Here is a 144,179-nt window from a genome sequence, read left to right on the forward strand (position 1 = left end):
CATAAAAGCAAAGCATCTGAACACTAGCTCTAACTGTACTTCAGAATGAAAGGCTGTACTGGCTCCACCAACCCTCAGCCTATTACCTCTCCCCAGAGTATCTTGATAATCCTAAGACTTCAATGTCTTCCCATCCTCAATGTGACTGGAGAATGAATCCCTGGAACTCTACTAAAGACACTGCTCTTATCCTTTATACATGTTGAGTGCTAAGTTTAAAGGCATGTGGTTCCAGGAGCTGAGATCATCTTGTGTCAGCTGTTTCTCTTTAGGACTGGATCAACCTTTTATATATCTGGGTGGCCTTGAACTCACAGATATCTGTCTACCTCTTAATCTTGAGTCCTGTGATGAAAGGTCTATGCCTGACTTCTATGGCTTGTGTCTGACTTTGCTTTCTGAATCGTCAGTCAAGCTTTAATAAATCATAAATAATATATCACCACATCTTTTCTTTATTCTTTTTTGTGTGACAGTTTCAGTAATTATATAATAAATTTATATTTTACTGCCACTGCTCTCTCTCACATTTCTCCCTCTCTTGCTCAAACCACCATCCCTTTCTACTTTCATGTCTTCTGTAATGTATAACTTGCTGAGTCTAGTTAGAGTTTCTTCATAAAGGGTGTGTGGGATGTCATTTACTGGGAAAAGGGCAATTTGTCAAGGGATGCACTACTAAAGAAAATGCCATCCATTTGTGAGCAATCATTAACAGACAATTGTTCCTCAGGTGGCAGTAGGCCTGGGGGATTCATGTCATTCATGATGAATGTTTACAAGCCCAGTCTTGTGCAGGTCTTTTGTGGGTCACATTTGCTCTGTCATTTCCAAAACAGTTTGTTGTTGCTGCTACCCTTCTCCACGGTATCAGCTATTAAACACTTCCTACCCTTCTTCAAAAATGTTTTTGAATCTCAGAGGTTTTAGATAATCATACTATTTAGGATACAATTCTATACCAGCACTGATTTTTGGCATTTTTTTGAATGATTGGCTTCTGCATCAATCAACACTCACTGGTTTCCTTTTTTATTATCTGTATATTGTGATCCAAATGAATCTCTCTTCCCTTTCAGCTGCTTTGGCCATGGGGTTTGTGAAACCTGAGAAAAATAAGAAACACACTTACTGTCCTTTAACCAACCAACTCCCATGTAAAGATGATATCAAAAACAGTCTCAGACACCTTCTACTCTGAAGTAACAAAGTCAAGTTGTCAGACGTGGCCCTGGAAGGAAGAAAGAAATCCTATTTAATCATGAAATACAAGACTAGTGGTTCTTGGCAGCATTTGAGGATACTGCCATTCATGTTTTCTAGTGTTCAGATGAGTTATTTAATTTAAATGGATGTGTTTCTTCTAAAAGCCACTTTAGAACAAACATACAAGGATTGAATTGAATGGGAAACACTATTATTTCAATGCACCTCACTTGATAATTAATGCCTGGTGGTCTGCATCCAGCACACCACCATACCTGTCTTGCCCCTCCACCCTCCAGGAAAGAGGTGCCTGGGGACTCTTCCAGCCCACCTACCAATCTTTGAGTTCCCTGACCTGCACCTGCCAGATGCTTCCTGCCACCAAAATTCCAGAGGGACCTGGAGGCAGAACAAAACATCCAGCATCAGCTGCCATTTCTATCTTGTTCCTGCACCCTATAGAAGACTGGAGAGAGCATGGAACCCATACCCACCCAGAGATGGAGAAACCCCATTTGGACCCACTGGAGAAGAGATAGGAAGATGACAGACAGTATAAGAACATATTCAACAACAGAAAGACTTAAATGTCACCACCAGTGTCTATGGATTCTACACCAGCAAGACCTGAACATCCAAATAAAGATGAAGCAGAAGAGAATGGCCTTAAAACAAATTCATGAAAGTGATAGAGGCCCTCAAAGAGAAAATGAGAAAATCCTTTAAAAAATGGAAGAAAGCCTGATGGTGGTGGCACTCACCATTAATCCCCTCACTCGGAATGCAGAGACAGGCAGATCTCTGTGAGTTTGAGACCAGCCTGGTCTACAAGAGTTAGTTCCAGGACAGTGTCCAAAGCCACAGAGAAACCCTGTCTCAAAAAGCAAAGAAAAAAGAAATCAAGAAAGAACAAACAAAAAAATTGTAATAGAGGAAAAGACTAACAAAAATGAAATAAATCAACAAATCCCTTAAAGAAAGCAAAGAAAGGGAAAATATCTTCACCAGCCCCACATCAGACAGAGGGCTGATTTCCAAAATATACAAAGAACTCAGGAAGCTAGACATCAAAGCACCAAATAATTCAACTAAAAGAGGGGTACAGAACTAAACAGAGAATTCTCAATAGAGGAATCTAAAATGGCTGAAAGACACTAAAGAAAGTGCTCAAATTCCTTACCATTGGGGAAATGCAAATCAAAACAACTCTGAGAAATCATCTTACACCTGTCAGAATGGCTCAAATAAAAAACACCAATGACAGTTTATGTTGGGGAGGATGTGGAGAAAGGGAAACATTTCTTCTGTGCTGGTGAGAGTGCAAATGTACAGCCACTTTGAAAATCAGTATGGTGGTTTCTCTGGAAAATGGGAACCAGTCTACCTTAAGATTCAGCAATTTCACTCTTAAGTATATACCCAAAGGATGCACATTCATACAACAAGGACATCTGTTCAAGTATGTTCATGGCAGCATTATTTGTAATAGCCAAAACTTGGAAGCAAACTACATGGCCCTCAACAGAAGAATGGATAAAGGAAATGTTGTACATTTACACAATGGAGTACTACTCAGAGGGAAGAAACAAAGGAATCTTGAAATTCAGCAAAAGGATGAAATTATAAGAAAGCATCCTAAGTTAGGTAACCCAGTTAAGAATACAAACATGGTATGCACTCACTCTTATATGGATATTAGACATATATCAAAGTGTTACCAGACTACAATTCACACCTTCAGAGATCTAGGAAACACGGAGGATGGTAGGAGACATACATGGTCTCTTGGTGAAGGTGAAAGGGACAAGATCTCCTGAGCAAATTGGGAGCATGGGGGGAGAGGGGAAAGAGGTAAGAGAGATGAGGAAAAATGAAGGGGGAGGAAAACATGTGGGATCAGGAAGATTGAGTTGGGAGATGAATAGAGGACAAGCAAATATACACATCAATGGAGGGAGCAATTATACGGTGAAAGAGAAATCTTACAGAGGGAATTGTACAGTGATCCACAAGGATGACCCCAACTAGGATTCTAACCAATAGTGAAGACGTTACCTTAATAGGCTTTCCTCTATAATGAGAACAATGACTACCTTAAATGCCATCCTAGAGCATTCAACCAGTAGCTGATGGAAGCAGAAGCAGAAGCAGAGATCCACTGAGCAGGGAGGAGTGACTGAACAAAGAGGTCCAGACCATGCTGGGAAACCCCACTAACGAAGCTGACCTGAACATGTGGGAACTCATGAACCTCACTCTGAAAGCTGGGGAACCAACACAGGATCAAACCAGGACCCCTGAACCTGTGAGTCAGCTAGGAGGCCTGGGCAGCCTAAAGGACCTCCTGTAGTGGATCCAGGATGTATCCCTAGTGACGAATGGAATTAGAGAGACCATTTCACATGGAGGGATACTCTCTTAGATACATGGGTGAGGGCATAGGCCCTGCCATAAGTGACTTCACAGATATTGTGATCCCTTATAGAAGGCCTCACGCCCCTGGGGAGTGGATGAGGGATGGGATGGGAGGTTGGTGGGGGCATGGGAAGATGGGAAGGAGAGGGAACTGGCATTGATATGTAAAAAAATTATACAATAAAAAATTTAAAATGGGTAATATTGACTTTGATTCCTCTGATGTATACTACCTAACTAGTACATGGCTCAATAAATTTCATATACCACTTTCTATTTTTAGATTAAATTTATTATCATCATACCTTAGCATTTATCTTTGTCTTTATTTATCTCAATCTTAATATAGTTTGGCCCATGTTGGGTAACAGCTGTTGGGTAAGTCATGTCAAATACACAGCTGAGTTTTCCAAAAACCCATTCTTTAAACACTGTGGTTGGACAAATGGTGATGAGGAAGTTTTACTTATTACTTTTTCACTGCCCCATTATTAAAAATTTAATGTTGATATAGTTGCAGTGGAGGAGCAAACGCTTCAGAACTTTTGGGACATCTAGGTTTCATGATGAGGCCGTTATATCAACAAAAATAAAGAAAAAAATCTTACTATAGACAAGAGAGACACTGGTGATTCAAATAACTTTGGCGGTTTTTTTCTGACTATTTTTCTAGTAAATCTAGAGTCTTATACATACTGGGCAAGTACTCCTCCTACTGAGCCACATACTCCACTATGTCTTTCATTCTACACAATACTAAACTATACAATAGGATAAATGCTGAGAAGACCACAGTGAATGTCCTATTAACATAAAAGGATAGAAATGTGATTCCAAAGAAACATATTATAATCCTACTGACACTTAATTTGGCAAAGCTGAACTATCAGCATGAAAAATACCAACTCATAAAGTATAATGTCGAAAACTCCCAGAAATTATATTCCCAAAAGTAGATCTGCTTTCACAGAGCTATTGTGCATTAGCATATTTCCATTGATATAGAGTTCAGGATGTTTGAATTAACATAGAAATCATTTTTATATTCATATGGAAATACCTAGTAACTTAGATGGCTGTATAAATGTGGGAAAATAAACACAAAGTTGAGATCTCAAGATGTAAGGTAGCTTAATAAACACTTGAGACAAAGAGAAGTGGCCTAAGTAAGAATCCTTCCAGAATGATCTATTTTATGTATACTAATTTGTGTGCCTACGGAGTAGTCTCCTAGAGAAGAAAGTCACTTTTAATGGGAAAACGATTGTACGAATCTTTTTATTTAGGAAAAGAATTAAATAACTAAATATGATTACGGCATATATTTGATCCTGTAATGAGATGAATTAAATGCTTACTACCTTTTAAAATTATTTATTTTTGCTGTTTTGCCTGCATTGGATACCTTGGAACAGGAGTTAAAGGCAGTTGTGATCTGCCATGTGAGTGCTGGGAATTGAACCTGTGTCCTCTTGAAGAGCAGTCACTTCTCTTAACCACTGAGCCAATTCTCCAGCCCCGAAATGCTTATTATCTTAAATGCTTATTTATATAGATGTGAGAATGTGCATTCCTCCATTGGTCAGAAACAGTGTGGGATTTCCTGGAGTTGGAGTCATTGATAGTTTTAAGCTGTCATGTGGGTGCTGAGACCTGAACCCAGGTCCTCTACAAGAGAAATAAGTGATTTAACTGCATAGAGATAACTCCAGCTCAATCCTTAATGACTTTTTCTGCTTTTACCTTTTTAATAGTCTCTGTGTGTGTGTCTCATAAGTGTTAATACTGAACATTTTGGAAGAAAAATTAATGAGTACAAATTACTTCTTAATATAAAACTAAAGTTTGGCTACTTATAAAACAGGAATGCACAAATGGATAATGTTACCTGGCTTTTAGTGCTTAGTCAAGAGCATCAAAGAGATTTTCAGCCTTTCACACCAATGGTTAATGTGATTATTCCTCTGTAAAATAGAACAGCTGCCATTCACATCTCAGTAGAGTAATCAGAGAAATGTATGAGGCCTAAGGTGAAAGCATAGTGCCATTTTCACTGCATAGTTGTTACAATGCCTACAACTTGGGTTAGTACTATTTCTTATGCAGTACAAATTTGGAAAAGTAGATAATCAAAATTTACTTGAAATAATGTAAAGGTGAGAGAGCACCAGGCTGTAGCAAAGAATGATCATGGACAGATCTGATGGAGACACAGCCTGAATTTCTTTATATCTCCAGCATTCATTGCTCAGTACAGAGGATATCGGCTTTCTGTCATAGTCTCCCCCAAGGAACTCTAATGTTGCTTCTCTAATTGAGAACTGTGAAAAATGAGCACAAAAGACAAAAATATATGAGCATATAGGCCTTGGAAATATTTAAAGACTTACTATAGTAAAGCATATGATGTATTATCTATTGTTATAACACCTAATCCCCCAGAAGTTATTCCAAACTTACAGATGAAGACACAGCTGCACAGAGGAAAACTAAACTTGAAGAACTTGTATCATCTAAATACTGATGGTGAGCGTTGTTGTTCAGCAATCATGAAGGTATCTTCTTTCATTTGTACCTATTGATTAATTAGTTATTTAATTTTACCTACTATAGTGTCTAAAAATCTACAAATATGACTTAGAGTTTAAATATTTACAAGCAATGTCAACTGACATTATCAACAACTAATACTTTTTCTTTCTTTATTACCTGGCTTCCTCAGTACTGGATATATGATCAGACTTTCCAACCTACAGATGCATAAAAACTCAAACAAAAAACAGAGTTATAGCTAAAGTATTATATCATAAGTATATTCTCATTGGAAGAAATTATTCATTTATTAAGTACTGTCATTCCCTTAGTAATCTATTTATTTCTTAAAACCAATTGTATGATCTTCAATTATGCAAATTGTTTTAAGAAGAGATACCCATTAAACAGAGTAAGTTATGAATAACTAAATTGTTAGCCTTTCACAATAATAAAACAATTAAAATTTAAATTAAAGCAAAATGAAATGAAAACACAGTTTTAGGTACATAATGCAAAGTAGTCAGATACACCTACTTGTAAAGAATATATATATATATATATACACATATATATATATATAATTTATATATATTACCCAATTACATATATATATATAAACATATATATATATATATATATATATATATATATTTATACCAACTTACATTCACTCACATATACACAAAATACACACACGCGCACACACACACACACACACACACACACACACACATACACACAATCCCATTGACGTGGGTATATGGGGTTTACTCATCGCAAATCTGTGATGGTTACCCGGCTCTTTTGGATGGTAACATGGCTGCAGTCCTGCAATTTGAAAAAAAGGAAACGTGGTTGAAGCATGGAAAACTGTTTGAAACAACTTAAACTGTTTATATTATACCAAAAGAGACCCTTGTGTGACCCAGGCTAGAACACATAGCCAGGAGGATCCCAAAATCATCCTCTGTCTCTAGTTCCCCAGTGCTAATTATAAGCCAACACCAGCATGGCCGGTTTCAGTAGTGCTGGGAAATGAGTCCAGGTCTGGTGCTAGAAATAAGAACACTGTCCCCACTGAGCCACATCCACAGCAGTAAGTCTCTGAATAAAGATGCTCACTGCAGCCAGATAGTTCTCAGCCTAGAGGTGAAATCCTGATGCATTAGAAACACTGTCAAAAGATATATGGCTCCCAACAATCCCTCCTAGTTCTCCTCATGGTCAGAGTCAATGTCTCCCCATGAATCTTTGCCATCAATTTTCCAGAGTCACTTGGGAAATAGTCCTTTGTGAAAAGAGAAGAGTAAGTTTGGTGCAGTATTGGAGTCATGATGTCAATCAGATGGCAAAGGTGACTTCATAGACCTTCAAGGATACTCACAATTGTCATATAATATCATAGGGATTTATCAGTCTGAAAGTCGTTATGTAACCTCAGGTAGCCTGAAACTGGTGTTCTCCTGCTGCAACTGCCCAAGAGCTGGTGCTATGGGTGTGTTTCACCAGGGTCACATTCAGAAAATGTCTTTACAATTGAGAACTTGGGAACTTGTGTCCTAGATAATTTGATTTAAAATTGTGCAATATCTTTCAATATCCCAGTAACCAATCATGAATGTATCCTAAGATAGAGCTACATATTTTTGAACAGATCTGCTATAAAGTTCTTGCCCCCAAACAACTGAAAACCCTGGCTTGACCCATGAACTACACAATGGGGGCTGGAGTATGGTGCTGTGTTTAACAATACCCACTGCTCTTGCAGGGAAGTACGCAGTGCACTATCACTTGACTCCAGATCTAGGGAATCTGAAGAACTCTTCTAACACACAGGCACTAAAGTCACATGTGCAAATCCACAGAGACACTGGGTCTATTTTTAAAAGACTATACAATGAAATTAACAGAATAAATATAACTAAATATATGTGTATATAAATGATTTAAAAATGAAAGATGAAAAGTCATTAGGGCTTGTTTTCCTGTTAGGAACAGCAGCAAATTCTATAGAAAAGCACATAAGCATTTATTATGATACACATAAACACACAGGGATTTCTACCTTTTGAAATTAGTACTCTGATCCCAGGGTCTCAGCCTTCATTGAATTTCTGTGTGTCTAAATCTCTGGTTCTTATGTATTTTATGGGACAGGGTTCTCATCTACTCACAATGTTTTTACATTTCTTCTGAATAAAACTGCATAGAAAAGTCCAGGTTGATGTGCAGTAATGTGCCAGAATGTCATTGGTCTGAGACTGACCTGAAGCAGTGAGGTCCGATCATAATAAATATGATATCAGACACAACCGGGGAGAAGAATCCATCACCCTAGGCAGGTGAGATCCCTACTTTTGAGACAAAACTCCATAACGAATATGCTTAATTGACATATCTAACATGGCCTTTTCTTTGGCATTCAGATCACCCACTGAAACTTAGTAGTTGACATTGATGAAGAACAAATTACCAAGAAATAGGACTTCAATAAGCTAATGGATTCCATACTATCTCAGTTACTTCTTTTCCCCACATTAGTGGCGATGAAATCCAGGGCATCAGGCACACTGAGCACACATTATGCCCCCAAGGCCATCCCAGTCCTTCTTCCCGTCTCCTCTCAACACCCTGGAAAGTCCATAGTATTAGTATCCCACATATCAGGGTAAAGGGGCAGGACTGTCAGCACCCTCAAAGACAGTAAATGACCAGGGTGCAAATATGAGAAACTTATATCACCGGCCCTCTATTTCTAGATACATGATTACTATGGCTTTCTAGGAAGGTGAGTGATGAGGCTGAACATCCATGAGGGTCAAAAAAGGATGACAATACTTATCAGGTCTATGTCCTTGCTAGGAACATGGCCTCAAATTCTTGTACCCAGATACTTACGCAGAAGAGAGCTGAGTCCTGTTTATGGGGATGGAAGCCCCTCTTGGGGCAACATGAAATTTCTTTTAACCCATAGGATGTCAATGTGAAAATTCCAGTTCTGAAAACAGAAAAAGTAGACTCACAGTCAAACAGATATCTCTGCAACTCTCACTCCTCTCTCTCCCTTCCATCACTCTCTCTTCTTCCTCTCTGTCCTCTCCTATCTGTGACTTCTTTGCTTTCACTTTCACTTCTCTATCCCTTCCCCTTCCTCTGCACCTGTCTTTCCTCTGAAGTGCATAATTCTTTCTCTAGCACAGGTGTTGTGGAAGTCTTCCTTCTATTAATAGTGATCACTGTCTTAGGTGTTCTGTTAGGCCTTGTCTTCTTTTTCATAGTCCTAATTGCCCTCCCTCCTGCTCTACTTCTCCTCTTCCTCCTTCTCCTCTTCTTTTCTTTGAGTTCCTCCTCATTCCTCCCCTTCTTTTACCCCTCCCATGGGCTCCTCTCTCTGTGTTTTCTCTCTTCTCTCTCTCTTTATCCCTTCCTTGTAGTTTGACTTAATGAACAAAATGAACTCAACAGTAGACATGAGGAGGAAGATAAATCAAGCAAAAAATTAGATTTGTTCAGGCTAATTATTCTCAGGAACAAATACAGTTTGTGTTAAAACCTGAGACTACTAGTGGCTACCAAAATTATTCCCCAAAAAGCAGAATGGTTTACTGCTTCCTCAACACAAGCTCTGCTGAGGAATTCAGACTAATGTGACATTGGGAATGATACAGGTTGACACTCTTATGCAGTGTCTGTTGTTGAATTTCTTCAACCTCTGGCTCTTGAGGTCACTTCTTGGCAATATGTCTTAGAACACCATCAGTGGTGCCAGCACGTCTTTTAGGTGCAGCTGGTGTTAATTAGGATGTGCACCTTAAAGGAAAGCTTCTCTAGCATTCAGTTGAGACCCTCTGGATATTGCTTAGTTTGTAAAGTGTTTTGAGCCTTAGAAGATTTTGCTCGTATACCTTCCAGGCTTAAATTCTACATACTCACTGTTTATATTTGGGTGAGCACACCACTGCAATTGACTCTGGCAGCATCTTCTGGTAGCAAAAATGTGTGTGTATATCCACACTCGACAAGAAGGCTGTCTGGGTTGGATGGGTCTAAGGAGACAAAAGAATTCAAGAAATGCCCGTGAACCCCATGTCTGATCCAAGGCAGGGGGTCCCAAGGAGTTTCAACAACTGGCTCCCACTATGACTCCCCAAATCATGCCAGGACAAATCTCTGGTCTGCTAGGTTGAGAAGTAAGAGGAAATGATCACTTTGTCCTCTTCATCCAGAAAAGTCTGAAGATGCAGAGCTTCTATCAATTACTTCTTAGGTGGTCCCTCACTGAGGACAAGATACTTTATTCATCCATGCCTAGTTATACCTGATGTCTAAAGAGTAACCATTCCATGTTTTGTCCTTCAGCTTCTACCCTACCTCTGCTTCCCTCCTGCCCACAGCAGACTCTGATTCCATTTTCACCAAGAATTCCCAGGACTACTTCAAACAACAGTTCAATAGTCTCTCTGGGTCTTCAACTCCTTGCCTTCAATCCTGCCACTGAGACCTGTGTGATTTCTCCCTATGTGAAGAGGAGCCCAATCTGGCCTTATTTTGTGGCACTGTACCTACTACTGTTGCATTATCTTATGCCTCTTCCCTCTCCTCCTTTGGTGACTCACCAGATGTAAGCATACCTCAGACAATTGCATGCCACAGTGGGGATGAAACAAGCACATGTTAAGGTAAGGAAGCCAGATGTAAAAGTCAAATATCTAACCATTGCTTTTCAAGGCACAAGAGTACTGAAATAATGATAGCATGGAGGGAGGTACACTTAGGAGATAAACTCTAATGATACTGAGGAAAAGATGCTTAGAACAAGAGGGGAATCAAAAGAAGGAAGTTGAAAAGATGTTTCCATAGATGTTTCCTCAAGGAGTCATTGGACTACACTGTTCATGTATGTATACTTACAAGTAAGATACATTTTAAATTATAAAACATTTGTAAAATTAAAGTTATTAAAATGGTAAAAATCAATAAAACAAAAACCAACTAGACAAAACCTTGATCAAACCACTTCCCAGTGCCTGTATAATTGAGGACTCTCTTGACCTAGTTCTGCAAAGAGTGGTCTCATCACTCTCCTTTTCCTTGAGATCTACAGCCTAGATGAAAGCCACAACATGATAGTCCTGTGAGACTCTGTAATAGCCATAAATTCAGCACATTTTTTTCAAGCTGAATTCTTCTCTTTACTACATGTTGTTGCCCAAGTCATCATCCAGCATTCTTCCTCCTGAATGACCCGATTCCAGTACTGTGCCAGTACAGCCAGTTTTCTGAGGCTTCTTTGAACCTTGCAGCCTCAGGCTACCATGACCTGCCTAATACACATAGGCTGACCTCCTCAATGACCTCCAGCATGAGAACTGAATCTAATTCTTGATGGAGACTGTACCTGGGTTACATCATGAATTCTTTCTTTCACTGTCCCCGCTGTGTGGCTTCTGTGAATCCCATAACCAGTTCTCCTGCAGTCTTTTGTCTCTAACATCCCCACTGTGTTCCTGCTCTCCCCATTAGATCTCCTCCTTAGCTGTGAGGGAAACAATTCTCTTGCTCTCAGAACTCCCCATTTATCAGGTATTCTGAGCACTCTGCAAACAAAAACCTCCCATGTCTATCTCCTGCCTTCACCTGGCTTCCCAGAACCTCCTTCCAACTGCCAGCAATGGTTCCACTTATGGGATAACTAACAAATGTCTTAAATACCACAAGGTATGACTGAACTCCACTTCCAAAGTCATTCTTCCTCTAGATACCCTACTCATGCTAATGAGAGGATCACTGCCATCCCAAAGGACCGAACTACAAGGTTGCCCTTGTTGCAGATTTCTCAACCTCTATTCCTCAGTCCTGAGTCTCTGAAACACCAAATTCCTAACACATGGCCATCACCCTCTAATCATCATTGGAAGTTAGCAGCTCCCAATCATTAAGTGACCTCCCAACTCCAACCAGTCTTGCAACTACCTCATTTTACCTTCTGGAGTATGGCTTTAATCACATCATTGTTCTGCCCAAAATAAACTGGAGAGCTCTCCCTTTACTCAAAAGCACCACTGTTCTTCCTGCCCCTACCCAACAATGAGAGCATGGTTGTAAGGGTCATGTTGAAACAATACTGCCATCCTTTTCTAACACCAACCATAATTCTAAGCCAACAAAACTTCTTACTAACACAGGGTAACACCCCTTGGAATCTCTTTTGTCTCCTCTTTATATGTCATCATAAGACACCTCAAGTGGGACTCCTCTTGAAACACACAGTTCCCTATATCTACCTCCTGCAGTGCACTCTGTCTCATGTGAATTGGTGCTAATTTTCTGTGTTGACTCCCATTTATGTCCATGAACAAAGGGCTAGATTTCCATCATTCATGGTATATTATTGTCTGGCGAATAAGTCTATTTCTTATGGAATTGAAGCATGAAGACCCAGAAGACTGTTCACATATTAGCACTGCCCAAGTTGTGAGTACAAATACATTTGATCTCTCTAAACCTAGAAATAGCCACCTGAGTGTGGCTTTCACCTGTCCCATTCCAAAAATAGCTGCATATTCTGTGATTTTGAGGCCTCGAACAGAAGAGAACTATTCAGAAGGACTCTCTATGGAGGAACTATGTTTCCTTGAAGATCATGACAAGTCTACACAGCATGTCCAAATACTTGAAAACCTTGCATGAAAGAGCTCTTTGGGTGTTCACAAAACAAGTGCTTCTTCATAAATGCAAAATGCAATCATGAGAATGAACACTCAGTTGACTTAGTTGAAATGCTTCCATACAGCTTTTAGGTACGTGCTGTCTACAGCACTTTCTCATACATCTTCGGGAAGCTACTATTCTCTATGCACTCACAAGGAAGGTGATCTTTGAAGAACTACACTGAGTTAAAGGTGAATTATTAAAGATGAAGTGTACCAGGAATGAGACTTTGATGTGTACCAGGAATGAGACTTGACACAACACTGGAACACTAGTGACTGCATGTGCTCAGAGATGGAGGAACTAGAATGGTTTGACTCTGTGCAGACAAAGATCTCAGGAGTGTACATGGAAGAGCAGCTCCCCACCAGTGAAGCCAATATGCTTACATGGATCCAACCTAAGGTGAGAAGGCCTAGTTCTTCTTGCTTAAAAAATAGCTCCTCCTCGTTCTGGGCATAACAGTAATCAGGCCCTCCTTTCTGGACAGGAATGATGACATGGGTAACATGGTATGCTTCCTTTACCTGCCAAAAAATGCCTTGTTAGAATTCCCTGGCACTGTCAATACCGCTCTCTCATAATGTAACTAAGTGAAGTCCTCACGCCATTAAATGTGTCTCATCCTTCTCCCTGACCTCAGTGTTTCCCCACCTTGACTGCTCCAGTGTTTTTCTGGGGTACCATATAAAAGCAAGGATGAACATGGGATGTCATCCCTCTTAGCACACCTTAAGGCCAGGGTCTTCCCTGCAGCAGCCAACAGGTCTGTTCAGAAGTCTTCAGATGTTTAATTTATATTCCAAGCCTTAGCACAGAGTAGGTGCTCAGATCAGACCACATAAGTTATTGAGTGTTCCTCTTTTTAGAATTAGCTAAGGTGTTCTCTGCATGCCCCAATCCAGGGTTTCTGTCTGTCAGCCTTTCTGCTTTTACTTCAGTGTCTCACTCTGTATATGAGCCTGGTTTGAACTTGTAGTAAGCCTCCAGTGTCAGTTTGCCATTGACTTCAACTAGGGCATTAGCCATGACTAGGATGAATATTTCTAACTATACCATTGAAGTAAATTGCTCAATTCAAGAGACTTTGATTAGCAACCTAATTCAAAGTCATCAAATTCAAGGTAACTCAGTTCTTGTCACCCATGGCTCCTTCTGTGGAATGATATGTATGGACACAGCCATTTTATATCTTTAATGGTGAGTCATGGCTAGCCAAAGAGGAAGAAACAGCCTCAGATCAGGAAGGAGTTTTCATATCTTTACCAGGGCACCACATAATACACCACATGTCTCTATGCCTTTCTTGGTGTTCTTCCGTGCAGAACGGAGAAACTGATCGCAGAGGTCCTTTGGAAGGACCACAGGGCGGAGGCCTTCGGAGTTCTGACCTGCAATGGAAAAGAGAGAGAAGTCTGAGGTTACAGGATCTGGTGGCCCTTAGCAGAGCTCAGTCTGTTGGCCTGAAGGAAAATCACAAAGTCTTTGGGAATCTTTCCAGGAGCCTCTTCCCCATAATGGAACCACAAAGCAGGCAGGGAGTTTCTTCTCCAAGTTCTGGACACAGCTGAGTGGTAGCTGTGAGCACGGACTTCACTGTCAGCTTGAATAGATGGAACAACATGTTTCTGGGTGTGACTGTGAATTGACTGTAAAGAAACTTCTAGACAAAGTCCCCTCTCAAATAGGTGGGTAAGATGAAGCCCTTTGGGAGTGCAACAGGACAAACAGACCGAGAAAAGGAAAACTTCTGATGTGTCTCTCCTGGGACAGACATGTCTTTTTTGTCCATGGTTCAGATCTCCAGGTTTGCTGGCCACTGCACTCTCATTTCTGTGGGTTCTCATGGGTCTTGAGACCGAGTCTCTCAACAGTGGCTTTCATGGTCTATGCCTTTATTCCAAACATGAGCCTAACTACTAATTTTCCAAAGCTTCCAACTTGAAGAAAGCTTGTGGAGGGCATGTTCAGCCATGAAGACCATTTTCTCCAAAAGCTCTGAGGCCACAGATCACCATCAAATTTTCAGAGGTTGCAGTTATACGGAAACATACACAGACTTACTCAAGGACACACAACCATAAATAGTCCCCAGTAGGGCATACTGTAGGGATGGCTAAGTCCCTTTAACCCTAGAACTTAACGGACATCCATGTGTACATAGCAACTAAAAATGCTGTGTCACTACACTTCAACTGTGAGTGAAGTTTGTTCACTAAGCTCAGCAAATTCCCAAGGATAGGCTTCTCAACTTAGCTAGGACCACTCACTCCTGATTATTTCTACAGTCTGATAGGTACAGAAGAACTAATTCCTGCTCCTATGTTATGTCATGCAGATGTGTAGACTTCTGAGTGCACCGGCTCTAGGCTGGCTAAGACTGAGTTTCTCAGTGGCATCTGGAAATGTTTGGATTGCTGTAGGCACAGGCCTACAGCTGAGAAAGGCTGACTCTCACCTGTGCCTATTGAGAAGAATATTGCAATTTGCTTGAGGTTCTCATTCAAGAAGAGTTTTTGACTCACGCCAGACAACAGAAGAATCAACCAATACTTTAGAAACTTGTGAAAAGCCAGCCCAGGGGATGCACATTTGGAATGTCAACATTTACTTGGTGAGATGACAGTATATCAAGTCAGGCCTATTCAGGTTGTAAATCTGATCTGCCTTAAACTAAGTTAAAGGCTTTTTTTTTTTTTTACAAGAAATCTGGGTGGCAGGAAGGAAAGAGACAACACTAGTCACAAGAGGTTCTGTTACCACAGCAAAGTGGATCCATGGAAGCCAAAGACTGAGGACATGGAAAAGGGGATGAAGCTTTCTCTGTGCTGCTCAGTGCTCCAGACTTCAGACATTCAACATCACCACCTTAATTTACTGGTGAGCTTCAGTCTCAAATGTGTGTGTCTCACTCAGATGCAACAGGGTCCACTTCCACATAATCTTTCCATGTCATGAACCTGTAGTGACTTACCTGGGCTTTCCACCATCTGAGGCTCCACACCATGTTGGTCTGAAGATGTTTTGGGGGTGATCTCTTCAACGGCTTCCTGTGGAGTGCTTTCTGCTGAAGATTCTTCAGCACTTTTAATTGTTGATGCCAGGCTGGGGCCCGTCTCTCCACTCCTATCTTTACCAATGCCATCCACCAGCCTATCCAGAAGAGCGCTCCATTTGGCAAAATTTGGGGAGTTTTTTATCGTGTTTCTTACATCTTGCCAGAAGACCTTTTTTTCTGCCTCTTCCTCTTCTCTTTTTTTCTATAGAAAGAGAAATAGTACTACTCTAAACTTCAAATCTCAGAAGAAAAAGGCTTGTCAGCAATTAGATGAACAAAGTGCAGGTGTGTTCATGTCTGCCATCTCATCATGGGTATATGCTTGCCTTCATAACCCTGGTACTATTAAAAACAATGATCACCCCCTTAATCAGTTGCTGTATACCTGTCTTAAGGGACAATTCACCCTCAATATTCTGAGTACCCTAATGCACGTGTGTGTGTGTGTGTGTGTGTTGGCTTGTATAGGTACAAGTGCATGTGTTTGTAAGTGAGTGTAGTGCCTATCCATTGGATCACAGACTCCACTGACAGGATACAACAAGGTCCCAGGACACAGGATGACTAGGTGACACACAAACATCCTGTCTTCATGCTCATACACTGACCTTATCTGCAAGGTATTCTGCAAACTCCTTGCTGTACTGCTCCAGGAGTTTGCTCTTCAGGATCTCAGCTTTTTCAAAGACCCTATTTATTGTCTGTAAAAACAAAACCAAAATGGAGACTTAGAATAGCCCTAATGTCAGACTAGAGGGGAAGAAAACAAGTGGGGAGAGGCACCAGTATCTTATGCATGACTTGAACCCCTTCCCTGCCATCCCTTTCCTCTGTACTGTGATGCGGAGGCAGCATCAGGTCCCCTCCCACCGAAGATGAGGATCTGTGATGTTCTCTGAGTAGCTCCCTATTGCTGTAGAGAATTTAGGTCAGCCACATAGACAATGAAGACCCACCTTGTTGATTTTCGATCTTGTTCCCTTGGAAAGGGAGTTTTGATATTCCGGGCCTTTTCTGAGTTTCTCCACAAAGAGTCTAAAGGAATAAAGCAGAGAGACAAAAGTGTGCAGAAAAGTTCCAAATGTCTCAATGAGGCCCTGAAGAAATTTGGTCTCTCTATGCAGAGTTTAAGAAGTTCTAGGAGTGAGAAGAGGCACTTCCGGAAGTCCCTCATCCCTTCCCTTCCCAGTGCCTGGGGAGAGAAAGGAACTCACTATTGTATCAACTGGCACCTTCAGCAAACATCATCTATCAAGAAGTATAGGAAAGCCAACATGGTGGATGCTTGTCATCCCAGCACTCAGGCAAGAGCAGATAGAGTTAATGACCTCACAGAAATGTGGGGAAACAGATCCTCGTCCTGAACTTCAAAATAGGATACATACCGTGGTCTCATTCTTCCACTCATAATAACTGTATGGATGCTTGCTCACACAGCATCTGAGTGAATTGTTTCCCGGCAGGGCACAACCTCAACTCTGAGAACAATAGGCAATGAAAGGAGACACTGGGGACACAGAGCTGTGGAGAGCTGTGCAGTGGAAACTAGAAGGATGCTGCACAAGAAAAGCCTGCTAACCGTCTTCAACACTCCTGTCAGTCCAAGAACCAGGAACGACTCTTTAGTGGAGGGTGGTATTGAAAACTGAGTGTGACAAACTGATGTCTGTGGGCGGGACACATAAATTCTCTAGTAAAAGTTATTTGTCTTTGGAAGGGAGAAGAAGTGAGAGGGATTTTTAATGCAATCTCAAGAGTTTGCCTTCACCTCACAGAATACCAACATGGAAAACTAAAGGAAGCCATGTTCTAGGAGTTGTAAACTGTGGTATCTGAGTTCATGTCTAAATCTGAGCTTTCTCTTCCTCTGTGGAACATGATGCTAATGTGCCTACTCAGCACGCAGTCTACTGAAGATCAATGATGCTATGCCCACAGAGCTCTTCCCAGTGCCTGGACAACTTGCAGTCACTGCACAATTCTTATGTAACAGAGGGTGCTAGCCATGAGCTAGTGGTGACTCAGCTACCTCATCTCCCAAGTGCTCATGGAACACACCTGAACAAACAGTCCTGGAACTGACACTACTTTTACAGAGTTTGCTTGGAGGATCACAGCAGGGAACACAGTTGCTCCTGTGCCCCACCCATGAAAGACAAACCAAGTCTCTCCCTTGAAGATTCAGCCTTAACTGAAATCTCTCAGGTCCAATGGTTACTCATTGATACCTGAGTAGAACTGAGCTGCCTATCCATCCCAGTCAGCCCAGACAAACCAGCTCATGGAGGAGAGGCAGATGTGGCAGGTAGCTCCCCTGACATCCCAACACCACAGGTCTACAGCACTAACACGGAAATGCTAATGGGACAAACTGAGTCAAGGGAAGAATCATGGCCCTTGCTTATCCTCTCTACATACTCATCTCTCTCTCTGCTTCAGATGAAACAGTCCCAGGAACTCTCTGGTTTCCTTCTCTATAATGCTCCTAAATACTCAGTACCTCAAAGAGCCCTGAGTCCCACAAGACTGTTGCTTCCCTAAGGAAAGGAAAGACACATTTAGTGACATGGTGGAGAAATTCTCTATCCAAATTCAAACTCCTGGGAAATATCAAATTCAAGTCCACAGTTAGGCAATCAGCCTGATGTTCAGCACTTCTCCCTTCATCCCAAAGTGTATTGGTGCCTCCCAATTCAGGAAGATGTCCAATTAAACAAACATTAAAGTTTCTCTTCCTACCTGACATCTTCAAGTCAGGAACAATGAACAACATGAGTAGATCTGGATACAGGGAGGGTGTTGGTTTCAAAAAGGAGTAGGATCTGGGTAATGGGATGAGGAAATGGATTGTTGTGTTTCACAGTAAAAGATCCACGTCTGTGCAGAATCAAAGATGCTCAGCACTGAGGAACGTTTTGTCAGTTATTTCCAAGGTAACCTCAAAACTCTATCTGGTGCTGATTGGCTGAGGGAGAATGATGTCATCAAGCAGGTTAAAGCCAATAGGTATCCCAGGAGCCATGTGTTAAAGGGACAGTGGACACCTGCAAGAAGACTAGAGCAGCCCTACATGGCTGCATTCTGAGCAGCTGAAGTGATACAACCCGGACTTGACAGTTTCTGTTTCTAAACCCCTCAGTTTAGGAATGGTGTGGCATGTTTCTTACAAGTAGTCATTAATAAAATAAAATCATTGATCATTGACACATGATTTTCACATTTCAACTGATAACATTAATGTATTACTATGCACAGATGATGTCCTTGGTGTCTTAATGTCTGTTTTACAACTGTGAAAAGCCACCATGAGCAATGCAACTCTTCTGACAGGAAGGATTTAATTGGGGGCCTGCTTATAATTTTAGAGTGAGTCTATGATCACCATGTTAGAAAACAGACATCATGCCATGACTCTACAGTATAACTGATTGCTTTTCATTCTGATCCACAGGAGGCATCTGAGAAAGAGAGAGAGAGAGAGAGAGAGAGAGAGAGAGAGAGAGAGAGAGAGAGAGAGATAAACCTTTGATACACTTCCTCCAATAGACAACATATACTCTAGTGCTTTCTAAACAGTCCATCACTGTGGACTAAGGATTCAAATAAATAATAAACCCTGGGGGTGGAACCATTCTCATCCAAACCATCAGTAAGTGGAAAAGGAAGGCAGGAGACCCAGAAGCTGAATGAAGGCAGTCCTCCTGAAACTGTGTCATTTAATATTTGGCAAAGTGACTGCATCATTCAAGGATCAAAGGACATGATTGAAGGCTCCTTTGGACAAAATGTGGTACATTTATACAATGGAGTATTACTCAGCTATTCAAAAATGACATCATGATACTTGAATGAAAATACATGGAAACATAAAAATCATTCCGTGTGAGGGAATGCACACACAGAAAGATAAATATGGCATGTATTCACTTATATGTGGATATTAACCTTACAAGTTGGAAAAACAACCTATAATCCATATCAAAGGAGAGCTTAGTGATAAAGGAGTGAATTGGGTGTGGGGCTTCCCACATGCATCTCCCCTGGGTGGGGGGGAAATGAAATAGATTTTACAGGTGGACTGGGGCCACTGCAGAAGTGAATAGTTGGATCAGGTAGGGACGTGGAGATAATAGATTTGAGGGAAGGAATTTGAGGAGAGACCGCTGGAATTGAGGTGTATTTGAGGAATGACACAGAAAACTAGTGCAGTTGGAAATTCCTAAGCCATAAAAAAGTGATCCTAATGAGGTCTAATGTTGGAAGATTCAAAGTCCCAATTGGCCACTTCTTGTTACCAAAGGAGGCTTCTGGTACTAGGACTAGGCTGCATTGAGTTCAGTTGTTGGGCAAGTGCATAATAGGAAAATCCACAAAATACCCTGGCTGTAGCTCAAACAATGGCCTGCTCTCTGTTGAATGATAGTGGAGCCCCATTGCTAAGGACAACGCGCATACAACTCAGTAAACATGAAGTCAATCTGATGCCTACGTGGAGCCTTCATCCATGTGTTCTAGTGTCAGTGGTTTGGGAGGGTACTCTCCAGGCTACAAAAGAGAAACATAAACACCAACCCAGCCAGAAAGACTTTGACCTACAGTCTTTCCTGCCTACAAGATATGATAGAGCAACTAAATACTCTAATGAAAAGTATCATGAAATATGCATTCCAAATACATCCTGTATTTGCAGATATTAGAGAAATCATGTGAATATCCAATGCTTAATTGTTCTATTTCCATGAAAGATTAGTGGTTTTAGAATTCAAAATCACATTAATTAAAAGTACATGCTGCATGTATTACCTTGTTGAGAGAGCTTTACTACAAAGATAATTTTACATTAGCAACCTGACTTGAATTGCTGTTGGTGTGTCTTACACACTGTCTTCCTATTCCATAATAAGAAATATAAAGTAAAAACATTTATCTCCTTACTGTTAGAGACTTTTTGGCCACTTTATTGCTTTCAATGCCTTATTCTGTGAGGATTTTTGATTCTGAGTGAAGAAACCCAAGGGTTATTTATTTAATCTTCTCTTTAGTTCCCCTGTTGTAAGAATGTGAAATGACAAAGAAATAGTTTCTAAATCAGGAAAGAAAACACAGTAAAGATATAACTAAGTAAGGAGGATTCAAAGAGTTAGTGGAATTTTGTGGAAGCAACACAGAGGTTCTAAGAGGTTCAGTGTGGCTGGATTTATGTTGATGTCTTAGATCCATTTGAACTTAAGTTTTGTGCATGGTGATAGACATGGATCCATCTGCAGTCTTCTGCATGTCAGCATCTAGTTATGCCAGTGTCATTTGTTGAAGATGTTTTCTTTTTTCCACTGCATAATTGTAGCTTCTTAGTAAAAAATCAGAGTCTTTGATTTGATCCCATTGGTCTAGCTGTCTGTTCTAGTGCCAATACCAAGCTGTTTCCATTATTATGGCTCTATAGTAGAACTTGAAGTCAGGGATGGTGATGCCTGTGGAAGTTCCTTTACTGCACGAGATTGTTTTGGCTATCGTTGTTTTTTTTTGTTGTTGTTGTTGTTTTTTCCTATAAACTTGAGAATTGGACTATCAATTTCTGTGAAGAACTGTGGTGGGATATTGATGGGGATTGCCTTTAATCTGTAGATTGCTTTGGGTAGGATGGCAATTTTTACTATGTTGATCCTACCTATCCAAGAACATGGGAGATCTTTCCATTTTCTGATATCTTCTTTAATTTCTTTTTTAAAAGATCAAAAATACTGATGGACAGCTTACAGTTTATTAAGTAAGAGCAACACTCCTCCCTTAATTGTGGGAATGCAAAAGTGTACAACCACTTTGGAAATCAGTATGGCTGTTTCTCAGGAAAATGGTTACCTATCTACTGCAAGACACAAAAATACCACTTTTGGGTATATACTACAAGGTTGTACGCTCTTACCACAAAGATGTTTACACAACTATGCTCATAGCAACATTATTCCTAAGAACCACAACCTGGAAAAATGAGGTTTAGGTCATTGTGGCCAGATTGCAAGGTTGCAAGAAGCCATAGGTAGATGGGTGTATGGACACAGTCTTAGAATCCTAAAATTCAATACATGAGACTGCCAGATGGTGATTTTGTCACTAATATGTGTGAAGCAGAAAGACCGAGGCTCAAAAAAATATGTTCTGAATTTATGGCTATTGCAGGGTCTCACAGGACTATCATGTTGAAACTTATAGGCTGTAGAGCCCAGGGAAAGGAGAGTGATGAGGCCACTCTGCAGAACTGGGTCAATGGAGTCCTCAAAATGTACAGGAACTGGGAAATGGTTTGATTATGCTCTTGTGTAAATGGCTTTTTTCTTGGTTTCACTTTTTTCTCAACTTCCTTTAGTTTTGCTTATGCTTCATATTTTAAAATATAGCTTACTTGTAAGTGTACACACATGAACAGTAGAATTTAATGGCTCCCTGAGGAAATATATATATGTGCATACATCACTTAGAGCCTGGTTCAACTTTCAAACTTCCTTCCTCTGAGGCTGATCCCCCTCTTGTTCTAAGCATCTCTTCCTCAATTTCTTTAGAGTTCATCACTTAAGTGTGCCTCCCTCTATGCTATCATTACTTCAACTCTGCTAGAGTTTTTAAATGCAATGTTTAGATATGTGACTTTTACATCTGGCTTTCTTGGCTTAATGTCTGCATGGTTCACCCCCCTCTGGCAGGCAGTTGTCTGAAGTATGTTTACACCTGGTGAGCCAGTGAAGGAGGGGAAGGCCGAGAAGGGAAGAGGCATAAGTTAATGCAACAGTAGTATGTACTTTACCATCTCAGAAGAGCATAAGGGGCTCCTCTTCACACAGGGAGAAATCACACAGGTCTCAGTGGCAGGATTGAAGGCAGAGAGCTGCAGATCCAGATGGACTTTAGAACTGATGTTTCAGGTAGTCCTGCGAACTCTTGGTGAAGATGGAATCAGAGTGTTGTTGGCAGAAGGGAAGCAGAGGTAGGTTACAAGCTGAAGGACAAAACTTGGAATGGTTACTCTTTAGACATCAGGAATAACTATGCATGGATGAATAAAGGATTGTGTCCTCAGTGAGGGACAGCTAAGAAGTAATTGATAGAAGCTCAGCTTCTTCAGACCTTTGTGAATGACAAAATACAAGCACAAAATACAAGGGAGTGTAACAGAGTGTTTTCCTTGCATGATTTGAGGAATCATGGTGTCAACCTGTCGTTGAAGCTCTGTAGCAGGCTTTTGTTGACTGCCTGTCCACAAATCATGATATGAAGACTTAGTATTAATTATGAATAATCTGTCTTAGCTTAGGCTTATCTCTCTACTTTTTTATACTTGAATTAACCCATTTCAATTAATCTATGTGCTACCCCAAGGCTCTTTTACCTCATCTATGTACTGTCCATCTTGCTTTTCTGCTTCTTCCATAGCTTGCTGGCTGACCCCTGGCTGGCAGACCCAGGCCTTTTTTCCCCTCTTCTCTCTACCCACCAGCCCTACCTATCCCTACTATATCAAGCTATGACAATTCAGCTTTTTATTAGATCAATCATGTGTCTTAGGCAGGCTAGGTGAAACAGGAACACATCTTTACATAGTGAAACAAGTTTTGTATAATGCAACAAATGTTTACATAGTTAAACATATATTTTATACCACAACTAAACTCCTTCCACCTGCCTTTCTTGGTGGATCAGGCATGGGCTTATCATGAATTCTTGGCTTCTTATTTCTTCTCAGACCCATCCAACCCAGACAGCCTTCATGTTGAGTGCAAATTTATACACACAGTTTTGCTAAAAAAGTTGCTGCCACAATTAGTTGCAGTGGTGTGTTTTCCCAAATATATAAACTGAGTATGTAGGATTCTGTTCTGGAAGGTAAAAGAGAAATGTTCTATGACTCAGAACACTTTAAAAACTGAATAATATAAACAGAGAATCTTTAGTGAATGTAATAAATGGCTCCCTTTTAGATATACATTCCAATTAATACCAGATGCTCTCAAAAAGATATGCTGACACACAGCAATCCCAATGTAATACTTTGGCATTTACTTTTAACTCTCTTTCCTGTGTGTATTTACAGATAAGTATGCTTTTGAAAAATGGGTGTTTTTCTCCATGAATGCAGGTATACATGCAATGTTTTTAGAAAGCCCTTTACACACTATACACTTTCACACTGAAACCAGAATGTCAACATTCTGATGAAGTTGAATAAAATTGTTCATGTTTTTTTTCAAACAGGGTTTCTCTGTGGCTTTGGAGGTTGCCCTGGAACTAGCTCTTGTAGACCAGGGTGGTCTCAAACTCACAGAGATCTGACTACCTCTGCCTCCCAAGTGTTCAAGGTTTTTGTCTGTATTTTAAAAGTTGCCTTTGTCAGGCACCAGCTGCAGGTGTGCACCTAAGCATGGCCTGAAATGATTGGTTTTGCTTGTCAAAGCTATCTTGAGATTTAACGGGAATAATCTTGTGAGGGCAAGAATCTGCCCATTTGTGAGTTGTCAAACCAACACTATTCAATGTTTGTCATTGCCTGACTCTTTTCTCCAAAGGACAGAACTACAGCAAGAGATATAACAGGTTTAGGGAGCTGAGATAGGGTAGATCGTTTGTTTTCTGAGATTTCTGCAACTTTGGATATAGTCAGACTCACTTCTAAAAGATAAATGTTAGAGAATCACTAAGAACCTGATTAAGACATGTAGAATTTATGTTCACACCCACTGTCCCCTTTCCTGGACAGAAAACTTTTAACAAACAGTGTATTAATACACACATCAAAACCACATTCTCTGAAAAAGTACTTTTCTCCAAATAAAACCCTGGTTTCATCTTCTATCTAACAGAACATGCTGTGATGGCACAGTCTGCTGAGGTGGACTCCACCCCCTTTTAGGTACCTGGGGAAGTTCTTTAAGCTTGCTGACTACAGTGTGCATCACTTTGGGACTTTAACTGAATAAGAGGGGTATTTCTATGTCCAACTCCAAGGCCAGCTAGCTCCTCACTCAGGATTCATACAGCTCTATTTAACCTCACCTTGTCCAGTTCTAAGGCATAACTAAAGGACTTGAGGAATTATGGGGACAATGGAAGTTAGAGAAGTGCCTTACAGGAGACTGGACCAAACCACCTGAGTAGCAAGGATTCTAGCACAATTCACATTTGCTGAGAAGGCTACTGACCTGGGACTAGTACTCTTTTGTATATAGATATTGTAACATTTAATTTAATGTTATGAAAGCAGTTTCCCAGACTTATGGCTTGAATGTGTAAGAAACTAAGTAGGGTCTCATTCCTCTGGTACGTTCAAACAGGATTAGTGACCTTTGTTTCTAGTAAAGACATCAAAGTTCCTGCATCCCTGTGAGCTACAACTTTTCCTAGTCCTGTCAATCCCTCTCAACAAACACCTAAAGGATCACTTAGTTTCCTTAGCTATTCCTTGAAGATCACAATCCCAAAACCAAACAAAGTCCTATATATAATAATTGTAATGTCAGGGAAGTCTGACTGTTTTTAAAAGACTCTGGGGTATGCCTTCACTTTCTTTCTATTGCATCTTTCTCTTAAATCTCATGCTTAAATATTATAAACTATCGTTAATAACACCTCCATCCTACTTCTTGGCCAGTCCAAAAATTCTTTCACAAATTCCAGTTTAACCCTAGTCGAATGCACTAAAAGATATGGGGAGCTGCTCAGCCTACCAAGGACAAAAATTGTGCAATGACACTTTCCCTGTCACCCTTCACATATTCTGGGTAGGCTTGGCTCTGGGTTTCTGGATATACAGCTCCTCTTCCTTGAGAAGTTCAAATATCTAGTTATAGCTCTTGGAGCACATTTTGCATTGAACACAAGAAATGCAGATATTGTTGCCATGTTCATGATGGCATGCTCACCAAGCACTTTCAGTTTAATAGGAATTTTGATCCTTATTATCTTTTCTGCCTTACTGGCTTTAAACAAAACTTAACTATTTTACATTGACTTTCTGTTACATAGTAGTTTTAAGCAACAGATTGAAAGAGGATTGGGAAGCACTGTATTTATCTAACAAAACATTTTTAAAATTATGAGAGCATAATGTGAAGAAAAAGAATAACTACTGTTAAATTAGTACATTTTACAGCTTACAAAGATCTTCATCTTTTATATAGAAGTCAATTAATTGATCTTCACTAAGAAAATGAGTAATTTTTTCCTTTCCCATTACTCAGTGCTTCACAATATTCTGAAATACACACATCTAGGTTTTCTATTCTTTATTTTATTTTTAATAAAAACTACTTTATTGAAAGAACTTCTAAATCAGTAAGTATACCAAGGAGCTAACTAGATTAATGTAACCATTCTAGCAAGCACTTACCCAGAAGCAAATTCCATATATTTCAATGAAATTCTATACAGTTACAATAGCCATTCTGAAGCTGTGGAGCTTTGCTTTACATTTTATATGTGTGCTATCAATTACATTTTTATACATTTATCCATGGTGTGTGTGTGTGTGTGTGTGTGTGTGTGTGTGTGTGTGTGTGTGTGTGTGTGTGTGTGTTTGTAGTGTAGGAAGTGGGGATTCAAGACAGGTTTAGAACTAGAATAACAGCTTAATATCTTGTCGTGGCTTATGTGATCTTACTCAGCATTCTCCATCCTTCCTCCTATCTACTTTCCTTATTAACCTTTACAACTGTTAACTATATATCCATCCTTACATTTGCACTCTGAGCAGTGCTAGGTGCAGGGTTATGATAGAATGGCTGTGAATTTTACTGAGTGCAGAGTAGTCCTGTTTCTTGTCCTCTGAATGACTTCATGAGAAATGATTCCTAGAGCTTGGGTTAAACTGACCACAAATTTTAAAAACACATATCATATAACACTAGTACAAAGGGTCAGTAAGCTCCCAATGGGCTTCATAGAAACCTACTTACCTTAATTCAATTAGCCGACATACCAGGAACAAGTGCTGCCTGTTTGTATGTTTGGGGTGTGGTAGGAAATGCATATATCTGCCACTTTAAGAAACTCAAGATATACTGGAAGAGTCATGAACAAACAACTATAAACCATCAATACCAGTAGTTGCCTGAGACAATTTCAATATATAACACAGACAGTGGTGGCAAATTGAACACTTGAGATGTGATTTTTAAAATTTACTAACAATTTAATAATACACAGCTGTCCCTCATTATATTTAGATTCCAGTGTCTGAGTCAAGTGTTTCCTAGAATATGACCAAGTGTTTGCACGAAGCTGCTGCACATGCTTCTGTACACACAGATCCTATCTAGATTACTTATGAGACTGAACAAAAGTACTCTTTGATTATTATCATGTGTGGAGAACAAATACAAATTGTGTTACTTCCTCTCCAAAGCCATGATTAAAGAATAAAGTATTATTAACCAAATAATTTAAATTTCAAATAAAAAGATCTTCAATAAATATATAAGCAATTCCATCCTCCATTCTCAAAATCATTCAAAACAGGGGCCTAAATGTGCTGGCCAACTGGGCTTCTGACTCTCAAATGTGTCCTTTGCAGGCTCTGCTAAGTAAGCCAGCACTGCTGGTGAGGCACACCCCACCCAAGTAGTATTGAATGCTCATGTCAGTGATGTGCCAGGTATGTGCATAATGGGGACACCACTGAGACAACAACAAGCTCAACAATACAGAAACCTTGGCATTGGTTTGAAAGGAAGAACTTCCAAATTGATATCTCCCAGAGAGCTACAGAACAGGCAGAAACCCCAGTGGCTATAAGCTAAGAAGAAACCTAACACAGAAGCAGCAAGGTCAATGCCAAGTAACATTAGGATTTCTGGGTTAGAGCTTGTCCATGCTCACTTGAGCACTTTCTCTGGGTTAATGGCTGAAGATTTCTGCTTACCTGAGCAATGACAGCAAGGACAGAGGCACATGGGGACACTCCTAAAAATCAGCTTCTTAAAAATTAGCTATTTAGGATAGAACCTCTGACTTAGTTGACACCTTATACTAAATTCCATCTACAAGACAGGTGTAGCTTGTTTCCATCTCCTGTTCTGGAGACAGCAAGTTCTTTTTTTACTTAAATTCTTTAATTACTACTCATATTTACATACCCATCCCCCAATTCCCTGCCCCTCCCATTCTCCCATGTTCCCCACCAACCCCCCAAACCATCCCCAAACTCCTCCCCAGGGATGGTAAGGCCGTCTACCAGGGACCTTCAAAGTCTGTCATATCATTTGGGGAAGGGCCTGGGCCCTCCTTGCTGTATCTGGGCTGCAATAGTATCCTTCCATAGGGAATGGGCACCAAATGTCCATTTCTGCTCTAGGGTTAAAGACTGGCACCACTGTTAGGGTTCCCATAGACTGTCTTGGCTTCCTAGCTAGCACCCACATTCAGAGGGATTGGTTTGTTCCAAGGCTGTTTCCCTAGCTTTATGACTAGTGTCTTCATGCTCTCAGGAGGTCAGGTCAACTATTTCTACTGATTTCTGCAGCACTGTCTTGGCTCCTTTTCTCATCCCTCCTCCCTATTCACAAATGGATTCCTGGAGTATGGTTCAGTGCTTAGCTGTAGGTGCCTGTTCCTGCTTTGAACAGCTACTGGATGAAAGCTCTAGGTATGGTAACCAAGGTACACATATATCTCATTATAGGGGATGGGCATCAATGGCACCACAGCTTGGAATCTTAGTTGGGGTCATCCCTGTGGATCCCCTAGCATTTCCCCCTGTGCCCGCCCTCTCTCCAAACCTCTACAGTCTTCCTCTAACAAGCCATCTCCTTTCTTGCTCTCCTCTATTCTTGCCCTGTTTCAGCCCATCCCCTTCTTCCCTTCCCACTTCCTTCCTCTCCACCCTCCTATGCTCCCACTTTGTTCAGGAGTTCTTGTCCCCCTCCCCTTCTTCAAGGGACTATGCAGTCCTCTCTTGGGGTCCTCCTTGTTTCCTATCTCTTCTGGCAGTGTGGGGTATAGATTGGCAATCCTTTGCTCTATGTCTAAAAATCACACATAAGTGAGTATATACCATATTTATATTTTTGTGACTGGGTTACCTCACTAAGGATGGTTTCTTCAATTTGCATCCATTTTCCTGCAACTTTCAAGATTCCATTGTTTTTTTCTGCTGAGTAGTATGCAATTGTGTAAATGTACCACATTTTCTCTATCCATTCTTCAGTTGAGGGGCATCTAGGTTGCTTCCAGGTTCTGGCTATTACAAACAATGCTGCTATGAGCATAGTTGTACAAATGTCCCTATTGTATGAATGTATATTCCTTGGGTAAATGCCCAATAGAGGAATTGCTGGATACTGAAGTAGAATGTTTCCCATTTTCCTGAGAAACCACTATAGTGATTTCCAAAGTGGTTGTACAAGTTTGCATTCCCACTAGCAATGGAGGAATGTTCCTCTTTCTCTACATCCTCTCCAGCATAGACTGTCATTGGTGTTACTGATTTTATCCATTCTGATAGGAGTAGGAGGTATCTCAGTGTGGTTTTGTGCTATATTTCCTTGATGGCTAAAGATGCTGAGCACTTTCTCAAATGCCTTTCAAGCATTTTAGACTCCTCTGTTGAGAATTTTCTGTTTAGTTCTTCACTCCACTTTTTAATTGCATTGTTTTGTGTTTTGGTGGCTAGCTTCTTGAGTTGAATTCATTGTATATTTTGGTGATCAGAACTCTGTCAGATGTGGGGTTGGTGAATATCTTTTCCCATTCTGTGGGCTGGCAATTTGACTTGTTGTGTCCTTTTCCTTACGGAAGCTTCTCAGTTTCAGGTGGTCCCATTTATTAATTGTCAATCTCAATGTTTGTGCTACTGGTTTTATGTTCACAAAGCAGTCTCCAGTACCAATTTGTTGAGGACTACCAACTACCTTTTCTTCCAGGATGTTCAGTGTAGATTAATTTATGTTGACACCTTTAATCCATTTGGACTTACGTTTTTTGCATGGCAATAGATATGGATCTATCTGCAATCTTCTACAAGTCTGAATCCAGTTGTGCCAGCACCATTTATTGAAGACACTTTTTTTCTTTGTATAATTTTAGCTTCTTTGTCAAAAATCAGGTGTTTGTAGGTATGTGGATTAATATCAGGGTTTTCAAAGTATGACCTGATAATTTTGTAGATTTCCTCAGTGTCTGTTGTTATGTCCCCCTTTTCATTTCTGATTTTGTTAATTGGCATTCTCTCTCTCTCTCTGTCTCTCTCTCTGTCTCCCTCTCTCTCTCTCTCTCTCTCTCTCTCTCTCTCTCTCTCTGTGTGTGTGTGTGTGTGTGTGTGTGGGTGTGTGTGTTGGTTAGTATAGATAAAGGTATGCCTATGTTATTTATTCTTTGGAAGAACCAACTCTTTGTTTCATTAATTCCTTTTATTGTTTTTTTTGTTTCTAATTTATTGATTTCAGCCCTCAATTCGATTATTTCCTAGTGTCTACTCCTCCGTGGTGTGTTTGCTTCTTTTTGTTCCAGAGATTTCACTTGTGTTGTTAATTCTCTAGTGTGACTATTCTCCAGTTACTTCCCATGAGCACCTAGTGCTATGAACTTTCCTCAGCACTGCTTTCAAAGTTTCCCATAAGGTTGGGAATGTTTTGTCTTTGTTCTCGTTGAATTCTAGAGACTGAGCTGTGTCCCAGCAATTAACAACCAAGTAAATGCCAAAGAAACACCCTGAAAGCCAGTCTGATGGAGCCAATTCCATAACTCTGTGTCTAGTAGACATTCAAGATTAGTCATCACAGTAAGACAAAAACAGGAAAACATAATCCTCAGCTGATAGCAATGAAAAATGACCATCTAGGAATAGAATGTGAAAAAGCTAAATTGCTTTGTAGGAAGAATAATTGTAAAGGACTTATGTCAGAAAATGAAACAACCTTTAAAAAATGAGTGACTATAAGCCCAAGCCAGAAAGGAAACTTTGGTATATTTGACTATTGAAGACCCTTCTGGAGGCTGGAAGTGGACTCAGGGAGTGATTGTCAGATGCCTACAACTTTGACTGTCTTTTCATTGTTCTGCTGGAGGAGTTCACATCAGAAGCTGTACTCCTTACTACAGAGGCTAGGTCTCAAATACAAGCCCCAGTTATCAGCTACATGCAAGTATTTATGTTGTAAAGAAATGGAGGAGTCTTAATAGGGCCTCATCCTGCAGCAAAAGAGAGAGAAAGGAGGAGGGAAGGGTGGGACTATGTCCCTTGGCATGTTTAAGGAAAAACTGCCTCCTAGGGAAGTGACTGTTAGGTTTCCTGGGCATATTATTGGAAATGGAGTTGTGCATTGCATCCTGGGCTCTGATTAAGGACATCTGGTATCAACCACTGACAGGCCTTCACAGGAGGATGCCCCCTGAGAGTTCCACCCACAGAGCTGGCAAAAGCTTTTGTCCCTTTTGAGCTGGGGCTGTGCAGTGAGATAAGGGGTGTCTGTGCTTCCCACCTGAGATTCTCTTGAACAGTCGATTCAGGATGATATCCTGAATTACACTGTCACCCTGTTAATATTGTGGCTGCCTGGCAGGAAGGGGCTAGGAGAAGGGAAGCATTTCTTAGAGGGTATTAAGGGAGGGTATTTAAATCATGGGTACCTAAGCTGGGGTTTTATATTGAAGATGTCTGAGGCAGAGATTTCCTGAACACTTCCTTTTGGTAGGAACTCTTGGATCTGCAGGAAGTTGATTGATGATATACTGAGAAGAAAGCTGGAGGAAATAGGGACCAAGCAAGAAGAGACTGGTGTGAGATAGGGCATCAGTCTGTGCCCAACTATAGAGGAGCCACGGACTGTCATGTTGATGGTCTCCATCCTGCATTTTGTGGGCCACTTGCTTGTAGTCACTCTGCCTGGACACCGGGGAGCCTCATCCCCAGGTGGCTTTCAGGGCCCAGTGAGCTTCTTACTCAGTTACTATCCAAACAAGCCAAGTGAGGTTCCCTCACTGTTTGAGCACCATCCAGTTCCCCAACCAGGATTCAAATTGCCCTCCAATTCCGTTTTTCTATTTAAAAGACATGAACCTAGTCCTCAGTAGAGCTTTGCTACTTTTCCTGAGGCCATCAGGAGGTCATGGTGCAGGTTCCACAGCAAATTCCCATGATAGCAAATGTTCTGGAGCAGGGAGTGTTCAGCTTAGGTACCTGCGGGGAGGCACACACTCACCCAGACAGATGCATCCTAGAGTGTCTGGAGAACAGTCTTTATCACATCAACTTCAAGTCCATGGTAATTTTGAGATAAAAGATAGGTTAGGGCCTGGCCTGGGATCCCAAGCACAGGGCCCTGGCCTTGCTGGAATTGCCTGTGCTCATGGGAAACCCATTCCTATTTGTAAGAGCCTTGGCCTCTCAGTGGGTAGCACGCTCAACATTACTTGAAGCTCCCAGGTGCCAAACCACTTAGTGCCCTGGCTGTCTACCCTACTGCCGTGGAAAATGGAATTCTTCTCATCTCTGAGCCTTTACTTAGCCGCTTCCTCATCTACTTATGTTGTTGGGAACATGCCCTCCAGGACCTCTGAGCAGCCGATTCCCAGCTTGGATGAAGCTTTAGGACTACCCTATCCCTACCTCCTGGGGAAATTGTAAGCAATTCTGGCTTGGCTAGAAGCAGTGTTTGCTGGGGGCAGGGAAGGGATGGAAGTTCTTCTGCTCCGATGCTGCTCAGCTTTTGGCCAGTTGTGCACTTGAACTTGAGTTGGAGGTAAACTTATTAGGGAACCATGACATTGGTCATCTGGGGACTTTTAGCTGCCCAGAGAGGAAGCATGGCTGAGCAGCCCTGAGCAATATTGCTCACAGGTGCAAAAATACCCCGGCTTCAGAGCCACCTAGTGATGCTCGCCTGCCCCTCCCTGGTCCAATACTGTCTCTGGGCTGAGTATTTAGGAGACAAACTTCTAAGCCTTGTGTCGAAGGAAGGCCCAGCCTCACACTTCATGCTAATGCAACTTCTGCTTGCTGTGACTTCTCTTTGGAGAACCAGAGGTTCTGCTGAGAAAAAAGGCAGGAGTGTGATACGGGGTGGGTAGAGTAGGCCCCAGGGAAGGGAGTGGGTTCAGGTCTTGAGGGGTGGGGCTGTTCAAGGCACCTGTGTCAGAACTAATATTCATAATGGTGGCTACTCAGATCCTGGGGAAATTGCCTCCAGCTTGCTCTATCCAGAGTGGGTTGTCTGTCTCTTGGGACGAAGCTGGATCAGGTGTGCCCCTGAGTAGGTGAAAGTGGAGACCACAAGCCTCTTGCAGTGAAATGTTTTTCACTAGGCAGCTTGTGGTGATGCTCTGGTCAGTCCTGAGTACATGTAGGGTGGTCCTTCTGGGAAGGACCTACTGGCCTTCTCTGTCACCTTTGCCGTTTATACTTTTCCTCCGGGCAGATGGCCTAATGCTTGTTGTTCAGACAAAACAAGAGAGTGGGTTGGGAGAGGCACAAACGGATGCCTCTGGTGTGCACAAGTCCCCTTCAAGAGTCTGGCTGTAGGCCTGCTTTGCTCACTTCTCATGGTGCCAGGCACAGGTGACTTTAGAGCAGCTTCCTGTTGCTCTCAAGCAGTGTGCTCCCACCCAGGCCTGCCTCTGGAGTGAGGGTGTGACGAGACCTAGCCTGTTTTTTCCCTAGAAGATGTTGTCTCTTCCCTTCTTTGCTTTTTACTGCTCTACCTTTGTTAGTGCAATGGAATGACCACATCCTGTGTACTTTGCTGTAAATAAAGACAAAGCAAAAACTAAAAAAAAAAAAAGAAAAAAAAAGAAATGGAGGAGTCCATTCTGCTTGATGATTTGGGGAAGGGTGTGTCCGATTTTCAGAGCCATAGATGTTGCAATCTTCTAAAGCAATGCCAGGCATATTGTCTAAAGTGATTATTCTTGGTGACACACACTGCAGTGCCCATATTCTTCATGGTAGTGTCAGTGGTAAGGTCTGCAGTATGATTTGGCTATGGAGTATGGTTACTTTCCAGGTGCTGCTGCCTCTTAATCATGAAGAACTTTGACTCTCGAGAAACTTCAAATCCTAAGGAACAGTTTTTCTTAGGAAGCAATTGGAGGTTTTTAGATTTTTTTCCAGTGGAGACAACAAAGAATTCTTCCTGTTTTTTTTTTCAGATTTTTTATTTGTATTAGAAACAAGATTGTTTTACATGACAATCCCAGTTCCCTCTCCCTCCAGTCCTCCCCTACAGCCTCCCCAACTAAAACCCTACCTATCACATATCCTTCTGCCTCACATGGGTGGTGAGGCCTTCCATAGGGTGTCATCAGAGTTTATCATATCCTTTGGGATATGGTATAGCGCCACCCACCCACACCCCCCCGTGTGTCTTGGCTCAGGGAATATTCCTCTATGTGGAATGGGCTACCAAAGTCCATACCTATGCTAGGGATAAGTACTGAACTACTACAGGAGGTCCTGCAGATTTCTGAGGTTTCCTCACTGAAACCCATGTTCCTGGGGTCTGCATCAGTCCCATGCTGGTATCCCAGCTATCAGTCTGAGGAGCAAGAGTTCCCCAATGTTCAGGTCAGCTGATTCTGTGGGTTTCACCAGCCTGGTATGGTGGGTACTCCAGTTTTGAGAAAGAGTGTTTTCCTTTCTCAGCATTCAAGAAGTTAACAAGATGTGGTCTGTAGATGTTTAAGTCCATATTCTAATGGCCCAGACACCTACTCTTTCTGGCATGTCTACTATGTTTGCTCTCTTTTCCCCCTTTTTTAAAGAGTACCCATTTCCCAGTCATAGACCTCTTCCTCCACAGTTACTACCAGACATAGTATAATTATTTGAATTTCAAACCTCTAACTTGTCAGGATGAGATCTGAATGGCTCCCCTTGTTCCACAGTGGAGACTCCTGGAAAGGAAACCTCAGCTTCTGGTTAGTACAGGTAGAGCTAATTAACAAGGAGGCAAATGCTGAGCCCCATTAACACCAGAAGGCCCTTCTCTGGACATTCCTTTGTATCCTGGAGAGCTGTAATGTCCCTAGTAGCACCACAAAGCATTCTCAAGATGTTCTTTCAGTGCCTGTAAGGTTTGACTAAAGACATGTTGTCAATACTGAGAAGTCTACTTGGGAGAGCAAGTGGATAGCATGGAGAGACCAGAGTGAAGCAGAAGGAAGCAGGCTCTAGTTCTCACTGGAAAACATGAAAAATAAATGGTCCTGGGGAAGACACAGTGAGTTCAGGGAAGGGGATGTGGAGCTTCCTAGATGTGCTGGGCTTGAGCCTTGCAGGGCTCAGTAACTAGAAATGTAATGGAGAACAGAAAACTCTGTGCCTACTAAGGGGCAGCTGGATAGTAAAGAATATACAGGGAAAATAAGTGGGATGAGCATGAAGAGTTACTAAGTACCAGGATGGAGAGTCTTCACCTCCTTCATTTTAAACTGAGAATACAGAGAGGCAAATACCCAATGGTAAAATTCAGCAAGTGAAATCACTCTTTTAGGAGATAAGAAATTTACAGGTTTCCTCAGATCAGAAACAGAGAAGCTCAAGGGGGCTCAGGGGAACATAAGCAGAATGCATGCACCAATACCATTCAAACAGCTGAAGGAACTAAAGATGGCTTATGTCCAGTATTGACTAACAGAGATTTTTACTCAGATACTATTAGGGAATGTTGCTGTGGAAGACTCACCCCTAGGAAACTGAAAGTGGGTAGCCAAGGCCTGCTGCTCAGGAGGAGAATAGTTGTTCTAAAGAGCAGTTAGGGACCAAGTGAGTTAGTTCAGAATTTGTCTCTAGGCCTGTGTGGACATTATCCAAAAAAGTTAGAGACACATGTATCGAAGCTTTGATTGTGAAACAGCCAGCTTATGAGAATGCTGGTACTGCATGCCAGGCTTCAAGGAAGGGGGCTGACATAGGCAAGTTCATTAAGATTGTTTCAGATATTGGAACTAGCTTACACTCAGGGATTAGCAATGGCGGCTGCCTTACAGGAACTTCAGTTAAAAATATGATGTTCCTACAGAGAAAGCAAGGCATAGGGAGGAAGAAATACACAGAGCCTTCTAGAGGTTGCTTTGGACATGGTCAAGAAGGGCATTGGGTCAGACAGAGTCCCAACAAAAGAGGAAGTAGGGAATCAGGATAATGCCCAAGATGCAGGACAGGAAAGGAGCTAGAGACTATCTACATCAGGCCAGATGGCATAAGGTAAGGAAGGCTAAGGCCAAAACTTGGAAAACGTGCAGCCTTTGGAGATGTCACCATGGCTGATGCCCAGTCAAATATATTAAAAATGCTATTAATACAGCCTATCAGAACTGTTTTGAGACCTTATGGAGAAGAAAGGGCAAGATATTTAAGTTTAGATCTGTTCAAATTTTGGATACTCATATTTCAAGAATTGGCTATAGCTACTGTGTTAGGAGAAATTTTAATTAAGGTTTTTTTTTTCTTTTCAACATACTGATCATAACCTAGGCAAAAGGAGAAATGTGAGATGTATGCAAGTTATGAAGAGTGTTCAGTGTGGCCACACCTGGATGCATGATATGATTGTGAATTTTTGAATGCAGATAAAAGGAACTGCCAAAAATTGCCTTGGATATGATTAGAGAGATACTTACATTGCCTCAGATATAGTTTTAAAAACTACCAAAATCGCTTTAAATATAGTCAAAAAGAGCATCCAGTCAGTCAATGTCTTAACAGGAAAAATTAATGATTTGAGCCCTAGGAGACAGTCAATAAAAAGGACAGCAGAAGACTATAACATTAACTTAGGGGCACAGGGAATCTGTTGGTGATTCTGTAATATTTGGCAGTGGAGAGGATACAGATCCTCCTAAATTTTATGGTTTAAAAAGGAAAATCTAGAAAGTAAAAGTTGATACATGTTTTAAAAAGGGTTTGTGAGAAGAAGTGTCAGGAGACAGCCGTCCTGTTAGATTCACAACCTGAATGTGTCAGCCTAACTGCAAATTAGGCAGCCTCAGCTAAGATGCAAATGAGGCCTTATCAGCTTGTCAGCTTCAAAGGTTAGATTAGAAAAGGCTGCTCAGAAACTTTAAGTAAATCTCAAAAATTGTTTGGGACATATGTGGTATTCTAAAGAAATTAAGGCTTAATAGATAACAATTAGAAAAGATGGTTTACAATTTTGAGGGTTTTTTTAGAAGTTGTTAAAAAGATTCAATGATTACATCCCTTTTGGGGGGCATCTAATGATGATTTAAGACCTTTAAATAAGATTCTATTAGGAGGTAGTGATCCCAGTTCACTAAGACAGCTAGCTAAGAAGGTAGACAAGTCCTTCTACAATTAGAGGATGCAATTCAGCATCAACAGATATGTTGACTATACAAAACCATGGGAAGCTTATGTGCTTCCCACAAAGCATAGTCTGACTTCTGTTCTGTGGCAGGAGGGACTATTACTGTAGTTACACCTACTTGCCTCGCCAACCAAAGTATTTAAAATCTTATTTTAAATTAGTAGCCTACATGATGCAGAAATGCCATGTGGATTCTAAGGGATATTTTTAGAAGAGAACCAAGTATAATACATGTCCCTTATTCCAAGCAACAGGTTGACTGATTGTTTCAGAACAGTGAATCGTGGGTGATTGTCTTTGCTCAGTTTTCAGGGAGAATTGATAATCAGTTTCCAGCTATTAGGCTGTTACAATTTACTCTAATACATCCTTATATTCCCCAAAATTGTAAAAAAGCAGCCCTGTAAATAAAAGCTGTATTAGTTTTTACGGATGGTTCTAATGGGAGAGCTGCTTGCTTATATTATTGGTGGAAAGGAATATTGAAGCAGACAGCTCCAGGTTCAGCGAGCTATTGCAATGGTCTTTCAACTGCTAGTAAATGGTTCATTTAATTTGTATACTGATAGTCACTAGGTTTTTAAGGCTCTTCAGGTTATAGAGACAGTTCTACACATAGGATCCAGTAATAGCTTAAAATACTATTTGAGCAAATTCAAAATGCAATTCACCTGAGAAAATGGCCATGTTTTGTGGGTCATACAAGAGCCCACTCGAACCTTCCCAGGCTACTAGCTGAAGGGAACAGATCCACAGATACATTAACAAAACTGATTGCCTTGTCCCAGGTAGAAAGAGCAAGGCAGTCTGGTAACTTTCATCATCAGAATAGCAGGGATTTAAGAAAACAATTTGGCTTAAAAAGAGACTGCTTGTCAAATCATCAAACAATGTGGAGTGTGTCCATAGTATCTACCTGTGGCTAATTTTGGGTTGAATCCTCGAGGCCTACTCTGCAAACATTTATGGCAAATGGATGCTACTCACTGCAGTTTGGCAAGTTAAAAATACATACACATGGCAATTGACGTGTATTCAGATTTCTTGATGTTATAAGTCCCTGTTTTAAGATGTTTTTGCTTACATGGGAGTCCCAGAAATTACAGACAGACAATAGTTATGGATATTATAATAAGGCATTTCTGGTATTTTGCACTCATTGAGAAAATGATCAAAAGGCAGATATTCCTTGTGATCCACCAGGATAAGGAATTTTAGAACATGCTTATAGCTCCTTAAAAACACAGCTGCTAAGATAAAAAGGGGGGGCCTGGGGCCCCAGTCTCCACATGATGTGTTAAACCATGCACTGTTTATCTTAAACATTTTAAATATAGATGCCAGTGAGCAATCTGCAACAGACAGATTCTGGCATGACTGAACTCGATTGAATTTCGCTCAGGTCAATTGTAGAGAACAATATAACAGACGATGGCAGGGACCAGATCCTGTAACTATCTGGGGTGGAGGGCATGCCTGTGTTTTCTTGAAGGTGGAAAATGAATTGTGCTGGCTACCTGAGTGATTGGTGAGATGCATGGAGCAGAGAGGAATCAGACCTGAGGACTTGGGAGATCATCTGAACCAGCTGGAGTGAAACACTGAACCTGTGTTCCTGAACCTTGAGGACATCCAACCTAAAGCTGGAAGAGGAAAGGAGACAGACACCCACTTCCAGTTTTGTGATGCTTTCCAAAGCCCCAGTTTCCCTACAGACAGACTACATCCATGTCTCTGAAACCGTGAGTGCTCTTGCAGGAGCTGACAAACAACCGAACAACAAACAGCTTGCCTTCTTGCCACATCTAGACACACAAAACTGTTTTGCCAGTTTTCTCATTGGGAAAAAAAGGACCCATTTAGAACAGCTGGATACTGGTATAAACCAGAGTGGGTGGCAGAAGCCCCTTCACAATGCTTAAACGAGACATGGACAAAAGACTTTTCAGTTAACATTCAAAGACTATGTATGATATTACAAACCTGATTTCAGACCTTTGGACTTTAAGCAAGAAATACAAAGTTTCAAAGGGCTTTGAGGCCCAGGCAAGGGAAAAAGGAAAAAGGTTTAGAATTGTGAAATTTTTCACACTCCACAATTCGTGAAAACATTGTACTTTGATTATATTGTAACTCAACCTAATGTATGCTTATGATGAAATTGTTAATGGCTCTAATTTGCTATGTGTGTTATGCAAATGTTATTAGAAACTAGAAGTCAGAGTTCATTTTAACAGGAATGTAACATTTAATTTACAAGCCTTAGGATAGAAGTATGTTTAGGAGAGCAAATGTAAGTCTTGTCTATACCCGAGGCACTGGAGACATTCCTAAGCAGGTTTTAAAAGGCTCTTTTAGCTTTTGAACCTCTCCTTCCAATAGGAGAATGTTTGCAACCTCGAGAGCTCAGGTGCTGCCTCCAGGTGGAATTTTTCTGATTCAGGAACATTTGGAGCTGGACCATGGCCTATTCCTTATTAATCTTATTTTTACAGAGAATGATTCTAGCCAGAGACAGGTACAAGTTTTTCTTGCCTCCAGGAATTTCTGAGACAGAACATGCATACAGAATGCATGGTTTCATGATGGGCCTCACTGGTAGGTTGAAGAGAGCCACCTAAACCAGGCATGGTTGTCTGTCCCATTGCAGAAGCATGGGTTTCTTTTATTAATTTAAGAGAAGGTAATTGTCAGGAGCCAAATAAAATTCCATTAGAGGATTTCTCGGGGTCCATACCTCTGGAGCTCCAGTAAGCATTGTATTGCACATGCTAGCTGATTTGCTGTTGAATGGCATAGCCTCAATGGAGAATGTCCCCTAGATTTGCATCTCTCCAGAACTAAGCATTTGAATAGGCCTGCACAAGGGCAAGGAGGGCAAGGTCTACCTGAAGAATGAGGACAGTTGGTGAGGAAGAAGTCGGCTAAAGAATCGGCAGAGTTAGTTTAGGGAGAGGTTTGGGAAAAATGGCCCATGCTATCACCGGGAGGATGGGTAGAAAGCAGTTGAGGAAAATCCTAGAATAAATGGAATTCTCTAGTTCACAGCATGGAACTGAGAACTCTCCAAAGATGACAAGATGCCTGTGTCTGGTCTTAATCACCATTTTGTTATTAAGAATTACCAAATCCATGCTCCCCCACTCAGGCCAGACCTTGGGGCTTCTGTGGATTTGGGCTGAGACATGCCAGGCCATCACAAATTTCCTACTCATGTGGTAAGGAAATATTAAAATGAAGCAGAGGAGAACCTGAGGACTTCCCTTGTGTTATGGGAAGGCTCCTGGTAAGGGCCATATGGCTTAAGGTGAATGGCAGAAAAGCTAGTTAGTATAGAGTTGGGGACTGCTGACTCTGACCCTAATAGTCACTTACAAGGAGATTTTTCTGTATCCTGGGGAGCCCTTGATGTTCTCTGTGATGTCACCAGTGTTGTGGCAACACCAAATACCTGTGGATTATTTATTCAGAGCCCATAGACATGTTGCTGCTGGGAGATAGAATGGAGACATGGAGATAAGGGACCAGCAAAAAGAGGCTGAGCATAGGTCTCAGTGTAAAACATTGAGAAATCAATAGTTCTGGGGAAGGCACAGTGAATTCTGAACAGCTGCCAAGCTTTCTGGAGAAGGTGAACTGGAGCTGGACCTTCTGGTAGTGAGGCTCAGCTGGGAGCTTTGGGAAGCAATAGGCTTATCCTTCTTTTCTGGGTTTCTAAAGCAAAGACCCAGAGTCAGATGATTAGTTTAGGAGAGCCCTGAACTGTCCAGATTGAAGCTGCTTTTAGGGAGATCATTCATTTCTTTCTGAATAGCAATTTTCTGCAAGAGTAACAGATTGACTAATTTGGTGTCACTCTCTGGGTAGGGTATTGCTTCTCTTCATCATAAGTGGAGTCTTTAAGTGTCCATGGGAATTTTATTACAATAAGAAGGAAGAGAAACTCCCCTGGCCATGAATCAGGGCCTTTGATATTCAGATGCCTTGGTCCTGAACACATGCGATCCTGACATGGTGCTGCTAAGCTCTAGGGACAACAGGGTTTACCTGCATCACATCAGATATGACATGACACTGAAATCCAAAGTCATAGGGACAGCCCACTTACTACTACCAGGGCTATGGGACTGCATTAGGGAGTGAGGCATATGCCTGTCCATGGTGTTTGACTTAGAGACATAGATCTGGGACCCCAGTTTGAGCATAGTTCCCCTGATCTTTGCAGCCATCACTGGGTTCCTAGCACTTCCTCTTCCTCGGGCTTCCATGTGGGACTTAGCATGGACTCAGCTATATTCTAGTTCTATGCCATTCAAGAGTACAAGTTCATTTGTCTTTGTCTTCCAGTGGGGACTACTGAGGAGGTACCATCCAAACTCTCCACCTTCACTGAGCAGGAGCAGCATATGACAGATTTGGAGAAACTCACCATTCAGCTAAAGAATATGACATATGAGCAAATTGAGCTGGGTGGAATCGTAGACAATTATATCAACAAGGATTTGAACAACAGGTAGTCGTTATTTCCAGTTCTCTGCTCACCCTCTTAAACCACAGTGTCATGACAAGCTTTCCTGAGGAACAGGCAGCTGTACATCCATGGTGTCCAGGTGCCTAAACTAATTTTCCTGAGTGCATCAGAGAGGAAGAACATGGAGACTGGGTAGGAGTATTAGGGGCACCTAGTCTGTTCTGTTTTCTCCAAATGAAAAGCAGAGCCTGTGGCCTGAATGGGATTGGGGAGTAGTGTGTGATCTCTCATTAAAGCATTTCAAGAGGCCTTGAGAGGTGTTGGCCTGTGGGACAGGAAGGCCCTGTGATTTTGAGGTGAGTCTTTGTTCTTGATCAGCAGAGTGTGTGATGAAAGCTCCTGGCAGCACCTGGAGGAGCATGGTCCCATTTGTCAGTTTCACTTTGTGGCTTCAAGGCTTATAGTTTTTCACTACTCCTCTGGTTTTCTTACTTATACTCTGAGAAATGCCACCTTCCTGCATTTCATGGGCATCCTGCTTGTATATGTTTTGTGAGGGGAGGTAGAGGATGTGTGTATATTCATGGACTCCTGGGATTCTGAAGTCTGTACAGGGCTTGAAGACTGTCATTATCACAGTTTCTAAAGAATGTCAGTGCTGTGACCAGGGGGCTCCACTTTAAACAGCACTTTTCTTGACCACTATGCTCACCAAAGTGGAACACTGGAATCCCTTGGGGGGGTTATAAAGCCATTCTGAAGTTGGGACTCCTCCCTGGAAATACAAATTGAGTGCTCTTCTCCATTGTGTAGCAATTGGCACCCCAAACTGAGAATCTCTGTTCTGCAGACAGGAGAAATATCACCCTAGGCTTTTGGTGGGCCAGATATGGGTTACAGATTCCTGGGAATTTTCTAGAGAGCTAATCTATAATATCAATCCCTTTGAGAATGCTCATGCAACTCCAGGTAACCTGCCTCTTCTGGCCTGGGGACTGGACAGTAACTTTAGTAAGCACCCAGTGTATAGGTGCCAGGGTGTGGCATCTTCTGGGCTAGGGATGCCCAGAACACACTTGACTTCATATGACCCTTGAGTCCTGTGTTCATGGGGTCCTTTTCTCCACCACAGGCTTTATTCTCTTGAGATGCTGAAATAGGAGAATAAGGTGTATTTGGACCTGCAGAAATTGTCCATCTTGACCAGCGAGGCATTGAAGAAGTGCAAGCAGCTGATTGAGGGGAATAAATCCTACATGTAAGTGACTGATGAAGCTTGCAAAGGTCTGATTCTGCCCTCTTTGTGTTCAGTCCAAAGTGAGGGCTCTGGATGTAGCCTCTCTGCCTCTTAGCAAGCACCCTCCCTGTGGACCTTGTACTTGTGCCTCTTGTACTCCATTTTGCTAAGTGTTAAGAGACACTATTCCCCTTCCAATGCTGTCCTGCCACCCTCAAGGTCCCTTATATGGAAAAATGGTTTGCATCTTGAAGGGGATGTCAGGCAGCCAAGGGCCTCTGGGCCACTGGGAGGGGCTTCACATATCTGGTTTCCATGGGACTCATAGACTGAATTTATTCTGGTTGGGACTTCTGCCCTGCTTCATTGAGTGTTTGCCCTCTATCTGCTAATGTTTTCCCAGGTGAGGGCTGCATCCTATTCTCAGGGGCACAGTGTCACTTTTCGTGACATGGTTTTCAGAAATTGTTTCAGTTTTTCTAGAATTTGGATATTCTCTGGATTTGTCCTGCCTCTGTATGATGCTGCCATGGCTACTGTGAGCTCTATTCTTGGGCTTTCTGGGGACCTGGCACTTCTCCGGGATGGTGATACTTGGAAGAAGGATGGCAAATGGAGGCTAGATGGGCTCATCATTTTGGGTTGGCTGTTCAGTTTCCTCAACAGCCTGGTTTCCTCAGCAAGATTTGACTCCAATAAAAAAAAAAGCACAAATGCTGAGACTGGAGGACAGAAAGCTGTTAGAGGAGCAGATTTGCCTGTGAGAGTCCTGTGAGGAGGTGAAGAAGCTCTTTAAGGAGGTCCATGAGAAGATCTGTGACCCCTGTGCTGAAAAGTATCGGATAATCTGATGCAGTGGCTGCAGGCTGTCCAACAGTCCAACTTTACACAGAGACATTCATGTAACCATCCACCAAGCTGTCAAGACTGCCACCTATGTACAATTCAACTGTTCATTTCTGTGATCATTCACAAGACCCTCTCTCTTGAGTTACCTTCTTCAAGAACCTGGATGGTTGGCAGGCAAACCCTCCTGCTCTGGAAGAAGCTTCATTCAAATGAGGGAGATGCATTAGTCATACATCACACATCTACATGTCATTATGTTAGGAGGACTATGATGCAAGGAGATACTTAGGGAATAGTCCAGAGATTTCATTGATGAGTTCAGCAGTCTATGTCTCATGTGCTTTGCAGGGTAACGTGAGATGGAAGGTAGGAAGCAGCTTGCAAGGACTGGTGCCCAGTGCTAATGCCAAGTCAATGGTTGTCCTTGTCAAATTTGGGGGGACACAAGTGGTCTTCTCTTTCTTCCTACATCTCAATGTCTTCTCTTCCCTTTTCTCACCTCTTGGTTCACACTGACAGAATCACCTCATCATAGTCCAACTAAGCTGTGTGCTTCCCTAGAAAATTTTAGTCCCTGGGGGATGGATAGCAGTCCTGTGGGCCTCAATTAAAACACCTGATGTGCATAGTCTAACTCAACTGTTCATTCAGCTTGGGGTCCTCATTTTTCTATTCATTTATGATTTATGTGGCAACTGTTTAGTGTATGCATGTGTGTAATTGTGTACATTTCTGGGTATGTTTGTCAGCCAGATAATTACATCTGGTGTTGTCCTCTGTTACTCTTCCCCTTGATCCCAGATCTTTTACTGAACCTAAAATTTTTTTTTTGGTTAATCTGGCTCTCCAGCACTCTTTGGGTCTTCTGTGCTCTCCAAGGTTGATCTTCTGACTTGTTTTGTGTCTTCCCATTGCTGCAAGTATCAATAGCTCAGAAAGGGGGAATGATATAATAGCTTTCTCTTCATTTTAACATATAATTTTTTTGGAATTAATGTTTCATAATAAAAAACAAAATCAAACAATACAGCTATTTTGAAAATGAAAAGTAGACTTGCTTCCTTTCACTGCACAATACTATCCCTGGTGATTGCTCCTTATACTAGCATTGAATGGGAAAGTAAACAAGTTACTGAATTACAGTGTGCTTCAGTGTGTGCATATATGTACTGGTGTGTGTTCTCCATTGAGAACATGATTTTAAAAAACAGGTGCAAGAACGACTGAATAAAAGACTGAAAAAACCTGCTGAAGCAGAAGTCACTGGTCCCACAGAAGGGACCTGGCAGAAAATGTGCAGCTTTACTTCATGTGTCTGACATAAGGTAGGAACCCAAGTTTGGAGGAGTGGTTAGATCCAAAAATGTCACCAGTAATAAATCTCATCTTTTTTGGCATTGTTGCCATGTGGACAACTCTCAGCTATAGCCAGATAAGAACAGCTCAGTGTATTGTGCTGGCCCAGTGAACAAGATCTTGTCATGGAAACACTGTTTTATCCTTAGTGTTTCTGAGTATAATTTACTGTTTATTGCCTTCTGATCTGTCTGGTGTCTTCTCAGTACATTGTCCTCTCTGTCAGATCTCCCTATGTTGCCCTGAATCTAGCAGAGAAAGGGTGAGTTGTGGAGGACAGTTTGTGCTCCTAGTGCCTTATCTTCCTTCCAGAACATCACCTTTAGAGTGGAATTCTAGGGAGACACTGTAGCCCCGCCTCCTAGTGGCCCCGAGTGGTGTGCTGGGACACACCCATGAAGTGGTCAGGAGAGGTCTAAGATGACTTGGGAATGATTCTTAAGGGACCACACACACGTGGATAGCCCCTTCTCTCTAACCTGGCTGCCTTGCTGCCCCTGGCACGTTCTGGCTTGCGTTTGGGCTGGTGTTTATCTGAATAAAGAAGTCTCAGCCTTATGGACTACAGATCATTTTGAGTGCACGAAGCACACAATAATCTGCATTTGGCGCTTAACCCCTGGGACCCGCCAGCCCAGTGGACTGTGATGAATTAAAGGACATATGTAACCAACTAGAAACTCAAATAGTCTCTCTCTCCTATTTCTTTGTTATTAAGGTACAGGATACCTGGAATAGGCTTCAACAATCGGATAATGTCATTAAATCAATGGCTGGAAAATGCGAGAGAGACTATGGTAGAATTAGAGCTGAGTTTCAAAGCTTGCAAGATGAATTACAGCACAGAAATAACAAACTAGAAATGTCTATCAAGTCGATTGCTGATACAAATCACAACCTTGATTCTAAATTTCAATCCCTGGATGGCAATCTCTGCACCACCCAGAAGCTAGCTAGGGATGAACATATTACCCGTCTAGAAAACCTTACAGGAGAATTGTCGAAGCAGATCGTGGATTCTATATCATGCCTTGAACCTTTCATGATGAATGAGATTAAAACCTCCCATGAGGATGTCCTGACCAGGCTGAAGGATTTGATAAAGAGGAGGCAGACTCCTCCAATCTGAGGTGCCTACTTTGAACAGGTATTTCAATCATTCTAAAGCAATTACACACACACCTCTACCCAGCCATGGTGGTGGAAAAGCAAAGACACTCCCAGGGGCAGACAGCATATGTATGGCAACCAATCCAGTTGAAAGATCGTAAGCATATTAAAGAAACAGTTGTCTTGTATGGTCTTCTTAGCCCATATGTAAAACAGCTGTTCCATTCATGAGGCACCTTTAACAGGGTGACACCCACAAATTGGGTAGGACTGGTGTCAGTTGTCTTGAGAATTCTTGCCAAATTGAATGGAAGGCATTACTCAGAGAGGAAGGAAAACACCTATAGTGGCAGGCCATTAGGGACGGGGTTGATGTGCCCCTTCAGAAGATCCTAGGAGAAGGTATTTATGCTGAACCACCAGTTCAGGCTGAATATGATGACCATATGGTGTCCCTATGCATGAAAGCAGCATTAAATGCATGGGATAAGGTTCATGAGCTGGGAGAATGACTAGAAGCTTATATTAAAATAGAATAGGGACAAACAGAACCATTTAAGAACTTTTTAGACCAGTTGACCAGAGCAGTAGACAAACAAGTAACAGAATTAGTGATACAACATTCGATTGTGTATCCCTTAGCTTATGACAATGCAAACCCAATATGCAAAAGAATACTTTTGCCTTTAAAGATCAGATCAGCTCCACTAGAAGAATGTGTTCTACATACTGCCCACATTGACTTTAACATGCAAGATGCTTGAATCTGGGCAGGAGAAGCTGTCCCAAGAGGGTTCAAAAGGCAGCAGGAGATTAGGAGAGATAATGACATAAGGACTTGGGAAGGAGAAGCACCTTACAGGGATTCATACAGTTATCAAGAGACCAGTGTTCATCACTACCATGAACCAGAGCCTCATATGGAAGAGCATGCTCCATGTGTCCATGGAAGTGTCAGAAGAATAGATGTTTCAGCTGTGGTAGAATGGGACATATAAGGAGAAATTGTAAGAAAAGAAATTCTAACAATTTCCCACATGAAAGGTCTTTGCCCTCTGTGTTATGTAGGAGATGTGGTAAGGGCAGACACTGGACTAATGAATACAGATCGACTAGGGACATACAAGGGAACCTGTTAATGTCAGAAAACTCTTAAGGGGGCTTCCAGCATTCCCCCACATCGAGAAAGGTCCGATCATACGCAGTGGCAGTGGGAGACAATCTCTCACAGGACGAATAGATAGTTCCTTTCCTATTGTTAAAAAGGATACTGCTTTAGATGGTAGTTTGAATAGTCATGAAGAATCAAATGTGACTGGTAAAAATGACAAACACATATTTTGGCAAGCTTCTATTAACGATTCTAGGCCTCAGTTAGAAATAAAAATTAATGGTAAGGTTATCAAAGGCATAGTAGACACTGGTGCTGATGTGACTATTACTACTCAAAAGTCTTGGCCTCAGACTTGACCTCTTAAAGAGGCAAATGTACAATTTTTAGGAATTGGTACTCTATCTAGAGTTCGGCAGAGTGTTAACTTGGTGGTCTGCATTGGAACGGAAGTACAGAAATGAATACTGAAATCTTACGTGTCAGATATAGCTATAAATCTCTGGGGTTGTGAACTCTTACAGCAATGGAATACTCAAATTAACATCCCTCCAATGTCAGATAAGAATACTAGAAAATAGCTGGATAGTAGGAAGGATCGGGTAAGATGTCATGAAAAATGGTTCCCAACTATCCAGGCTGTACAGAAACTAAATAGAAATGATAGGCCTTCAGAGGAACCAAAGGCTCTGCCATTAAAATGGCTTAGAGATAAACCTGTCTGAATAGGGCAATGGCCTTTGACCTCTGAAATGCTAACAGCTCTAGAGAGTTAGTACAGGAACAGCTAGAGGCTGGTCACATAGAGCAATCTACCACCCCTTGGAATTCTCCTGTTTTTGTTATCAAGAAATAATCAGGTAATTGGAGAATGCTGACAGACCTGAGAGCCATAAATAAGGTAATTCAACCTATGGGCTCTCTACAGCCCAGAATGACACTGCCTCCCTTAATACCTAAAGGATGGCTGATCATAGTAATTGACCTGAAAGACTGCTTTTTCATTATACCATTACAAGAAAGTGATAGAGAGAAATTTGCATTTTGTGTACCAACTCTTAATAACTCACATCCAGTTCAGAGATACCAGTGGAAAGTTTTACCTCAGGGGATGCTAAATAGTCCTACTTTGTGTCAACACTTTGTACAACAACCTTTGGAAATAATTATTAAAAAATTTCCACAATTTCTTGTTTGTCATTATATGGATGAAATTCTTTTATCAGATAAGGAAACTTTGGAATATATGTGTGACATGTTGAAGGAAATTCTGTCTAGATGGGGGTCACAAATAGCCCCAGAAAAGAAACAAAGAGGAGATTCTATTAACTATTTAGGATATAAGATAGACTTACAAAGAATTAGACCACAGAAGGTGCAAATTAGAAGGGTCCATTATCAAACCCTTAACAGTCTTCAGAAGCTACTAGGAGAAATTTCTCAATTACAGACAATTATTGGTGTAGAAGGACATGACTTAAAGCATTTAAAAATGGCGCTAAAAGGTGATAAGGACCTAAACAGTCCACGAATATTATCTGCTGAGGCAGAAAAAGAGTTACAATGGGTAGAAAACAGAATATTGGATGTGCATGTAGATCGGATAAACCTCATGTGAACTCTGTCCTTTCTCCCTTGAGGAATGCAGGGAATGACCTCAGCTGAAAGGTCATGCTGGATATTCCAGCTGAATAGAGCTGGTTCAGGCTCAAAAGCTGACATACCAGGCTCCTGTCAAGCCTTTTCACTAACTGGCTTTTTCCTCTAGGTCAGACAATCTCCAATCTGAGATGGAACAGGCCACAGAGCAGGATGAGAGCCTCCTACAAACAAAGCTGCTGTAGCAGGAGCACTAAGTCTCACAGGAGAGTTACCAACCATTGCATCCCAACCCTAGCAACCAAAAAATTGTTGGTGGGAGGGGCTCTTGACCTTTCCTCTTCTCAGTGAATAGACCCTGATTTTGTCCAAAGTGTGGTCCAGACAGGCTGCTTGTGGGTCTGATTGACTTTCCTTTTCACACAGCAGCCCTTGAGAGAACTGAGGAGGCCTAAGAAGCCACAGACGCCTTGGACCCATGAAGTTCTCTAGCCTTGAATCAAGGCCTTCACAGAATAAGACACTTTTTATAGCTATGAAATCTCAAGTGAGGCAAATATCAGCTGACCTCCATGCAATCCAGCCACAATCAGATATAGTTCTTCTTGAAGAAAAGAAAATATCAAAAATGAGTTAAGATACAGAAAACCTGAGACAAAAATTAATGACAACCCTGACATTCAAAAGACTATCGCCTGTTGAGAGGAACAAGAACATGGAGGGTACAGATATTGATGAGCAAGACTTTTCTGTCAGTTCAATGATGATGTCTTTGGAAGCTGCATGTGTCTTCAGTCCTCCCTGTGTGGTAAGGAATCTCTCATGGATGACTGTGTTGATGCCAACCAGTTCCAGAAAGACCTCACCCAAAGCCATCATATTTCATTCTGCAGTCCCGTGTTAAAGCTGACTCCATTTCATGCACAAGTCCTGCTGAAGAAAATGCACTCCGGAGATGGTGGCAGTCCCTCACCACTCCTGTTAGACATGTGATCCTCCATATGTAAAATGAATAGGGGTTCTTTAATTTCCCAGGTTGGACTGAAGTAACTGGTCCTGAGAAAGGATTTATAGAAGATTTCTGTGTCATTTTTCATTTTCTTGGGCACTCAGATGCTGTCCCTGGAATTCATGGGTGTCTAGAAAGCACACAAGTATATATTGGCTGAAAGAGTCAAACAGTGGCCAAGATATTATAGTATAGGCAGTGTGTGATAATTTAACAGATCTTCCCATAGGGCTACAAATAATCTTCTAGAAACTTGTCTCATCATGAGGGTGTCACCTAAAAAGCCTGAAGGAGGAGTCTCTATACTGCCTTTCAAAAGCTTTTTATATCATGGCCTTTCTACCATGTTTCCAAGGCCAGGCACAGGCTGTAGTCTGTGCCTCTAAATCTTCAGCAAGAGAATATGGCTTAGCTTAATTTTTTTAGTTTGGCATTGTTGGCTTTATTTCTTTTATTTGTTATGGTTTAAAATTTTGTTGTTTATTTGTTCTTTCTTTTGTTCTTGCTACATTGGTATTTTGTTCAGGCTTCTCACTTATTATATTTACTGCTCCATTTAAGCCCCAACTGAATGAAATAACTATATTTTTCTTAATAAAAATAGATTTACAACTCTTCTTTATTAGAACCAATTTCTTTGGTCAGGTATGGTGTCTCAATCTAGTAGCCCCAGACCTACTCTAACACAAGAACACTTGTGTGCTTAGATTGGCTACATAGTTCCCTGCCAGCTAAGGTTACACAGGGTGGTTGTGCTTTGGATGCGGATGGTATTGTCAACTCCATGCATGGAGTTTTATCCATACTGTATCCTTGTTGCCATACATTTACCTATCCCTAAAATATTGTATTCTGCATACACATCTCATAAAATAGTCATCTGGCCCAAGTTAATGAGAAACACAGTAGTATGTCTCTAATGCCTCTCAGGAAATGAAAACATTACTAAGGTAGTATGAAAGAAATACTTGGCCTTCATGCCAGCATGTGTCATGATGATGTCCCTCACTGGGGTGCTGCCAAGGGTCATGTCTTGGTCCATGGACTTGACACAGCTGTGGGATTCTCTCTTATTATCCTTGACTCATGTAACCACTGAAGGCCTTGCAGCCACCTGCAATCTGGGCCTCTACCTGTGACAATTTTTGCAACTAGAAAAAAAAATCCTGAGTGAGGTAACCCAGACCCTGAAAAACAAACATGGAGTGTTCTCTTTATAAATGGATATTAAGTATAAAGTAAAGGATGAAAAGACTAAAATCCACAGCCCCAGAGAGTCTAGATAACAAGAAGGACAGAACTAGGGATGCATAGATTTCCCTAGAAAGAGGAGTTTAAGAGAACTTTGGGAAATTAGGGGTGAGAGGCAAAATAGGCACTAGTAACATGAGGGTTTAGGTTGGATATCTTGGACCCCAGCAGAAGGGAGAGTAATGAAAGAGGTATCTTGAAGGGGGCATTTCAGGATTAGGGAGAGCCCAGTGTGAGGGAAACTCACAAGAATCCACAGGAAGACACTAGCTAAAACTCCTACCACAGGTGGAGTAGGTGTCTGAACTGGCCATCTGCTGTAATCAGATGAGTGAGTACCCTCTTGTCATTAGAGAGCATTTATCCAGTAACTTATTGAAACAGATGCAGAGATCCACATGCAAGCACTGGGTAGAGTGCTCGAAGTCCTCTTGAACAGATAAGGAGGGATTGTATGATCCAAGTGTGGGGGTGGTCAAGCAAAACATGGATGATGAACCCATAAAGACAGCAGACTTAAACTCATGAGAACCTATCAGCTCTGGTCCAATATTTAGGTAGCCTTACACAGAACCAACCTAGGCCCTCTAAATGTGTTTGACAGTCTTGTAGCTTAGTCTGTTTGTGGGGCTACTTGCAGTGGGGTGGTTCAGGAACCCTGCACTGGCACTTTACCTGGCTTTATGCAACCTACTCCTCATGTTGGATTGTCTTGTCTAGCCTTGATGTAGGGGGAGGAGTTTGGTCATGCTTCACCTTGATATGCCATGCTTTGTTAACACCCATAAAAGCTTGCCTTTTCTGAAGGGAGATGTAGGAGGAGTGCATGGAGGTTAGAGGAAAGGAGGAGGAGGGAAAGAGGAGAAGATAGAATGGAAAATCTTCCCAGATTGTAAAATAAATGAAAAAATATTATTAAAATATGGTAAAAGAATAGAAATTAGAAAAAGAATCTTATGATCCCTAGTCAGAGGCATTATTCATTGTCCTACTGGTTTTAGGGAGGAATTCTACTAGAAATTCAAAGAAGAAATAATAACAAGATTCCTCAAATTGTTCCATACAATAGAACCTAAAGGATCATTACCAAACTCTCTTTACGAGACTACAATTATCCTGGTAGCCAAATCACACAAAGAAACAAATAAGAAAGAGGACTACAGACCAATCTCCCTCATGAATAATGACGCAAACATACTCAATAAAATACTGGCAAAATGAATCCAAGAGCACTTCAGAAAAATCATCCACCATTATCCAATAGGCTTCTTCCCTGGGATGTAGGGGTGGGTCAACATACAAAAATCCATCAATGTAAACCACCACATAGGAAGTCTGAAAAGGAAAAACCACATGATCATCTCACTAGATGCTGGAAAAGCCTTCAACAAAATTCAACAACATTCATGATAAAGGCATTGGAGAGATCAGGGATAATAGGAACATACCTAAACATAATAAAGGCAATAAACAGTAAAGAAACAGCCAATATTAAACTAAATGGAGAGAAACTCAAAGCCATTCCTCTAAACTCAGGAACAAGACAAGGTTGTCCATTCTTTCCATATCTCTTCAATATTGTACTATGTAACAATAAATCTTTCCACCAACCTCCTGAGTTCTGCCCACCACATGGGTGGCCAAAATAACACACTGAGACTTATGTTAGGTAAATTGCTGCTGACCAATGACTAGGATATCTTAAGGTATATATTTTATAAAGACGTATCTTATGGAGGATGCGAGCAGAATGTGTGCTGTCTTCCTGGGATGCCATGGTGGCTTCACAGAGAGGAGCAGGTAGAGGAAGAGATCGACTTCCTGAATGCCCCTGCTTATATTCTGAGTCTGCCTCCTATGTCACTTCCTGCCTGGATCAAATGACTTTACTACATTTCCCAGAATCCTCCTCAACTCCTAGTCCCACCTAACTTGTTCCCCTCTTGGCCAAAATGCTTTATTCAACAACCAATAAGATAAACATACACAGAAGGACCTCCTCCATCCTCTCCTCTTTTATGTCTAAATAAAAAGAAGGGTTTTAACATTAACACATTAAGATATATAACAAAACGGTTATCAAATAAGAACTATAGTTATGATATTTAGTTCATTAACATTTAGCAAGATTTAAAGAAAATATTCTATCATCTATCCTATCTTTTCAAGTCTAAAGTCTTATATGTAACTTATCTTTTATAAAAACTAACGAAAACTATAACCATAACTATGTGTCTTCATCTCCATCAAAGACCACAGAAGGATAATATATAAACTCTAGAATTGACAGAGACATCTCACTACCTGGACAGTCACCCAAAGTTCCTCTGTAACTTTGGGGCATCCATCTTCAACCTATAGGCCACAATGTGTTTAACAGTAAATTAGGAACCCTTCAGGACTGTTCATATTGTTTTGTAGGTTCAGCAGTCACTTTCTTGTGGGTCCTGCAAGTCCAGTTTGTACAGTCCAAGAAAGAACAGTTTCTTGCCCAAATGGCTAATCTTGCCATGTTGAAAGCAAACTCTGAGTTTATTCGATGCCCATCCTCCTCTCTGATGTAATTGGTGTGCCAGGAGCAGTTGTGTCTCACTGTCAAGAAAAACCCTAAACCATTTAAATGCCAGTTATTCTGTAGGTCACTGAAAGGTTTGAAGAATATCTATCCATCTCAAATATATCTTTGCATATCCAGAAAACCTAACTAACCTAACTTTAAGTTTTGACTATTATAGTGGACTATATAATCTGTATTTAAGTATGCATTACATTTTTAAAAGATCTGTATAAACAAATTAGCAAACAAGAGGCGAAAATTTACATATCATAAAATTGACCTTAAAGTTGTATCAATAAATGAAAATTAATACCAGTGCAAAGTATTCACTTCTATATCCTATTCCCCTTTTTGCCTTTAAAAAGAGATTGACTGTGATCATTAACATTTACAACCAACTGCATTTAAATGTAAGCAAACATTTATAAATAATATTTGGGAATTTGGGCATCATTCATTGCAAACTGCTTCCTGCTGGTAGGGGGTGATGTCCAAACCATGAGGATCATGATAAACACAGAGTCTATGACTGCATCATCTCAGCTGTTTTGGATGTAGGATCAGTTGGACCACTGCTTCAGGGGGGTCTTGCTTGATCAAACCATATTAGTCTGAAAGGAATCCATAGATTTACATTTTCTGTGGAAACACAAGCAAAAACTCTTTTCCTGAGTAGCCTGTTCTTATATTTAAATTTAGAAGGCAAAGCATTTTTAACATATATAAGTTGGATCAATTTAGCATCACCTATAGTAAAATGTATTTTAGCAGGTTTTGGTCTTTCCTTGGCAATCAAACAATTTTAAGACAACATTATAGCATATAGAATCCAGACTCATTTTCCATCTTTATGTGGCTTTTTATTATTCTATTCACTTTACTTTCTTCTTTTTTATTTTTCCTGAGACATGGTTTCTCTGTGGAAATCTGCCTGCCTCTGCTTCCTTCAACAAATCCTACTGGCATGGGCTGCCACCACCACTGGCTTCTCTTTCTTTTAATTACTTTATCCTGTTTCTTTTCTCTCACAAGCCTACATATATTTTAAAAAACACTGTAAACCTTTAGAGGTTTTCTTCATCTGAATTTGTCTTTACTAATCTGTCCCTTTTTCTGGTTACATGGTCTTTTATCTGCTAAACAACAAAGCTGCTGTCTTTGCAAGATGTCGGGGCACTTATACCACCAGACTGAGAGCTGTGTTCATTGTCTTGATGTATGCTGCCATCAATCTGCAGCCTGCTGGCTTGAAGATGTGGTCACTGCTACTGCCAGCTGCATGAACCACTATCCCATGACCCTGAGGTTAAGAGTCTCATGCTCTACCAACTGAGCTAGGCTGGCCTCTTAAAAAGAACACTATGGTTTTTGTTGCTTAAGCTGAGTCAGGAAGCCTCTCTTAAAGAGCTGCTCAGGTCTCTGCTTGTCTCTAGCAAAACAGAGACCACCTGATAAATGCTACCAAGAAGTCATGATTGTCTCTGTTCTTTTGCTTCTAAAATCCCTTTTTAAGCTTTAGTCAAGTTTTTATGTGGAAGTTCATAAAAAACTACTGACAGCAGCCTGGGTTTTGCCACCTCTTGACTAGTCTTGGGAAGGCAGATCAAGAGCACAGAATCCTAACCCCTAGTACTCTTGATGGCTGCATGCCATGTGAGGAGTGCAGAGCCCAAACCCCAAGAGCATTGGACAGAGACAAGATATGGAAGCTGCTCCGATGCCACCGAGAGGCTCCACAGGAAAGGCAGTGGCAGAGGATTCTCCACTTCCTCTGGGAACCTTGGGGCTTGGGTTATCCCACTCACTGACCCTATTTTGTACATCCTAACCACACCTGCTTTGGGGCTGGTTGCAGATGTCCCCTACAACACCCAAGGTCCCTGCCTGCCCTCTATAACAAATAATCTCTGCATGACCGTCAGGTCTTATCTTCTTCAAAATTCTTAGGGGGTAAGGCTTCTACATCAATATTTCCTATCAGCATCTGGGTGAAAACCAATGTTGATCTAAAATGAACATAAGGCATCATTAGTTCCTTTAGTTGCATAAATGGTATCAGTGTCTGCATCTTGCTTATGTTTCTCTGAGTATCTTTATGCTCCTATATGGGAAATGTCAGAAATCCCTGAGCATCTCTATCTACCACTTGTCTAATATTAGCTTGCATTGGACACATATGACCTGCTGTGTCTGCCCTGCATGACTTGAATGAAGGATATCTGTACCTTAGGCTAGCCCATGCTTCTTGATTTCACAGACAAAGGAAAATTACTCTGATCTGAAGAAACCTGCAAATTCTTATCTCCTGTGAGAGAGATTCCACTAAATCTTTGAAGCCTCTTAGCTCCTGCTGAATTTTACCACTGGGTTTTTTGCCTCTCTGTATTCCTAGTTTAAAATGAAGGAGGTGACGACTCTCCATCCTGATACTTAGCAACTCTCTCTTCATATTCATCCCTATCACTCTGCCTTGTATATTCCTTTTCATCTAGCTGCTCCTGAGTAGTTCTCTGGTCTCTATTACATTGCTAACTAGTTCAGGAGCAGATATTTCCTACTGTCCTGCACACATGCAGTCACACCTTTGTTTGCTCAAGCCCTGGGGCAGCTCTGATATAGCTGAGGTGGTGGCTTCTGCAAGAGGGAAGGATCCTTTCAAACTTTTAAACTCTAAAATTTTCTGTACTTGCTTTTTGCTTTACCTCAGCTCTCCTGACTCTTAAAATATACCTAAGTAAATATACAATCATCTGACAAATAATTCTCTGTCTCATATCTCTAACTATATACATTTTTACTCTCAAGGTTCACTCACTTCTCTATCATCTGGCTAATATTCCTAGTTTTTACCATTGGTAAACGAACCCCTTTCAACAAAAATGTACATTCATCAACAATATTTTGGAATGTGGGCTTCTTTCTCTCCAAGCTACTTCCTGCTGTTTGGGGGCACTGAAATACCATGGGAGATACCCAGAAAAACCTAGAAATCCTGGCTGTAGTGGTCTGTGACTGCATCTTCCCAGGTAGCTTCAATGTTAAATCACATGGCCATTGCTTCAGGTGGTCTTGTTCATCAAACTGTGTCAGTCTAAAAATAATCCACAGCTTTTCATTTTCTGTGGAAACAAATGCAAAAATTCTCTTCCCAAGTAACCTGTCCTAATATTTAAATAGAGAAGTCAAAGCATTTTTAAAATGTTTAAGTTGGATTAATTCAGCAGCATTTGTAATCAAATATTTGTTAGCAGCTTTTGCTCTTATAAATTTAACAATTCAATTATAGCACAAAAGCATACAGTATCCAGACTCTGTGTATTTTTCCTTTCTTTTTGTCTTTAAAACTTTACTTTTCATTTTTTAAAAAAAAACTCTGTGTATTTTTTACTTTTTATTTTCTTTTTAAAATGGTACTTTTCATTTTCTATTATTTTTGCATTCCATAACAATTCCACTCACTGCAGTTTTCTTTTTGAAACAGCGCTTCTCTATTTCCAATCCAACTCTCTCAGGAGTTGAGGCCCAAATCTACGCTCATAAACCTTACTTGCTGGCGAGAGCCTCTCATGGGCTAAATCCAAGTATTGGGTGAATGCCTGGAGACTTAAAATATGAGCTGTCCAGCTGCTTGTGCTATGTGCGTCTTTCCATCTTTATTTGTCTGCCATTTTCAAGGGAGAGAGATGCCTTATGTACACCTACAGCTCAGTGGAAATACCCCAGGTGCAAGAGCTGATGGGGAAGATCATGAAGGAGTGCCTGTGGAGCTACTAGAGAGCTGGTGGGGAGCTTGAGGAGCTGGAGCAGGAGCTCATTAAGAGATCCTGTAAGATATCATGGGGAGCTCCTAGGGAGCTCGTGGAAGAGCTCCTGGATGCTCATGAATAACTCATGGAGGAATTCTGGGGAACACAGAGAGAGAGAGAAAAATACTTCTTTGTCTTCATCTTTCAACTATATTTTTCTGTTATTAATTTAGTTACATGAGCTTTAGTTCAAATGCCATAAAATAGATAAAACACCCTGGGAAGAATGGGAACATTTCTCTTTTCCATCATCTATAGATTTATGCCTTTCATCTTATTGATAATAGCTGCACAATCTTCTCTTAATTGATTATTTAACATAGTTAACCTTATTCTTATGTCCATTTATTCAGTCTTTGGTGGTCTGATACACTGTATGTAGCAGAAGAGGCAATCATTATGGTTTTGTGGTCACTTTTAATCCAACTAGAGTTCTGAGGTTAGATATGGAGCTCTGTTTGGGTGTTTTGCTTTCAGTTACAGATGATAACTGACTTTGATGGTAATCTTGTGTTTATAATGAGTAGTCATATTAATATTGGAACTACAATAGAAAAAAAACTAGCTATCCCCTGGGCTTTTCCAGGATCCTAACTGTGTAACTTCAAAAAATTGTAGTTTTTAGAGTAAAGGATTACCAGCCTGCAGCTCAGGCTCCCGGAGAGGCTGGTAATCAAGGAGGACCCTAAGAGAGACATACATGGTCCCCTGGAGATGGGGAAAGTGACAAGATCTCCTGAGCAAATTGGCAGCATGGGGGAGGGGATAGGGAGCTAGGAGAATGAGAAGGGGAGAAGAGGAGGTGTGAGGAAGACATGATGGGACAGGGAGGTTGACTTGGGGGAAGAACAGAAGAGAGCAAGATAAGAGATAATATAATAGAGGGAGACAGTATAAGTTTAAAGAGAAAGCAGGCACTAGGGAAATGTCTGGAGAGCTACAAAGATGAAAACAACTAACAATCTAAGCAACAGAGGAGAGACTACCTTAAATGCCCTCTTCTGATAATGAGATTGATGACTAATTCATATGCCATCTTATAGCCTTCATCCAGCAGCTGATGGAAGTTGAAGCAGACACCCACAGCTAACCCTTGAACTGAACAGAAATCCAATAGCAGAAAAGGAGGACAGAAGATCATAGGGGTCCATACCAGGCGGATGAAACCCACAGAAACAGCTGATCTGAACAAGGGAGAGCTCTTGGTCCCCAGACTGAAAGCTAGGAAACCAGCATGGGACTGATCCAGACCCCCTGAATGTGGGTGTCAGTGAGGAGACGTCAGAAATCTATGGGGCCCTTTGTAGTGGATCAGTACTTATTCCTAGCATAGGAATAGATTTTGGGATCCCATCCCACATGGAGGGATATTCGCTGAGCCTAGACACAGCGGGTTTTCCTAGGACCTATCACAAAGAATATGACAGACTTTGAATACCACATATGAAAGGCCTCACCCTCCCTGGGGAGCATAAAGCGTATGGGATAGGTAGGGCATTAGTTGGGAGAGAGGGGAGGAGAGGAGGGAGAGGGACCTGGGATTGACAGGTAAAATAATTTTATTTCTAATAAAAAAGGAAAAAAAAAAGAAGTTGTGGTTTTTCTGAGTAAGCAAGTAGTTGACATCATTCTTCCAGTTCTCCCAGCAGCTCAACAAAGTCAGTGATGTACCACCTGGCATTGTTCTTTACTTGTTGCCTGATTACATTTCCTCCAAAACCAATGAAAGCATCCTAAGGAGGAAACAGGGAGGGGATTAATGCCTTTTAAAATGGCACACCCAGAGACATATATAAATAAGTATAAACTACATTTAAGTGAAAGATGCCTTATATATGGTATAAATATATATACATATATATATACTTATATGTATATATTAAGTGTGTGTGTATGTATGTATATTTGTCCAGTCTCACTCTTTCTGCCTCTTACTTGCTGATAAGATGCAAATTCTTGTCTATTGCTCCTGCACCATGCCTATCTGCCTGCTACCATGCTCTCCAATATGATCATGATAGTCTAACTCTCTGACACTGTAAGCAAGCCTCAATCAGATGCTTTCTTTTATAAGTTGCCTTAATCATGGTGTCTCTTCACAGCGATACAACAGTAACTAAGACACTTATTCATACATGCTCCTAGGCTGAATATCTTTTGTTGCTTTGTGTTTTTATCATGATATTTAGCTGTTCTTTGTTAACTTCTGATGTTAACGCCTTATGGTTTTCAGCCAGACACAGAAAACAAAATTAACACCTGAAAAAAAAAAAAACAGCACCCTTGAATACCTAAAGCAGGAGGGCAGGCTTCCATGTTGTAGCTCCATCTCCAATCATGAATATTTTCTTAAAGTGAAATGTTTTCTTAAAAAATCAAATAACTTTTCCCTTCCCACCTAACTCGGCTGTTGGCTGCACCTCATCAAAACCTGGATATTCACTTTAAGAGAACAGTGAGAAAACATTAAGTTGACAGAAACACTTGAGTTTGGACAGCTTATTTTTACTGGTGATACACAAATTAAATATCAGTATCCAGTCTAAAACATCCCTGGGTATGGTCACACAGCATGGGACATGACCCATGTTACTGAAGAGGTGGCTCAGGTGGGTCAACTTGAGTAGAATTAGCTGCATCTTCTAAGCTTCCTGTGTAGCAATTTTAAGACTTGCTGAGATATCTGAGCACCATACTATAGCAATACATTAATTTGTCACATTAATGTATCAGCATTACCTAAAGGAAATAACCAACTTACTCTTTGTTTTTAAAGAGAGGATCTTATGTAGAGCAGGCTATCCTTGAACTTACTATGAATCCTAAGATGACCTTGAATGCCTGATTCTCCTGCTTCCACCTCTGAAGCAATATGATTACATGTGTGCATGCCCTTTCAAGCTGGGTATGTGCAGAGCTGGGACTGCAACCTGGAGCTTCCTGAAAGTTAGGCAAGTGCACTACCAACTGAATAGCATCCCCAGCTCTGAATTTATTTCTATTACTACAAAGACCAACACACTCACTAATGGGCATGGAATTGATTTGGTGTGTTTATAGCTAGGTGTCACTTTGTAGCTTTGTCTGGTATAAAACTTGAAACAACACTCCCACCTCAGCCTCCCAAGTGCTAAGAGTGAGTCCCCAGGCCTCCTTCATTGGTTTTCTTTGGTTTTGTTTGTTGCTTTAGTTTGTTTTGTTTGTATGTTTAAAGATGGACCCTAAGTAGCCAAAAATCACCTCTAATTTCTGATCCCCTGGCTCAGGTTTTCCCTATTAGGGGAGTTCTTGCAGAATTCTGCAACTGGTTTGATTCTGGAGTGTTAGCACCTGACTTTGATCTGACTTTTGTGTCCCATAACTTCTGTCTGAACTATGTAAATCATTTTCATTTTTTTTTCAAGACAGAGTTTCTCTGTGTAGCTTTGGAGCCTGACCTGGAGCTAGCTCTGTGGTCATCGACTGACAAATTGAACCTAGGCTTGTCTAGTGCTGAGGCACCTTAGCTAAATGAAGCATATGATAATAAGTCCTATGGCTGCAAGGCCCAGAGATAAGGACCCAGCCCATTCTTTGACTAAATGGCCTGCCATCTCTAATCCCCCAAGGATGATCTCTCCAGAGGATGGAGGAACTCAGGTCTTATTTATCCTAATAATTTGATTGGCCAATTGATAAGTACAATTTGTTGACTAAGATTTAAACTTCCTACCTGGACTAAGTTATTTATGTAGCTCTGAGTGCTAAGAGCCTCTGTTATTTCCCCTGCCAGTTTATTTACTGTGCTGGCTGTAGTTATAGATGATGAGATGGCAATCCCAGATCTAGTGGATGCTGTAGCAGCAACAGCAAAAGCTGCAATCACCCCAACAGTGATGCCAAAGTCTCTTTTTTTGTCCATCCACTTGCAAGTCGGCCTGCCTGTTGAGAAACAGGAACTCTGGAACCCTCTGCCTCCTTTCTTTCATGGACTGTAGATTTGATGACATTAAAGGTCTGTGTCCCGCGCTAACCGCCTCGCCAGCAAAAACGACACGGGGACAGTCCTCAGGATCCTTCTGCAGTAAAGCTTTAATGCCTCTTGAGAGGGAGAGGATAAGCTTACAAAATGGAGACCCTGAACATCCAAAAACCCCTCCTTATATATGCTGGCAACCGTCGCCTCAGGAGTGTTACACTCTAACTGGCTGAAACCCTCGGACCATGTGACGTCAGCTGATTGAACCATATGATGTCTTGGGAGGGGAGGAGACTAAGGGCAGGAAAGTTACAAAGTTACCCATTGCACATGCGCACAGCTTCCAATGGCTCCTTACATACGCACCGGCTCCTAACATATCCCCCTTTTTTATTAATTAATGATAAGGCTTCATATTTTTACAAGCAAGTAGGTCACCCATACATTGAGGGATAGAGGCAGAGGGTGTACCTCCCAAATCATACAATAAGACTGTGTACGAGAGTCACCCCTATGCTGTTAGCTTGACCCTAGCTCTCGACCTGTCTTCTGCCGTTTTTCTGGGAAAGGGAAACTGGGGCAGGCAACCCTTATGCAGGACAACATGCCTCCTAGAGAAGCCTGCATATTAGGCAACTCTCTGTGCGATGCTTTGCTCGACATCCCTCATGGGCTGCTCAAGCCAGACACTGTACCCTGTGCAATGAGCCTAGGCTCCGGGTGTGCAAGAGCTGTCTGACTGGCGGCCTATTGCTTAAAAATTGTTAACCAAATTTTAGTGGAAGCCCTTTGTTCCAAGGCTACAAGCGCTTGGGTGATCTTAGTTTGAGCCCTGAGCCTACAGACCAGCCAGAGAAGCAACACCAATCCAAAGCAAACGGCTGTGCCAGACATTCCCACCCCCACCCATTCTTTGAAGTAGGAAACAGCTGAGGTGACCCATGACGACAGTCCCTCCGTCAGTGACAGATCGATAGCGGCTCTCAATTCACGTAGCGTCTGCTCAAATTCAAAGGTTCAATTCTGCAACATAAACTGAAAAAGGCTTTTAGACAAATTAGCTGCGTTGGTAAAATTCTCATATTGGATGGAGGTAACACATAGGCCAGGGAGCTTCTGCTCACAGCCTCTACTCAAATTCAAAGGTCCAATTGTTATTGACACATAGGCCTTGGTCAGCTACTGAGAAACAGAGACTTCCCTTAAGGGAAATAGTACTATTTTCACAAAGCTCTTTTCATCCTCAGGCCGAAAAGGTAAGCCCAGCTTTTTATTGGTGGCAAAGAGTCAGGGAAAAACCTGTGCATTATACATCACCAGCATCGGAAGTGGGAACGTTGACGTGATTCCCCAACGTGGTTCCCCCTAGGGAACCATCTGTGTATACCACTAAGCCGTCTTTTACTAATATTATTAAATTCCAATTTTTGGGTAATGCAGAAAGCACGGGAAGACCTCTTTGCACTGCACCAAGGGAAGACATTTGCTCATTAATAGCTCTTAAATCATAGAGCAAACGCCATTTACCTGATTTCTTTTTGATGACAAAAATTGGAGAATTCCAAGGGGAGGTTCTATGTGCCCCAAAGCCAATTGTTCCACATCTAAAGTAAGTTTTTTTTTTCCCTCAAAGCCAGGAAAAGCCAGCTTTCTTTTTATCTTCTTATAGGGAGGGGGTGCTTTAGGAGCATCCTGCAAAAGCGCCGTTTGGAGCTGCCTTCTTTGAGGTTTTTTGTTACTTTGTATATGGTCATCCAAATAGTATCTTTCTTTTTCACCTAGCTGAACTGCTTCCTCAAAATCTAAAACTTCATCTCCTGAGCTTTCAGAGTCATCAAAACTATTAAGATTTAAAGCTTCAAACTTATTTACAGAATCATCTAACAAATTACTCACTCCCTTGTCACTAGACACCCCGGGAGGTCCTTTTTCCTTATATTTTATTGGGCGCGCCCCACCTCTCACTACATTTGGTTTCTGCCATGTAATTCTGGACTGCTTCAAGATTGCTACAACCGTGAGAAAGGTCAAAATGGCTCCTAGTAAAAGCACAGAAGCCTCTACACTAACCTCCCAAAATGGCAACAATTCCCAAGCCAAAGTCCAGAAAAGACATACCTCTCCGAATCATACCTCCCTGCAGTTCTGAATCCTCCTTGTTGCCAAGGGGTCTCCTATATTGCTGACGATGATGAGGTCAATTTCCCGGTTTCGGCACCAGATGTCCCGCGCTAACCGCCTCACCAGCAAAAACCACACGTGGACACTAATCAGGATCCTTCTGCAGTAAAGCTTTAATGCCTCTTGAGAGGAAGAGGATAAGCTTACAAAATGGAGACCCTGAACACCCAAAAACCCCTCCTTATATAGGCTGGCAACCGTCGCCTCAGGAGTGTTACACTCTAACTGGCTGAAACCCTCGGACCATGTGACGTCAGCTGATTGAACCATATGACGTCACGGGAGGGGCGGAGACTAAGGGCAGGAAAGTTACAAAGTTACCCATTGCGCATGCGCACAGCTTCCAATGGCTCCTTACATACGCACTGGCTCCTAACAGGTCTGGGACACTGGTTCATCTGGTCTTATTCAAACTGGTTTGGGCAGGCTTTGTAGAGTCTCAGGTACAGTTTTTCTCTGCTCCATGCATCTAACCAAGCTTTCTGGCAGCCATCTTGATTTATTGTTTTCCTGCAAGAAAACACAAACATGCCCTCAACCCCAAATTAGGGCAGGATAAGGTCTTCTCCATTGCCTAATATTTTATGTGGAGACTGGGGATATTAATCCCCCTTTTTTATTTTTTGAATTTCAGTTTTCAAGGAGCTATGAGCACACTCCACAACTCCTTGCCTCCGAGGTTAAAATGGACACCTCCCTATGATGATTTTCTTTTCAGTACAAAATAGCTGAAATATCTTCCTAGAATATCCAAATCTATTGCCCTTTATCATTCTTATGTTTAGAAACCTGAACACCTATCAACTGTTTGTGCACATATTTTAACTTGTCAAATTCTGTAATATGAGTAACATCCATGTGTCATAAATGATTAAGAAGTAGGCTTCAAGTGTTCTTTCCTAAATTAGTCAGAGGTGAGCAAACAATTTATCATTGTTTGACTGTTTGATGATTTGGCAAGCAGTCTCTCTGGGTAAGCCAAGTTTTTTTTTTTTTTAACTTTTGTTGTTTTGGTAATGAAAGTTATGATACCACAGAGTTTTTTCTATCTGAGACAAATTGATCACTTTGCCAATCAGTCCACTGACTCATTGCCTTTAGCCAGTAGGCAGGGAAAGGCCTGAATGGGCTTGCAATGTGACCCATGAAACATAGCAATTTTCTTTGGAATTTGCTTAAATAATATTTTAACCTGCTCATTATTGCTTCCTATGCAAGGAACTGCCTCTATCACTTGAAGATAACATAGTGAAAATCAGTGTGCAAATTAAATGAGTCATTTACTAGGAGCCAAAAGATGATTGCAACAGCTTGTAATTTGACAATTTGAGCTGAAGCCAGAGTTGTCTGTTCTATGTATTTTTTCCATCAATAACTTAAGCTGTTGTTTTATTAGAAGAACCATAAGTAAAAACTAACACAACATTTCTTATAGAACTGCTTTTTACAATTTTGGGGAATATGAAAGGATGCATTAGAGCAAATTGTAATAGTCTATAAGCTGGAAACCGATTATCAATGCTCTTTGAAAACTGAACAAAGGCATTTGCCCACGAATCACTCTTCAGAAACAACTAATCAACCTGTTGCTTGGTATGAGGGACATGCATCATATTTAGTTCTCTGTCAAAATATCATCTAGACTCCATACAGCATTTTTACACCATAATAGGATACTGCTTCAAAGTAAGGATTTAATATTTTTGCTGAGAAGACAGCATAAGCTTTCCATGTTTTTGTACTGTTAACATAACATCTGTTGATGTTGATTACATTCTCTAAAATTAGAAGAACTCATCTATCCTATTTTATTAAGGGTCTTGGTGGATTAAAATCACCATCTCCCTTTAGAATTTTATTTAAAGGTTTTAGATAATTACTAGATGCCCCCCAAAAGGGGTGTAACCATAGAAAAATTTTAACAACTTCTAAAAAAATCACTCAAAGACTGAAACCTATCCCTTTTAATTTCTAACTTTTAAGCCTTTTTTTTTTAGAATACAACATAAGTCCCAAACAATTTTTGAAATTTAAAGTTTCTGAGCAGTCTTTTCTACTCTCACCTGTGAAGCTCTCATTAGCTGACAAGGCTTCATTTGCATCTTAGCTGACACAGCTTAATTTGCATTTACACTGACACCATTCCAGGTGGGGGCTCAAACAAGGGTATCTGTTTTGAGGCTTTTTCTCAAACCCCCTTTTCTAAATCATGTATTAACTTCAATTTTTAGATTTCCTTTTTTAACCAATAAATTTTTAGAAGGATTTTTGTAACCTCTCATTTGTTAAACACTATAGAATTATCTGTATAGCTTTCGTTTGCTCTTAAGTCAATGCCATAGGCTTTTGCTATTTTTTCTTTGACTGGTTCTGAGGGTTCAAATTGCCAATCTTTCTAGTTAAGAACTTGGCTGATTGATTGGATGCTCTTTTTAACTGTGTCTAAAGCAATTTTATAGACTTTTAATTCTATCTGAAGCAATACAACTATCCCTTTAGTCATATTCAAGGCAATTTAAGCAGTTCCTTTTGTCAACGTTCAGACATTCACAATCACATTCCATACATAATGGCGTGGCCACACCATACAAACTGAACATGCACACATCTCTAATCTCTCCTTTAGCCAAGGTTATGATTTGTTGAAAAGAAACTTCTTTAATTGAAATCTCTTATAACATAGCAGCTATAGCCAATACTTGAATTATGAGCATCCAAAATTTTAACAAATCCAAATTTTTCTATGTTACCTTTCTTTTTCCACAAGGTCTTATAACAGTTTTTGAATAGCTGTATTAATAGTAATTTCTGTACATTTGACTGGACGTCATCCACGTTAGCAGCTCTCAAGGCTGCAAGTTTCTTAGGTTTTGGCCTTGTCCTTCCTTGCCTTTTGCCCTCTGGCCAATGCAGATCATCTGTGGCTGCATTCCTCTCATGCATCTCTGGCACAAACCTGGTTTCCTATTTTCTCCACCCTTGGGACACTTTCTGACATGGTGCTTTGTCTGTCCACATCCAAAAAACCTCCAGAAGGCTCTGTGCCTTCCTTCCTCGTTATTCATTGCTTTTTCTGTAGGAATAACATATTTTTAACCGAAGTTCCTAAAAGGCAGCCACCATCGCTAATCCTGAATATAAGCTGGTCCAATATCTAAACAAATCCTAATGAACTTGTCTGTGTCAGTCTTCTTCCTCTGAGGCCTTGGCACAGCCTGGCATGCTGTACTAGCATTCTGATAAGCTAGCTGTTTCACAATCAAAGGTTCAACACTTGTCTCTCTAGCTTTTTTGGATAATACCCAAATTGGCCAAGAGATAAATTCTGAAATAAATCCCTAGGCCCCTGCCTACTCTCTATAATAAATAATCTCTTCCTGTCCCCAGGTCTTGGCTATCTGCTTCCAAATTCTTAGGGGTAATGTTTCTACACCTATTCCCTATCAGCATCTGGGTGAAACCCCGCTGTTGATCTAAAATGAACAAAAGCCATCATTATTTTCTTGAGCTTCTTAGTTTCTTCTGCATTTTGCTTATCTTTCACTATCTCTATGCTCCTATATAGGAATTGTCTGAAATCCTTGAGCATCTCTTTCTATCCACCACTTGTCTAATATTAGCTTGCCTTGGACACATCTGACCTGCTCTGGCTGCCCTCCACGACTCAAAGGGTGTCTGTTTCACAGACAAAGGAACATTTTTCTGATCTGAGGAAACCTGCAAATTTCTTATCTCCTGTGAGAGCTATTCCACTAACTCTTTCATGTTTCTTAGCTCCTGCTGAATTTTTCCACTAGGTTTTTGATTCTCTGTATTCTCACTTTAATATGAAGGTGAAGGCTCTCCATCCTGATACTTAGAAATTCTCTCTTCATACTCATCCCAATCACTCTGCCCTGTATATTCATTTTCATCTAGCAGCTCATTAGTAGTTCTCTGGTCTCTATGACATTGCTAACCAGTTCAGGGGCAGATATGTCCTGCTTTCCTGCACATATGTGGTAACACCTTCATTTCCCCATGCTCCAGGGCACCTCTGATATAGCTGCAGCAGTGGCTTTTGTGAGAGGAATAATCCTTTCAAACTTTAAAACTCTAAAATTTTCTGTACTTGCTTTTTTGCTATAGTTCAGCTTTCCTGGCTATTAAAATATACCTAAGTAAATATGTAGGGGACAATGTAACCATGCCTGCTAGGGGCTGGCTACAGGTATGCCTGACCACACCTGCAAGGGCATGGTCAGGGTGATGTAGGGAAGGTTCAAGAGTGAGGAGCACACACGTGGAACTCCCTTCTTCCTTTTCATCTTTGTCTTGCTGTACTTACTCCTGCCCTGCCGACTGCCTAGGTCACTCTGTAAGTAAGGCTTCTCCCTAATAAATAACCTTATATTTTTACCTGAATCTATATTGGTAATTCCCACATTATAAATATACAATCATCTGACAAATAATTCTGTTTCATATCTCTAACTATATATATTTCTACTCTCAAGGTTAACTCACTCCTCTTTATCATCTGGCTAATACTCCTGGTCATTACCATCTATAACCAACCCAATTTTAATGAAAACATACATTCATCAACAATATTTTGGAATCTGGGCATCGTTCTCTCCAAACTACTTCCTGCTGATTGGGGGCACTGAAATACCATGGGGATACTAAGAAAACCCAGAAATCTTGGCTTTAGTGGTCTGTGACTGCATCTTCCCAGGTAGCTTCAACCTGGTCATTGCTTCAGGGGGTCTTGTTTCATCAAACCATGTTAGTCTGAAAGTAATCCACAGCTTTTCATTTTCTGTGGAAGCAAAAACAGAAATTCTTTTCCCAAGTAACTGTCCCTATATTTAATTTAGAATCAAAGCATTTTTAAAATGTTTAAGTTGGATTAATTCAGCAGCATTTATAATCACATATCTGTTAGCATCTTTTGCTCTTTCCTTAGCAATTGAACAAAGACAGAACAATAGCATACAGTATCCAGACTCTCTGTGTATTTTTCTTTTCATTTTGTCTTTAAAACTTTACTTTTCATTTTCTTTTAAAACTCTGTGTATTTTTTACTTTTATTTTCTTTTTAAAATGGTATTTTTTATTTTCTATTATGTTTGCTTTCCATAACAATTCCACTCACTGCAGTTTTTTTTTTTTTTTTGAGACAGTGCTTCTCTATTTCCAATCCAACTCTTTCAGGAGTTGAGGCACCAATCCATCCTCATAAACCTTCCTTCCTGGAGCCAGCCTTTCAAGGGTGATCTCTGAGGTTCCCCTTTCTTTCCTGATCTCGGTGGAAGTTCCACTTGTGGTTTCCCTGCCATGACAAAGACTATGTGCAAGTATTGGGTGAAAGCCTGGGGATGTATTTAAAAGATGAGCCATCCATCTACTTGTGCTATTTGTTTTTACATCTTAATTCATCTGCTCTTTTTTCAAGGAGAGAGCAACCTTATATACACTTACAGAACAGTGGAAAAACTGCAAGTGCAAGAGATATTAGGGGAGCTCATGGATGAGCTCATGGGGAGATCCTGGGAGAGCTCATGAGGAACTTCTGGGGGAACTCGTGGGAGCTGGTGGGGGAGCTCATGGAAAATCTCTTGAGCTCCTGGGGAGCTGGTAGAAGAAGTGCTCATGGGAGAGAGAGAGAGAGAGAGAGAGAGAGAGAGAGAGAGAATTACTTCTTTGTCTTCATCTATACAACTATATTATTCTGTTAAAATGTCATAAAATAGATAAAACACTCTGGGGTGAATGGGAGTATTTCTCTTTATCCTCATCTATAAAACTATGCCTTTCCTCTTATTGATAATAACCACACAAGCTTCTCATAATTGATTATTTAACATACATAACTAAAGTTGTTATGTTCACTTATTCTGTCTTTTTGTGGCAAATCATTATGGTTTTGTGGTAATTTTTAATCCAACTAGATTAGAGTTCTGGGGTTAGCTATGGAGCCCTGTTTGGGTGTTTTGCTTTCAATTACTGGTGATATCTGACTTTTAATGTTAATCTTGGGTTTTATTTACATTAGTATTTGCAATTTGCAAAAATATATCCACACAGCCATTCTGCTTTTCTCCCTTGGTTTATCAGTCAATAAAGTATTTTGGATATTCAGCACTTTCTAATACATTACTAATATGTACTGTTTTTTTTTTTTGCTTCTTAATCCCTTGTCCCACGCTTGACCATGACTTTGTCAGTATGCATCATGACAGAAAGGCCCTGACACATTTCTTTTTCTTCTTTTATAATGTCATGGATAGTGGGTTTGTGCTTATAACTCTCAGCCACCTCAACATGCAATTTTTCTTCTATATTAAGTCAAGCACTTCAACTTTTCACAAAAGGAAGCCCATAAATGGCTTCTCTTTGGCTATTTGGCCACTCACAGCATTTCTCTTGCACTGAGAACAAAGGTCACCTGAACAAAAAATAATGCAATGTCCTGACAATCTAACGACCCTGATGATGTTGAGGTAACCCTAGAGTTATACCTCATGAGGCAAGGAGACATGATAACTCAACTGCAAGGGACTGATTGGGCCAGTGTGAGGTGCTATCATACAGATTAGAATGTCCAGCAAACTTAATGTATGAATTGTTTATTTATGGCATGCTGAATTTAGCATTTCTCAATGGTAGTTAACTAGTGGTAACTAAGGTCACAGAAAACAAAGGAAATTATTGTGCAGGGGGATTATTTTATCCATGGGCTCTCACGTTAAATTCACATCTTTGAAATTAACACAAAGATGAACATAGAGGCATCAACTGTCAAAGAGAGAATTAAGAAAGTTGAAGGCAAGCATGTAAAAAACCTAAAAGCCTTCCCTACTTAATGATCCAATAGTCGCTACCACTTTTGTCTTCAGATCCCATGTCCTCTCTCCACAGACAAAATTTTAAGCAAGGAGAGTAAACAATCTCATTTTTAAAGCATTTTCTGAACTTTCCCACTCTTGGTAGTGCCTCAAGTAAACATGAATCTCCAAGTCTGTCTTCCCAATTAACCTGTGGAACAGAACTCTGTGTGTGCTCTCTCATTCACCTGTGTTTGTGCATGCCTATGGGCATTCATTCGGTTTTGATGCACACATGCCACAGCACACGAGTAGAGGTTAGAAGACACCTTTTAAGAGGGTTGTCTCCTCTATGGTGAGTTCCTGCCAGGTGTTTTTGCAGTAAGCTCTTTTACCCAATGAGCCATTTCTTGGGCCCCAAAACTGCTACTAGTAGGAAAATGTTTCTCTCCTTGACTTGTAAACCATATTATTAGATGTAGCTTTCAAAAATAAGTGTGTTTTTTATTTCCCTTGTTTTGTTATATGGTCATGATGCCCTCCCTCTGCCTCCAGATTGCTGGGATCATAGACAGGAGCTGCCACTTCTGGCCTGCTATCATGTTTTTAAACCAGTAATTTTATTTATGCTTCCATTGTTCATTTTTTTGGTGGGGGGTGTCGCAAGACAGGATTTCTTTGTAGCCTGAAACTCTCTCCCTCTCTGTAGACCATCTTGGCCTGGAACACACATCAATCTGACTACCTCTTCCTCCTGAGTGCTGGGATTAAAAAATGTGTTCTCTAGAACAGCCTGGGATACACAGTAAAAAACGGAAAAAAGAAAATTGAATATGGCTGTTCTGATATACAAACATTCATTCTTTTTGTGTTTTCCAAGTCAGAATTTTGCTGTAGCTTTGGAACCTGTCCTAGAAATCTCTCTCTAGACCAGGCTGGCCTCAAACTCACAAAAATCTGCCTGTCTCTGCCTTCTGAGTGCTGGAATTTAAGGTAAGCACCACTACCATCACCTGGTTACAAATATTCTTTTTATACCAGAGAGAAACGCAATATTCACTAAGGCTTCTGTATCCATGTTGCAAGAGTAAAAGCATTTGAATTACTATGCATCTAGGTAAGATATATGTAGGAACACACACAAAGAATTGAAAATATAAATCTCTCCAGGTAATTAGTAGTCATATTAATATTGGAAGTTCAGTAGAAAAAAATCTAGCTATCTCCTGGGCTCTTCCAGGATCCTATCTGTGTAACTTAAAGAAATTGGAGTTGTTCTGAGTGAGCAAGAAGTTGACGTCATTCTTCCAGTTCTCCCAGCAGCTCAACAAAGTCAGTGATGTACCACTTGCATTGTTCTTTACTTGTTGCCTGATCACATTTCCCCTAAATCCAATGGAAGCATCCTAAGAAGGAAATGGGGAGGGGATTAATGCCTTTTAGAATGGCACACCCAGAGACATATATAAGTAAATATAAACTACTACATTTAAGTGAAAGATACCTACACACTTAATGTGTATATATGTGTGTGTGTGTGTGTGTGTGTGTGTGTGTGTGTGTGTGTGTGTATGTATGTATACATTTGTCCAGTCTCACTCTTAATGCCCCCAACTTGCTGATAAGATGTAAGCTCTTGTCTATTGCTCCTGCACCTTGCCTGCCTGCCTGCTACCATGCTCTCCAACATGATGATGACGGTCTAACTCTCTGACACTGTAAGCAAGCCCCAATCAAATGCTTTCTTTTATAAGTTGCTTTAGTCATGGTGTTTCTTCACAGCAATAGAACATTAACTAAGACATCTATTCATACATGCTCCTAGGCTGAATATCTCTTAGTTGCTTTGTGTCCTTACATTGATATTTAGCTGTTCTTGTTTAGCCTCGGTTATTAACTTCATATGGTTTTCAGCCAGACATAGAAAACAAAATTACCACCTGAAAATAAAACCATAATACAACACCCTTTAATACACACATGCAGGAATTTCAAAAAACTGACTCCTGGACAGTGTTCCACCACACACATGAATGAATTTCAGAAAACTCACTCCAGGTTAGTGTCCAGGCACTAATTTCCCAAAAGTGACTACCAGGCAATATCCCTCATACTCATATGATGGAATTTCAGAAATGTCAATCCCAGGCAGTGTCCCAGCACTTTCATGTTCAAATTTCAGAAAACTCACTCCCATGCAAAATCCCTGCACTACTTGCACTAATTTCAGAAAACTCACTCCTGTAAGTGTCCAGGCATTCACATGCATGACTTTCCGAAAACTCACTCTCACCGGTGTCTCTTCCCTCACATGCACGAATTTCAGAATACTCACTCCTGGTCAGTATTCCTGAACAGACATGCACGAATTTCAGAAAATTGAAACTCCAACAGCCTGGAGCACTCCAATGCATCAAATTCACAAAACTCCCCTGGGCAGTGTCCCTGAACTCACATTCAGGAATTTTAGAAAACACACTCCCAGGCAATGTGGCAGCAGTCATGTGCATGAATTTCAGAAAACTCACTCCTTGGCAGTGTCCCTCCACTCACATTCAGTAATTTCAGAAAACTCACTCCTGAAGAGTGTCCCGGAAGTCACATGAACAAATGCTTGAAAATTCACTCCAGTCAGTGTCCCAGCACTCATGTGCACTAATTTAATAAAACTCACTTCAAGGCTGAGTCCTGGCACACACATGCACGAATGGAGGAATCTCACTCCAGCACACTTTCCCTGTACTCACTTGAATGGATTTTAGAAAACTCACTCCTGGGCTGTGTCCCTATACTCACTTGCAGGAATTTCAGAAAACTCAATCCTGGAGAGTGTCCCAGCACTCACATGCACTAGTTTAATAAAACTCACTTCAAGGCAGATTCCTTGTACTCACATACACGAAATTCAGAAATTTCACTCCCAGGAAGGAACCCCACTCTCACATGACCGAATTTCAAAAAACTCACTTCTGGTCAGCATTCCCATACTCACGTGCATGAGTTTCAGAGAACTCACTCCAGGGCAGTGTCCCAGCACTCACATGCCCAAATTTCAGTATACTCACTTTAAGTCAGTGTCCTGGCACTAACAGGCCCCAATATCAGATTATTCACTCCTGGAGAGTGTCCAGGCACTCAAATACATGAATTTCAGAAAATTCACTCCTGGGCAGTGTCCCTGCACTCACGTGCAGGAATTTCAGAAAACCTACTCCCTGGCATTGTCCCAGCACTCACGTGAACTCACTTCAGGGCATATTCCTGGCACTCACATGCACAAATTTCAGGAAACTCACTCCTGGGCAATGTCCCAGCAAACACATGTTCGAATTTCAGAAAACTCACTCCCGGGCAGTGTCCCTGCAATGACATGCCGGAATTTCAGATATCTTACTCCAGGGCAGTATCCAGGCACTCACATGACCAAATTTCATAAAAGTCACTCCCAGGCAGTGTCCCTGCACTCATATGCCTGAATTTAAGAAAATCAACTTCAGGGCAGATCCCTGGCACACATTGTGCAAAAATTTCAGAAAACTCACTCCTAGTTAGTTTCCCTAAACTCACTTGCACTAATTTGATAAAAACTCACTCCCAGGCAGTGTCTGGGCAATCACATCCATGAATTTCAGAAAACTCACTCTGGAGAAGTATCCTGGAACTCACGTGTATGAAGTTCAGAAAACTCACTCAGGGACAGTGTGCTGGCACTCACATTCAGAAATTTCAGAAAACTCATTCCTAGATAGTGTCTTGCACTCACTTGCATGAATTTCAGAAAAGTCACTCCTGGGTAGTATACCAGAACTCTCATGCCCAAATTTCACAAAACTCACTCCCTGCCACTGTCACATCACCAAGTACAGAAATTTCAGAATAGTCACTCCCATGCTGTGTCTCAGCAATCACAGGCACAAAGCTTTGAAAACTCACTCCTGGGCATGGTGGAGAACTCACATGCATGAATTTCAGAAAGTCACCCCCAGGGAATGTCCCCCAAATCACATGCAGGAATTTTAGAAAAGTCTTTCCAGGGCAGTGTCCTGGCACACACATGCACGAAATTCAGAAAACGCACTTCCTGGCAGTTCACTAATTTAAGAAAACTCATTCTGGACAAACTCCCATGAACAAATTTCAGGAAAGTCATCCTGGGGCAGTATCCTGTCACCCACATGCCTGAATGTCAGAATACTCACTCCTGGGGAGTGTCCTGAAAGTCAGATGCCAGAATTTCAGAATACTCACTCCAGGGTAGAGTTGGGACACTCACATGCATGAATAACATAAAACTCACTCTCAGGCAGTATCCCTGCACTCACATGACCTAATTTCAAAAACCCCAATTAAGAGCAGATTTCTGGCACAAATTTTGGAAAACTAACAATTTGGCAGTGTTCTGGAACTCATATGACTGAATTTCAGTCTACTGACTCTCATTAGTGCTCCTCATTCACATGCACGAATTTCAGCAAACTCAATCCAGGGCAGAGTCTGGGCACTCACATGCACGAATAACAGAAAATTCACTCATGGACAGTGTCCCGCACTCATGTGCAGGAATTTCACAAACTCACTTGGTCAAGTTTCAGAAAACTCACTCCCATGCACTTACACTCAAATTCAGGAATTCCAGAAAGCACACACAGGGCCAGAGTCCCTGCACTCAATTGCACTAAGTTCATAAAACTCACTCCCAGGGTGAGTGATAAATCTTAATAAAGTTGGGGAAGACAAAGAGGCTAGACGTAACATAAGCCTTATATATCAGAGGCACATGGCTGTTGCTGCAGTCTCCATCCACTCTGGCAAACCTGAAGCCTCCTCCAAACACTGTTTAGCTAGGACATCAAGAGGGGTCCTAACCATACCTCCACCACCAGGAGGGTCTCCTCAATTCTGCTTTTCATCAGATGGCCCTCATCTACATTGTCATCCTGGATGAGCTTTGAGACATCTGCTCCAAATCTGACAATAAGTGATGCTGGGGGAGGATCATGAATTGCTTGCTTGGATGTCTGTCCTCCTCAGGCATGCCTACATCATGTATTTGTCTCTACTGGTCTCTTGCAATTTCTCTCTTTGCTTGGGGGTGATTCGCTACATCTAATACAGCACAAATGGATAGAGGGACAAAAGTCAGGAGCAGGGGCTGTGGAGATGTCTCTTCCATTTGAGTATTTTTTTTTTCTCTCAAAGGACCAGCAAAGCAGCTAAAAGACTTCAGCTTCAGCTTCAGCTTCAGGTAGATTCTAATTCCCTTTTCTGGTTGCTTGTGGAATTACATGCATGTAGAATATAGCCCTTCAGCAGGCAGAACACACATACTTAAAAGTAACAGTAATAAATCATTAAAAAATATTGCAATGATGCATAGTTAAGACCAATAGCACCAAAAACAATGTCACCAATATCTCAGAATTCACTCTGTCTGCTGTGGCTATTACAGATGTTATATTAAAAGGAAACCAGACAGATATCTTTGGTTTACCTAATTTCTTTTGTAAAACATTTTCATTTATTCTCTGTTGGTTCACATCATGCTCCCAATCCGACTCCTCCTCCTAACCATTCCCTCACATCTGCACTCTGCTCTTCTACCATCCCCAAATGAAAAATAATTAAAAATAAACACTCAAACCCAAAATTAAAATAATTAAAAATCTAGGTGATTGGGCTGTAGTTTGGCCCAGAAATTGCAGAGTACATACTTTAGTCCATACATCTTTTCTTGTAAGTGTTCCAGGCCTCAGGCTTCTCTACACTACAGATAATAGACCTTCACTTATACTCTTCTTGGGTTTCCCATGCATGGAGATCCTGCAGTTTTTGATCTGAAGGTATGAGTCCTTCACATGCTCCAGAAGTTCCAAGATAAAGAGGATGGAATAACTAATACCCTTATTCAGAGCCTGGGTTGTACCTATTTGGTTTTCCACCATCTTTCCTCACCTGGCCTCCCAGGCCAGCTCTTCAGCATGGCACCAGCTAGTTCACCCAATACAGCAGGAAAAGGAAAGAGGCCAATTCTCCTGCTCTCGTGCCCTACCATCTGACTCACATACATTAAGACCACAAAGGGCCAGCTCTACTATCTTACCCAGGTAAGGTGGAGGGCCTACTCTCCCAGTGCTGCAGTTGGTGAAAGGCTGTTCCTGCTCTTCCATTCTCATGACCCAGATGCCTACTCTCCCACTAGCTTCAGGTGGTCTGAGCTCAGTTGGGGCAGGTATCTTTCCCCCACCCTTGACAACAAAAGGCAGAAGTGGGCTCTTGGCAGTAGCCTAGTCACCTGGAGGACACCAGGGACCCTGGTAACAGCACAAGACACTCAGATCTATATGGCCCTGAGAGAAGCACAGCCCTAGTACACTCACATGGCCCTAGGTGTCAGTCCATCCATTACCTGCTTCTGTGTGCCTCCTGGTGTCAACTAGGACTATGGACATGAGTACATACCTTGGGAATGTTTGTAACATGTATGCAGTCATGAGTCTAGTCTGCAGCATAGGCCTAGATGTCAACCGGGCTCTGGTTGGATATGTGGGTCACTCAGATTAACATGAACCCAGCAGCAGTATGGCCCCAAGTGGTGGCCCATATTCCAGGCTACTGCACTGTCTTTGATGACAGCAGGAGCTTGGGACATCAACACAGACTCTGGCTGCCCCAGGGCCATAGACCCAGACATAGCCGGGACAATGGTCCCAGCCCAGATGTCACTATGGTCCTGGGTGATAGCACAGGCCTCTGAGATGCACATGGCCAAAGGGGCATACCCATTTGACATCAAATTGGTCACAGCTAGTGGCATAGAATGCAGGTGGCTGCAATGCCCTAAGTGGTTGCAGGAGACAAGGATATCAACAGAGAATCCCACAGCTGTGTCAAATACATGGACCAAGACATGGCCCTTGGCAGCACCCCAGTGAGGGACATCATCTTGACCCCTAATGGCAAGCATGCCAAGGAGTTCCTTCATATTCCCTTAGTAATGTTTTCATTTCCTGAGAGGCTTTAGAGCAATATTATTATGTTTCTTACTAGCTTAGTCCCAGATGATTATTTGATGAAATGTGTATTCAGAATACAATATTTTAGGGATATGTAAATATATGACAACAAGTATATAGTTTGGATACAACTCCATCTGTATAGGAGTAGATAACACCATTCACATCCAAAGCACCATCCTCCTGTGTATCCATAGCTGGCAGAGAACTATGTAGCCAGATCTAAGTACAAAAGTGTTCTGGTGTTAGAGGAGGTCTGGGCTACTGGAGTGAGATACCATACCTGACCAAAGAAATTGGTTCTAAGATAGAAGAGTTGTAAATCTCTTTTTTATTAAGAAAATACTGTCATTTTATTCAATAAGGGCTTAAATGGAACAGTCAAAATAATAAGTGAGAAGCCTGAACAAAATACCAATGTAACAAGAAAAAAGAAAGAAGAAATAAACAACAAAATTTCAAACAATAACAAATAAAAAAATAAAGCCAACAACGCCCAACAAAAAATTAAGCTAAGACATACTCTCTTGATGCAGATTTAGCAACACAGACTACAGCCTACAGCTGGCCTTGGAAACATGGTAGAAAGACAGTCACCAGATGTAAAAAGCTTTTGAAAGCCAGTATATAGACTCCTCTAAATAGCTCCCTGCATAGCAGCCCTCCTAACACAATGACATGTAGGTGTGTGATATGTGACTGAACCTTCTCTCAGTGGACTGAATCTTCTATCAGAGCAGGAGGGTTTGCCTGCCATTCATCCAAGTTTTTGAAGAGGATAACTCTGAAAAGACTTGTTAATGTTCACAGAAATGAACAGTTGGATGGTGTGTAGGTGGAGTCTGGACAGTTGAGTGGATGGTTACATGAGTGTCTCTGTTTAAAGTTGGACAGGTGGGCAGCCTGCCACCACTGCATCAGCCTACATGATGATGCTCAGCACAGGGGCCACAATCTTCTCATGGACCTCCTTAAAGAGCTTCTTCAACTCCTCAAAGGACTCTTGCAGGCCAATCTGCCCCTCTAACAGCTTTCTGTCCTCAAATCTCAAACATACATTTTTTTCCAGTGGAGTCAAATCTTGTAGTACCAAGCTGTTGAGGAAAATGAACAACCATCCAAAAAGGATGAGCCCAATCCAGCCTCCATTTGCCATCCCTATTTCCAAGTATCACCATCCCCAAAACTCACAGTCCCTCAGACAACACAAAACTGAAGGTCACAGTAGCCAAGGCAGCATCACACAGAGGCAGGACATATCCAGAGAATAACCAAATTCTAGAAAGACTGATCTACTTCTGGAAACCATGGCACTAAAAGTGTGACACTGAGAACAGGATGCAGCCCTCAGCTGAGAAAACATAAGCAGATTGAGGGCAAACACTCACTGAAGCAGGGCAGAAGTCCCAACCAGAATAAATTCAGTCTATGTGCTGAGTGCCTTGGAAACCAGATTTGTGAAGCCCCTCCCAGTGCCCCAGAGACCCTTGGCTGCCTGACATCCCCTTCAAGATGCAAACCATCTTTCCATCTAAGGGATCCTGAGGATGGCAGGACAGCATTGGGAGAGGAATAGTGTCTTAACAGCAAAATGGAGTACAGGAGGCACAAGTCCAAGGTCCACAGGCAGGATGCTTGCTAAGAGGCAAATAGGCTAGAACCAGAGCCCTCACTTTTGGCAGAACACACAGATGGCAGAATCAGTCCCTCCCAAGCTGTATCAGGCACTTATATGTAGGATTCATTCTCCTCAATCATCTGCTTTCCCTCCTTCAAGGCCTCGCTGGTCTACATGGGCAATTTCTGCAGGTCCAACTTCACATGCTTATGCTCCTTTTTCAGCATCTCAAGTGAATTCAGCCTGTGGTGAAGAAAAGGCACTCTGGGAAATCCCACCCCAGGCAGACTGACTAGGTACCTGAGGACCCAGGGAACCTGACTCTGCTGAGGTCACTGGCTATTCTGCCCCCAGGCAGTGCAGAGTGCAGAGAGTGCAGAGGTGAGATGCTTTGGCCCCTGACTTGGGCCCAACTTTTGCCTGCCCAATCTAAAAACTCCTGCCCAGGGGTGGGCAGGCAGGTCTACTCAATCCCTGAGGATCAAGAAACGCAGAGTCTTCTGACATCTCTGCACCAGTCCTGCTCTCGCCCACTTGGAGAGCGAGTGCCTCAGACCTGCCTGCACCCACCTTGAGACCCATCAGAGTATCAGAGCCAATTGCACCCATCTGAGAAGAACACCAGACACAAACACACCAGGAAAGGAAGAGACACTACCTGTACCCACTGAAGAAGAGATAGGAAGATGACAATATAAGAACACATCCAACAACAGGAAAACCAATATGACACCATTAGAGTCTAGGGATCCTACACCAGCAAGAAATGAATAATCCAACACAGAAGAAGCAGAAGAGAGCAATCCTAAAAACAACTTCATGAATATGATAGAGACCCTAAAAGAGGAAGTCAGAAAATCCCTCAGAGAAATGGAAGAAAAGACAAAAGAAAAGATGCAAGAAACCAAGGAAAGCCAAGGAAATATAATTAAACACCTGAAGGAAACAGTTCAGGACTTGAAAACTAAATTAGAGACAATAAAGAAAACACAAACTGAGTGAATGCAGGAAGTGGAAGGGTTGAGTAAACAATTATGACCCACATATGCAAGCATAAACAACAGAATACAAGAGATGGAGGACAGAATCTCAGACGCTGAAGATAAACTATAGGAAATAAATTCATCACACAAAACATTCTTAAGTCCAACAAATCCTTAACACAAAATATCCTGGAAATATCAGGCACCATGAAAAGACCAAACCTAAGGATAATAGGTATAGAAGAAGGTGAAGAAACACAACTCAAAGGTACAGAAAACATATTCAACAAAATCATAGAAGAAAACTTTCCCAACCTAATGAAAGACATGCCAATGAAAGTATAAGAAGCCTACAGATGCCAAATAGAGTGGACCACAAAAGAAAGTGCCCTTGTCACATAATAATTAAAACACCAAATGTGCAGAATAAAGAAAGAATATTAAGAGCAGCAAAGGAAAAAGGCCAAGTAAAATATAAAGGCAAACATCAGAATTACACCAGACTTCTCCATAGAAACTCTGGAAGCCAGAAGGACCTGGATAGATATTCTACCAACTATGAGAGAACACAGATGCCAGTCCAGACTACTATACCCAGCAATGCTTTCAATCATTATAAATGGAGAAAACAAGATATTTCATGGCAAAACCAGATTTAAATAATATGTAACTATTAATCTAGCCCTACAGAAAGTACTGGAAGAAAAACTGCAACCTAACGAAAATAACTACACTCACAAAAACATAGGCAATAGACAATCCCACTCTACAAAACTCCCAAAGAAAAAGCAGGGTAAATCAACATACAAAGCCACTCATTACCAACAACAAATAAAAAAAAAAACAAGAATAGGCACTCAATGGTCCTTAATTTCCCTCAATATTACTGGTCTTAATTCACCTATAAAAAAACACAGGCTAACAGACTGTATACAAAGAAGAAATCATCCTTATGCTGCATGCAAGAAACAGACCTCAACATCAAAGACAGAGATTACCTCAGAGTAAAGAGTTTGGATAAGAACTTCCAATCAGCTTTCCGCCAACCTGATCCATAATGATGTGAGTGACATTCTGCTCTTACACAACTCCCGTCAAAAGCCCCATTCACCCCCATCTCTCTGGGCCTGCACCTGTTTGGGGTAAATATTCCCAGGCGGGGAGGAGCTCCCTGAATCTGGAAACACCCCACTCTTCCTCCCCATCCCAGCAACCTAACCCCTAAAGAGGCCTAACTCTTTCAGAGTGAGGAGACTACCAGGAGAGGCAAGATCATCTAAAGCTGCAGACATTGAAACCCGTACCCATGCACACCACTGGGTCACAAGAGGAGATAAAGAGACCCCATCTGCAACCACTGGAAGAAGATATGGGAAGAAGACAGAATAAAAACTCACTCAGCAACAGAAAGACCAATATGACACCACCAGAATCTAGGGACTCTACATCAGGAAGATCTGAAAAAACCAAAACAGAGCTTGAATAACAGATGGACCTCAAAAATTATCTCAGCAAGATGATAGAGACCTTTAAAGAGGAAACAAGAAAATCCCTCAAAGAAATAGAAAAAAAAGCAAAAAATTACACGAAATGGAGGAAAAGACAAGCCAAAAAAAATCATCAAATAAACAAATCTCTTAAAGAATCTAAAGAAGCCCAAGAAAAACCCAAATAGGTGAAGGAAGCTCTTGAAACAGTTCAAAGCATGAAAGCTGAAATAGACAAAATAAAGAAAACACAGAATGAGGCAATGCTGGAAATGGAAAGCATGGATAAACAATCAGGAAATAAAGATGTGAGTATAACTAATGGAATTCAAGACATGGAAGAGGGAATCTCAGCTAATGAAGACTCGCTAGAGGATATACACTCATCAACCAAAGAAAACCTCAAGTCCAACAAATCCCTAACACAAAATATCCAGGAAGTATGGGAAACCGTGAAAAGACCAAACCTAAGAAAAATAGGAAGAGAAGAAGGTGAAGAAACAATGCTCAAAGGTACAGAAAACATATTCAACGAAATCATAGAAGAAAACTTCCCCCACCTACAGAAGGATCTGCCTGTGAAAGCACAATAAGCTTACAGGATACCAAACAGACTGAACCACAAAAGAAGTCCACCCGACACATAATAATCAAAACACCAAATCTGCAGAATAAAGAGAAAATATTAAGAGCAGCAAAGGAAAAAGGCCAAGTAACATATAAAGGCAAACCAATCAGAATCACACCTGACTTCTCAATGGAAACTCTGAAAGCCAGAAGGTCGTGGATAGATACCCTACAAGCATTAAGGGAGCATGGAGGTCAACCAAGACTACTGTACCCAGCAAAACTTTCAACCACTATACATGGAGAAAACAAGATATTCCACGACAAAAACAGATTTAAACAATACATATCCACATATCCAGCACAACAGAAGGTTGTGGAAGGAAAACTCCAACCCAACAAACATAACTACACCCACAAAAAAACTGGCAATAGATAATCTATTTTAGCAAACATAAAAGAGACAGGAGGGCAAAATACAAATGCAATGACACCACCAACAATAAATCCAAAACAAAGAAGAACAAATGAACAAAGGACATTAATATCCCTAAATGTCAATGGTCTTAACTTACCCATAAAAAGATACAGGCTAACAGAATGGATACAGAATCCATCCTTCTGCTGTTTACAAGAAGCACACCTCAACTACAAAGACAGGCGATACCTCAGAGTAAAAGGATGGGAAAAGATTTTCCAATCATATGGGCTCAAGAAACAAGCTGGTGTAGCAATCCTAATATCCAACAAATTAGATTTGAACGTAAAATCAATCAAAAGAGATGAAGAAGGGCATTTCATACTCGTCACAGGAAAAGTCCATCAAGATGAAGTCTCAGTCCTGAACATCTATGCCCCATTACGAAAGCTCTCACATTTGTAAACGTAACATTACTAAAGCCCAAACCACACATAAAACCACACACACTTATAGTACGAGACTTCAACACCCCCCTTATACCACTAGACAGGACAGTCAGACAAACTTAACAAAGAAGCAAAGGATCTGACAGAATTTATGACCCAACTGGGTTTAACAGATATCTACAGAACATTCCATCCAAACACAAAAGAATATACTTTCCTCTCAGCACCACATGGAACCTACTCAAAAATGAACCACATAGTTGGCAGCAAAGCAAACCTCCACAGTTACAAAAGAATTGAAATAACCCTCTGTATCTTATCAGATCACCATGCTTTGAAGCTAGAATTCAACAGCAATACAAATTGCAGAAAGCCGACATATTCGTGGAAAATGAATAACACCCAATAGCACTATTCCTGGGTTAAGGCAGAAGTAAAAAAAGAAATTAAAGACTTCCTAAAATTTAATGAGAATGTAGACACAACATACCCAAACTTATTGGATGCAGGGAAAGCAGTGCTAAGAGGAAATTTCTTAGCACTAAGTGCCCGCATGAAGAAACTGGAGAAAAGTCACATTAGAGAATTGACAGAACAACTGAAAGCTTTAGAGCTAAAAGAAGCAAACTAACCAAGGAGGACTAGATGCCAGGAAATAATCAAGCTCAAGCTGAAATCAATAAACTAGAAACTAGGAAAACATTATAAAGAATCAATGAAACAAAGAGTTGGTTCTTTGAGAAGATAAACAAGGTAGACAAATTTCTATCCAAAATTACCAAAAGGCAGAGAGAGCAAGCTAATTAACAAAATCAGAAACAAAAAGGGGGCATAACAATGGACACTGAGGAAATCCAGAGAATATTCAGGTCATACTTTGAAAACCTGTACTCCACAAATTGGAAAATCTAAAGGAAATGGACAGTTTTCTGGACAGATATCACTTACCAAAATTAAACCGAGATCAGATAAACAGTTTTGATCGACCTATAACCCATAATGAAATAGAAGCAGTCATCAAAAGCCTCCCAACCAAAAAAGGCCCTGGCCCTGGGCATGATGGTTTCATTGCAGAATTCTACAGAAATTCAAACAAGAGCTAATTCCAGTATGCTTCAAACTGTTCCGCAAAATAGAAGCAGATGGGATATTGCCAAACTCTTTCTACAAGGCAACAATCACTTTGATACCCTAGTCACACAAAGATATGACTAAGAAAGAGAACAACAGACCGATATCCCTCATGAAAACTGATGCTAAAATACTCAATAAAATATTGGTGAATTGAATCCAAGAACATATTAGAAAAATCATCCACCATGATCAAGTAGGCTTCATCCCAGGGATGCAAGGATGGTTCAACATAAGAAAATCCATCAATGTAATCCAACATATAAACAAACTGAAAAAGAAAAATCACATGGTCATCTCACTAGATGCTGAAAAAGCCTTTGACAAAATCCAACATCCCTTCATGATAAAGATCTTGGAGAGAACAGGAATAACAGGAACATATCTAAACATGATAAACACAATATACACCAAACCAATAGCCAAAATAAAACTAAATGGAGAGAAACTCAGAGCATTCCCTCTAAAATCAGGAACAAGACAAGGCTGTCCACTCACTCCATATCACTTCAATATTGTACTTGAAGGTCTAGCTACAGCAATAAGACAAGAAATTGGGATCAAAGGGATACACGTTGGAAAGGAAGAAGTCAAACTGTCACTATTTGCAGATGACATGATAGTCTACATTAGTGACCCGAAAAACTCTACCAGGGAACTCCTACAGCTGATAAACACCTTCATCCAGGTAGCAGGATACAAAATTAACTAAAAAAACTCAGTAGCCCTACTATTTACAGATGATAAATCCAATGAGAAAGAAATCAGGGAAACATCACCTTTCACAATATCCACAAGCAAAATAAAATACCTTGGGGTAACACTAACCAAAAAAGTGAAAAACCTGTACAATAAGAACTTTGAGACTTTAAAGAAATAAATTAAAGAAGATACCAGAAAATGGAAAGATCTCCCATGCTCTTGGATAGGTAGAATTAACATAGTAAAAATGGCAATCCTGCCAAAAGCAATCTACAGATTCAATGCAATCCCTGTCAAAATCCCAACACAGTTCTTCACAATCATTGACAGAAAAATACTCAACTTTATATGGACAAATAAAAAACCCAGGATAGCCAAAACAACTTTTTACAATAAAGGATCATCTGGAGGCATCACCATTCCTGACTTCAAGCTCTACTATAGAGCCATAGTTCTGAAAACAGCTTGGTATTGGCACAAAAATTGACAGATAGACCAATGGAATTGAATTGAAAACCCTGATATTAACCCACGCACCTACGAACACCTTATTTTTGACAAAAGTGCTAAATCTATACAATGGAAAAAAGATAGATCTTCAACAAATGGTGCTGGCTCAATTGGATTTGGACATGCAGAAAATTGCAGATAGATCCATACCTGTCACCATGCACAAAACTTAAGTGTAAATGGATCAAAGATCTCACCATAAATCCAGCAACACTGACTCTTCTAGAAGGGAAAGTGGGAATTACCCTTGAATAAATTGGCACATTAGACCACTTCCTGAACATTACGCCAGTAGCAGACATTGAGGTCTGCAATTAATAAATGGGACCTCCTGAAACCGAGAAGATTCTGCAAAGCAAAGGACACAGTCAGTAAGATAAAACGACCACCCACACATTGGGAAAAGATCTTCACTGATCCCAAATGTGACACAGGACTGATTTCCAAAATATATAAGGAGCTCAACAAGCTAGCCATGAAAACACCAAACAATGAAATTAAAAAGTGGGGTGCAGAATTAAATAGAGAATTCTCAACAGATGAATCTGAAATGGCTGAAAGACATTTTGGAAGGTGCTCAAAATCCTTGGCCATCAGAGAAATGCAACTCAAAACAACTCTGAGAATCCACCTCACACCTGTCAGAATGGCTAAAATCAAAAATACCAATGACAATCTATGCTGGAGAGGATGTGGAGAAAAAGGAACACTCCTCCATTGCTGGTGGAAGCACAAACTTGTAAGACCACTCTGGAAATCAGTAGGCAGTTGCTCAAAAAAATTGGAATCAGTCTACCTCAAGATCCAGCCATTCCTCTATTGGGTATATATCCAAATAGGGCATGTTCATACAACAAGGACATAGGTTCAACCATGTTCATAGCAGCATTGTTTGTAATAGCCAGAACCTGGAAGCAACCTAGATGTCCCTCAACTGACTAATGGATAGAGAAAATATGGTACATTTACACAATGGAGTACTACTCAGCAGAAAAAAAGCAATGGAATCTTGTAATTTGGAGGCAAATGAATGGAGCTAGAAGAAACCATCCTGAGTGAGCTAACCCAGTCACAAAAAGACAAACATGGTGTGTACTCACTCATATATGAATTTTAGGCATAGAGCAAAGAATTAGCAGCCTACAATCCTGTTCATCAAAGAAACTAGGAAACATGAAAGACACTAAAGGATAAATGAATGGACCCCAGGAATGGAAAGTGGCATGAACTCCTGAGTTAATTGGGATCATGAGGGTAGAGGAGAGGGAGCCGCCACAATAAGAGCAAGAGAAGAGGAGTAGAGGAGAGGAAATGGAAGGGTAGAAATATTGAGTTGGTGGAAGAATAGAGGAGAGAGAGCAGGATGAGCAATACCATATTAGAGGGAGCCATTATAGCTCCACAAAGAGATCCGGAACTAGGGACATCTCCAGAGACTTACAACAATGACACGATCTGACAATCCAGGCAGTGGTGGAGAGGATAACCTAAAAGCCCTTCCCCTAAAATGAGATTGATGACTACTCTTTATGCTATCCTAGAGCCCTCATCTAGTGGCTGATGGAAGCACAGACAGACATCCACTGATATACACGGAGCAGAAATCTGGAATTTATTTGAAGAGAGGTAGGAATGAATATCGAAGTGGTCTGTACCGTTGGCCTAAACAAGGGAGAGCACATCATCCCCAGATGTTGTCTGGGAGGCCAGTACATGACTGATCCAGACCCCTGAACATGGATGTCAATAAAGAGGCCTCTGCACTCCAGGGAGACGCTGCTAGTGGATTAGTATTTTTCCCTGTTGTAGAAAGGGACTTTGAGAGCCCATCCCTCATGAAGGGATACACTGTGGCCCTGGACACATGGGGAAGGGCCCAGGCACAGCATAGGATGATTTGGTGGACTTTGCAGAGCCCCCGTTGAGGGCCCTATCCTGCCTGGGAAGTGTTGGGTGGATGGGGTGGGGGGTAGGTTGTGGGTAGGGCAGGAGGGTTGGCGGTGAAGAGAGGGAGGAGTAGAATGGACTTACATGTGAAACAAGCTTGTTCCCTAACTTGAACTAATAAAAAAAATTAAAAATGATCTTCCAACCAAATGGACCCAAGAAACGAGTTGGGGTGGCTTTCTTAGTATCTAACAAATTAGACTTAAAACTAAAATCAATCAAAAGAGATGAAAAGGGCATTTCATACTCATCACAGGAAAAATCCATCAAGAAGAAGTCTCACTTCTAAACAACTATGCCCCAAATACAAAGGCACCAACATTCATAAAAGAAACATTATTAAAACTCAAATCACAAACAAAACCTCACACAGTTATAGTGGGAGACTTCAACACCCCACTCTCACCACTGGACAGGATCACCAGACAGAAACTTAAACAAAGGATCTGACAGAAGCTATGACCCAATTGGGATTAACAGACATTGGGAAAGTTCTATAGAACTTCCCATCCAAACACAAAAGAATATACCTTCTTTTCAGCATCACATGGAACCTTCTAAAAAGGCCTGTGTCTTATCATACCACCATGCCTTAAAGTTAGAAATCAAAAACAACACAAATTGCAGAAAACCTACAAACTTATGGAAATTGAACAACAGGCATTTGCACCATTACTAGGTCAAGGAAGAAATTAAAGACTTTCTAGAATTCAATGAAAATGAAGACACACCATACCCAAACTTGTGGGACACTTTGAAAGCAGTACTACGAGGAACGTTCATAGCTCTAAGTGCTTACATGAAGAAACTAGAGAATAGCCATGCCAGAGAGTTGACATCACAGCTTAAAGCTCTGGAATAAATGGAAGCAAATTCACCCCTTAGAAGAAGTAGATGCCAGGAAATAGTCAAATTGAGGGTAGAAATCAATAAGGTTGAAACAAGGAAAACAATTGAAAGAATCAATGTAACAAAGAGTTGGTTCTTTGAGAAAATCAACAAGATAGACAAACCTTTATCCAAACTTACCAAAAGGCTGAGAGAGAAGATGCAAATTAACAAAATCAGAAATGAAAACGGGGACATAACACCGGACACTGAGGAAATCCAGAGAATCTTTAGGTCATACTTTGAAAATCTGTACTCCACAATATTTGAAAATTTAAAGGAAATTGACGATTTTCTGGACAAAATTGAATCAAGAAAACATAAAAGATAAGCAAGTTAAAGAGACCTAAAACCTCCAAGGAAATAGAAGCAGTTATCAAAAGTCTCCCTACCAAAAAATGCCCAGGGCCAGATGGCTTCAGTGCAAAATTATACCAGAAATTCAATGAAGAGCTAATACCAATACTCCTCAAATTGTTCCACACAATAGAAGCAGATGGGATACTGCCAAACTCTTTTTACAATGCTACAATCACCTTGATACCTAAGTCAATCAAAGACACAACTAAGAAAGAGAACTAGAGACCAATATCCCTCCAGAACATAGATGCAAAAATTCTCAATAAAATACTGGCCAATCTTATCCAAGAACACATCAGAGAAATCACCCACTATGATCAAGTAGGCTTCATCCTAGGGATGCAAGGATGATTCAACATATGAAAATCCATCAATGCAATCCACCATATAAATAGACTGAGAGGAAAAAAAAAACACATGATCATCTCACTAGTTGTCAAAAAATCCTTTGATAAAATCCAACACCCCTTCATGATGAAGGTCCTGGAGAAATCAGGGATAACAGGAACATACCTCAACATAATAAAAGCAGTATACAGCAAGCCAAAGCAACATCAAATTAAATGGACTGAAATTCAATGCAATTTCTCTAAAACCAGGGACAAGACAAGGCTGTCCACTTTCTCCATTCCACTTTCGTATTGACCTTGAAGTTCTAGCTAGAGCAATAAGACAACAAAAGGAGACTAAGGGAGTACAAATTGGAAAGGAAGAAGTCATACTCTCGCTACTTGCAGATGATGATAGCAGTGACCTGAAAAATTCTACCAGGGAACTCCTACAGCTGATAAGCACCTTCAGCAAAGTAGCGGAATACAAGATTAACTAAAAAAAATCTGTAGTCCTACTATATACCGATGACACATTGGTGGAGAAAAAACATCAGAGAAACATCACCCTTTACAATTGCCACATACAACATAAAATCCCTGGAGATAACACTAACCAAAAAAGTTGAAGACCTGTAGAGTAAGAATTTTGAGTCTCTAAAGAAAGAAATTAAAGAAGATACCAGAAAACAGAAAAATCTCCCATGCTCTTGGATAAGTAGGATCAACATAGTAAAAATAGCAATCTTGCAAAAAGAAATCTACAGATTCAAAAAGACCCAGGATAGCCAAAACAACCCTATACAATAAAGGAACTTCCAGAAAAATCACCATCCCTGACTTCAAGCTCTATTACAGAGCTATAGTCCTGAAATCAGCTTGGTATCGGCACAAAAATAGACAGGTAGACCTATGGAATAGAGTTGAAAACCCTGATATTAACCCACACACCTATGAACACCTGATTTTTGACAAACAATCCAAATTTATATGATGGAACTAAGAGAATATTTTCAACAAGTGGTGCTGGCATAACTGGTTGCGGACATGTAGACGATTGCTCATAGACCCAAGCCTATCTCCATGCACAAAACTTAAGTCAAAATGGATCAAAGACCTCAACATAAATCTACCACACTGAAGATAAAGTGGGAAATACCCTTGAATTAATTGGTACAGGAGACAGCTTCCTGAACATTACACCAGTAGAACAGACACTAAGATAAACAATTGATAGATGGGACCTCCTGTAACTAAGAAGCCTCTGTAAGGCAACGGATACAGTCAGCAAGACACAATGGCAGCCCACAGACTGGGAAAAGATATTCACAAAACCCACATATGAGAGAGGGTTGATCTCAAAATTATACAACGAACTCAATAAGCTAGTCTCGAAAACACCAAACAATCCAATTAAAAAGTGGAGTACAGTCCTAAACAGACAATTCTCAATAGATGAATCTAAAATGACAGAAAGACATATAAGAAAGCTTTCAACATCCTTAGCCATCAGGGAAATGCAAATCAAAACAACTCTGAGATACCATCTTATTCTTGTTAGAATGGCCAAAATCTAAAACACCAATGACAGTTTATGCTGGAGAGGATGTGGACAACAGGGAACACTTCTCCACTGCAGGTGGGAGTGCCAACTTGTACAACCACTTTGGAAGTCAGTAGGGCAACTCCTCAAGAAAATGGGAATCAGTCTACCAAAAGATCCAGCAATTCCACTCTTAGGCATATACCCCAAAGAAGCACATTCATACAACAAAGCTATCTGTTCAACAATGCTCATAGCAGCACTATTTGTAATAGCCAGAACCTGGAAGCAGCCTAGATGCCCCTCCACAGAAGAATGGATAGAGAATATATGGTACATTTACACAATGGAGTACTACTCAGCGGAAAAATCAATAGAATCTTGAAAATTGCAGTAAAATGGATGGAGCTAGAAGAAACCATTCTGAGCAAGGTTACCCATTCACAAAAAATGAACTTGGTATGTACTCACTCATATGTGGATTTTACCAGCCTACAATCCACACTCCCAGAGAAGGTAGTAAACAAGGAGGACCCTAAGAGAGACAAACATGATCTCCTGGAGAAGGAGAAAGGGTCAAGTTCCCCTGAGCACATTGGGAGCACGGGAATAGGGGTAGGGAGCTAGGAGAATGAGAAGGGGAGAAGAGAAGGCATGCAGAGGACACGAGGGAGCAAAAAGTTTGAGCCAGGGGAAGAATAGAAAATAACAAGAATAGAGATACCATAATAGAGGGAGGCATTTTAGGTTTACAGAGAAATCAGCCATTAGGGTAATGTCTGGAGATCTACAAAGATGACACCAGCTAACAATCTAAGCAACAGTGGAGAGGATACCTTAATTGCCCTCCTCTAATAATGAGATTGATCACTGACTTATATGCCACCCGATAGCTCTCATCCAGCAGCTGGTGGAAGTAGAAGCAGACAGCCACAACTAATCACTGAACTGAACTGGAATCCAGATGCAGACGAGTGAAGAGCAAAACGGTCCATACCAGTCTGGTGAAAGCTACATAAACAGCTGACCCCAACATCAGGGAAATCTTGCTCCCCTGACTGATAGCTGGGATACCAGCATGGGACTGATCCAGACCCCAGGAACATGGGCTTCAGTGAGCAAACCTCAGAAATCTGTAGTAGTTCAGTACTCATCCCTATCATAGGTGTGGACTTTGGGAGTCCATTCCACATAGAGGAATACTCCCTGAGCAAGACACACGGGGGTGGGCATAGGCCCTATCCCAAAGGATACCATAGACATTGATGACACCCTATGGAAGGCCTCACCATCCAGGGGGTGCAGAAAGGAAATGTGATAGGTAGGCTTTTAGTTGGGGGCAGTGGTAGGGAAGGACTGGAGGGAGAAGGGAACTGGGATTGTCATGTAAAATCATCTTGTTTCTAAATCAAATAAAAAATATGGAATAAAAATAATTTTAAAAAAGAACCCCATGAACACAGACACAAGGATCATATGAAATCAGGCATGTCCTGGAAAACCTGAGCCCAGAAGATGACACAGCATGGCACCTATTAAAGTTACTATCCAGTCCCCAGGCCAGAAGATGCAGGGGTCATAGGAGTTTCCCAGGGATGGATGAGCACCCTCATTGGGATTGGTGTTACAGATTAGCTCTCTAGGAAATTCCCAGGAGTCTGTGACCAACATCTGGCCCAACCAAAGCGTATGATGTCATTCCTCCTGTCTGCAGAACAGGAAATCTCATTTCTGGTTGCCAATTGCTATACAATGGACAAGAGCACAAAATTAGTATTCCCAGGGAGGAGTCCCAACATCAGAATGGCTTTATAAAACCCACAGGGTATTCCAGTGTTCCACTGTGGTGAGCATAGTGTCCAAGAGATGTGCTGATCAAAGTGGAGGCCTCTGCTTCAGCACTGGCCTCCTCTAGAAACTGTGACAATGGCAAACCTTCAGGCCCTGCCACAGACCCAAGACTCCCAGGAATACACACACACACACATGTCCTCTATCTCCCCCACACAAACCATATACAATCAGGATGCCCATACAATACAGGGAGGTGGCATTTCTCAGAGTATAAGTAAAAAAAAACAGATAGGAGTAGTGACGTGTTCTAAGCCTTGCAGCCAAAAATTAAAATTGATAAATGGGACCATGATCCTCCAGCTGCTGCTAGGAGCTTTCAGCACACACTCTGCTGATCAAGTACAAGACTCAAAACAAAATCACAGGGCCTTGCCTGTCCCACAAGACATCACCTCTGAAGGCTTCTTGAAATGCATTGATGAGAGATCACAAACAACTGCCCCATCCCAAGACTGTGATTCAAGTCACAGTCTCTGCTTTTCATTTGGAGGAAACAGAACAGCCTATGTACCCCCAATAGTCCTACTCAGGCTCCATGTTCTTCCTCTCTGATTCACTCAGAAAAATTAATTTAGGCACCAGGACACCATGGAGGCACAGCTGCCTGTTCTTCAGTAAAACTTGGCTTGACACTGTGGGTTAAAATGGTCAGCAGAGAGCTGGAAATAATGACTACCTGTTGTTCAAATCCTTGTTTTTATAATTGTCCACGATTCATTGCAGCTCAATTCGCTCATATCTCATACTCTGTAGCTGAATAGTTAGTTTCTCCAAATCTGTCATCTGCCTCTCCTCCTCAGTGGAGAGTTCAGATGGTGCCTCCTCAGTGGTCCCCGCTGGTAGATAAAGACAAATGAACTTGTATTCTTGAATGTCATAGAGCTAGAATAGAGAAGAGTCCATGCTAAGTCCCACAAGGGAGCCCGAGGAAGAGGAAGTGCTAGGAGCCCAGTGATGGCTGCAAAGATCAGGGCAACTATGCTCAAACTGGGGTCCGAGATCTATGTCTCTAAGTCAAACACCATGGACAGGCATATGACTCACTCCCTAATGCAGTGCTATGGCTCAGGTAGTAATATGTTGCCTGTTGTTATGGATTTAGTATTCTGTGTCGTATCAAACCTGATGTGATGCAGGTAAATCCTGTTGTCTCTAGAGCTTAGCAGCTCCATGTCATGATTACATGTGTCCAGGACAAAGGCATCTGAATATCAAAGGCCCTGATTCATGGCGAGGGGAGTTTCTCTTCCTTCTTATTGGCACCAGATTCCCATGGAAACTTAATGAATCCACTTATGATGAAGAGAAGCAATACCCTACCCAGAGAGTGACACCAAATTAATCAATCTGTTACTCCTGCCCCAGATTGCTACTCAGAAAGAAATGAAGGAGCTCCCTAAAAGCAGTTTCAGTCTGGACAGGTCATGGCTCTCCTAAACTAATCATCTGACTCTGGGTCTGCACTTAAGAAACAGAGAAGGAGGATAAGCCTATTGTTTCCCAAAGCTCCCAGCTGAGCGGCACTACTGGAAGGTCGAGCTCTACTTCACCTCCTGCAGGAAGCTCCCTATCCCCTGCTCAGGATTCACTGTGTCTTCTCCAGAACCATTATTTCTCAATGTTTTACACTGACACCCAAGACCAGCTTCCTTTTGCCACTTCCTCTTATCTACATGTTCTCCATTATCTCTCCCAAGCAGCCTTTTCTGTTTGCCAACATGTCTATGGGCTCTGAATAATTAACCCATAAGCATTTGGTGTTGTCACAACACTGGTGACATCACAGAGAATACCAAGGGCTCCCCAGGATACAGAAGAATCTCCAGAGAAGGGACTAATAAGGTCAGAGTCAGCAGTACTCAACTATCTACTAACTAGCTCTTCTGCAATTCACTTGAAGCCATGTGGCCCTTAACAGGAGCCTTCCCATAATGCAGGGAAGACCTCAGTATCTCCTCCTTACAAAACAATAGATCTATCTCTGTCTGCTTCACTTTAATATTTTCACTACTTCATGAGTGGAAATTAATGATTCTATTCAAAATACAACCCAGAAAATGGCTCATCCCTTCTTGAGATCTCTAGTCAATAAGATGAGAAACAATGTTTGCTAGGGAATCAGGTCAGGATGGTGGAGGAAAGATTAATCCTCTGATGAGAACAAGCACATTATAGAGAATCTACAAGGATGTTACACCATGTGGGTGTGGTGGGAAATGGTGGGTATCCTGTAAAAACAAGGAAAAGTCCCAGAGTTAATGAGGAAACTTCCCCAAATCATCAACAGAATACTTTCCAGCCATCGTGGTGTTAGCAAATATGTGGCCTACTAGTGACATGTCAGAGTGGAGATGCCAAGGACTGGGGCTGTCCATGAGAGCCCTCAGAGACAAGAGGGAACACTCTCAGGAAGAGTGATGGTCCATTCCTGCACTCAAGATTAAGTAAAGATCAATGGCTAGTGAGAGACCAGACACAGATATGGAAAGGCATTTTTGGGAAAATCAAATGTGTTCCAGTCATGGGAGGGTAAATAGTGTTTCAATGCTATGGAGCTTCACCAAGACCTAAAAAAATCAAATTCCTTGATCTGGAGCTACCTGTGTGATAAGGCTCTTAGGAAAGGTGCTATAGCCAGCATAAATTATAATATTCATTGGAGCATGAAAAGGGCACAAGAGGACAGATTATTAGGGATCATTTGCAATAGAGCTTTCTCAGAGCCTCACTTTACACTCTTAAATGAACTGACAGCCCTGGAATAAAAAGCTAGCACCATGTTCAGCCTGGTTGAAAATTCTTCAGATGTCTGGATCATGGCTTCAGAAGTGTACTTGGTGGATCCCAGAACAAATGAGTTACTTGGGTAAACTCTGTCCTTTCAGTTTTTATATCACAGCGACAAGCCATGCCACACAAGGTTAGCCATCTCAGTAATACCCGATACTAGAATTCAAGGGAAAGTACCTGGCCTACACACTAATTCATCTCAGTCAAGCCTGACAACTGAAGTATACACAGGAAATGTCTGATAGATGAGACTTTGCCCTAACGGGTTTGCAAAGCCCTGATTGAGTCTCCTACTGTGTGGATGTCAGTTCTCCCATCTCTCTATAAGGAGGTGGATGTCTCAGAAATGAGCTGGTCTCCACTTTCTCCCTGCATGAGGTGACCCATGTCACCGCCCACTCTAGCTTATTCACAGATCTAGAGTAAGTACCTTGGCTTCAGAGCCCTTCAGACCCATGTGTTTTCAGAGGCTAGGAGAATATTGCTACTGTCACAATCACTCAGGTGATGTAGAGATGCCCAAATCACTTGCTCTATGCTTCAGAGTCTTGAAGGGACCAAACAGAGTTACCAGATTTGCACAGCCATCCTTCCTGACAACCCAGAACACCCAGAGGTAGCAGGAAAGGGACAGTCTCAGTCCAGATTCCCTGGTTCTAACAGTTCAGATTGAATTAGAGATCTGTGTGCTATCAACAGCTGGGAACTCAGAAATCTTAGGGGTCAATGGAAGACAACAGTACTTGGTGGCTCCTGCCCTGTCAGTGAATGTCATATTAACTATGAGGACCACAGGCTTTGTCAGGGCACTCTCCTTTCCCAACTGACACACAACCTAAAGCACTGCAGTGGGGGGAATTCAGTGATCCTACTGAAATCTCAATAAGGTCTTCAGAGGAGCCCCAGCACAAGTGCAACTGACTTGTCATTTGCTGACTCAGCCCAACTAACCACCATGAATCCTTGATCTGGCTCTACTTATAAGGAACCCAGAGAAGCAGGATAGGCCTATTGCTTCATAGTTCCTGTGCCCTAGCCCTGGAAGGCTCAAGTCCACCACATCCAGAAATCTCCAAAGCCCCTACATGAACTCACTGTGTCTTCCCCAGGACCATTTATTTCTCCATGTTTTTCAGTGATGCCTGCTTCCTTCTGCCTCACTCTGGTGTCTCCATGCTGTCTACTTGCTCTCCCAAGTAGACTTCTCAGTATTGACAACATGTCTATAGGCAAACCTTGTAGGCACTGAACAAATGTCCTTAGAGTGCTTTGTGTTGCTACAACACCAGTGACATCACAGAGAATTCTACCAGCTTTCCAGGATACAAAGGAATGTTCAGAGAAGGGCCTGCTGATGTCATGGGTCACAGCCTTTGCCTCCTTGTAAATTAGTTTTCCCTGCACTGACCAGAAGCTGAGTTTTCCTTTCCAGGAGTCTCTGCTGTGTCACACGGGGAGCCATTAAGATCTCATCCTTCTAATGTTAAGAGATTCAAAATTCAAATAATTATGCTATGTCCGGTAGTAACTGTGGGGGAAAGGGGTCTAAGAGCAGGTAAATGGGTACTCTAAAGAAAAGGGGGAGAAGGCCTAAGAGAGCAAACAGTAGACATGCCAGAAATAGTAGGTGTATGGGCTATGTGAATTTGGGCTTAAACCTCTGCAGACCTCTTCTTGCTAACTTCTTGCAACCTGAGAAAGGAAAACACTCTTTCTTAAAACAGGAGGACCCAGGGAAGAGTTATTTTGGGTCTCCACTGTAAAAAAAAAAACAGCTAAAAAACTCCAATTGCTTCCCAAGAAAAATAGTTTATTAGGACTGAAGTTTCTCTGAAGTTCAAAGAGGCAGGATTTCAAGGCAGCATCACCTGGAAATGAATCATACTCCATATCTAAATGATACTGCAGACCTCATCACTGACACTACCATGATAAATATTGGCACTGCAGTGTGTTTCATCAAGAATACTGACCTTAGACAATGTGGCTGGTGTTGCTTTAGAAGATTACAACATCTATGGCTCTGAAAATGGCATACACCCTTCCCCAAATCATTAAGCAAAATGGACTCCTCCATTTCTTTACAACATAAACTCTTGCATGAAGCTGATGACTCAGGGTTATATATGAGACCTAACCTCTGTCATAAGGGGTGCAGCTTCTGATGGGAACTCCTCCAGGAGAACACTGGAAGGACAGTCAAAGTTGCAGGCAGCTGACAATCACTCCCTGGGTCCACCTGATGCCTCCAGAAGGGTCTTCAATAGTCAAATGTACCAAAGTTTCCTTTGTGGCTTAGGCTTATAGTCACTCATTTTTTAAAATAGAGTTTCATTTTCAGACATAAGTCCTTTAAAATTATTCTTCCTGCAAAGCAATTTAACTTTTCACATTTTATTCCTGGGTGGTGAATTTTCATTGCAATCAGCTGGGGATTATGTTTTCTTCTTTATGGCTTACTGTGATGACTAATCTTGAATGTCTACTAGACACACACAGAGTTGTGGGATTGACTCCATCAGACTGGCTTGCAGGCCTGTTTCTTTGGCATTTACTTGATTGTTAATTTCTGGAACACAGCTCATCCTCTAAAATTCAATGACAACAAATACAAATCAGACTCAAACTTATGGGACACCTTGAAAGCAGTGCTAAGAATAAAGTTCATAGCACTAGGTCCCCACAAGAAGAAACTGGAGAATAGTCACACTAGAGAATTAACAGGCCAACTGAAAGCTCTAGAACAAAAAGAAGCAAACTCCCCAGAGGAGTGGACACCAGGCAGTAATCAAATTGAAGGCTGAAATCAATAAAGTAGAAAAACTGAAAATAATATGAAGAATCAATGAAACAAAAGAGTTATTTCTTCATGAAAATCAATAAGATAGACAAACCTTTATCCAAACTATCCAAAAGGCAGAGAGAGTGCATGTCAATTAACAAAATCAGAAACGAAAAGGCGGGGGTCCCTTGTCACACTTCGGAGTCGCAACTCCGCATGTGCTTTCACTGCTCAGTGCAGCCTGCTAGAGCCGCTCAGAAACATGTCGCAATTATAGATGAAAATCCTGTGCAAAAAAATCGAGAAGTGGAACGTCAAGCTGCGGCAGCGTAACCTGAAGCTGCAAGACGCATGGGATTCAAGCGAATCACAACCTCAAGATGGAGCTGTGCCTAAAGAAGGCAAAGTTAAGAAAGCCAAAAAGCATTCTGTGAGTGTGGACTCAGCAGATGCACAGAGTGGAGGCATGCCTGAAGAGACAGTGGGGAACTCAAAAGTTAAAAAATTACCTCAAAAATCTACCAATTTAACAAATGGCGAAACAGCAGCAACGCCATCTCCTGATTCAGAACCAAAAAAGAAAAAGAGGAAAATGGGAAATGATGAAGGGCCTGACACCAAAAAAGTGAAAACGGAAGAAAACGCTGGGGCTCACGAGGAAGCAGAAAGCGGTGTGGAGAAGCCGAACGACAGGGAGGTGCCCAGCCTGTCCCTAGGACTGACAGGCGCTTTTGAGGACACTTCATTTGCTTCCTTGTCTAACCTTGTCAATGAAAACACTCTGAAAGCTATAGAAGAAATGGGCTTCAAGCGCATGACTGAGATCCAACATAAAAGTATCTGGCCACTTCTGGAAGGCAGGGATCTTCTGGCAGCTACGAAAACAGTGGTAAAACCCTTGCTTTCCTCATCCCCGTGATCGAGCTCATTGTTAAGTTGAAGTTCATGCCTAGGAATGGAACAGGAGTCCTGATTCTCTCTCCTACCAGAGAACTGGCCATGCAGACCTTCGGTGTTCTTAAGGAACTGATGACACACCATGTTCACACGTATGGACTGATCATGGGTGGCAGTAACAGGTCTGCTGAAGCACAGAAGCTCATCAATGGCATCAACATCATCGTGGCCACCCCAGGCCGGCTCCTGGACCACATGCAGAATACTCCAGGGTTCATGTACAAGAATCTCCAGTGTCTGGTTATTGATGAGGCTGATCATATCTTGGATGTTGGGTTTGAAGAACAATTAAAGCAAATTATTAAACTTTTGCCAGTCCGCAGGCAAACCATGCTCTTTTCTGCCACACAATCTCAAAAAGTTGAAGACCTTGTAAGAATTTCTCTGAAAAAAGAGCCATTGTATGTGGGTGTACATGACCATAAAGAGGTTGCCACTGTGGATGGGCTTGAGCAGGGCTATGTCGTGTGTCCCTCTGAGAAGAGGTTCCTTTTGCTCTTCACATTCCTTAAGAAGAACTGGAAGAAGAAAGTGATGGTCTTCTTTTCATCGTGTATGTCTATGAAGTACCACTGTGAGCTACTGAACTACATTGACCTGCCTGTCTTGGCCATCCATGGGAAGCAAAAGCAAAATAAGCGAACAACCACGTTCTTCCAATTCTGCAACCTAGATTTGGGGATACTGCTGTGCACAGATATGGCAGCCAGAGGGCTGGACATCCCTGAAGTGGACTGGATTGTTCAATATGACCCTCCCGATGACCCCAAGGAATATATTCATCGGGTGGGTAGAACAGCCAGAGGTCTGAATGGAAGAGGGCATGCCCTTCTCATCCTGTATCCTGAAGAGCTGGGTTTCCTTTGTTACTTGAAGCAATCCAAGGTTCCATTGAATCAATTTGACTTTTCCTAGTCTAAAGTTTCTGATATTCAGTCTCAGCTTGAAAAACTGATCGAAAAGAACTATTTTCTCCATAAGTCCGCACAGGCAGCATACAAGTCCTACATACGAGCATAGACTCCCATTCGCTCAAGCAGATCTTCAATGTCAACAACTTAAATTTGCCTCAGGTCGCCCTGTCTTTTGGTTTTAAGGTCCCTCCTTTTGTTGATCTGAATGTGAGCAGCCATGATGGCAAGCTTAAAAAGAGAGGAGGTGGTGGTGGATTCGGCTACCAGAAAACAAAGAAAGTGGAGAAGTCCAAGATCTTTAAACACATCAGCAAGAAGACAGGAGACCACAGGCAGTTCTCTCACTGAAGGGAATGGCTTTCCACCTGGACTGATTTTGCCCTACCTTCCCCTTTCTCTTTAAACAGGAACTTTTTTTAATCACCTTTAAGATTTTTTTGTCTTTCCAATGATGATAATATTTTATTTTTAAATATTCCCATAAAACAAACAAACAAACAAAAGAAACAAAAAGGGGGACATAACAACAAACACTGAGGAAATCCAGAGAATCATCAGGTCACACTTTGAAAACGTGTACTCCACAAAATTCGAAAATCTAAAGGAAATGGACAATTGCCTGAATAGATATTACTTACCAAAGTTAAATCAAGAACAGATAAGCAATTTAAATAGGCCTATAGCTCCAAATGAAATAGAAGCAGTCATCAAAAGTCTCCAAACTAAAAAAGCCCAGGGCCACATGGTTTTACTGACGAATTCTACCAGAAATTCAAAGAGCTAATACCAATACTCCTCAACTGTTCCACACAATAGATGCACAAGGGTAATGGCCAAACTTTTACAGGGCTATAATTACATTGGCACCCAAGCCACACAAAGACACAACTAAGAAAGAGAACTACAGACCGATATCCCTCATGAACCTTGATACACAAATACTCAACAAAACACTGCCAAATTGAAATCCAAGAACACATCAGTAAAATCATGGACACTCTGGTAGTAGATCAGTATTTATCCCTGGTGTAGAAATGGACTTTGGGAGCCCATTCCATGTGGAGGGATGCTCTCTCAGCCTTGACACATGGGGGAGGGCCTAGGCCCAGCCTGGGATGATATGGCAAACCTTGGGGATCCCTCATGGAGGGCCTCACCCTCCCTGGGGAGCAGAAGGGCATGGGGTTTAGGATTGAGTGGGGTGGGGGGTAGGGTAGGGAGAGGTGAGGGAGAGGGAGTATGAATTGACATGTGAAGCAGGTTTTTTGTATTTTAAATAAAAATAAATTTTAAAAAGAAATATTTTGTTTTCTCAGTCTACACTGATTGAAAGCTTTGCTGGAAAATTATTTTGGGTTGACATCCATCTGCAAAGTGTCTGTACAGGACCTTCGACTTTTAGATTCATCATTGAGAGGTCAGGTGTAATTCTGATAGATTTGTCTTTCTATGTTACTTGGTCTCTTCCCCTAGAAGCTGTTACTATTCTTTGTTCTGTATGTTTAGTGTTTTGATATTGTGTAAGGAAGGGACTTATTTTTGGAGCAGTTTATTTAGTGTTCTGTAAGCTTCTTGTACCTTTGTAGGTATGACCTTATTTATGTGTGAAAGCTTTCTTCTTTGAATTCCTTGAATATATTTTCTGTGCCTTTGAGTTGGGATTATTCTCTATCTTTCTAACCTATCATTCTTGGGTTTGGTCTTTTCATGGTAGCTCAGATTTTCTGGATTCTTTTTGTAGGGAATGTTTGGATTTAACATTTTCTTTGAAAGATTAATCTATTTCTCTTTTGTGTCTACCATGCCAGATATTGTGTCTTCTTTTATTCTGTTGGTTATGCTTGCCTCTGTAATTCCTGTTTGCCTAGAAATGAATTCCCTAAGTTGTTGTTTTCTTTATTGCTTCTATTTCAATCCTCAAGTCTTGAAACTGTTTGATTGTGTATTCTTTGCTTTCTTGAAGGGATTTATTGATTTTTTCCATTTTGGTTTGCACTTTCCTCAATATTTTAAGAGAATAAAATTTCTAACTTAAGAGACTCTATCATCTTCATATTGAATATTGTTTTAAGGTTGATTTCTTGTGTGTCAAGGGTGATGGAATGTTCAGATCTTGGTCTTCTAGGATTATTAAGGTCTTTTGTTGCCACATTGCCCACCACTGAATTTTATATATTCTTATTATGGAATTTACTCATGTGCATTTGGAATGATTATTGGTATGAGTTTTGATTCTTGCGTTCTCTTTGTTGGATGGGTGTTTTATTCCTTTATTATTTGTTCCATTTTTTGTCTTCTGTACTGAGTGGCCATGGGTTTGGTGAGTATCATGTATCCCCATCCAGAATGGTTTTCTCAGCTGAGATTTGTGGGGGTTTGGGTGCCTAGATCCAGTGTAGGCTCTTGTTCTTCTCACTGGTGTGGATTGTGCCTGACCTTTGGAATCTGCATTTCTGCCAAGTGGTGTGGGTTGTGCCTGTGCCTTTGGTGTCTGCAAGAGTTGCAAGGGAAGGCTGGCTATGGGGAGGATGACAAGGTGGCTGGGTGTCTTAGGGGTTTTATTGCTCGAAGAGACAGCATGACCACAGCTACTATAATAAAGTAAATATTTAATTGTGTTGCCTCAATTACAGTTTCAGAATTTCAGTTCAAATTATCATCATGATGGAGAGGAAAGGAGTAGGGAGAATAAAGACCATTTATGGGCATGTGGAGGTATCTGGAGATTAACAAGTCTAATGAATGTGATATTAGCCTAGCTCCATCCCAGCCTGTATCTGCCCAAAGATGTCTCTTGCAGTCTTTTAAACTCAGATGGGTCACATCATTGATTCCAAACAACACTGACACATGAATCTAGTAGGATTCTGGTAACCTTAGGAGAATAGTCATTGCACAAGTCACACCACCAACTTATCTATGTATCTTCAGAGTCCTATAAGCCTGCCTTTGTGGGCATTCTCTTGTCTCACACACTGCCAACCAAAGATACACTGGTGACAGCACCCACATACCTTACCAAATGTCATTGGTGACTACACCCATTTACCTTGGCTTACACAAGTAGAGCACAAGGTATGTTTATATGTGTCATACATTCATATAGGTACCTTTTAGTGAAGAGAACATATGTATGAATTGAACACTGTGCTCTCCCGACAAGACATGCTGAATGTTCCAGAATTTGGGCTGTGTTTTGGAAAATATTATACCTATTGATAATGTTGGAAGGGTAACCAAGGATAGACGACAGGAAAATAAACACAAACACACATTCCCAGTTTCTAAAAGAAAGTTATCTGTCTTTGTTTTAAAGACACTGTCCTAGAAAATGAGAAGTAAGTCCAATAAACCATTTTATATTCAATCTTATTGCCTTCAAGATCACAAGATCCACCTTCCTCGCCCTGGTCAGAGCCAGCTGAGGTCTCATGATTGTGCACAGTGGCTCTCATGTCGGCAGGGTCCATGCCACCCAGAGACTGCCTGCATCCTAGTCCCTTTCTCTGCCCAGGGTACGAGGTAAGAGTAGGCTTGCTTCCGGGCCACTTTCCACTATCCTGCTTGGAGCCATCTGAGGTCTGGAGACTGTGCACAGTGGATCCCATTCCAGAAGGGGTCAACCCACCAAGAGACTGCCTGCATCCTAGTCTCTTTCTCCACCCAAGGAACTAAGGAACTAGGTAAAAGTGTGTCTACTTCTGGACTGCCTTTGGCTGCCCTGCTAGGAGCCAGCTGAGACCTGGGGACTTCACACTTCATAACCCATCCCTGCATGGCCCAGCCCACACAAAGATGCCAAGGCCCTGCTACTAGTCCTGCCTCCACACACTAGAAGAGGTGAGCCATTAGAGTATTAGAATTGCTAGTACCCATCGGAAGGGAACCTTGGTCTTGTAACCACCAGGAGAGGAAAAGTCTCATTCTGCACCCACTAGAAGAAAGGAAGGGAAGAAGACAATATAAAAACACATTCAGGAGGTGAGCTGCTTCGGCCCCTGCCTTGGGCCCAACTTCTGCCTGCCCTCTCTGGGAACTTCTGCCCTGGGGTCTGCAGGCAGATTAAATTGGCCACTGAGGACCAAGCACCCTAACTTTGCTGAGATCGCTTGGCACTCCTGCCCCCAGGCAGTGCAGAGTGCAGAGGTGGGCTACTTCAGCCCCTGTCTTGGGCCCAACTTCCACCAGCCCTCTCTGGGAACTCCTACCCCAGGGTCTGCAGGTAGATTGAATCAGCCCCTGAGGACCAAGCAACCCAGAGGCTGCTGATGTCTCTGCTGCGCTAGTCCTGCTCTCACCCAACTGGAGAGCAAGTGCCTCAGACCCACCTGCACCCACCTAGAGACCAAACAGAGTATCAGAGGCAATTGCACCCACTGAAGAGAACCTTGGACCCATACACACCAGGAAAGGAAGAGACACTACCTGCACCCACTGGAAGAAGAGATGGGAAGACGACAATATAAGAACACATCCAACAACAGGAAAACCAATATGACACTACCAGAGTTTTTGGACTCTACAACAACAAGACCTGAACATCCCAACACAGATGAACCAGAAGACAGCAACCTTAAAAAAAAAACTTCATATGGATGATAGAGACCCTAAGAGAGAAAATGAGAAAATGCTTCAGACAAATGGAAGAAAAGACCAAACAAAAGATGCAAGAAATCAAGGAAAGCCAAGGAAATATAATTAAACAGCTGAAGGAAACAGTTCAGGACCTGAAAACTTAAATAGAGACAATAAAGAAAACACAAACTGAGGGAATGCTGGAAGTGGAAAAGCTGAGTAAACAATCAGGAACCACAGACACAAACATAACCAACAGAATACAAGAGATGGAAGACAGACTCTTGGATGCTGAAGTAGCATGGGAAAGTATACGTTGCCCATTTTCCCTGGTTGAAATGCTAATTCAAAAGGAACTCCCTTATATAGGGGATGCCAATACTTCTAATTCCCTGATGGGGACACTAGAGAGACAGCTATTCCATGATTGGAATCTCCAAAAAAGAAAATGGGGGAATGAAGGTATCAGCTCCCCATTTCAGCAGCCATAACAACCTAGCACATGCTTAACTGACCTTGCCTTGGTCACTAGGAGGTCAAATGCCTGCCCATTTCAGCAGCCATGACTGTAATACATGCTTGTCTGACCATGCCTTGGTCACTAGGAGGTCAGATGCCTGTTTTGTGCCAAGGAACCAATCAGAACTTAGCTTATGGTGCTATACTGTGGGTGTGCTTTATGGACAAGTGCACAGTAATGATGTGCAGAGCATAACAATTGCCCTGGCCTGAGCCTCCAGGGGTCTTTCAGGACAGTATATGGTCATCATATTCAGCCTGAGCCTATGGGTTAGCATAAATACCTTCATCAAGAATCTTATCTAGTGGGGCTTCAAGGCCTTCCTTTATGCCCTGATGCTCCAATGGCTTCCACTGGATTTGGCATAAATAAATTCTCAAGTATAGATGCGACCAATCGTTTGCAATCTGTGGGCTGTCACCCTGTTAAAGGTTGCCCATGAATGTAATAGCTGTTTTACGTATGGACTATGGAGACTATATGAGACAACTGATTCTTTAATATTCTTAAGATCCTTCAGCTTCATAGGTTGCCATACATAAGCCATCTGTTCCTGAGGGTATTTCTTATAAGCTGGCTTTTCTACCATGGTAGCTGGGTAGACTAATGGCATACAAGTAACAACCTTAGAAGAATACTCATGATACCTGGGTGGAGTAGGTGCCTCAGATTGGAGTGATTGTGCCTCTAAGGCATCCCAATGATTTTTAAGACTAGTAGTGATATCCCCACGAAAAGTTTCAATCTCCTTAATCATAAAAGATTCCAAGCATGTTAGTGAATTTGTAACTTGCTCTAACTGCTCCTCTACACGTTTTTCTAGGTCTTTAATATGGTCGTCCTTAGGCAGCATATGGATGGTATGGAAACTGCCTTCTTGGTATTGGAGTCTAGTAGATTCAATGTCATGATTTGCTGATTTTGAGTCCTCTGACAGTCTAGCCTCTAACGCCTCAGACATGGAGGATCTCTCTGTGTTTATCTTGTCATAAATATGCTGCATCTCATCTTGGGTAACAGATAGCTCTGTCTTTAGCGTATTGGACACAGAGCCAATCTTATCATCCAACTTCTATTCCACTTGCTGCACAATTGTGGCCTGACCTAATCTGTTCTCCAAAACCTCATTGTATAAAGCTGTTATTTTCTGCAAGCAGGTGGTGAGGTTATCGTTATCCCTGTTCCTGAGCCCTCTGTCTAGTAATATTATTTGTACCAGCAAGCTAACTGCCATTACTGAATATAGGCCAGTAATTTTCAGATTAGTGTCCTCCTCAAACATCGAATTCACATAATAAGCAAAAATATTACCAATTTTAGCAAATGATAAATATTCTGCCATGATTTTACCTGATTTTCACTCTTTGACCAGCAGGTGGCACAGGCATTCAGTTAGTCTGCACAGCGTTTGGCAGTGGTCGGTCAGGCAAGATGGTGGCAGTGACAGACACAGGTCACAAAGGCAGCTGTGCTTATCTTAGAGAGTATACAGCCTTATGGCGGCAACCACTGAAAAAGATGCAGCTTTACGGCTCCCACGGCCAGGGGACGCCACTGATGTTGCTGAAAGCTGAGGACTATTCGGCTCTAGGGCAGGAGGCCTCAGGGCACCAGTAGGCCACAGTCTGAGCTGGACCTATGCCTGCAGCTAGAAACTGCGACAGTAACCATGGGGAGGTCTGTGGAAGTCTCCCAGCTGGGTAGATGGTTCAGAGAGTCAGAGGCAGCGAGGACGTACTTGTGGCACAGTAGGTCAGCTGTGAGTCAGGAGCACCTGTGGAGACAGGGCGTTTTCCTGGCCTAGGCTGCCATCCCTGTGAAACCTGCAGGCTGTCCCAAATGGGCCTAGGTTTACAAGATCCCACTCCTGACAACCAGATATTGTGGGAAATTACCAATATGGAGCCAGGTAAAAATACAAAGGATTTTCATAGGGAAAAGCCTTACTTACACACCAACCTAGCCAGCCGGTGGGCAGCAATCTGTACAGCAAGCTGAAAACAAAACCAAAAGCAAAAACAACCTGCCACATACATGTCGCTCCTCTACATCACCCTGATCACGCCCTTCCAGGCGTGGTTAGGCACACCTGTAGCCAGCTCCTAAGCAGGCATGGCTACAGCATCCCCTACAGTCAATAATTGGCCTATATGCCTTACTAGCTGTTATCGTGCTAATGCACAAATTATCATTAGCCAGAGTCCTCAGAAACAGGTATAAAGTTAATTTCACCACCTGCTTACAGGACATGCAAGCATTACATAATGAGGTTTTGGAGACAAGACTGACCCATGATAGGTTTATGCAGCATATAGAATAGAAGCTAGGTGGTAGGCTCTGCTCTGTGTCTTATACGATATAGGCAGAGCAGTCAGAGGACCGTGATGAACTAAAGAAAATATGTAGCCAACTGGAAACTCAGATAGGCTCTCTATTTTGTAATCTGGATACCAAGATTCAGGATACCCAGAATAGGTTAAACAATTGGATAATGCTATTAAATCAATGGCTGAAAAATAAGAGAGGGTAGATAATAGAGTTGAATCTAGGGTCGAATGTTTGCAGAATGATTTACAGAACAGAGCTGACAAATTAGGAGGTTCATTCAGTTGACTGCTGAAGCAAATCATGGCGTTGTCTAAATTTCAATTCCTGGAGGGCAGTTTCCATGCCACCCAGATGCTAGCTAGAGATGAATGTATTAAACACCTAGAAACCGTATAGAAGAGCAGTCACAGCAATTCAAGGATTCACTATCAAGCCTAGAATCTTTTATGATTAAGGAAATTGAAACTGTTCATAAGGATATTGTTACTAGGCTCAAGGATTGTTGGAGACAGAATCACGCCAATCGGAGGCCCCTACTCCACCCAGGTATTCTAAAGTCGTTACAAATACACCATTGGTCTACCCAGCAACATTGGTAGAAAAGATACCAACTAAAAAACACTCTCAGGGATGTGTGGCTTATGTATGGCAGCCTATACAGCTGATGGATCTTAAGCATATTAAAGAATCAGTTGTCTCATATGGTCTTCATATCCCATACACAAAACAGCTTACACTCATGGGCCACCTTTAACAGGGTGACACCCTCAGATTGGGTAGGACTGGTGTACTTGAGAATTACTGTCAAATCGAATTGAAGGCATTGATCAGGGAGGAGAGAAAGCTTCTTGAGCAGAAAGTCATTAGAGACAGCCATGATGTCCCTCTAGAAAAGATCTTGGGAGAGGGTATCTATGCTGATCCACAGGTTCAGGCTGACTATGACAACTGTATGTTGTCCCTATGCAAGAAAGCAGCACAAAATGCATGGGATAAGGTTCATGAGCCAGGGAAACTACTGGAGGCTTATACCAGAATAGAACAGGGAACAACAGAACTATTCAAGGACTTCTTAGACTGGTTGACCAGAGCAGGAGACTTACAAGTAACAGATCCAGCAGTAAGACATTCGATTGTATATACAATAGCTTATGACAATGCAAACCCAATATGCAAAAGAATACTTTTGCCTTTAAAGATCAGATCAGCTCCATTAGAAGAATGGGTTTTGCATACAGGCCACATTGATTATAATGTGCGAGATGCTGGAATCTGGGCAGGAGAAGCTATCCCAACAGGTTTCAAAAGGCAGCAGGAGATTAAGGGTTCCAGAGATGATGACAGTAGGGCTTGGGAAGGAGAAACACCTTATAGGATTGATATAGGTACCAAGAAGCCAGTGTTCATCACTACTATGAACCAGAGCCTGGTGTAGGAATAGCCCACTCCAGGAGACGTCAGGAACATGGATGATTTTGCTGTGTAGAATGGTACATGTAGGAGAAATTGTAGGCCAAGAAATTCTAAGGATGCCTCACATGAAAGGCCACTGCTTTTGGGATTGTGTAGGAGATGTGGTAAGGACAGACACTGGACTAATGAGTGTAGATCGACCAGGGACATGCACAGGAACCCGTTAAGGCTGGGAAACTCTGAAGGGTGCCTAAAGAAGGTACCCAAACCTAAAAAGGTCCAGCCATTTCCATTAGCAGTGGAAGACAATCTCTCACAGGACAAATAGATAGTTCTTCATCTACTATGAAAGATAACACTGCCATAGATGGTAGTTTGATCAGATAAGTCTGCAGGAGACGAAAAGCGCATATTTTGGCAGACCTCAATCAAACATAAGCAATCTCATTTAAAGGTAAAAATTAATAAAATTATTAACGGCATTATAGACACTGGCGCTGACGTCATTATTATTACACACAAGTCCTGGCCAAAGGAATGACCACTTACGGAAGCGAATGTACAATTTTTGGGAATTGGAACTATCTAGAGTTCAACAGAGTGTTCACTCGGTGGTCTGCATTGGACAGAAGAACAGAAAGGGAGACTAAAACCTTATGTGGCAAATATATCTATAAAACTCTGTGGTCATGATCTCTTACAGCAATGGAAAACTCAAATTAACATCCCTCCAGTGTCAGATACAAATTATGTACAATCGCTAGGTAGAAGGAAAGATCGGGTAAGATGCTATGGGAAATGGCTACCAACAATCCAGGCTGTACAGAAACTAAATACAAATGATAGAACTTCAGAGGAACCAAAGGCCCTGCCATTAAAATGGATTAAAGATGAACCATCTGGATAAGGCCTTTGACCACTGAGAAGATAGAGGCTCTAGAAAAATTAATACAGGAACAGCTATAGGCTGGACACATAGAGAAGTCTACCAGCCCTTGGAATTCTCCTGTATTTGTTATCAAAAAGAAGTCAAGTAACTGGAGAATGCTGACAGACATGAGAGCCATAAATAAGGTAATTCAGCCTATGGGCTCTTTACAGCCTTGAATGCCATTGCCTTCCTTAATACCCAAAGGATGGCCGATTATAGTAATTGATCTGAAAGACTGTTTTTTCAGTATACCATTATAGAAATTTGCATTTACTGTACCACCTCTTAATAACTCACAGCCAGTTCGAAGATGTCAGTGGAAGGTTTTACCACAAGGGATGCTAAATAGTCCTACTTTATGTCAACACTTTATACAACAACCTTTGGAAATAATTCATTAAAAATTTCCACAATACCTCATATATCACTACATGGATGATTTTTTTTATCAGATTTCAATAAGGAAACTTTGGAACGTATGTTTGACATAGTGAAGGAAGTTCTGCCTAGATGGGGTTACAGATTGCCCCAGGAAAGATACAAAGAGAAGATTCTATTAACTATTTAGGTTATAAGATAGAGTTACAAAGAATCAGGCCACAGAAGGTACAAATTAGAATGAATCATTATCAAACTCTTAAAAGTCTTCACAAGCTGCTAGCAGAAATTTCTCAAATACAGACTATTATTGGGATAAAAGGTCATGATTTACGTAATTTAAAAATGGCGATTAAAGGTGATAAGGACCTAAACAGTCCACGAATACAATCCGTTGAGGCAGAAAAAGAAATACAATGATTAGAAAACAGAATATTGGATGAGCATGTCGATCAGATAAACCTTGATTTAGACTTTGTTCTGGTTATCTTGCCATCCAGAGAATATCCTTCTGGAATTCTGATGCAGAGGGAAGACACTCTATTGGAGTGGATATTTCTGCCACATAAACAGATAAAAAGTTAAAGACATATATAGAAAAGATTTCTGATTTGATTTTAAAGGTCAAATTAAGATTGTCAACTGACTGGAAAAGATCCAGCAGAAATTATAGTATCTTTAACTAATGAAGAAATTTCCTTCTTATGGAAGGATAGTGAATATTGGTACATAGATCTTACTGACTTTTTGGGAACTATTAGCAACAACTATCTCAAAACGGACAGAATTAAATTCATAAAAAGACAATCTGGATTCTTCCATGTATTGTAAGACAAACTTCCATTTTTGGAATTCTTACCTTCTACACTGATGCCAACAAGTCAGGTAAGGCTGGTTATAAAGCAGGTGAGGTAAGTAAAGAAGTTCAAAGTCCGTATAAATCTGTACAGAATGCAGAATTTTATGCACTTCTTATGGTGCTTATGGATTTTATAGAACCTCTTAACATAGTTACTGATTCCCAATATGCAGAGAGAGTCATCTTAGACATTGAGACTGCAGAATTTGTTCCTGATGATATAGAATTAACCTCGTTGTTTTTTCAATTACAGGAAACAATGAAGACAGAAGCAATCCTCTACATATTACACATATCAGATTCCAAAGGGTCTACCAGGCCCACTAGCACAAGGCAATGGCAAGATTGATCGTTTATTAATTGGGAGTTAGCTAGAAGCCTCCGAATTTCATAAAAAACATCATGTAAGTATGTTAAGGTTTAAGGTAAACATGCAAAAAAGTTTTAAAAAGGACTTCTCCATCACTTGGCAACAAGCCAAGGAGATAGTGAGAAACTGTCCTGCTTGTTCTTTTCATAACCAAACTCCACTTCCATCAGGCTGTAATCCTAAAGGCATTCAGAGGAATAAGATCTGGCAGATGGATGTCTTTCACTTTACATAATTTGGAAATTTGAAATATGTGCATTATACTATGGACACATTGTCAGGGTTCCTATGGGCTACTGCTCTCAACTCTGAAAGAGCTGATTCTGCTATTACATACCTTCTAGAGGTGATGGCAGTTATGGGTATACCTGCATAAATAAAAACTGACAATGCTCCAGCATATGTCTCCATAAAAATGGAACAGTTTTTCAAATATTATAACATAAAGCTGTCACCAGTATACCACACAATCCTACAGGACAAGCAATGGTTGAGAGATCTAATAGAACACTTTAAGAGCTGCTCCACAGAAAGGCTGGGAAGTAAAAAAAAAAAAAAAAACCCAAACACAGGTTGCATAATGCTTTATTTTCACTAAACTTTCTTAATGCCAATTTAAATGGACAAACACTTGCAGAAAGACACTGGACTACAGAAAAAACTGCTGAACTGAATCAACCAGTATACTTCAAAGATGTAGTAACCTCGGTATGGGGTAGGGGTTTTGCATTCGTTTGCACAGGAGAAGAAAAACTTTGGATACCATCAAAGTTGATCAAGTTTCGAGTTAAAAAAAGACAAACCTCTTGACAAGGATGAGTGACAGGCATTTTACTGAGGTATATCTCATAAACTAAACAGAAACCTCCCAAAGGAGAGGGAAGTGTTTTGCATCTATCTTCACAGAAAACTCGTCTCCAGAAGTGCAAGAAAAATACATGGGTAGATGCTTAAGAAGAGAAGGTAGCTATAACCATCAAACAAAAGGAACATGCCATACAGTAAACTTTACAGCTGTCTCTCAAATAACTATTTCTCTTTATTTTTCTAGTCCCTATTCAAGTAAATCAATGCTGGATTTAGAGGTGTATTTGGCTTTCCTTCTCTAAAATCCAAGCATGTTGCTTAACTAAACTTTAGAGTTTCTGTATTGTATCAAGAAGCAAATTGATGTTATACAGAACGAGACAAGAATTTGGGGACTGTCTTTGTCTTTCTTGGCTCTTTCCTTCAAGGTGTACACCGTCTCACAATCATTATTTTTCCACGATTGCCTTTTCAAGCATGCATACATATGTAGGCAAACATTTATCTGCTAACATTTATGTTTGAGTCCCACAAAACCAATGAAGACCTGTGTGACAGCAATCCTTGGACACTCCAGAAATAAGTTCAGCCATAGCTCCTCGATTGCACTGGATCCAACTTACTCCATTTCAACTGACACTCCAACCAGAGCTTCAACTGACTTCCATCAAGCTGAGGATTTCAACCTAGATCTTCAATCAAGAAAATCCCATCTAACATGGACTGGATATAATCCATTAGAGACTTTCACTATACTAACATTTTCTTCCCACAGGACCCCACAAGGCTACCATCATCTCATTTCAGCAGGAAACAACTTAGAGAATACTATGCCTCCGTCTCCCTTTATTGTCCAATAGGGCAGTTTAAGCCTAGTTAGGAATAACTTTCCTATTGTTTATGGTTGGGATTGGAAGGAGATGTTCAGGTTTGGACACCTTTCTCAGATGACTTTAGGGTTTAGTTGAAGTAGACATAGTTAGGATTGTGATAGCAGATTATTGTATCTTCTTGTATTTCACCTTTATGATTGTTAATTTTGGATACTTTACATTGTTAAGTTTTAATTCTCTTTTAGACTAAAAGGAGAATTGTAGGGAGACACTGTAACCATGCCTCCTAAGGGCTAGCTTGCTCTGGCTTGCGTTTGGCTTGTGTTTATCTGAATAAAGACATCTTAACCATATGGACTACAGATCGGTTCTTGTAATACTCTTCACCTTTCCTCTCTTTGACAGTTTATGCTTGAATGTTCATCTTTGAGTTAATTTCAAAGATGTTAATTTAATGTGAGAGTCCATGGCTAAAATAATCCCTCACACCATCATTTCCTTTGTTTTCAGTGACTTTATTTACCATTGGTTAACTGTGGTTCAGAAATGCGAAATTCAGCATGCTATAAATAAACAATTCATACATTAATTTTGCTGGACATTCTAAACTGTATGATAGCACCTCACACTTGCTCAATCAGTCCCTCCTTGGTGAGTTATCATGTCTCCTTGCCTCATGAGGTATCACTCTATGGTTACCTCGACATCATCAGGGTTGAGAGATTGTCAGGACATTGCATTATCTTTTGTTCAGGTGGACTTTGTTCTCAGTGCAAGAGAAATGCTGTGAGTGATCAAATAGCCAAAGAGAAGCCATTTATGTGCTTCCTTTTGGAAAAAGTTGAAGTGCTTGACTTAATATGGAAGAAAAATTGCATGCTAAGATGGCTGAGAGCTGTAAGTTCAAATCAACTATACATGATATTGTAAAAGAAGAAACAGAACTGTGTGAAAGCATTTCTGTCATACTGCATACTGACAAAGTCATGGTCAAGCTTGGGACAAAGGTTTAAGATGCAAAAAAAGCACATATTTGTAATGTATTAGAAAGTGATTAATATCCCAAGTATTTTATTGACTGTTCAACTAAGAGATAAAAGCAGAATGGCTGTGTGGATATACTTTTGCAAATTGCAAATACTAATGTAAAATAAAACACAAGATTATCATCAAAAGACAGCTATCTGTAGCTGAAAGCCAAACACCCAAACAGGGCTCCATAGCTAACTTCACAACTCTAGTCCAGTTGGATTAAAAATGACCACAAAACCATAATTATTTGCCTCTTCTGCTACATACGGTGTAGCAGACCACCAAAAGACAGAATAAATGAACACAAGAATAAGATTAACTTCGTATGTTACATAATCAACTAGGAGAAGTTCTCATAGTTGTAGTGTTTGTGTAGTTATTATCAATAAGAGGCAAGGCATATTTCTATAGATGAGGAGAAAGAGAAATACTGCCATTCATCCCAGAGTGTTTTATCTATTTTATGGTATTTTAACTAAAGCTCATGTAACTAAATTAATAACAGAAAATATAGTAGTATAGATGAAGACAAAGAAGTATTCTTTCTGTCTGTCTTCCCCAGGAGCTTCTCCATAAGCTCCCCACAATCTCCCCATGGGCTCTTCCACGAGCTCCCCAAGAGCTCTTCTAAGAGCTTCCCAGCAGCTCCCCATGAGTTCCCCCACAAGTTCTCCATGAGCTCCCCCAGGATCTCCCTATGAGCTCATCCATGACCTCCCACACAAGCTCTTGCACCTTGGGTTTTCCCACTGTACTGTAAGTGTATATAAGACTGCTCTCTCCTTGAAAAACAGCAGATGAATTAAAATGGAAAGACACATAGCACAAGGGACTGGATGGCTCATCTTTTAACTACATCTCCAGACTTTGGCCTAATACTTGCACTTAGTCTTAGTCATGGCAGGGAAACCACAAGTGGAGGTTCCACTGAGATCAGGAAAGAAAGAGAACCCTCAAAGATCACCCTTAAAAGGCTGGCTCCAAGAAGTAAGGTTTATGAGGATGTATTTGTGCCTCAAATCCTGAGAGAGTTGGATTGGAAATAGAGAAACGCTGTCTATAAAAGAAAACTGAAGTGAGTGGAATTGTTATAGAAAGCAAAAATAATAGCAAATGAAAAGTACCATTTTAAAAAGAAAATAAAAAGTAAAAAATACACAGAATTTTAAAAAGAAAATGAAAAGTAAAGTTTCAACGACCAAAAGAAAAGAAAAAATACAGAGATTCTGGATGCTGTATGCTATTGTGCTATCTTTGAATTGTTAATTTTCTAAGGAAAGAGCAAAAGGTGCTAACAGATATTTGATTATAAATGTTACTGAATTAAACCAACTTAAACATTTTAAAAAGGCTTTGACTTCTCTATTTAAATATAAGGACAGGTTCCTTGGGAAAGGAATTTCTGCATTTGTTTCTACTGAAAATGTAAAGCTGTGGATTACTTTCAGACTAACACAGTTTGATGAACAAGAATACCTGAAGCAATGGCCACGTGATTCAACATTGATGATACCTGGAAAGATGCATCCAAGATTTCTGGGATTTTCTGGGTATCCCCATGGTATTTCAGTGCCCCCAATCAGCATGAAGTAGCTTGGAGAGAAAGAAGCCCACATTCCAAAATATTGTTGATGAATGTACATTTTCATTGAAATGGGGTTGGTTATAAATGGGAAAACCCAGGAATATTAGCCAGATGATAGAGAGAAGTGAGTGAACCTTGAGAGTAAAAATGTACATAGTTAGTGATTTGAGACAGAGAATTATTTGTCAGATGATTGTATATTTACTTAGGTATATTTTAAGAGCCAGGAGAGCTGAGGTAAGGCAAAAAGCAAGTACAGAAAATTTTAGAATTTAAAAATTTAAAAGGATCCTTCCTCTTGCAGAAGCCACTGCCTCAACTATATAAGAGCTGCCCCGGGGCTTGGGCAAATGAAGGTGTGACCGCATACATGCAGGACAGCAAGAAATATCTGCTCCTGAACTGGTTAGCAATATAATAGAGACTAGAGAACTACTGAGGAGAAGCTAGATGAAGAGAGAATATACAGGGTAGAGTGATTGGGATGAGTATGAAGAGAGAGTTGCGAAGTATCATTTTAAACTGGGAATACAGAGAGGCAAAAACCTAGTGGAAAATTCAGCAGGAGCTAAGAGTCTTGAAAGAGTTAGTGGAAATGCTCTCACAGGAGATTAGAAATTTGCAGGTTTCCTCATATCAGAGAAATGTTTCTTTGTCTGTGAAAGCTGTAGGGAGCCGTCCCTGCATTCTCCATTACAATGATGGAGGCATTGTAATGGAGAATGCAGGGACGGCTCCCTACATCTCCCCCAATGGAGAATGCAGGGACGGCTCCCTACAGAAAGCAACAAGCATGGGTCAGCCTAAGGTACAGACACCGTTTGAGTCATGGCAGGCAGCCAAAGCAGGTCCGATGTCTCCAATGCAAGCTGATATTAGATAAGTTTTGGATAGAAAGAGATGCTCAGGGATTTCACACCCTTGCCTATATCGGAGCATAAAGATACTCAGAGAAACATAAGCAAGATGCAGATGCTGATACTATTTAAGCACTTCAAGGAACTAAGGATGGCTTATATTCATTTTAATTCAACATCTGTTTTCACCCAGAAGCTGATAGGGAATATTGGTGTAGCAGCCTGAACCCTAGGAATTTGGAAGCAGATAGCCAAGACCTGTGTCATGGGAGACTGTTATAGAGAGTAGGCAGGGAACTAGGGAGTTATTTCAGAATTTGTCACTAGGGCAATTTGGACATTATTCAAAAAAGTGAGAGACACAGGTGTTGAACCTTTGATTGTGAAACATCTAGCTTATGAGAACACCAATACAGCATGCCAGGCTGTACCAAGGCCTGATAGAAGAAGGCTGACATAGACAAGTTCATTAAGATTTGTTTAGATATCAGACCAGGTTAAACTCAGGGATTAGCGATGCTTCTCCACTTCCTTCTGTGTGACCTTTAGCAAGTCTTTGTTTCCTCATCTGCAAATGAAATAATAGTACAAATTTTACAAGGTGGGGAAAGAGAAGCAGCAAAATGTGTGTGAATAACTATTAAGCAATAGACCTCATAATTATTATTCTTTATCCACGTTTAGGGGCACACTATGTTTGATAAAATGATATACCCCATTTCTAGATCCTGGCACCCAAACATGTTTGGAAATAAGATCATTGTAGAGGTTACAAAGTGATTTTTTAACTTCAGTTAAAAAATAGGTTATTCCTACAGAGAAAGCAAGGAATAAGGAGGAAGAATGGCATAGAGCCTTCTGGAGGTTGATTTGGATGTGAACAGACAGAGCACCATGTCAGATACTGTCCCAACAGAGGAGAAAATAGAGAACCAGGTTTGTGCCCGAGATGCAGGAGAGGAAATCAGCCACAGATGATTTACAGCAGGCCAGAGGGCAAAAGGCAAGGAAGGCCAAGGCCAAAACCTAAGAAACTTTGCAGCCTTGAGAGCTGCTAACATGGATGATGTCTAGTCAAATGTATAGAAATTACTATTAATACAACTAACCAAACACTGTTTGAAGACTTTGTGAAAAAAGAAAGGCAACATAGAAAAATTTGGATTTGTTCAAATTTTGGATGCTTAGAATTCAAGTATTGGCTATAGATGCTATGGTACAAGAGATTTCAATTAAAGAAGTTTCTTTTCAAAAAATCATAACCTAGGTTAAAGAAGAGATGAGAGATGTTTGCATGATCTGTTTGTATGATGTAGCCACACCGGTATATATGGAATGTGATTGTGAATGCCTAAACATTGACAAAAGGATATTAAATTGCCTTGGATATGACTAAGGGATACTTAAATTGCTTCGGATAGAGTTAAAAGTCTACCAAAATTGCTTTAGACATAGTTAAAAATAGCATCCAATCAATCAGTCAAGGTCTTAACTAAAAATGATTGGCAATTTGAGTCCTCAGAACTAGTCAAAGAAAAAATAGCAAAAGCCTAAAGTGTTGAATTAAGAGAAAAGAAATCTATACAGGTGATTCTATAGGGTTTAACAAAGAAGAGGTTACAAAAATCCTTCTAAAATTTATTGGTTTAAAAGGAAATCTAAAAATTGAAGTTAATACATGATTTAGAAAAAGGTTTTTTCGAAAAAGCCTCAAAACAGATACCCTTGTTAGAGCCCCCACCTGGAATGATGTCAATGTAGATGCAATTTAGGTGGTGTCGGTTAAGATGCAAATGAGGCCTTGTTAGCTAATGAGAGCATCACAGGTGAGAGTAGAAAAGACTGCTCAGAAATTTTAAATTTCAAAAATTGTTTGGGACTTATGTTGTATTCTAAAGAAATTAAGGCTTCAAAGATAGAAATTAAAAAGGAAAAGTTTCAGTCTTTGAGTGATACTTTTAGAAGTTGTTAAAATTTTCTATGGTTACATCCCTTTTGGGGGAAATCTAGTAATTATCTAAAACCTTTAAATAAAATTCTAAAAGGACATGGTGATTTTAATCCACCCAGACATTTAACAAAATAGGGTAGAAAAATTCTTCTACTGTTGGAGAATGTATTCAATATCAACAGATATTATGTTAACAGTACAAAACCATGGAAAGCTTATGCTGTCTTCTCAGTAAAAATGCTAAATCCTTACTTCGAAGCAGTATCTTATATGGTGTAAAAATGCTGTATGGAGTCGAGATGATATTTTGACAGAGAACCAAATATGATACATGTCCCTTATACTAATCAACAGGTTGATTAGTTGTTTCTGAAGAGTGATTTGTGGGCAATTGCCTTTGATCAGTTTTCAAGAAGCATTGATAATAAGTTTCCAGCTTATAGATTGTTACAATTTTCTCTAACATATCCTTTTATATTCCCCAAAATTGTAAAAAGAAGTTCTATAAAAACATTGTGTTAGTTTTTACTGATGGTTATTCTAATAAAACAACAGCATATGATATTGATGGAAAAAATACATAGGACAGACAACTTTGGCTTCAGATCAAATTGTCAAATTATGAGCTGCTGCAATGGTCTTTTGGCTCCTAGTAAATGATTCATTTAATTTGTACACTGATCATCACTATGTCTTTAAGGCTCTTCAGGTGATAGAGATAGTTCTGTGCATAGGAAGCAATAATGAGCAGATTAAAATATTATTTAAGCAAATTCAAAATGTTATTCACCTAAGCAAATTGCCATGTTTCATTGGTCACATTGGAAGCCCATTCAGGCCTTTCCCTGCCTACTAGCTAAAGGGAAAGAGTCAATGGACTGATTGGCAAAGTGGTCAATTTATCTCAGATAGAGAAAACTCTGTTGTATCATAACTTTCATCACCAAAACAACAAAAGTTTAAGAAAAGCAACTTAGTTTAACCAGAGAGACTGCTTGCCAAATCATCAAACAATGTGAAATATGCCCAATAAGTGGTTAATTTAGGAATGAACCCGCTAAGCCTACTTCCTAATCATTTATGGCAAATGGATGTTACTCATATTACAGAATTGGACAAGTTAAAATATGTGCACATGACATTTGATAGGTATTCAGATTTCTAAACATAAAAAGGATAAAAGACAATGGATATGGATATTCTAGTAAGGCATTTCAGCTAGTTTGTACTGAGTGGAAAATTCATAACAGGGCAGGTGTGCTTTGTAATCTCGGGGGCAAGGAGTTGTGGAGTGTGCTCATAGCTCCTTGAAAACTTGACTTCAAAAGATAAAAAGGGGGGATTAATGTCTCGAATCTCCACATAATACATTAGACAATGAAGAAGACCTTATCCTTCCCTAATTTGGAATTGAGGGCATGTTTGTGTTTTCTTGCAGGAAAAAAACAAAGAAAGATGGCTGCCAGAAAGCTTGGTGAGATGCATGGAGCAGAGAAAAACTGGACCTGAGATTCTACAAAGTCTGCCCAAACCAGTTTGAGTGAGACCAGATGAACCAGTGTCCCAGACCCTTAATGTCATCAAATCTACAGCCCATGAATGAAAGGAGGCAGTGGGTTCCAGAGCCCCTGTTTCTCAACAGGCAGACCGACTTGCAAGTGGATGGACAAAAAGTAGACTGGCATCACTGTTGGCGTGATTGCAGCTATTGCTGTTGCTGCTACAGCAGCCACTGGATCTGGGATTGCCATCTCACGGTCTGTAACTACAGCCAGCACAGTGAATAAACTGGCAGGGGAAGTAACAGAGGCTCTTAGCACTCAGAGCTACATAAATAACTTAGTCCAGGTAGGAAGTTTAAATCTTAGTCAACAAATTGTACTTATCAATTGGCCAATGAAATTATTAGGATAAATGAGACCTGAGTTCCTCCATCCTCTGGAGAGACCAGTCTTAGTGGACTAGAGATGGCAGGCCATTTAGTCAAAGAATGGGCTAGGTGGTTATCTCTGGGCCTTGCAGCCACTTATTATCATATGCTTCATTTAGCTAAGGTGCCTCAGCACTAGACAAGCCTAGGTTCAATTTGTCAGTCGATGACCACAGAGCTAGTTCCAGGACAGGCTCCAAAGCTACACACTACACAGAGAAACCCTGTCTTGAAAAAAAAAATTTACATAGTTCAGACAAAATTATGGGACACAAAAGTCAGATCAAAGTCAGATGCTAACACTCCAGAATCAAACCAGCTGCAGAGTGTGCAGGAACTCCCCTAATAGGGAATGCCTTACATAATCCCAGCAATTGGAAACCAGAGGCAGGGGATCAGGAATTAGAGGTGATTTTTGGCTGCTTAGGGTCCATCTTTAAACATAAAAGCAAAACAAACTAAGGCAACAAACAAAACAAAAGACAAATGAGTGAACCAGGCCTGGGGACTCACTCTTAGCACTTGGGAGGCTGAGGTGGTGTGAGGAGCCGCATTCACATTCGCCATTACAAGATGGAGCTGACATCTGCTGCCGGATCAAGTAAACAATGTTGGTGCGCATGTTCCCAGTGTTTTTCCACTTGCCTTGTCTTGCCTCTCCCGTGGCATCATATAGGGTGATGAGTTCTCCACCTATCCCAGCTGTACACGCACTGCTCGGAGCTTATGAGCCTTTATAAGGGGACGGGATTCTTGGCTTGGGGTCTCCCTAATCGGAAGCTGATCATCTGTCTCTCAAGATGCATTAAAGCTTTACTGCAGAAGGATCCGAGTGTCCTATGTCGTTCTTGCTGGCGAGACGATCGCACGGGACAAGGTGGGAATGTTGTTTCAAGTTGTATACCAGACTGAGCTACAAAGTGACACCCAGCCTCAAATACATGAAATCAGTTCCATGCCCACTATTGAGTGTGTTGGTCTTTGTAATAATAGAAATAAATTCAGAGCTGGGGATGGGATTCAGTTGGTAGAGCACTTGCCTAAAATGCAGGAAGCCCTGGGTTGCATGCCCAGCTCTGCACACATCCAGCTTGACGGGGCATGCACACCTATAATCATATTGCTTCAGAGGTGGAAGCAGGAGAATCAGGCATTCAAGGTCATTTTAGGATTCATAGTAAGTTCAAGGAATTCAAGCATAAGATCAACATAAGATCCTCTCTTTAAAAAAGAAAGAATAAGTTGGTTGTTTCCTTTAGGTAATGCTAATATATTAATGTGATAAATTAATGTATTGCTATAGTATGGTACTCAGATATCTCAACAAGGCTTAAAATTGCTACACAGGAAGCTTAGAAGATGCAGCTAATTCTACTCAAGTTGACACACCTGAGCCACCTCTTCGGTAACATGGGTTGGGTCTGATGCTGTGTGACTATACCCAGGGATGTTTTAGACTGGATACTGATATTTAATTTGTGTATCACCAGAATAAACAAGCTGTCCAAAGGGAAGTGTTTCTGTCAACTTAACATTTTCTCACTGTTCTCTTAAGATGAATATGCAGGCTTTGATGAGGTGCAGCCAACAGACAAGTCAGGTGGGAAAGGAAAAATTATTTGATTTTTTAAGGAAACATTATACTTTAAGAAAATAATCATTATTGGAGATGAGGCTGCAGGCATGGAAGGCTGCCCTCCTGCTGTAGTGATACAAGGGGGCTGTGTTTTTGTTGTTGTTGTTGTTTTCAGATATTAATTTTGTTTTCTGTGTCTAGTTGAAAACCATATGGAGTTAGCATCAGAAGTGAACCAAGAACAGCTAAATATCATGATAAGAACACAAAGCAACTAAAAGACATTCAGCTTAGGAGCATGTATGAATAAGTGTCTTAGTTACTGTTGTATTGCTGTATTGTGTGAAGAGACACCATGATTGAGGCAACTTATAAAAGAAAGAATTTGATTGGTGCTTGCTTATAGTGTCAGAGAGTTAATCTGTCATGTTGGAGAGCATTGTGGCAGGCAGGCAGGCATGGTGCAGGAGCAATAGACAGGAGCTTATATCTTATCAGCAAGGTGGGGGCATTAAGAGTGAGACTGGACAAATATACATACATACACGCACAATTAATATATACATATAAGCATATATATATCATATATAAGGTATCTTTCATTTAAATGTAGTTTATATTAATTTATATATCTCTGGGTGTGTCATTTTAAAAGGCATTGATCCCTCCCTGTTTCCTTCTTAGGATGCTTTCATTGGATTTGGAGGAAATGTGAACAGGCAACAATTAAAGAGCAATGCCAACTGGTACATCACTGACTTTGTTGAGATGCTGGGAGAACTGGAAGAATGATGTCAACTTCTTGGAAACTCAGAACAATTCCAATTTCTTGAAGTTACACAGTTAGGATCCTGGGAGAGCCCAGGAGATAGCTAATTTTTTCTATTGTAGTTCAAATATTAATATGACTACTAATTACCTGGAGAGTTTTATATTCTGAATTCTTTTTGTATTTTTCTACTTATATCTTATCTGGAGCTTTCTGAGGGGCATAGTAAATTAAATACTTTTACTGTTGCAACATGGATTCAGTAGACTTAGTGAATATTGAGTTTCTCTCTGATATAAAAAGAATGTTTGTAGCCAGGTGTTGGTGGTGGTGCTCACCTTTAATCCCAGCACACAGAAGGCAGAGGCAGGCAGATTATTGAGGCCAGCCTGATCTACAGAGAGATTTCTAGGACAGGTTCCAAAGCTCAGCAAAACCCTGTCTTGGAAATAATAAAAAGAATGAATGTTTGTATATCAGTACAGGCCTATTCAATTTTCTTTTTTTCATTTATTTTTCCTGTGTAGCCCAGGCTGTCTTGGAGCACACACTTTTAATCCCAGCATTAAGGAGGTAGAGGTAGTCAGATTGCTTTGAGTTCCAGGCCAGGATTTTCTACAGAGAGTGTTTCAGGCTACAAAGAAATTCTGACTCGAAATACCCCCCATCAAAAAAGTAACTATGGAAGCTTAAATAAAAGTACTAGTTAAAAAAAATGATAGCAGGCCAGAAGTGGAAGCTCCTGTCTGTGATCCTAGCACTCTGGAGGCATAGGAGGGGGATCATTGCCACATAAAAAAACAAAGGAAATAAAAAACACAATTATTTTTGAAAGTTACATCCAATACATATGGTTAACAAATCACAGAGAGGAATATTTTCCTAATAGTAGCACAGTTCTTGGGCCCAAAAAAAGGCTTACTGGGTAAAAGAGCTTGCTGCAAAAGCTTGACATGAACTCATCATATAGTAGACAACTCTCTTAAAATTTGTCTTCTACCAAAGGGCCCTACCCTGCCTGGGGAGGGGTGGGTGGATGGGGTGGGAGATAGGCTTGGAGTAGGGGAGGAGGGATGGGGGTGAGGGGAAGTAGAGGGAGAAGGGACTTACATGTGAAACAAGCTTGCTCCCTAACTAGAACTAATAAATAAATAAATAAATAAATAAATAAATAAATAAATAAATAAAAATTTGTCTTCTGACCTCTACACCTGTGCAGTGGCATGTGTGCAACCAAACTGCATGCATGTGCACATGCATGCTCGAACAACCACAGTTGCACAAGAGAGCACACACAGAGTTATGTTCCACAGGTGAATTGGGAAGACTGACTTGGAAGTTCAAGTTTATTTGAGGCACTACCAAGAGTGGGAAAGTTCTAAAAGATACTTTTAAAAATGAGATTGTTTGCCCTACTTACATATAATTTTGTTCATAGGGGAAGGACATGGGTTCCAAAGACACATGTGGTATCGACTAAGTAGAGATTATCAAGTAGGGAAGACATATAGTTTTTTTTTTTTTTTGGTTTTATTGTTTGAGTGGTGCTAGGGATAGAGCCTAAGGATTTGAACATTTGAGGTCAGTACTCTTTCTATCCCAGGACTTTATTTTTTGCTTTCTCTTTTTCCCTTTCACCTTTTCTCTTTCCCTTTCCCTTTCTCAGGAAGTTTTACATGCTTGTCTTCATTTTTCCTAATTCTCTCTTTAACAGTTGATGCCTCTATGTTCATTTTTGTGTTAATTTCAAAGATGTTAATTTAATGTGAGAGCCCATAGCTAAAATAATCCCCCACATCATCATTTCCTTTGTTTTCAGTGACTTTATTTACCATTGGTTAACTGTGGTTCAGAAATGCTAAATTCAGCATGCTATAAATAAACAATTTATACATTGAGTTTGCTGGACATTCTCAGCTGTATGATAGCACCTCACACTTGCCCAATCAGTTCCTCCCTGGTGAGTTATAGTGTCTCCTTGCCTCTTGAGGTATCACTCTATGGTTACCTTGCCATCATCAGGGTTGTTAGATTGTCCAGACATTGCATTATCTTTTGTTCAGGTGGCTTCTGTTCTCAGTGCAAGAGAAATGCTGTGAGTGATCAAATAGCAAAACAGAAGCCATTTTTGTGCTTCCTTTTGGAAAAAGTTGAAGTGCTTGACTTAGCATAGAAGAAAATTGCATTCTGAGATGGCTGAGTGTTATAAGCACAAATCAACTATCCATGATATTGTAAAAGAAGAAACAGAAATGTGTGAGAGCCTTTCTGTCATACTGCATACTGACAAAGTCATGGCCAAGCTTGGCACAAGGGATTAAGATGCAAAAACAGTACATATTTGTAATGTATTAGAAAGTGATGAATATCCCATTTACTTTATTGACTGATCAACCAAAAGATAAAAGCAGTGTAGCAGACTACCAAAGACTGAATAAATGGACATAAGAATAAGTTTAACTATGTATGTTAAGTAATCAATTATGAGAAGCTTGTGTAGCTATTATCAATAAGAGGAAAGGCATATATGTATAGATGAGGGGAAAGAGAAATATTCCCTTTCTTCCTAGCATATTTTATCTATTTTATGGCATTTGAACTAAAGCTCATGTAACTAAATTAATAACAGAAAATATAGATGTATAGATGAAGACAAAGAAGTATTTTCTCTCTGTTATGATAAATCTTTCCACCAAAAGCTGCCGAGCCCCACTGCCAAGTGTGTGCTCTATACCAGCCACCCTCCCGAGTTAGGGCCCAAATGAATACACAGAAACTTGTATTAGGTTCAAAGCTGGTGGTCCAGTGACTACGATTACCATCTATTAGTGTCTCAATTATCATAAATATATATATTTTATAAGACTTATCTTATCGGATGCCTTATTGGCATCTCTCCTTGCCAGTGGCTCACATCCCACTGCTGGAGGAGGTGAAGGGGAAAGGGGGACACTTCCTGTTTCTCCTTGCTTATGAGTCTCCTTGCTATGTCACTTCCGGCCTGGATCACCACTTTTCTACTACATTTCCCAGAATCCTCTTTGACTCCTAGTCCTGTCTAACTTGCTGTCTCATTGGCCAAACAGAACTTTATTTAACAATCAATAAGATAAACATACACAGTACATTCCCCATCATCCCTCTCTCTGTCTTCCCCAGAGTTCCTCCACAAGTTATCCATGAACTCCCCAGGAGCTCCCCATGAGCTTCCCATGAGCTACTCAGGAGCTCCCCACAACCTCCCCATGAGATCTTGCAGGATATCCGCATGAGCTCCCCTCCAGCTCCCCAAGAAGCTCACAACCAGCTCTCTAGTAGCTCCCCGGGAGCTCCTTCATGAACTCACCCATTAGCTCTTGAGAGTTAAATGTATACAGTTAGAGATATTTGTCAGATGATTGTATATTTACTTATGTATATTTTAATAGCCAGTAGAGCTGAGTTAAAGCAAAAAGCAAGTACAGAAAATTTTAGAGTTTAAAAGTTTGAAAGGACCCTTCCCTCTTTCAGAAGCCACTGCCTCAACTCTATCAGAGCTGCCCTGGGGCTTGGGTAAATGAAGGTGTGACTGCATACATGCAGAACAGCAGGAAATATCTGCTCCTGAACTGGTTAGCAATGTAATAGGTACTAGAGACCTACCGAGGAGTGGCTAGATGGAAAAGAATATACAGTGCAGAGTGATAGCGATGAGTATGAAGAGAGAGTTGCTAAGTATCAGGATGGAGAGTCTTCACCTCCTTCATTTTAAACTAGGAATACAGAGAAGCAAAAAAACCCAGTGGTAAAATTCAGCAGGAGCTAAGAGTCTTGAAAGATTTAGTGGAATCACTCTCACAGGAGATACGAATTTGCAGGTTTCCTCAGATCAGAGTAATTTTGCTTTGTCTGTGAAAGCAACAAGCATGGGTCAGCCTAAGGTACAGATATCCTTCAAGTCATACAGGGCAGACACAGCAGGTCAGATGTGTCCAATGCAAGCTAATATTAGACAAGCGGTGGATAGAAAGAGATGCTCAGGGATTTCCTACATTTCCTTTTTAGGAGCATAGAGATATTCAGAGAAACATAAGCAAGATGCAGACATGATACCATTTATGCAGCTCAAGGAACTAATGATGCCTTATGTTCATTTTAGATCAACATCAGTTTTCATCCAGATTCTGATAGGGATTATTGGTGTAGAAGCCTTACCCTTAAGAATTTCGAAGCAGATAACCAAGGCCTGCCTATCATGAGGACATTATTTGTTATAGAGGGCAGGCAGGGATCTTGTGCATTGTAGGGGACATCTGTAACCAGCCCCATTGCAGGCATGGTTAGGGTGTACAAAATAGTGTCAGTGAGTGGGATAACCCCACACCCCAAGGTTCCCAGAGGAAGTGCCAATTCCTCCCCCACTGCCTTTCTGTGGAGCTTTTGGGTGGCATCAGAGCAGTTTCCATATCTTCTCTCTGTCCGTGCTCTTTGGGGATGGGCTCTGCACTCCCAGACATGGTATGCAGCCATCAAGAGTTCTAGGGGTTTGGATTCTGTACTTTCTTGCTGCCTTCCCAAGTCTAGTCAAGAGGTGGCAAAACTCGGGCTGCTGGCGGTAGTGTTTTATGAACTTACACATAAAAACTTGACTAAAGCTTAAAAAGGGATTTTAGAAGCAAAAGAACAGAGACAATCATGACTTCTTGGTAGCAGCATTTATCAAGTGGTCTCTGATTTGCTAGATACAAGCAGAGACATGAGCAGCTCCTTTAAGAGAGGCTTCCTGAATCAGATTAAACAACAAAACCCATAGGGTTCTTTTTAAGAAGCTTGGCTAACTCAGTTGGTAGAGCATGAGACTCTTAAATCTCCGGGTCATGTGATAGTGGTCCATGCAGCTTGAAGTGGCAGTGACCACATCCTCAAGCAAGCATCTTGCTGCGTAGACCAAGGCAGTGAGCATAGCTCTCGGTCTGGCGGTATAAGTACCCCAACATCTTGTGAAGACAGAAGCTTTGTTGTTTAGCATATAAAAGCCCAAGTGGCCAGAAAAAAAAGGATTTATAGTAAAGACAAATTCAGATGAAGAAAAACCTCTAAAGGTTTACAGTATGTTTAAAAATATATGTAGCCTTTGAGAGAAAAGAAACACGATAAAGTAATTAAAAGAAAGAGAAGCCAGTGGTGGTGGCATCCCATGCCAGTAGGATTTGTTGAAGGAAGCAGAGGCAGGCAGATTTCCACAGAGAAACCATGTCTTAGGAAAAAATAAAAAAAGAAGGAAGGAAAGGGAATAGAATAATAAAAAGCCACATAAAGATGGAAAATGAGTCTGGATTCTATATGCTATAATGTTGTCTTAAAATTGTCAAGGAAAGACCAAAAGCTGCTAAAATACATTTTATTATAGGTGATGCTAAATTAATCCGACTCATATATGTTAAAAATGCTTTGCCTTCTAAATTTAAATATAAGAACAGGCTACTCGGGAAAAGAGTTTTGCTTGTGTTTCCACAGAAAATGTAAATCTATGGATTCCTTTCAGACTAATATGGTTTGATCAAGCAAGACCCCCCTGAAGCAGTGGGCCAACTGATCCTACATCCAAAACAGCTGAGATGATGCAGTCATAGACAATTACAGCCAGGATCTCTGTGTTTTATCATGATCCTCATGGTTTGGACATCACTCCCTACCAGCATGAAGCAGTTTGCAATGAACGATGCCCAAATTCCCAAATATTGTTTATAAGTGTTTCTTACATTTAAATGCAGTTGGTTGTAAATGGTAATTATCACAGTCAATCTCTTTTTAAAGGCAAAAAGGGGAATGGGATATAGAAATGAATACTTTGCACTGGTATGAATTTTCATTTATTGATACAACTTTAAGGTCAATTTTATGATATGTAAATTTTTGCCTCTTGTTTGCTAATTTGTTTATACAGATCTTTTAAAAATGTAATGCATACTTAAATACAGAATATATAGTCAAATATAATAGTCAAAACTTAAAGTTAGGTTAGTTAGGTTTTCTGGATATGCAAAGATATATTTGAGATGGATAGATATTCTTCAAACCTTTCAGTGACCTACAGAATACCTGGCATTTAAATGGTTTAGGGTTTTTCTTGACAGTGAGACACAACTGCTCCTGGCACACCAATTACATCAGAAAGGAGGATGGACATCGAAGAAAGTCAATATGGAGTTTGATTTCAACATGGCAAGATTAGCCATTTGGGCAAGAAACTGCTCTTTCCTGGACTGTTTGTTGCTGTATAAACTGGACATGCAGGACCCACAAGAAACTGCTGAACCTACAAAACAATATGAACAGTTCTGAAGGGTTCCTGCTTCACCTGCCAGACACACTGTGGCCTATAGGTTGAAGATGAATGCCCCAACGTTACAAAGGAACTTTGGGTGTCTGTGCAGGTAGTGAGATGTATCTGTCAATTCTAGAGTTTATATATTATCCTTCTGTGGTCTTTGATGGAGTTAAAGACATAGTTATGGTTATAGTTTTCTTTAGTTATTATGAAAGATAAGTTACATATAAGACTTTAGACTCACAAAGATAGGATAGATAGAATATTTTCTTTAAAACTTGCTAAATGTTAATGAACTAAATATCATAACTATAGTTCTTACTTGATAACTGTTTTGTTATCTATCTTACTGTGTTAATGTTAAAACCCTTCTTTATATTTAGACATAAAAGAGGAGATGATGTGGGAGGTCCTTCTGTGTATGTTTACCTTATTGACTGTTGAATAAAGCACTGTTGGCTAATAGGGGAACAAGTTAGGCAGGATTAGGAGTTGAGGAGGGTTATGGGAAATGTAGTAAAGCCTTTTGATCCAGGCAGGAAGTGACATAGCAGGCAGACACAGTATGTAAGCAGGGGCATGCAGGAAGTCGATCTCTTCCTCTTCCTCTTCCTCTTCCTCCTCCTCTCTGTAGAGCCACCATGTGATCCCAGGAAGACAGGACACATCCTGCTGGTGTCCTCCATAAGATAAGTCTCTATAAAATATACAGATTAAGATATCCTAGTCATTGGCCAGCAATATTTTACCTAATATAAGTCTCAGTATATTATTTTGGTCACCCATGTGGTGGGCAGAACTCGGGAGGTTGGTGGAAAGATTAATCATTACACAGTACAATATTGAAGAGATATGGAAAGAGTGGACAATCTTGTCTTGTTACTGGTTTTAGAGGAATCACATTGAGTTTCTCTCCATTTAGTTTAATGTCTGCTGTTTCTTTACTGTTTATTGCCTTTATTATGTATAGGTATGTTCCTATTATTCCTGATCTCTCCAATACCTTTATCATGAATGGTGTTGAATTTTGTTGAAGGCTTTTCAGCATCTAGTGAGATGATCATATGGTTTTTCCTTTTCAGACTTTTTATGTGGTTGATTTAATTGATGGATTTTTGTATGTTGAACCATCCCTGCATCCCAGGGAAGAAGCCTATTGGATAATGGTGGATGATTTTTCTGATGTGTTCTTGGATTCATTTTGCCAGTATTTTATTGAGTATTTTTGCATCAATGTTCATGAGGGAGATTGGTCTGTAGTCCATGTTCTTATTTGTGTCATTGTGTGGTTTGGCTACCAAGGTAGTTGTAGTCTCGTAAAAAGAGTTTGGTAATGATCTTTTTTGATTCTATTGTATGGAACAATTTGAGGAACATTGTTATTATTTCTTCTGTAAATTTCTAGTAGAATTCTTCACTAAAACCAGTAGAACAATCAATAATACCTCTGACTATGAATCAGAAGATTCTTTTCTAATTTCTATTCTTTTTCCATATTTTTAATAATTTTTTTCATTTATTTTACAATTGGGGAAGAGTTTCCATTCTATCTTCTCCTCTTTCCCTCCTCCTCCTTTCCTCTAATCCCCATGCACTCCTCCTACATCTCTCTTCAGAAAAGGCAGGCATTTATGGGTGTTAACAAAGCATGGTATATCAAAGTAAAGCATGACCAAACTCCTCCCCCTACATCAAGGCTGGACAAGACAATCCAACATGAGGAGTAGGTTGCATAAAGCCAGCTAAAGTGCTGAGGACAGGTCCAGTGCAGGGTTCCTGGTCCATCCCACTGCAAGTAGCCCCACAAACAGAGCAAGTTGCAAGTCTGGCAAACACATGCAGAGGGTCTAGGTTGGTTCTGTGTAGGCTACCTAAATATTGGACCAGAGCTGATAGGTTCTCATGAGTTTAGTTCTGCTGTCTTTGTGGGCTCATCATCCATCATGAGCTTGACCACCCACCACTTGGAATATACAATCCCTCCTTATCTGTTCAAGGGGACATCTAGCCCTCTTCCCAGTGCTTGCATTTGGATCTCTGCATCTGCTTCAATAAGTTACTGGATGAATGGTCTCTGATGACAATGAGAGTAGTCACTCATCTGATTACAGCAGATGGCCAGTTCAGATACCCACTCTACCTGTGGTAGGAGTTTTAGCTAGTGTCTTCCTGTGGATTCTTGTGAGTTTCCTTCAAACTGGGCTTCTCCCTATCCCTGAAATGCCCCCTTCAAGACATCTCTTTCATTACTCTCTCTTCTGCTGAGGCCCAAGATATCCAACCTAAACCCTCATGTTACTAGTCCCTATTTTGCCTCACACCCCTAATTTCCCAAAAATCTCTTAAATTCCTCTTTCTAGGGAATTCTATGCATCCTTAGTTCTGTCCTTCTTGTTTTCTAGCATCTCTGGGGCTGTGGATTTTAGTCTGTTCATCCTTTACTTTACACCTAATACCATTTATAAAGAGAACATGCTATGTTTGTTTTTCTGTGTCTGGGTTACCTCATTCAGGATGTTTTTTTTTCTAGCTGCAAAAATTGTCACAGCTAGAGGCCCAGATTGCAGGTGGCTGCAAGGCCTTCAGTGGTTACAGGAGTCAAGGATAACAACAGAGAATCCCACAGCTGTGTCAAGTCCATGGACCAAGACATGGCCCTGGGCAGCACCCCAGTGAGGGACATCATTGTGACACATATTGGCATGAAGGCCAAGGAGTTCTTTCATACTCCTTTGATGAATGTTTTCATTTCTGACTAACTTGGTCCCAGATGATTATTTGATGAAATGTGTATTCAGAATACAATATTTTAGGGATAGGTAAATATATGACAACAAGGATACAGTATGGATACAACTCCATGCAAGGAGTAGATAACACCATCCACATAAAGCACCATCCTCCTGTGTAACCATAGCTGGCAAAGAACTATGTATCCAAATCTAGGTACACAAGTATTCTGGTGTTAGAGGAGGTCTGGGCTACTGGAGTGAGACACCATACCTGACCAAGAAATTGGTTCTAAGAGAGTTGTAAATCCCTTTTTTATTAAGAAAAATCCAGTCATTTTATTCATTAGGGGATTAAATGGAGCAGTCTATATAAAAAGTGAGAAGCCATAATAAAATACCAATGCAGCATCAAGAACAAAATAAAGAACAAATAAACAGCAAAATTTCAAACCTTAACAAATAAAACCCCCCAAAAATAATAAACCCCAAAGCCGAGCAAAAAATTAAGCTAAGCCACATTCTCTTGCTGCAGATTTAGCAGCACAGACTATAGCCTGTGGCTGGCCTTGGAAACATGGTATAAAGGCAATACTAGATGTAAAAAGCTTTTGAAAGCCAGGGTAGCCATGCCTCCTTGGGGCTTTCTAACTCAAGCCCTCATCAAGACTAAGTATAAGACAAGTTCCTAGAATATTCTTTGTGACCTTATGGGAAGATTTGATAAATTATCATCCCTGCCAATCCTGTAATATCTTGGCCACTATTTGTCTCTTTCAGCCAACATATACTTGTGTGCTTTTTAGACACCCAAGAAATCCAGGGACAGCATTTAAGCCCCAAGAACATCAAAGATGACTCAGAAATCTTCTATATATCCTTTGTCAGGACCAGTCACTTCAGTCCAGGCTGGGAAATTAAAGAATCCCTATTCATTTTACATATGGATGTTCACATGTCTAACAGGAGTGGTGAGGGACTGCCACCATCTCTGGAGTGCATTTTCTTCAGTAGCACTTGTGCATGAAATGGAGTCAGCTTCAAAACTGGATTGTGCAATGAAATATGATGGTTTTGGGTGAGGTCTTTCTGGAACTGGTTGGCATCAACACAGTTTTCCATGAACGCTTTCTTACCACACAAGGACTGAGGACACAGGCAGCTACAAAGCTGTCATCATTGAACTGACAGAAAAGTCTTGCACATAAACACCTGTACCCTCCATGTTGTTGTTCCCCTCAAAGGGCCATATTCTATTGAATGTCAGGGTTGTCATTAATTCTTGTCTCAGGTTTTCTGTATCTTAACTCATTTTTGATATTTTCTTTTCTTCAGGAGGACCTATATCTGATTTTGGCTCGATCACTTGTAAGTCAGCTGGTATTTGCCTCACTGGAGAGTTCACAGATACAACAAGTATATAATTCTGAGGATGCTTTGATCCAAGGCTGGACAACTTCATGGGTCCAAGGCGTTTGTGGCTTCTTAGGCTTCCTCAGTTCTCTCAAGGGCTGCTGTGTGAAAAGGAAGGGCAATCAGAGTCACAATCATCCTGTCTGGACACAGTTTGAACAAAATCATGGTCTATTCATGGAGAAGAGGGAAATGTCAAGAGCCCCTCCCACCAACAATTTTTTGGCTGCTAGGTTTGGTATGCAATGGTGGGTCACTCTCCTGTGAGACTTAGTGTTCCTGCTACAGCAGCTTTTTTGTAGGAGGCTCTCATCCTGCGCTGTGGCCTGTTCCATCTCAGATTGGAGATTTTCTGACCTAGAGGAAAAAGCCAGTTAGTGAAAAGGCCTGGTAGGAGCCTAGTATGTCAGCTATTAAGCCTGAACCAGCTCTATTCAGTGGGAATATCTAGCATGACCTTTCAGCTGAGGTCATTCTCTGCATTCCTCAAGGGAGAAAGGACAGAGTTCACATGGGCATAGATTTTCATCTCATTTTTAAAAATTTGCAAGAAAATTAATGAGAATTAGAGTTGCTTGCCATGAAAATATATCACATTTCTACAGTTGTGTAGATCCATTAATTTTGAGAAAAACAACAGTGTAGCAATGTCTGAGTAACAGTTAAGGAGAGATACCCATGGCCTTGATTAGAAAACATGTGAATGTGAGCTACATGGGATTCTGAATGTAGACCCTCTGGGGAACCTACAAAATAAAAGCAGTGAAGGTTCTGCTTATTCCTACAATACAGAAAACTACCTTGATTCAACTCCTGAACCCCTAAATCTTCTTATAACCAGAAAAATATTTTCACAGGAAACAGATGCACAAGGCAGAGAGCCTGTGATCAGCAGGAGTGAGCTGCATGCTGATCTGCCCAAAGGTGGGAACTCCTTGTTGATTATAGCATTCTGCATGCGCTCAAAGATGATCCTTAGTCCATAAGGCTAAGATTTCTTTGTTCAGATAAACACCAGCCCAAATGCAAGCCAAAGCATTCCAGGGGCAGCAAGGAAGCCAGGCCAGAAGGAAGGGGCTATCCACATGTGCGTGGTCCCTTAAGAATCGTTCCCACATCATCTTAGTCCTCCCGTGACCATGACCAATTAATAAATGATCAATCTTGTCATTGCCTTGTGCTAGTGGGCCTGGCAGACTCGTATGGGATCAGATCTGCCCAAAGGTGGGAACTCCTCCCTAAAGGTGATGTTCTAGAAGGAAGATAAAGTACTAGGAGCACACACTGTCCTCCACAACTGACCCTTTCTCTGCTAGATTCAGGGCAACATAGGGAGAACTGAAACAGGGTACAATGTACTGATAGTACACCAGAGAGATCAGAAGGCAATAAACAATAAATTATCCTCAGAAACACTAAGGATCAAACAGTGTTTCCAGGAGAAGATCTTGTTGACTGGGCCAGCACAATACACTGAGCTGTTCTTATCTGGCTGAAGTTGAGAGCCCTCCAGATGGCAAAAATCCCCCCAAAGAAGAGATTTATTACTGGTGACATTCTTGGATCTAACCACTCCTTCCAACTTGGGTTCCTACCTTATGTCAGAGACATGAAGTGAGGCTGCACATTTTCTGCCAGGTCCCTTCTTTGGGACCAGCAACTTCTGCTTCAGCAGGTTTTTCATCTTTCATCCACTCTTTCTTGCTCCTGTTTACTAAAGATCATGTTCTCAGTGGAGAACACACAAGTACATATATGCACACATTGAAGCCCACTGCAATTCAGTAACATGTTTACTTTCCCATTCAATGCTAATATAAGGAAAAATCACCAGGGATACTATTGTGCAGGGAAAGGAAACAAGTCTACTTTTCATTTTCAAAATAGCTGTATTGTTTGATTTTGTTTTTATTATGAAACACATTAATCCAAAAAAATTGGTACATGTACAATAAAGAGAAAGCTATTATATCATTCCCCTTTCTGAGCTATTGATATTTGTAGCAATTAGAAGAGACAAAACAAGGCAGAAGATCAACCTTGGAGAGCACAGACAATCCAAAGAGTGCTGGAAAGCCAAATTAACCAAAACAGAAAATTTTAGGTTCAGTAAAACATCTGGGATCAAGGGGAAGAGTAACAGAGGACAACACCAGATGTAATTATCTAGCTGACAAACATACCCAGAAATGTACACAATTACACACATGCATACACTAAACAGTTGCCACATAAATCATAAATGAACAGAAAAAATGAGGATCCCAAGCTTAATAAACAATTGATTTAGACTATGCACATCAGATGTTTTAATTGAGGCCCATAACACTGCTATCCATCCCCCAGCAACTAATATTTTCTAGGAGAGCACACAGGTTAATCAGATTATGTTGAGGTGATTATGTCAGTGTAAACCAAGAGGTGAGCAAAGGGAAGAGAAGACACTGAGATGTAGGAAGAAAGGAGAAGACCACTTGTGTCCCCCAAAATTTGACAAGAATAACCATTGACTTGGCATTAGCACTTGGCACCAGTCCTTGCAAGCTTCTTCCTACTTGCCATCTCACAGTACCCTGCAAAGCACATGAGCCACAGACCGCTTACATAAATGAAATCTCTGGACTATTCCCTAAGTATCTCATTGCATCATAGTCCTCCTAACATAATGATATGTAGATGTGTGATGTGTGATGTGTGACTGATGCATCTCCCTCATTTGAATGAAGCTTCTACCAGAGCAGGAGGGTTTGCCTGCCAATCATCCAGGTTCTTGAAGAAGATAACTCAAGAGAGAGGGTCTTATGAATGATCACAGAAACAATCGAATTGTATGTAGGTGGGAGTCTTGACAGCTCAGTGGATGGTTACATAAATGTCTCTGTTTAGGTTGGACAGGTGGGAAGCCTGCAACCACTGCATCAGCCTATCTGATGCTGTTCAGCACTGGGCTCACAGATCTTCTCATGGAACTCCTTAAAGAACTTCTTCACCTCTTCACAGGACTCTTGCAGGCCAATCTGGTCCTCTAACAGCTTTCTGTTCTTGAGTCTCAGCACATGTGCATTTTTTCAATGGAGTAAAATCTTGTAGGACCAGGATCTTGAGGAAACTGAACAGCCATCCCAAAATGATGAGCCCCATCCAGCTTCCATTTGCCATCCCTTCTTCCTAGTACCACTATCCCAGAAAAGTGCCAGGCCCCCAGACAGCCCAAGAATGGAGCTCACAGTAGCCATGGCAGCATCACACAGAGACAGAACAAATCCAGAGAATAACCAAATTCTAGAAAGACTGAAACAATTTCTGAAAACCATGTCACCAAAAGTGATACTGTGACCCTGAGAACAGGATGCAGCCCTCACCTGGGAAAACACTAGCAGATAGAGGGCAAACACTCTCTGAAGCAGGGCAGAAGTCCCAACCAGAATAAATTCAGTCTATGAGTCCCATGGAAACCAGATCTGTGAAGCCCCTCCCAGTGCCCCAGAGGCCCTTGGCTGCCTGGCATCCCCTTCAAGATGCAAACCATTTTTCCATATAAGGGATCCTGAGGATGGCAGGACAGCATTGGGAGGGGAATAGTGTCTTTTAACACTTAGCAAAACTGAGTACAAGTACAAGGTCCACAAGCACCTGCTTGCTAAGAGGCAGACAGGCTACAACCAGAGCCCTCACTTTGGGATGAACACAAAGATGGCAGAACCAGACCCTCCCAAGCTGCATCAGGCACTTACATGTAGGATTCATTCCCCTCAATAAGCTGCTTGCACTGCTTCAATGCCTCACTGATCATAATGGGCAATTTCTGCAGGTCCAACATCACCTTATTCTCCTTTTTCAGCATCTCAAGAGAATAAAGCCTGTGGTGGAGAAAATGACCCCATGAACACAGGACTCAAGGGTCATATGAAATCAGGTGTGTCCTGGGCATCCCAAGCCCAGATGCCACAGCCTGTCACCCATACACTGGGTGCTTACTAAAGTTACTGTCCAGTCCCCAGGCCAGAAGAGGCAGGGGGTCCAAAAGGAGTTACCCAGGGTTGCATGAGCACCCTCAATAGGATTGACATTATAGATTAGCTCTGTAGGAAATTCCCAGGAATCTGTGACCCATATCTGGCCCACCAAAAGCCTTGGGTGATATTTCTTCTGTCTACAGAACAGAGATTCTCAGTTTGGGGTGCCAATTGCTACACAATGGAGAAGAGCACACAATTTGTATTTCCAGGGAGGAGTCCCAACTTCAGAATGGCTTTATTAGCCCCCCAAGGGTTTCAAGTGTTCCACTTTGGTGAGCATAGTGGCCAAGAAACATAGAACATAGAGCATAGAACAGCCAAGAGCTGTTCAAAGTGGAGCCCCCTGGTCACAGCACTGACATTCCCTAGAAACTATGATAATGACAATCTTCAAGCCCTGTCACAGACTCCAGAATCCCAGGAGTGCATGAATATACACATTTCCTCTACCTCCCCACACAAAACATATACAAGCAGGTTGCCCATGAAATCCAGGAAGGTGGCATTTCTCAGAGTATAAGTAAGAAAACCAGAGGAGTACTGAAAACTATAAGCCTTGCAGCCACAAAGTGAAACTGATGAATGGGAACATGCTCCTCCAGGTGCTGCCAGGAGCTTTCAGCATACACTCTGCTGATCAAGAACAAAGACTCACTCAAAATCACAGGGCCTTCCTGTCCCACAGGCCAACACCTCTCAAAGCCTCTTGAAATGCATTGATGAGAGATCACACACTACTGCCCAATCCCATTCAGGCCACAGGCTCTGCTTTTCATTTGGAGGAAACAGAACAGACTAGGTGCCCCTAATACTCCTGCCCAGTCTCCATGTTCTTCCTCTCTGATGCACTCAGGATAATTAGTTTAGGCACCTGGACACCATGGATGTACAGCTGTCTGTTCATCAGGAAAGCTCAGCTTGACACTGTGGTTTAAGAGGGTGAGCAGAGAACTGGAAATAACGACTACCTGTTGTTCAAATCCTTGTTGATATAATTGTCCATGATTCCACCAGCTCCATTCACTCATATGTCATACTCTGTAGCTGAACAGTGAGTTTCTCCAAATCTGTCATCTGCCTCTCCTGCTCAGTGAAGGTGGAGAGTTCAAATGGTGCCTCCTCAGTAGTCCCTGCTGGTAGATAAAGACAAATGAACTTGTATTCTTGAATGGCATAGAGCTAGAATATAGCTGAGTCCATGCTAATCCCACAAGGAAGCCTGAGGAAGAGGAAGTGCTAGGAACCCAGTGATGGCTGCAAAGATCAGGGAGCTATGCTTAAACTGGGGTCCGAGATCTATGTCTCTAAGTCAAACACCATGGACAGGCATATTCCTCACTCCCAAATGCAGTGTCATGGCCTTGGTAGTAATAAGTTGGCTGTCCCTATGACTTTGGAGTTCAGTGTCATGTCATATCTGATGTGATGCAGGTAAACCCTATTGTCCCTAGAGCTTAGCAGCACAATGTCAGGATAGCATGTGTTCAGTACCAAGGCATCTGTATATCAAAGGCCCTAATTCATGGTCAGGGTGTTTCTCTTCCTTCTTATTGGCATCAGATTCACATGGAAATTTAATGACTCCACTTATGATGAAGAGAAGCAATACACTTCCCAGAGAATAACACCAAATTAGTCAATCTGTTACGCCTGCACATAATTGCTACTCCAAAAAAAATGAAGGAGCTCCCTAAAAGTATCTTCAGTCTGGACAATTCATGGCTCTACTAAACTGATCATCTGACTCTGGGTCTTCACTTTAGAAACCCAGAAAAGAATAAGCCTATTGCTTCCCAAAGCTCCCAGCTGAGCCTCACTACCAGAAGGTCCAGCTCTAGTTCACCTTCTCCAGGAAGCTTGGGAGATGCTGAGGATTCACTGTGCCTTTCCCAGAACTATTGATATCTCAATGTTTTACTCTGAGACCTATGCTCAGCCTCTTTTTGCTGGTCCCTTATCTCCATGTTCTCCATTCTCTCTCCCAAGCAGCAACATGTCTATGGGCTCTGAATAAATAATCCACAGGTATTTGGTGTTGCCACTACATTGGTGACATCACAGAGAACACCAAGGGCTCCCCAGGATACAGTAGAATCTCCTTGTAAGTGACTATTAGGGTCAGAGTCATCAGTCCCCAACTGTCTACTAAATAGCTCTTCTGCAATTCACCTCAAGTCATGTGGTCCTTACCAGGAGCCTTCCCATAACACAAGGGAAGACCTCAGTATCTCCTCTGCTTCATTTTAATATTTTCACTACCTCATGAGTAGGAAATTTGTTGTGGCCTGGCATGTCTCAGCCCCAAACCACAGAAACCATAAGGTCTGGCCTGAGTGGGGCAGCATGGATTTGGGAATTCCTAGTAACCCAATGGCAATTAAGACCAGACACAGGCATCTTGTCATCTTTGGAGAGCTCTCAGTTGCATGCTGTGAACTGGAGACTTCCATTTGTTCTAGGATTTTCCTCAACTGCTTTCTACCCATCCTCGTGTGATAGCAGGTGCCATTTTTCCCAAACCTCTCCCTAAACTAACTCTGCCGATTCTTTGGCCGACTTCTTCCTCACCAACTGTCCTCATTCTTCAGGTAGACCTTGCCCTCCTTGCCCTTGTGCAGGCCTATTCAAATGCTTAGTTCTGGAGAGATGCAAAACTAGGGGACATTCTCCATTGAGGCTATGCCATTCAGCAAATTGGCTAGCATCTGCAATACAATGCAGAGTGGAGCTACAGAGGTATGGACCCGAGAAATTTTACTCAGCTCGTGACAATTACCCTCTCTTAAATTAATAAAAGAAACCCATGCTTCTGCAGTTGGACAGATGACCGTGCCTGGTTTGGGTGGCTCTCTTCAACCTACCAGGGGACCTATCATGGAACCATGCATTCTGTAATGCGTGTTCTGTCTCAGGAATTCCTGGAGGCAAGAAAAATTGTACCCATCTATGGCTGGAATCAGTCTCTGTAAAAAATAAGGTTAATGAGGAATGGGCCATGGGCCAGTTCCAAATGTTCCTGAATCAGAAAAATTCCACCTGGAGGAAGCACCTGAGCTCTGGAGGTTGCAAACATTCTCCTGTGGAAAGGAGAGGTGCAAAAGTTAAAATGGCCTTTTAAAACCTGTGTGGGAATGTCTCCAGTGCCTCTGGTATAGACATGACTTAACTTTGCTCTCTTAAACATATTTCTATCCAAAGGCTATTATATTAAACATTACATTCCTGTTAAAATGAACTCTGACTTCTAGTTTCTAATAACATTTGCATAACACACATAGCAAATTAGAGCCATTAACAATTTCATCATAAGCATACATTAGGTTGAGTTACAATACAATCAAAGGACAATGTTTTCACGAATTATGGGGTGTGAAAAATTTCACAATTCTAAACCTTTTTCCCTTTTAATCTGCCTGGGGCTCAATGCCCTTTGAAACTTTGTATTTCTTGCTTAAAGTCCAAAGGTCTAAAATCAGCTTTGTAATATCATACCTAGTCTTTGAATGTCAATTGAAAAGTCTTTCATCCATGTCTCATTTAAGCATTGTGAAGGGGCTTCTGTCACTCACTCTGGTTTATACCAGTATCCAGATGTCCTAAATGGGTCCTGTTTCCCAATGAGAAAACTGGCGAAACAGTTTTGTGTGTCTAGATGTGGCAAGAAGGCAAGCTGTTTGTTGTCCGGTTGTTTGTCAGCCTCTGGAAGTACACTCACGGATTCAGAGAGGTGGATGTAGTCTGTCTGTAGGGAAGCTGGGGCTTTGGAAAGCATTGCAAAACTGGAACTGGGTGTCTGTCTCCATTCCTCTTCTAGCTGTAGATCGGATGTCCTCAAGGTTCAGGAAGACAGATTCAGTTTCACTCCAGCTGGTTCAGATGGTCTCCCAAGGCCTCAGGTCCAATTTCTCTCTTCTCCACAAATCTCATCAATTGCTCTGGTAGCCAGAACAATTCAATCTCCACCTTCAAGAAAACACAGGCATGCCCTCAATCCCAGATAGTTACAGTGTCTGGTCCCTGTCATTGTCTGGTATATGGATCTCTCCAATTGACCTGAGTGAAATTCGCTCGAGTTCAGTCATGCCAGTATCTGTCTGTTGGAGATTCTATATTTAAAAGTATCCCAGTTTACCGTGTTGAGTTGGCATTGTACAAAATTAAACAGCCATATTGGTCTAGAAATATTGAACTTATTTTTTTCCATTTGTACAGAGGTAACGAACTGTATTAAATATGTAAGGTCTTAAAATAAGAAGAGATTTTGAGAGCCCATCCTTGTGTAGGGATGCTCTCTTGACCTGGGCACATGGGGTAGGGCCTAGGCTTGGCCCAAGATGATGTGGTAGACTTTGGGGAGGCTCTTTTGAGGGCCTTACCCTGCCTAGGGTGTGGAGCGTGGATATCTAAGGGCAGGTGGGATGTTGGGGGGAGGGGAGGGAGAGGGAGAAGGGATTGATATCTGAAGCAAGCTTGTTCCTAATTTGAACTAATAAAATAAAATAAATAAAAAGTTTAAGGTAACTAGATGCCCCTAGATGGCCCTCAACTGAAGAATGGATAGAGAAAATGTGGTGCATTTACACAATGGCATACTACTCAGCAGAAAAAACAAATGGAATCTTGAAAGTTGCAGGAAAATGGATTGAACTTGAAGAAACCATCCTGAGTGAGGTAACACATTCACAAAAAGATAAACATGGTATATACTCACTTATGTGTGATTTTTAGACATAGAGCAAAGGATTACCAATCTACCAGTTACCCACACTGCCAGAGGAGCTAGGAAACAAAAAGGACCCCAAGAGAAGATTGGATCGTCCCTTGAAGAAGGGGAGGGGGACAAGAACCCCTGAACAAAGTGGGAGCATGGGAAGGTGGAGAGGAAGGAGGTGGGAAGGGAACAAGGAGACGGGGGGAGGAGAACAGGAGGCCTGAGACAGGGGAGGAATAGAGGAGGGCAAAAAAGGAGATGGCTTGTTAGAGGAAGACAATACAGGTTTGGAGAGAGGGCTGGCACAGGGGGAAATGTTAGGGGATTCACAGAGTTGACCCCAACTTAGATTCCAAGGAGTGGTGGAGAAGATGCCATTGATGCCCATCCCCTATAATGAGATTGATGTCTACCCTGGTTACCATTCCTAGAACCTCCATCCATTAGCTGTTCGAAGCAGAAACAGGCACCTACAGCTAAGCACTGAACCATACTCCTGGAATCCATTTGTGGAGAGGGAGGAGGGATGAGAAAAAGAGCCAAATCAGTGCTGCAGAAACCCGAAGAAACACTTGATCTGGCCTAGTGAGAGCCTGAAGACCCTAGTCATAAAGCTGGGGAAACACCTTGGACCAAACCAATCCCTCTGAATGTGGGTGCTAGCTAGGAAGCCAAGACAGTCTATGGGATTTCTAACAGTGGTGCTAGTATTTAACCCTAGAGCAGAAATGGACTTTGGGAGCCCATTCCTTATGGAGGGATACTATTGCAGCCCAGATACAGCAAGGAGGGCCTAGGCCCTCCCCCAAATAATATGACAGACTTTGAAGGTCCCTGGTAGAGAACCTCACCATCCCTGGAGAGGAGTTTGGGGATGGGTTATGGGGGTTGGTGGGGAACATGGAAGGATGGGAGAGGGAGGGAATTGGGGGATGGATTTGTAAATATGAGTAGTAATAAAAGAATTTAAGTAAAAAAAAAAAAAGAACTTGCTGTCTCCAGTACAGGGGATGGAAACAAGCTTCATCTGTCTTGTAGATGGAATTTAGTAGAGGGTGTCAACTAAGTCAGAGGTTCCAGCCTAAATAGCTAATTTTTTGTGTGATTTTTTTATTTTATTAGTTCTATTTAGGGAACAAACTTATTTCAAGTCCCTTCTCCTTCTCCCTCCACTCACCCTCAACCCTCCTCCTCCACCACAAGCCCACCCTCCACCCCACCCACCCACCACTCCCCAAGCAGGGTAGGGCACTCAAAGGGGGCTCTGCAAAGTCCACCAAGTCTTCCTATGCTGGTCCTGGGGCCTTCCCCATGTGTCCAGGGCCAGAGTGTAACCCTTCACGTGGGATGGGCTCTCAAAGTCCCTTCTTACACTAGGGAAAAATATTAATCCACCACCAGAGGCTCCCTGGAGTGCAGAGGCCTCCTTATTGACATCCATGTTCAGGGGTTTGGATCAGTCTTATACTGGCCTCCCTGACAACATCTGGGGTCAATGTTCGCTCCCTTTTTCAGGTCAACTGTTCCTGTGGGTGTCTCCAACCTGGTACAGACCCCTTCGTTCTTCATTTCTCCCTCTCTTCAACTAAATTCCCGATTTCGGCTCAGTGTATATCTGTGGATGCCTGTCTCTGCTTCCTTCAGCCACTGGGTGAGGGCTCTAGGATGGCATAAAGAGAAGTCATCAATCTCATTTTAGGGGAAGGGCTTTTGGGTTAATCTCTCCACCATTGCCTGGATTGTCAGATTGTGTCATCCTTGTAGGTCTCTGGAGATCTCCCTGGTTCCAGATCTCTTCTCGGACCTATAGTGGTTCCCTCTGATATGGTATCTCTCATCCTGCTCTCTTTCCTCTATTCTTCCCCCAACTCAATGTTTCTGCCCCTCCATTTCCTCTCCTCTTCTCCTCTTCTCTTGATCTTATTGTAGCAGCTCCTTCCCCCCTACCCTCATGCCCCCAATTAGTTCGGGAGTTCATGCCACATCCATTCCTGGGGACCATTTATCCCTTAGAGTCCTTCATGCTAGCTAGTTTCTTTAGTGAAGAACATTATAGATTGGTAATCCTTTGCTCTATGTCTAAAATTCATATATGAGTGAGTACATAACAGGTTTGTCTTTTTGTGACTGGGTTACCTCACTCAGGATGGTTTCCTCTAGTTCCATACATTTGCCTGCGAATTTCAAGATTCCATTGCTTTCTTTCTGCTGAGTAGTACTCATTGTAGAGATGTACCACATTTTCTCAATCCATTCTTCAGTTAAGGGGCATCTAGGTTGCTTCCAGGTTCTGGCTATTACAAACAATGCTGCTATGAACATGGTTGAACATACGTCCTTATTATATGTACATGCCCTATTTGGGTATATACCCAAGAGAGGAATGGCTGGATCTTGAAGTAGACTGATTCCCATTTCTCTGAGCAACCGCCATACTGATTTCCAGAGTGATCTTACAAGTTCGCACTCCCACTAGCAATGGAGGAGTGTTCCCTTTTCTCCACATC

At 41.2% G+C, this 144,179-nt stretch overlaps 1 protein-coding gene and 1 pseudogene across 1 annotated transcript; one reads left to right on the forward strand and one right to left on the reverse strand.

The window, feature by feature from the left end:
* Nucleotides 1–6,927: 6,927 nt before the first annotated feature.
* LOC107980398 (STAM-binding protein-like) lies at nt 6,928–78,703 on the reverse strand. The gene is made up of 9 exons (XM_035453925.1): nt 78,474–78,703; nt 16,882–16,960; nt 16,534–16,626; nt 15,842–16,127; nt 14,134–14,258; nt 13,257–13,394; nt 10,090–10,202; nt 9,055–9,154; nt 6,928–6,984 (listed from the first exon to the last, which is right to left on the reverse strand). The coding sequence occupies exons 1-9, from the start codon at nt 78,701–78,703 to the stop codon at nt 6,928–6,930; spliced, it is 1,221 nt and encodes a 406-aa protein (XP_035309816.1).
* A 19,464-nt stretch (nt 78,704–98,167) lies between these two features.
* LOC100750617 lies at nt 98,168–100,151 on the forward strand (annotated as a pseudogene).
* Nucleotides 100,152–144,179: the final 44,028 nt, after the last annotated feature.

The sequence above is a fragment of the Cricetulus griseus genome, unplaced genomic scaffold (assembly GCF_003668045.3).
Source record: "Cricetulus griseus strain 17A/GY unplaced genomic scaffold, alternate assembly CriGri-PICRH-1.0 unplaced_scaffold_8, whole genome shotgun sequence".
Lineage (NCBI taxonomy): Eukaryota > Metazoa > Chordata > Mammalia > Rodentia > Cricetidae > Cricetulus > Cricetulus griseus.

Coding starts and splice junctions, on each gene's coding strand:
- LOC107980398 (XM_035453925.1), bottom strand. CDS start 78,703: ATGGCAAATGGAGGCTGGATTGGGCTCATCCTTTTTGGATGGTTGTTC. Junction 14,259..15,841: donor TCAGATGGTGGAAAGCCCAG/GTAAGTCACTAC, acceptor TTTCCATTGCAG/GTCAGAACTCCGAAGGCCTC. Junction 9,155..10,089: donor TGCTCACCCAAATATAAACA/GTGAGTATGTAG, acceptor TTCTGTTTTCAG/AACTGGAATTTTCACATTGA.